Raw genomic sequence first — 104936 nt, 5'->3', positions numbered from 1 at the left:
ACATCCCTAAACCTGCAACAACAACAACAAGAAGAAGGAAGGGAAAAAAAAAAAAAAAAAAACAGCCCAAACCCAGTTGAAGAAGAAGCTGCCGGCGCGCGACCCACCTGCCTTTCCCCCATCCCCCCGCCCCGCACGACCGCGAACCAGCCGCTTCCACTATGTTGGAGTTGAAATTGAAATCCATTTCTCACTCTCCTCTCTCTGTCTCACTCCCCCTTCTTTGTCTTTGGTGGTTTTGGGTGGCGTTCAAACATAGATGAAGGGTGGGGGTTTCTTGGGTGGACGAAAGAGGACCTGGGTTTTGACTCAAATGACAGGGACTGGTTGGTGGTTAGGGTGGGAGAATGGGAGCTGCATTTGCACTCTTCTTTTTCTTCTAGGTTGCGGGTTTTTGGGTGTGGAGGGACGAACTCGGTTTGGGCATTTTTTTTCTTTTCCTTCTCCTCCTCCTGCTTCTTCTTCTTCTTCTTGCAAATTTAGGGATATGGGGGTGGTTGCAAGGAGATGGAATGATTTCAATTTTATTTTTTGTTATTTTTTTGTGTAGAAAATTCGGGTTTTTTTATAATAAAAAAAAATATTTTGTTTGCCACATGGCAGACATTTGGCAGTCACGTCAGCATTTAATGGATTAATAGATGGAAAATCTAACGGATGTATTATTTTGAAATAAAAGAGTACTCAAGGTATGAAAGTGAAATGTTTTGAAGATGTTGTAAGGAATTGAAATAGACCCAAAACCTGATGTATGAAAATGTAATTTACCCTTTTATTAATTTTTGGTATCTCAACTCATCAACTTATTTCCATACTTCCCATACAATCCCATACTAGTAGATTGTATTCTATTTTAGTTTCAACTTCGACTTAGTAAACATTATTTTGCATTTTTTATATGGATACTTAGCTCCTCAGTAATATAAATCATTATCCGACACGTATTAAAAAATATCTCATTAAAATATAGAAGTAAAGTTATACGTATTTGTTAAGGGAACTCTTATTAGCACTTCAAAAATCTCATTATACACTCCTCACAAGTGTAATTTCTTACTAATTATAAAATGTTTGAAGTGCAAAATGACATTTTTAGAGTGCCAATAACAATTATTTTTGTTAAATTGTGCAAATAGGAATGGATTCTTATATGTAACAAATCAAGTATTTTCCTTTTGCCATAACTGACAACTCATATGTTATATGTCAGTTTCCTTACGCTTCGTTAAGTCTATAAGTTTAGCAATGGCGTAGCCACCCACAAGGCTAAGGTTTAGCCCAGGGAGGTTTTATGTGAGAATAGTATTATCTATGCACTCATTTTTACTTCTCATACACCCCTTTCAAATTTCGGTTGTTCGAATTGAATGAGTTGAAGATAATTACTGACACAAAATTAATAAGGCTGTGTTGGAAGTAAAAATGGGTTTGTAAATAGAACTATTATTTTGTAAAATCATGTTTATAGTTTACTCAATTTCAATAGAGATTATTATTTAATGTATATTTTATAGAGGATAGGTAATAAATAATACATTTTATGCTAAAAATGCTAAATTAGTTCTATATACAATCCTTTTTTATCATATTCTTTAAAGAAAAAGACCATTTACCCTATGTAATTTAGCCTTTGTGCTTCTTACTCAAGAAAAGAAAAATAATTTCTTTAAATCCACAATTAAATTCTTGTCTCCGCAATTCCTTAATTTCCATTGTGATTCTCCAATAAATGTCACATTTGGTACTTTCTTAATCTCTATATTATTCTTGATTTAATTAGTAGGTTAATTATTTATATGGTCCATGAATTTATCGGTTAGGGTTATGATTTTGAGAATAGTTTATATTATATTGTTGTTCTTTTATATTGATTATTATATAAGTTTATACAAGCAAAAAATAAACATATGATTTTATAGTACTTTTTTCAATTAGCCCACCCAAGGAAAAAATCTTGGCTCCGCCTTTGAAGTTCAGTGGCAATAATGAACCGCACTATAAATTCGCTTAGCTTTCTTAACATATCTAGATGATTTATAAGATGATATAAGTTATGAACCTTAAAAAGAAAAAAGAAAAAAGCCATCAAACATACACTTCACGAAGTTCAGTTCACCGATAAATAATGAAATTCCCTCTCATAAGAAGTGACGCTGATAATCACATTAGATAATGACCTTGTTAAGTTTGGATAATCTATACGTGTCAATGATGCATTCAATTAAACCCTAAATAAAGACAGCGGGAGTGGGACAGCGATGGAATAAGATAAAAAGGCGATGTAACAACAACCATATGTTAATGTTATATCATGAATCTGTGCACTAATGGAAAGGTGCAGAATGACGTCGTTTTAATTGGTAGGTGACGGAGAAAGAAAACTTAGAAGCCTTCAGTGTAATCATAACCAGTATTTATTTATTTTTATTTTTATTAATGCATCGATATTTTTACACTAAGAAGAGAGAGAGTTCGGTTAAATTACAAGATGGGCAGCCTAATTTGGTATCGAATTCACCATTCACAAGATTCGAACCAAAGACTTCTTACTTTAAAGTGAAAAGGAATACTAGCAAACTGTAGTACTGAATGCCTATATTATTTTTCTTTTTATATTCAATGTATGGCTTTCAACAAATCTTATATAAATATTTTATGTCAAAAAATGGTTGTGTTTCAACCCACCAAAAATATATTATTATGGTAACAAATTAAAATCGTCGATAAAAATCACAACCGTAATGCAGTTTTGTTTTTATTCCGTCTTTGAAAAAATTTATTAAATAATTAATAGTAAATTCGAACTTCGCATAACAGAATTGGATCCTCTCCGAGACAAACTATTGGGATCTTCCTGATCATTAATACGGACCGTTGAATTTTGATTCAACGGCTACAAACAAGGGGGTCCCTCTAAAAGTTATAATAATTGTAATCGTTTGATCAAAATCCAACGGTCCGTGTTAGTGGGTCAGGAGAATCCCGAGGGTTTGCCTCGAAGAGGACCCAATTCCACAAACGACCTAAGATAATTATAATATATTACAAGTGCATGCATTGTTTATATTATGTCGAAATATTTTGTCATTGATTATTGTATGAGAAGAATAACAACTTGAATTAGCTTTAAAGTAATAATAACTTGAAGAAAAATACATTAAATAGAGTTCTTGGACTAGATTCTAGAAGACGTTACGCACTATTGACAGGCGGACTGGAATTTAGCACCTAGGCTGCTAAGTTGGAACTTAGGTGGATTAGGTGGATTTAGTTAAATTTATTATAGTAACATATAAATAAGTCTCTACTTATACTCTAGAAAAAAACTATACTTGTATTGAGAATTTGGGGAAGTTAAAACTTAAAACATCATGGCATTGACGTCATCACATACTAATGCAACAAAAATAAGAAAAACCCAAAACGCAAAACCAAATTCGAAAATTAATAGTTCATAATCTAAAATTGACAGAAATTAATCAATTATTCAATTAATCAATATATGTGAATGAGAACATGGAGAGACATGGAGAAAAGAAACACGAAATGGCGAGAGAAATAATATGGGTTCTTTTTTGGGTAGGTTCCCACAAGACCCCTTTAACTTAATTAAAAAAAATTAAAAAACAATAGAACCCTAAACCTCGAACTGCTTATTCACTGTTTAACCACTGCCTAACTCGCCTAGCACATCAAGGCTGCCTAGGTGGCCGCCTAGCCCTTATCTGATTTTCCTCTATGTTTTGGCTTAAATTGCATCGGTCTTTCACTGCCTAGCCTAGGTGCCGCCTATTTTTAGAATAGTGTTCTTGTATGATTATGCCAAATTTTAAATAGATTTTTTTGGTGATTATATTTTTTGAGATGGCATACAACGTTCCACAAATATGTAAAGAGATGGAGACATATGAATTGGTAGTATCCAGCTGTGTATTTTACTGTATATTATTATATACAATGTACAAGTTATCATGCATCTGCACTATACGTGACATATATAAGCTCCAAATAATTGAATCAGAAAACCTAAGTACCTAACCAATGTACACCTTATTCAACAAAACAAATATAAATATAATAATGTGTGCGTATATATTTAATTTATTTCCCCAAAGATCGCACTGAAATTTTTTAATTTTCTCCAAATATGGTGCTATTTACTCATATGTTTTTATACGCAAAATAAATTATGTAATTTAAATAAGGGAGTTTTAATGGAAAACTCACGGTATTATTTACTTTAACGAAAAATATGATACTATTCACTTTCCTATTTATTTTTTCTTAATCGTTAAAACTCAAAGTTTTCAAACTATTTTCATTAATTTTCTTTTTAAATAACTATTTTGTTGAAAAATTAAAATAAATTAATATACTAATATTACCTGTTCCCGACGCAACAAAAGTTCCAAAACTCAGTTCAACTCAAATTCTCACTTTCCTTTTACAAGCACACGTCAACTTTATGTTCACGATATTCGTTGACGTTTACCTTTGTGTTACTATTTACTTTCTACCAAACCTTTTGTTACTATTTACTTAACACCGACACGGTGCGTTTTACTTTTGAAGATTCTTCTGAAAGACTGAAAGCGAAGCGCCGCGGTTGCGCGCCACTCACTCTACAACGTTCTAAACGGTAAAACACAAACCCTGCACCCGCGCACCGCCACAACTAACACCACCATGTTGGCGGCTCTACGATCTCATTCACTCTCTCTCTCGTTTTCTTCTTCCTCGTCGCTCCTTCGACAATGGAAGCTAGGGTTTCCGGCCGCGTACTCTACGTTCGCGGGCAAAGGCCTCCTCCACCTCCAAGAGGTCGAGAAGGTTCTCAGCGACGTGAAGGCAGACGACGTGAAGGTCATACCGGCGGGTAAGCACTGCGAGTGGGCGGATTTCATGGTCCTCGCTACCGGAAGATCCATGTGGCACGTCAAGAACATCGCTCAAGCCCTAATTTACAAGGCAGGTCCGAATTTCTTTCTAATTTCAATTCCTAATTTGTGTTTGGTTGCCGAGAATCGAAGGGAAACGGAAAAGAGTGAAACGCTGAGTCTTATTGCCCACTGACTAGAAAAAAGAGTGAAATATTATCATCTGTTTGGTTGCCTAGAAAATTTGAGTTTGGGTTTTCCTAGTTGACAGGGAAAAGGGTAATATGCAATTCTTTTTGTTATTTAGATTGCTGCTTGATGTTAACTGGGCCTTATTGTCTTTTGTTTGTGTGTTTATATGAGCAGTCTAAGCAAAAGCAGCAAGGAGGTGAGCGGCTAGTGCTTCCCAGTGTCGAAGGGCAAGAGGGAGGAAAGTGGATTGTCATTGACTCTGGTATGTTCTGCTCTTTGTAGGATCTTCGTTTTTGGTTGTCGAAAAGTAGCTTTGATTACGTATTTACTCTTGTTATGGTATGTTTGGTTTTTTGCATAAACCCGCCACAATATTCCTGGAAAACTAAAAGCAATTTCCAGTAGCCATACGAGGGCTCAGAGTTTCCGTAGTGTGTATTTTGACTAAATTATTGAAGGATAATGCTAGAGAGACCAACTATCTCGATCAAATTCTGTAAACCATGTGACGTGGTTGTTGATGATTGTATTATTACTTAACTGCTGATTAACGTGCTTATTTCCCATTGGTGACACATCCCATGGAATTTTACAAAATGGTAGTAGAACGTATGAATCTTGTACTTCTGCATAATGTTTGCCATTACATGCCTCATTGATATTGTTAGTTCCTTTCTCTTTGGGTTTTAATACTTGGTTTCTTTATTTATTTAGGCAAAGTGATAATTCATGCTCTTGATGAGAACGCTAGAGCTTACTACAATTTGGAGGCTCTTTGGACCTCGAAGAAGTCGGAAAAAGAAACATTGGAGGTGAATTGCAGTACATACTTTGAATCATATTAGTTTGTTATGCCACCCAACCAAAGGGCACTACTAGAATATTATCAATGTTTTTGGGAGATCAGATCACCTAAGCACTTTTTCACTAGGTTTAAGCCGTCATTAATCTAACCAAATATCTCAGTAAGCTTTACATGTACAGAAGCCATTTAGTAACTTAAATTTATCTTAGAGCAAGTTTGACGGATGGAAAACTGATTTTGGTTAGTTGAAATTTGCATGATGGTTTTTAAACTAATTTTTGTGGTAATTCAGGTTATCAATTTTTCAGAAGGTCTTGTATCAAAAATGAAATGAAAAGAAAAGAAAAAGAAATTCTCGTGTCGTTCTAGTTATCAGTGTCCTGAAATCAGTTGACATAAATAGATTATTTCTACATATTTACAAGTCAATTAGTTTCTTAGGGTCTTTTGACGTTGCAAAACTAGAAGTAAAGATCTGATATGGCTGGCTGAAGCTAGTGCTCGTTGTGGACTTTAGAGGAATACTGTTGTCCAGCTATGTTAAAATTCTGCTAGTTTATTGATATTTTGTTTATGTGTTCTGTTAACATTACTGAATTGGTAACCTATGTCCTTACTCTCACGCAGATGCAAAGTTCTTGCTTGCATAATTTCTTGTTTTTTGATTTGTTTAGGATTTGGATAAGGCTTTTGTGAAGATTCGTCCGAAGAACAACTCCAAGAGGAAACCAACAATGAAACGGGCATAATCATCGATTTTCAGATGTATAAGAACCTTTGCCAATTTATCTTTAACATCGTCTAAATGTACATTCTGGTTGCTTATCTAGTTGAAATTTTCGTGGTGTTAGACTTAGACATTTACACTGAAGACATCTCTGACTTTTAATAGGGCATCGGTTGGGTTGGGGTTGAGCTTCAACCCGTGGCAGAAACCTGTTTTAGATCTTGTATCGAGTTTTAATACAAGCGATATTAAGAGGAGAGAATGTCCTTGGATTGCACTTGGATCTTTTTTTCATTGATAACAACCCCAAACGAAGTTTAACGTTCGAATATAACATCGACAGAAGTTCCTTAATGAAACTAGGTTGGACAGTGGCCGGTTCAGAAAAACAACTTGCATGACACAATTATATTATCACATAACATTTTGCTTCCATGAAATTAAGTCCCCCTGATTTAGGGCCGTTGATGGACTAAATCCGGTCTACGTCCTTCAAAGCAAAGATTATGACCCAGATGTCTGTCGTATACTACCAAAAGCCCACACGACATTTGGGCCCAACAAACAGTTGCCACAGCCTATTGGATTTTACTTATGTTACTCTTTTCTCCTTCCGTCAAGTGATTTCCTGCATGGAAAATACCGAATTTGGATCCTCTCCGAGGTAAACCCTCGGGATTAACTAACATGAGCTATTGAATTTCGATTAAACGGCTATAATTATTATAATTTTTAAAAAAATTCTCTATTTATGACCGTTGGATTAAAATCTAATGGCTTGTGTTAGTGGATCCCAAGGGTTTGCCTCGAAGAGGGTCCAAATTCGAAAATACCAACTTCTTCGCTTAATTATCCGCGTTCCATTTTCCGCGTTCAACCTCAATATTACCATCCTGCCCCTTCCCCTCATCATTGTCATCTATGGCTTCATGGTAATTAAATGCAAAAGCAGCCCCACTCGTCAATCTCAGCAGCCACTTCGTAAGAAACAACTCAAGCCTTGCTTCCATCGCCACTGCCGGAGTTCCCAAAGCATTTCAACGCAGAACACAACCTCACCAAAACGCCTTCGTTTTATAAAAGCCGATCGCCAATTCCTCGCATTTCGAGCTTCTCATTTCTCGCTTTGCATTTTCCAATTCTCCAGAGCTCCCATGGCTTCCATATCTGCATCAAACGTCGTCGCTTTAAAATCCGCCGTTAAATTCGGAGCTACCACAGATGGCAGGGCCTGCCAGTTCAAGCAATGGGCTCCGATTGGTGGAGCAACCGTATGGGGTCGGAGCATTGGGCTTCAGTACAGATCCAAGCGCTCCTCCACTTCCTCAGGTAATTCGAATTCCAATTAGTCATCGAAACGATTTGTTTAGTTGTCATTTAGGATGATTAGGGATTTAGAGAATGTAGAAATCAGAAAGTAGTTGGTAATGTTATGTAAGAATTTTGGAAATTGAAATGAAAACCATAATTTGATGGTGATGGTGATGGCACGTGACAGGTTACGTGAGGGCACAGGTGGCGACGCTGGAGCAAGCGACCACTGGGGAGGCCAAAAGTGTGGAGGGTCCGGTGGTGGTGGTGACCGGAGCTTCTAGAGGCATCGGCAGAGCTATTGCTCTGTCTTTGGGCAAAGCTGGTTGCAGGGTTAGGTTTTTGTGTAATGTTCTTTGTTTCTGTATTGTTGGTTTTGGTTGTTGATGGTGAATTGATGATTGTGTGCGGACAGGTCCTTGTTAACTACGCTAGATCGTCGAAGGAGGCGGAAGAGGTTTCCAAAGAGGTACAGTCAAATCATCTATGCAAATCATACGAATAAGTCTTGCTGACTTGAAATTCGGACTAAATTTGTGTGCTATGATTGTTGGGTTTATTTACTAGTGATAGAGCGATATTGAATGAGGGTTGTGTTCTTTCAGATTGAGGCGTTTGGTGGACAAGCTATTACTTTTGGAGGGGATGTTTCGAAAGAAGAAGATGTTGAGGCGATGCTCAAAACCGTACGCAAATGTTCCTTCTTATTTTAATTGGGTTGTTTTGGCATGATTATGCTAGTTTGGTGATGTGGTTAATAATTTTGCATCTGCAGGCGGTTGATGCTTGGGGAACTGTTGATGTACTGATAAACAATGCAGGTTATTGCAAATTTCACCTGCTTTTTGTCTAATGTCCAATTTCAAACATGATCGTCATTTATACCATGGTTTCAGGAATTACCAGGGATGGTCTGTTGATGAGAATGAAATTAAAACAATGGCAGGAGGTCATTGATCTAAATCTTACCGGTGTATATCTATGTACCCAGGTATGTGTTTCGAATTTTCGTTTTTCATGGAAATGCTACTTGACTTCAATGTCGAACTGAGGAACTTCACTTTTTCAGGCAGCAGCCAAAATCATGATGAAGAAGAAGAAGGTGAATACCATTCCTTTCAAAAGGAGTATCCCCGACCTTTTTGTCTAATGTCTTATCTCAGTCGAATAATGCTTCTTGCAGGGAAGGATTATCAATATTGCATCCGTTGTTGGTCTAGTTGGAAATGTTGGACAAGCCAACTACAGTGCTGCAAAAGCAGGAGTAATTGGCCTGACCAAGACTGTTGCTAAGGAGTATTCAAGCAGACACATTAATGTGAGTATTCCAAGATTCTTCTATTTGTTCCACTAATCAGACACATCCCGAGATGGTATTGTAAACACGAAAAATTCCTGAAACAAGAGACAAGAATACGTGTACAAAATATATTTTTTGTATTAGTGATTTTGGGGTTACAATCTCTTTGTAATTTGATCCTCTGATTCTATCTTCGTAAGGTGTAGGTTTGTGGATGAGCTGTTGATCCAAAAGGCCGTCGGGGCTTGATCTAGGGATGAACAGTTGATGAACGGATCTTCGAGGGCTTTTGGGCTTGATCTTGAAGACTGGGTGTATGGATTTCTTCAAGGGGGCCGTCGAGGCTTGATCTTGAGGGTTGATGGATGAGCGGATCTTCAAGGGCTTTTGGGCCTAATCTTGAAGACTGAGTGTATGGATTTCTTCAAGAGGCCGTCGAGGCTTGATCTTGAGGGTTGATGGATGAGCGGATCTTCAAGGGCTTTTGGGCCTAATCTTGAAGACTGATTGGATGTGTGGATTTGTTGAGGTTGTTGATCCAAAGGGCCGTTGGGGCTTGATCTTAGGACGAACGGATGATGAACACTTTCTTCAAGGGGCCGTCGGGGCTTGATCTTGAGTCGGCGGAAGTTCTTCAAGGGCCGTTGGGGCTTGACCTTGAAGGAGGGTTTGACGAAGAACGAAGAGTGTTTTCTTGATCCTTCGGGATTTTGCTTGAGAGCTTTAGAGTTTCAAGGCTTCAAGGTTTTGGTGTGATGTAAATTCCCTTCTTTCTTTCTTTTCTTCTTCCTTTCTTTTCTTCCTCCTCAAATGAATGCCTTGGCTTCCTATTTATAGAATTCCAAAACTTGATTTTTGGATTTAAATAATCAGATGAAATAAATCATTTCTGCCAGGTATTGACACGTGTCCTATTTGATGACTTTTCCAATTTATTTCGATTTTTCGTTGAGTCACACGCTACATGTAAAATTTATGTGACACGTGAGTGTTGAAATTTTAATTATTGGTCAACATTCATTTCACCGAAATTTTGATGTCTACAAATGCCCCCACTTCAAGGCGCGTCGTAGACATGTGCTTGTCACGTGTAGAAGATGCGTTTTGAAGTCCCTTAATGTAGATGTCAACCCAAGGGCCGTCGAGGCTTGATCTTGAATTGAGCTGGAAATTTCTTCAAGGGCCATCGAGGCTTGATCTTGAGTTCGACTGGAAGATTTTCTGGTTTCCTCCTATCGTTGATTTTCCACAAGCTTAATCTTGAACTGGGCTGGAAGATTCTTTTGGTCTCCTCCGAAGGTTTGAACTTACTCCTTTTATCTGGAGTTGAATTTGATTCAAGGGTGGTGAACACTTGATTTTGAATCGGACTTGTGATTTCTTCAAGGGCCATTGAGGCTTGATCTTGAGTTCGACTGGAAGATTTTCTGGTTTCCTCCCATCGTTGATTTTCCTTTGTGCTACTCTTGAACTGGGCAGCAGGATTTTTCTGGTCTCCCCCGCTCGTTGATTTTCCTTTGTGCTACTCTTGAACTGGGCAGCAGGATTCTTTTGGTCTCCCCCCGAAGGTCTACGAGCGGTTTCAGGATATGGCAGGCAAGTACGAGGTGGAGGTGCTGACCTGTTTCTTTGTTCAATCTTTCCAATTCGTATTGAATACGAATCGGAAAGATTGAAGTTTCCTTGTCCCTTCTCTGGCAGTGTATCAACCGTTGAAGATGACTACTCGAGAGCAATACTAGGTAAGCAATCAGGAATAGATTCCAGGTAGTCGGTTCCAGATCGGAAGACTGACTCCAAGTGCCGGCTGATTGCTTCTTTCACTTTGCCATGCGAGTAAGAACAAGGACAAAGGAAAAGACAGGGAAAAAGCATGATATGAGATACCTTTGCTTTCGAATAAGCAGCGAATGAATCAACACATATATTTGTTGTGCTTGTCTCCACATGCTTCGATGTATCATTTTCACTTGCCTTACTTGCTCCCCTTTGCAGAAGTGGTATTTCCTTATGCAGGTTTAGCATCTTCTCTTGTAGTATTTGTCCTCCGATGCAGGAGTTGAATGCAACCTTTGCATTTAAATGGTGCTTCACTTCTTGGTGGCAACTGGTTTGAGTGGAGGTTCCGACATATTGCTTTCTCTGTCCTTGTCTTGGCAGGTGAGAACAAGGGCAAAGGAAAAGATAGGGAAAAAGCATGATATGAGATACCTTTGCTTTCGCCCTTGATGATATGAGATACCTTTGCTTTTGAAGAAGCGGTGAATGAATCAGCACATGCTTCAATCTATCGTTTCCTCCTGGATCATCTGTACTCCAGGCATCTGGTATCTTCAAAGGTTGAATAGGTTTTCTCAAAGGAAGAAGAAGAATTGTGTATTTCGAAAGGTTTTGCTGGGAGTGCGCCCTCAGAGGTGAGGAAGAGTTGGGCATTTTCTTCAGGTCTGCCTTGCCATAAGAGACGAAAGTCGACACATATAGGGATTTCTTAATAGCAAGTGGTGGTACCGTTCTTTTACCCTTGTCGACAAACGTCTCTTCGATATCTGAACGACGCCTCTTCGATTTCTGAACGACGCCTCTTCGATTTCTGAACGAGCGCCACTTTTGACAAAGTTGCACGCGTTTTCTGAAAAGCAGAGAAAGCGTCGCCGAACTTTGCGCTTGTCGGCTAAAGACGTGTAGTTGCGATGATGGCCTCCACGTGTTCTCGACTTTGTCAGATATCTTTTGACAAAGTTGAACGCATTTTCTGAAAAGCCGCGAACGCGTCGCCGAACTTCACGCAGGAAAATCCGGATTTTTGAATCGGTGGTCGTGTCGCTTGGCTTTTTACAGAGGTATCGATCACTCCAACATACACACTCTGAAAATTGCCCATTCTTGAAAATCGTCTCCGGCCTTTTGAGAATTATCTTCATCCACCCATTCTCTCTGAACACCTTTGAAAAAATGACTAACTCATCGAACCTTTGCTTAGATTTGAGTCTCAGCAGCGATCCGGTTGCACCCGGTCAAGGTAATGTATGGCGCCCTTCTTTTTTATCTTCTAACGGTCCTCTTACAGGTGAAGACTCCGTGATGCAGGACGCCACAACAGCTACAATAGTAGCTAGGAACCTCCTCACTCCAAAAGATAGTAGGCTGCTGTCAGGACGGTCCGATGAGTTGGCCGTTCAAGAGTCCCTCGCTCTCAGCGTTCAGTGTGCAGGCTCTGTGTCCAACATGGGCCAACGCCTACTTGCTCGCTCCCGTCAGGTTGAATCGTTGATGGCAGAGGTGGAAAGTCTCAAGCAAGAGATCAAGCAGCTGAAGTATGAGAATAGAAGTTTGCACGTGCTTGCAAACAACTATTCGACGGGCATGAAGAGGAAGCTTGATGAGCTGCAAGAATCTGAAGGTCGGATTCAAAGTGATCGTCAAAGGTTTTCGTCTTTCCTCCAGAGGCACCTTTTTCCTGGGTCTTCCAGCGTTTGGCCAAGTATTGAGGCCTGGAATGCTCTAGCTTCAATGCCTCCCGCTCCGATGCCTTCTGCTCCGATGCCTTCCGCTTCTAGAGTTTTGCCAAGTAATGGGGCTTCACGTGAACATCCTTTGTGAAAGCTCCATCTTTTTTTTTTTTTTTTTTTTTTTTTTTTTTGACATTTATTTATTTATTTTGATGTGACTGTACTTGAAGTTTTGAAGTTTCAAGTTGCCTACGTACTCTTCCAAAGAAGAGATCAAGTCATAACGTAGTTCAAATGAGTGATGATTTTGATGATGATTTTGCCGTACACAGTTTATGCTCTTGCGGGCCAGGAGCGTGGTGCGTTTGCAGTTTCAGCTCGTGCAGGCAAGGAGCGTTTGTTGTCGCCTTTTATGCTCGTGCGGACAAGGAGCTTTGGTTGTCGCCTTTTAGGCTCGTGCGAACGAGGAGCGTTTTTTTTTGATGATTTTGTCAAACGATCTTAGAGAGGCATTCCTTGCAATCTTCATAGCAAGAAGTCTTGACTGAGTGATTGAAGAAGTCTTCTGGGAAGAAATCGCGCATCGTAATGGCAACGGACGTTCTTTGTGTCATAACTTCATCATCCTCAACACTTTCATGTAGCTTTGAAGGTTGACGGTAGCTGCTTTGCCCCCTTTCCGTTTGGTGAACTTGTGGAGGAAACCTATGTTTCTTGTGCATTTTCTTTGGAGTGACATAAGTCCATCCTTCAACTTCACTTGACTTGACTGACATGGTTTTGGAGCATGCCTCCAGCGGTTGAGGTGAAGATTTTGAGTTCAAAGAGCCAGAAGTGACGGAGGTATAGTTTGATTTCACCACATCATTAAGATCTAGCTCGATGATCCCTTTCTGAGCCAACTTCATGATGAGATCTTTTAGCACAAAGCAATTTTCCGTCGGATGACTAATGAAGCGGTGGAATTTGCAGTACCTTGGACTGTCAGTACGGTTCATCTCTTCCGGCCGTCTGCACTCAGGTAGGTCGATCACCTTTTTGTCAAGCAAGTCATCTAACATGGCAACCACGTCAGAGTCGGGGAATGGATAAGTCTTCTCCTCAAGCTCCTTCAAAGTGCGTCTACGTATCTCTTGATCACGAAAAGCTTCGGTTTGAATCGCTTTGCCTCGTGTATGGGTTTTGACTGGAGTTGTGTTGAGCGTCATTGCTTCCTTGGTGGGTTTCCACGCAGCCTTATCTACCTTTGGCCCCAAAACTTTGTCATTCTTGTAGTCGGCGATCTGTTCTTTCTTCCCATGACGGGTGATGCTTAACTCCATATCATGGGCGCGGGTGGCTAACTCCTCAAATGTTCGTGGTTTGATGCCTTGAAGGATGTAGTGTAGTCCCCACTGCATGCCTTGAACGCACATCTCAATGGCAGAGGTTTCAGAAAGCCGATCTTTACAATCCAGACTTAAAGAGCGCCATCTATTTATGTAGTTGATGATAGGTTCATCTCTCCACTGTTTCGTACTGGTCAGCTCTAGCATGCTTACAGTACGACGAGTGCTGTAGAAACGGTTGAGGAATTCCCTTTCTAGCTGGTCCCAACTGTTGATAGACTCAGGTTCGAGGTCAGTGTACCAGTCAAAAGCGTTACTTTTCAGCGAACGCACGAACTGTTTGACGAGGTAGTCTCCCTCTGTCCCAGCATTGTTGCAAGTTTCAATGAAATGGGCGACATGTTGCTTCGGGTTGCCTTTTCCATCGAACTGCATGAATTTTGGGGGCTGATAACCCCTTGGCATCTTCAAAGCATCAATCTTCTTGGAGTAAGGCTTTGAGTATAGTACGGAGTCATGCGAGCTTCCTTCGTACTGTGTCTTGATAGTGTTTGCGATCATCTCCTGTAGCTGCTGGATAGAGAGAGATCCCATGGATGCCGTTGCTTGGTCTAGCTTCGGCTTCTCTTCAACTTTCTCCGCTGGTGGCTCCTCTTCTTCGTCGTCTTCTTTCTTTAATAGGCCAATATTTGGGTCGACTTTCACGTCGGGCAGCGCATCTAGTTGGTTGACAAGTGCGGCAATCTGCAAGTCCTTCTCTTCCACAGTCTGTGTGAGCTTTGCGATTGCTTCATTCATCTGAGCTAGCTGCTCCTTGATTGAAGTTGCTCCAGTGGTCATGACTTGCATGGTTGTACTGCCGCTTGGATCGGGGTCGGAAAGTAGGGACTCTGAGTATTTCCTCGGGCTTTCGTCTTCTTTTCCTTCTTGAACCGTGATGTAGAAAACATCTTGGATCTCTTCTTCAGTGCCGTTCTCTTGGGTTTGTTGGCATGAAGATTTGCCAGTGTGGACGATGATGCGCCTCCTTACCTTCAGTGGTCCTTTTGTGTCGACCTCTAGGATTGCTTGGCGCTCCATCCTTGAAGGAATCAAGCTTCGAGCGTCGTCTTTTTCTCCTAACCCATCGAGCTTTTCTCCTTTTGGGGTTGTCTTCCTCTTTCCAAAAGGCTTACCATTATCTTTAAATCTTTCTGAAGCAGATCGTCGCAGAGGAGAGATAAATGTGTTGCTTTGTTTCTTAGGTTTTAACAACCTTTCAAAAACAGAGTTTTGGGATGTCGGCGCGTTAAGCCTCTTGAAGACAGAGGTTCGGTCTTGACCACCAATGCGATTAAGCACTGAAGTTCTGGAGCTTGAATGGCTCATCCTATTGAAGACCGACGTCCGAGGGGAGGGTTTAGGCTCTTCTTGGTCTTGTTCAATGCTCACGCTGATGTGTTGAGCGCTAGCTTTCTTCACTTTGCTTGAAATCTTCACGGGTGCATTTGGTGTGAAGCCAAGTCCAGCCTTGTTGTTGTCAACTCCATAATCATGCTCCTTCAACTTCTTTTGAGTCTCGGTGAGGTCGCGATCTTTGTCGTTGACGGTGTTTGAAACCTTCTTTCCAAGATTTGAAGAGGAAGCATAGTCATGCCTAGCCTTTGACATGAGTTCGTAGGCATTTGGGTTGAAGCCTTCTTCGGTCCTCTTAGTTGGAAGAGAGCTTGGTTTCACTTTGACGCCATGCTGTGCCTCCAGACGGTTGATGAGTCCGGCGGTTTGCAAGTTTTTCTCCTCTGCAGTCTTTATCAGCCTTGCAATTGTTTCCTTCATCTGAACCAGCTGTTTTTCAATGGAGGTAGCGCCGATAGTCATGACTTGTTCTTTGTTTGAAGCCATGGACTGTGCTTGAATATCTTGAACGGAGACAGAGATGAGAGGTAGAGATGGTCCCACTGGGCGTGCCAAATTTGTAAACACGAAAAATTCCTGAAACAAGAGACAAGAATACGTGTACAAAATATATTTTTTGTATTAGTGATTTTGGGGTTACAATCTCTTTGTAATTTGATTCTCTGATTCTATCTTCGTAAGGTGTAGGTTTGTGGATGAGCTGTTGATCCAAAAGGCCGTCGGGGCTTGATCTAGGGATGAACAGTTGATGAACGGATCTTCGAGGGCTTTTGGGCTTGATCTTGAAGACTGGGTGTATGGATTTCTTCAAGGGGGCCGTCGGGGCTTGATCTTGAGGGTTGATGGATGAGCGGATCTTCAAGGGCTTTTGGGCCTAATCTTGAAGACTGAGTGTATGAATTTCTTCAAGAGGCCGTCGGGGCTTGATCTTGAGGGTTGATGGATGAGCGGATCTTCAAGGGCTTTTGGGCCTAATCTTGAAGACTGATTGGATGTGTGGATTTGTTGAGGTTGTTGATCCAAAGGGCCGTTGGGGCTTGATCTTAGGACGAACGGATGATGAACACTTTCTTCAAGGGGCCGTCGGGGCTTGATCTTGAGTCGGCGGAAGTTCTTCAAGGGCCGTTGGGGCTTGACCTTGAAGGAGGGTTTGACGAAGAACGAAGAGTGTTTTCTTGATCCTTCGGGATTTTGCTTGAGAGCTTTAGAGTTTCAAGGCTTCAAGGTTTTGGTGTGATGTAAATTCCCTTCTTTCTTTCTTTTCTTCTTCCTTTCTTTTCTTCCTCCTCAAATGAATGCCTTGGCTTCCTATTTATAGAATTCCAAAACTTGATTTTTGGATTTAAATAATCAGATGAAATAAATCATTTCTGCCAGGTATTGACACGTGTCCTATTTGATGACTTTTCCAATTTATTTCGATTTTTCGTTGAGTCACACGCTACATGTAAAATTTATGTGACACGTGAGTGTTGAAATTTTAATTATTGGTCAACATTCATTTCACCGAAATTTTGATGTCTACAGGTATTAAATCCAGATGATGGATTGGGTCGTAAACAATGGATTTCCTTCAGGTTAATGCTGTTGCCCCGGGCTTTATCGCATCGGACATGACTGCAAAGCTAGGGGATGACATTGAGAAGAAAATTTTACAGACTATTCCATTAGGTGAGGCTGGGGAAACGCTAGTTATTCAAGTCAAGTATGTCTACAATAATAGCTTATAATAGTTTGCTAAATTTTTTTCGTACTGGCTGTGATTACAGGTAGGTATGGCCAACCCGAAGAAGTTGCTGGACTGGTGGAATTCTTGGCCCTTAGTCCTGCAGCCAGTTACATGACCGGACAGGTATAAAATACATATCAGTTTTTGGAATAATTGTTGAACTCTTTGGACTTGAATCTTTCTGATAGTTACTCAAATGTGACTTGTTATGGTCTGTGAAACGGGATGCAGTATGTTTCACCTATCTTGGACCTATGATAAATTTGACTTGGACTCAAGTTGAAGTTTCATAGACAGTTTAACTTTTAGTTTGAATGTGACGGAATCTAAATGTATTTGTTTTTTGGATAAGTTTAGCCTCGACAAAAGTTCTTTAGTTATCAAGTTACTGCGTTTCTCTTCAAGATGATTTATTGAAGAGATAAATGAAGGAGATTTTTGGATCATTGGAATGGAAGTGTATCACATTTTGGACAAGTGAACCAGATCACAGATCACAAGGGCAGTAGTGCCTATTGTGGTGACTATGTTGCAATTAAGGAGCTTTTCTGTGGAAGTTCATCGGTAGCCCAACACTGTTGTGTTAGAAACCTTTCTTGCAATTTATTTATCGATGCTTATTGTAATTAGTGAAGGTCGTGTCATTACCTTGACCTTCCTGGCCTTTATGCAATTATCATTTGACAACAATCTGCTTCTCTAATTTTGCACCAGTGACCATAACACGCCTTTCTTGCAGGTGCTCACCATTGATGGAGGGATGGTGATGTAGGTTTACTATACTGCCGGCCTCAGAGAAATGTATTAGAACCTTTGAGCTTCAGAGTTCCTACCATGAGATGGAATCAGCAGATTCTACCATGACAGTAAAAGTGTATGTGAAAGCTCATCAAATTACAGGTCTTTCGCTTTAAGTTAGTTCAACAACAAATTTTACTGCAAGTTTTGATAGAATTTCAATTTTAGCTTGTTAATGGCACTAAAAAGTGCTCTGTACGATGACATGTTTGTGGAATGTGTACCAACTTGTACACACTGAAAATCTCTAGTAAGTGGGGACACGTGATGACGCCTCTTTAGTTTGGGTGTAAGCTTAAACGAAGTTGGTCAAAAAGATCATTATTTCACGTTATACCAAGTTCGGAGATTAATACTCATATTTTTAGTTCAAAGATCAAAGCTTCAATTGAATTAAAAACCTAATTTTTTCGAATATCTAATTATTGGTCAAGTTTAAATTTGGCCAATTTAGTAAATAACTTTGCTCAATTCCGTCTAATTTCCGTGTAGCATGAACATGTTCACAAGTCTGAGTAAACTAATATCAATAACTGTTGGGAATTGTTATTAGCACAAGTGTATTTTTTTCTTCTTCTAATTATAGAAAATTTGAAGTGTTAAATGAGATTTTTGAAATGTTAATAATAATTTCTTAACTGTTAACGAGATATAGTACAAGAACCAATCTTGTGAGATTCAGAAAAAGGACGAAAATGAAAATTCAAGAGGTAAAACATAAGGACAAAAGTAATATTTAATCCACATGAAATGATGTTGAGTTGGACTCGAATCGTACAACTTTCTTTGGACCACTTAATTACGAGTTTGAATTGTACAATAGATACATCAGGAACATTTTCGGATCACCACTACAATACTAGAATATACTAATTGAAGTAAATTATGGACTATCTTAGTTTTGCGAATCACTTATACAAAACAAGTTTATCGTTGCTATAGCATCCGGATCAATAATATCTTGTCATATGTAAGGATTTTCTCCATATAGCAGGATATAATTAGACCGAGATAACACATGGTGGTGATTTTATCTCATACAAATTTCTCTTCCTTACAGTTAAGCAGTGTTTAAAATATCCACAAAACTGTTGACATTTCTGGCAAAAACTCGAAAATCAATGATTGATATGGAAATGAGGGGAAATGCAAACTTTATCTTCTATCGATGAGATATTGAAAATTAATGAATATTAACGATATTTACTGATTTACCATAGAAATTTTGCTAGAACATATTACAGATTTCGAATTTTTTAATTTGTTTTGAAATAAATTTTTCTCTAACTTCGACTAAATTTGAATGAGTTAATATGCCCATTGAAAACAATTGGTATTGAATATCCATTGATATTTACATAAATTTGTACATCCATATTTCCAATATTTTAAACACTGCTCTTAACCTAACAATGTTTTTTTTTTAATAAACGATATTATCTATAATACGGGCGATGGTGGACTTAGCCTCACAATAGGCTATCAATAATGCGGTTCAAATTTGCCTTCAACGATAATTAAAGCTAAGACATTTCACTTATAAGTAAAGAACAATATTACTAGACTGTAATAAGTGGTTGTTAAGCCAGCTATTGAATCAAAGGTTTATGTAGTTGTTGACCCTAAAAATTACAAAGCCTACGTGGCGCGCAGGCCGAATAACTAATGAGCTAACTACGTCCTTTGGTTGATGCGGGGCGTGCCAACTCGTCGGCCGAGCTCGGCCAATGAGTAAAATTTATTGATGTTGTGTTGAGCGCATTGCTAACTTCTTGATCTTGCCACTACGGTTGAGGAAGGAACACATCTCGGCCTTCGGATTCTCGAGCCTGAAGACAAGATTGCTAGTTCTGTGAAGTTCAATATCAAATTCGGCTTTCAATGTGTTGAATGTAGTAACTTGTAACACATCACTTCGCCGAGAAGACTAATGAGATGACCTCTGCCAATAAGGATTCAAAAACCCTTATCGACCGAGACTTGGATAAGTAACCAGTCGGCCTCGACGCAGTGCTATTTATCCAAACTGAAGGTGTGTTGGTGGAAAATGAAAAAAAAAATCTCAAGATGTTTGAGAGACTTGCGCAAGGCAGTTGTGTATTGATTTGAAGGTCCTCTTCTTGTTGCCATTGCCTTTGTATTTATAGCATTCATATCTTCTATTGGGCACAGCCAGATAATTTTGTAAAGTCCAACTACAACTCTAATTCGTGGAACTTAACTTGATCTGCATTAGAAACCAAGGCATATCCTTTAATTTGATCCGTAGGATTTTTCCTTTGACTTTTCAAACATAATAAAAGTTAGATTTATCACATCTCATAAGAAACCTAGCCCACCTAGGCTTTTATCATCAAAACTTTAAACCCATCAGACAATATCGATCACCATGCAAAAATGCCTAGTCTACCTAGGTTCCTTATCTCATCATTATCCAGGACCATGATTTTAAGATCATCAAATCCCAAATGTTGATCTCCACTCTAAGCTATTTCAATCTACACGTCTACTGCCAGACATCCAAATCAATTTGAATTGAATTGCTTGCTTTATTATCTGACGCGATGCATATCCCAATATTCCACCATCATTCAAATTAATTGGGATTTAGACAAATATTAGGTTTAAATAATTTAATATATTAGTAAGAGATAATATCATGATTAAAATCACAATATTATTTCTCAATAATAATTGAAAATTATTTCAACCATTTTGTCCTTCAATGGTCTAAAATTCTGCTCATTCAGCAGCCTCGATTACTCAGACCGATAGTGTAAAATCGGGTCCAAACAGTAGTACAACTCTATATACAAAGGAATAATTGTTTTAAGTTTTTGCTTGCAAGCATAAAAGATAAGAATATTACGTGTTATTATTAAACTTTGATTTGTTAACTTTCATGTTTCAACACCCATATTATTATTATTGTTATTATTACTTGAGAGACTCAACAACCGTACGACTTGTCATTACCAATAATTACCCGAAAAGAAGAAAGTGAACTACCGTGTTAAACACACAACAAACATGATTAGCTCAAACAACAAGGAATGAATAGTTGAGTTATAATTAAATTAGGATTTCGATTTTATCGAATTTGTTAAAAGATATTTGAATTTGAGTTAGGTTAAGAGTTCAACCTTCTTCTACGTACGTGAAAGAAATTTTAACAAACAACAAACGTTTGCGTTGATATATTACATTGTATTTGTGTGAGTGAAATATAAAATTGCATTTAATCACGATCAGTTGAGACTGAATATCGCTAAAACAAATTATATTATGGTTAGGATCGCTAAGGGTCCACCCACGAGGATTTCCTTCTACTTTTCATCCACCTCTCACTTAAAGCAATCTCGCTCATCTTCAAAAGCAGGTCACCTTCTATCCACTCAAGTCTCTCTCTGTCTCTCTGTCTCTCTGTATATGATTAACCGAAGCTAAAGACTCTTCCCCAACAGTTTTGGAGCCCAATAATTTCAAGTTTCGACCTTTTATTTCTGCTTCTCTCTCTTGCATTGTTCCTGCAACTGGGTTTTGATTTCCATGGAGACCCCAACACTCCCCACCCCAACACTCCCAACATTCTTCTCCATCTTTCTCCTCATCTACCTCTCTGCTTATTTCCTACTTTTCCGCAACTGGGGCCCAAAACACCGACCAGGAGCTTCAAGCTGCCTAATCTCTCTATCCCACGGCTCAGCAGCTGCTGCCATGGCCGCCCACGCGATCCTCCGCAGCCACAAAGCCACCACCTTCGCCTCCCCCAACACCGCCACCCAAAACACCGTGCTTGAGTTCAGCATCGCCTACTTCTCCCTCGACCTCCTCCACTACCTCATCTTCTTCCCCAACGACGTCCTCTTCATCCTCCACCACCTCGCCACCCTCTACGTCTTCACCACCTGCCGTTACGCCGTCCGCCACGGGGCCCACGCCATCCTCGTTCTCCTCTTCCTTGCTGAGATCACGAGCGGCTGCCAGAACGCCTGGACCCTTGCCGGCTTTCGGAGGTCCGGTTCGCCTGCCGCCGCCAAATTGTACGACTTTTTGTCCCCTAAATTCTATGCTTTTTACAGTGTGTTTAGAGGGATCTTGGGGCCGGTGTTCATGTACAAGATGGGGGCGTTCTATGTGAGTGGGGCGGCTGACCCCGTCATCCCCATATGGGCATGGGTTTCTTGGATGGTGGTGATTTCAACTGCCATTTGTCTTAGTATTTTGTGGGTTCTGAATCTTTGGATCGATTGGTACAAAAACAAAGTGCAGAAGAAAAAGAGGTAGAAAAATATCTATTTTTTTAATTTTTAATTTTTATTAATTGGCAGTAATTTGCTAATTGCATGTATAATACAAATATATAAGAGTTTAATATTTCCAATACAAATATTTAAGTTTCACATAAGTAATACGCCAAACAACTTTCCAAGCACTTGGAATGCGGTATCTCATTTCCTATAAGACAACGGATGATTAGCTTAGAATAACGTCAAAGGCAGCAACGCTGTTACATTAGACAGGTTGGTCTGCAATTATTGATTGTCGTTTGTGGAGAAGGATCCAAACTTCCCATCAGGGTCTCACATCGACTCTTAAAGTCTGTGTACATGAGTTCGATTCTTTTTTGGGGGGACCTATCACAATGAGTCCGACTAATATTTGCAAGAATTGCACCATAAATTTATCACCATCAGCCACTACAAAACATATAAATGATGTTGCAATCGACCCTAGCCTGTGGAGTTTCTTTGAAACTTACTGTGAATTGAATACATGTTACAACAAATTATAACTCAACTCCGATGTTTATATGCTTATAATCGAAGCACTCGTTGTGTCGGGCTTACCATAGTAGTCAAGCTCGACGAAAGTACCTCCCCCTTCTCCCTTGGCCAGTCTTCCCGGATTGACACAAATGCATTTTAACTGCTCTTTTTCTTCACCTCTTTCACCAATGGACAGTACCTGTACTCAAAAAGTACTTCTCTAGGTAAACATCTCAAAGTCGCAGAATGTCACACCCAATCTCTATTGGAGCGACGTGCACATTTCTGTACGATTTATTGGAATTGCTTTGACATTGAAATTGGAATAACCATTTACCTTCACAAAATACTTCACGTCAGAGGGTAGGATGAGAATATTTGGGATCAATGAGATGTTTAGAGCTTGAGGAACAAGTGAAAAATCCAGTGGAATGTCTTCTGCAGGTGGATACAGAGGATAAAAGCTGTCCGAAAAATTGCAAAATATGTTTAGAATTTTAGATTGCAGAGCTCTTCTAACCATATAGACCATAACAACTTCTAAGAAATTAGAGCGTGCCTGCGTTGGCTAATTATATGGTTTGCAAGTCTACTCAAGCGGTCACTGGGTTTTCCATCCTTCGGAACGCGCGAGATCTCCTCTGCACTAAGGTGTTTGAGAACATCCACAGAGCAGCAACCTATCTTGACCTGAAACCAGAATGTGGTAGATAAAATGTTGTCTACATCTTATCATTTGGATTCTTATCAAGCCAACTAGAGCAAGGAATGAAAGATTTGTAACGTAGATACATAATATAAAAATGGTCATGGATAGAGCTCAATCAAGTTAACACTTCATCTGTTTTGCCAATTCATCCTTGTTGGCCAAGCGTGTCTACGAAATTAGAATCCAAGCCTTTAGATAATAATACAATTCTGGACTACCAAACTGATAATTCTAGTATCAACAATCATTTGAGCAAAGTTACAGAGGTGGTCAGAATTTCAGGGCAAACGCTTGGTTACCTGATCTGCCTCGAAAATCCCTGGATTCGTGAGACTTTTTATCTGATTAAGAGTGGTAAAATCACTTTACTAAGCATAACTGCAGAAATATTTAGGAACTTTGAATGACAAAAGCTCGAAATCTACAAACATGTACCTGATGCTTGAGATCAGGTGGGTGAATATCAAAGGCAGGCTGCACAACAAAGAAATGGTATCTCGAGATCACATTCTCTTATCATCTAAATGAATCGGAAGCAAATTGTGCCGTATATACTACATTGACTTGATTCAAAAGTAACATTACCTGAGGGAATACAAAATCATGGTTAGCATCCCGTATAGATGGTACAAGAACAATGCGCGCATGCGAACCTATGCATTCGACATGATCTTGCAACTGAAAGAATGATAAAAGGAAAAAAGGCATGAAAACCAACAGATGTGGATAGTTCTTCGGGATAACTACTACACAATGTTCTGAGTAGATACCCTTCTAAGAATTTCAGTTTGGAATATTTCATCAAAGCTCCTGTCGACGGTTCCTTTCTTAATTTCTGTATGTTCAGAATCAATAAATGGTCCTAGCTGCGGGAAAAAAAAAAAAAAAAAAAAAAATCTGTTTGTAAACAACATGAATGGTTCAAGCAGTAAAATCTTGTTAAAGAAAAATCCAGTTCAAGAAAAGTAGGTAGTCACCAATATAAGCAACTGAGGCAGCTTTTTGCTTGCATATGCTAGAAGCTCTCTCAGAGGCTCAAACAATAAGTTGTCTGTTGTGGTAAAAGGGCCTGATGCGATGATCTGTTTAAATACAGAAATTAAATGTTACCAACACTGATAAAGAATTTTGCACAGAATTATGGAAAGTTCAATCTTTTCACATCAATGATTAATAAGCCAATAATTTCCAGAGTTGCGTCTCATTGAGTAACATAGACTAAAACTTGCATACCACTGATAGCTCTGGTTGTTTACTGGAAAGTTCAGTTGGCAAAATCTCCTGATCCAAAGCCTGCTTTTTAGCAGGAGGCGAGTTTGCATCAGCAGCAACAGGTAGAGGGACTGAATCTACCAGTTTTGAAGCAATGAAGCAGTGTCCACTAGGATTGGTCCCTTCGACACCGATTATCTGCAGGAATGCAATCCTTCCATGTTAGATTTAGACTACACTACAGTACTTCAAAATTTAAAAATCTGAACATGGTTCTATGTCTTTCATGTTCCAATTTCCATACCTGGCCTGGAAAGATTGAAAATTGGCTCAAATTTTGTAATTCCATACGAACACATTGACCTCCAGAATGCTCTGCGCTGCCAAAGATTGAAAAGGAAAGATAAAAAGTTTATCTAAAGAAAAAGAAAATACGGATTACCAGAAGTCTTTCAGCTGTATGAAGTAAAACATAGGTAGTTGTGCTTCACATTTAACAAGTTCCCTCCAAGAAAGTGTTACCTGAGGGAAGGCTAAGATCCTCAGATACTATTGTTTAATAGCTAAACTTATTTAAGGAATGCTTTCCTTGTAGGGATGTTAGTAGTGTTTCACATGAATAGTATAAAGGAGAGTGCAAGACTTTCTACCTGCTCTGCAACAAGGTGGATTTGTCGTTCAAATGGCCCTCTCTGTCACAACAGACCATACCAGCAGTAAATATAGTTTTCTGAAACAAAACAAGTTTACATCATAAACAGCCTCAAGATGACTCGGAGAAGATTGAGTTGCCAAAACATCTTCCCACCCTCAGGGGAGGGGGAGGTACCATACCTGAGACGAAACTGTAGGGTCCAGCGGTTCCTCATACAGCCCAGATGAAACTAATGCAGTCGCATACTTTCTAATTCGGTTTTCAAGTGCGTTAAACTAAAACAGAAAAGTCTTATGTTAGTGGACAATATATATGTGTGAGTGGAGATTAAGATCACCATACTATAATAAGTTTCACTTACCCTATCTTCAATCCTATCATACATAAACCTACAACCTATTTCGGGTCCTGAACCATGGACTACTAAAGAACACCGCTTTCCAGGCTTAACCTTCCTGATAATTTCATCATCCTCATCATTCTCATTATCATGTTCCTTCTCCCCGTTCTCTATAGTTGGCTTATTATCAATGCTGAATTTCACAACAAACTTGTCTGTTCGTTGCCCAAAAGGAGTTACAAGTCTTGATGGTTTTCCAGAAGAAGGAATGTTCCCAATTGTTTGTGGCGTTGAGTCAGATGGCTCTGAGTAACGGTTCTGGGATTTGGATGGTGGAGTGCTAGGAACCTCTTCCTTTATATCTACATCCTCATCATTCAGAATCCTGCACACAGTTTCTCGTCAGATGCTGAACCTCAGAAACTAGAATCACACTAATCCCATATCCAAAAAAATTCATGCCACCAAAAACAAATTACAGATATATAAAAAGGGAAAGTGAAAAAAGTGTGTGTGTGTGTGTGTGTGTATAGATATATATTGTGCTCACATATCCACATCTCTGCTTGAGTAGATATGCAGATTGGGCTCCTGTTCTTCAATGGCTACTTTCTTCTGCTCTTGCAAATACCCTAAAAACCCATCCATTTCCGCATCACATACCACCGTTCCATTCATTTGCCTGCCCAAAATAACATTTTATCCGATTATATTTGGCAACACATACAACTTATTCATCAAAAAAAAAATTACTAACACAAATCTATGTACAAAATTAATCCCTTTATCCGGCGACCATAACAAAAATATATTATTAAAAAAAAAGCTATTTAAAGCTAAAAGCTATCCTCAGATACAAAATTGAATCATTCCAAACGTTGTAGTAAAAATCGTAAATTGGGGAAAATTGGGAGAGAAATGAACCTGTTTAGGTAGTAAATTTCCCAGCTCGTAACGAGATCAGAAGGCGAAAGATTGAAATTTATGCAGAATGTAGCACCTAATCAACAATTGAGGAATCAATATACACTCTTCTGTAAAATTAGGGATTGAATTCAATTGGGAACAAAAAAAAGCGAAAGATCTTACATTTTTTGAGGATTTCCTTCTCGTCGTCGAAAGTGAAGCCGCTCCGGTGGAACTCATCTTTGATTTGGTCTTCCATGTGGCGCGTTCTGGTTCTGTCTCTCTCTCTCTCTCTCTTTCTCTCTCTCTAGGGTTTCAGAAGCTGCCACTTTGAGAGTTGCAGAGAAATGGCGGGACGATTAAGATTTTTGGTGGGTAAACTGCTAACTAATTTACTATAATACCACTTTGTGGATTCTAACGCGTCAAGACTGCAAACGACCTGTCGTATGTGTCTTAGACGAATTTCTTCTTCCTTGCAATTCGGGGAAAAAAGCCCAAAAAATAACTGTACGCATTGGCAATACTAAGCCCAACTATATTGACCCAAAAAAAGGCCAACTAGTTGAATAAACACTGAACTCTTTATAGAATAACGCTACATTTGCTATCTATTTGTACCATCATTTAAATTATCTCTCCAATAGAGGTGGGACCCACCAACACATATGGATCCCATCTTTATTGGAGAGTTGATACAAATAGATGGTAATAATACATTCATCTTCTATAATACATGTGTTAATTACAAAGATGATTCCGCATTAATCGTCTTTAATTTAATAGTATATAAGAGAGGAATAAATCGTTTTCTTTCTGTTTATAGTTGTTTCCTCAATCATCTCTATTTGCTGAAGAATATTTTTATTTTTTCAATTCAAATCAACCAAATTTATTTAAAAAGATAATCATGAATTTGAAATAAAAACCGCACAAACAACTAAAAACCTTACATCGCTAATATAATATGATTATACAAATAAATGGTAAGTGCAACATTACTCATTATAGAAATATAATTTTCCACCGTGATTAGTGTAGGATTCCTACCTAAATAGGGATTTATGTAGCCCTGTATATTGTAATAGTTGACCCAAATTAATACAAGAGTCATATTTCTACACATAACTTCTCCTGCTGCATATTCATTATTCTGCAATGCTAGCAGATCAAGTAATCTAATCCCTTTTCTTTTATCATTAGCATTGTGTTTACATAAATGACAAACGAATTAAACAATACTGTTGGACATGATTAATGTGCAAGAACTCTAATCAAAGAGGAGGTCGCTTTTGTCTCAAATCCCATCGTGGCCGTCGGAGGGTACCAGAAGTCAATTAATCTAGAAACGCCGAAGGGTTTGCCTTGATGGTCAAGCAACAACGATCATATCTGTCTAGGTTTGAGCTTTAAATATGAGGAGAGATGGATGTTTGTTGCATGTAAAACTGGCAATTTAAGAGAAGAATGTGTAGGTTTTCGATTGCAAGATGATACTCCGTAGGGCACCGATGGGTGCTAGAATCATCAAGGTAACTCCCAGTATAATGCAGGTCTGAAATGAATGAAGTGAGCGTTATGAATGAGCCTGAAGAACAAGTTATCGAAGCAAAAAAGCGCAACGTACCCAATTTATGCACCAAGATAGACTGAAACGTCTCGGTTTGTAGATGGCGAGCCACATGATGCAGGGAAGCTGCAAATTAAGAACAGCATCGGAAAGTTAAGCTCTATTTGACATGTTATCAAAGGGTTGGTGCAAATTCACAAACTTGAGAAAGAATAAAGGGTATTTGTGTGTGTGTGTTTATGTAGGGCAAATGAGAGCAACGAATCCTTTAATTTTCTTACGAAGTATGTGGTTGGGGCGAAAGCAAATCCTCCAAAGAATCCGAGAAGGCCACCAAAGAAAGGGATGGCCATACCAATGACCATGGTAATTGCTGCCACATTAAGAACATATTATATGGCATGTACTGATAGATTAGCATCCAAATCAGGAAAACACTCTGCAGTAGTGATGAGAATTGTAAGCTAACTCAATTCACGTACCAACATATATCGTGCGAGTAATAAAGCGAAGGGTGAAAGAAGGTGGGAAGTTCATTTTCTTGACCAGAAAAGTTTCAACCATGTCAAAAACTCCCATTGCAAAAACTTGGTAGCTTCCAATGACATGGATCACAACAAACATGTTAGCTGCTGCAATTAGCCAGACAGGTTTTTCGAGTGAGATGAGGATGTTGTCTTCAACAGAGTTTCCGTAAATATAGTAGCCAACAAAACAAACAGGGAAGTAGCACAAAGCCACCACAATGTATGCCACAATAACTCCTTTCCACATTGGTCCCTTGGAAGGCTTCTCGGGTGTGGAAGGAATCGTTGCTTGGATCTCCAAAACGACATTGTGGCCAGCGTAGGCAAATGCTATGTCTCCCAACCCACTAAAGAAGTTGAAGACAGCTCCGACATTGGATTTAGCTTTGTAGCTGTAGTCCACGTTCGGTACCTTCCCCTTGTGAATAGCAGCTCCCCACGCAATCGTTGAGTAACTGCACATGATCACAAATTAACAAGATCCAACCCAAGAATGGTAAGAAATCGGATCACAAAAAAAAGTTTCCCTAAACATTAGTCACAGCCAAATGATCGTATGCATTAGCGTTTGAATTAATCTACATACATACGAACAGGCAAAACACTGTCCACATCATTTTGGATCTAAACTTTTGGGAATTTGGTTTGTAATTGGTCTTGATAGCATTACTTGGGAATCAAGAAATTTCTAGAATTTACGATACTAACTGAATGATTTAATTAATTACCTCAAGGACATGACTGCGGCAGCAAGCGAGATACCAGAGACGGAGTTTAAGTTGGGGAGATGGGAGAGAACAAAGTGGGCAGAAGCAAAAATCAAAATCCATAAGGTGAGTTTGATGTCTTTGCAGCTAGGGCAAATCACATCATGGACCTTCTTCAATGATTTTCCTCCTGTGACCATATAGACAATATTGACACCAACTTCCACAATTAGCTGTTGGGGCACAACGACCCAGAGCCCCAGCTTTTCCCCAAAGGCATGCTGTCCCAGCTCGTGGTACCGATCGAACCGCTTCCCCGGCACCATTTCATGCATCTCAACCATTTGCCATAGTGTGTATAGGGTGATGATCCATGACAGAAGCATGACAGCAATACCAGGACCCCTGTTTAATTTTGTTAGGAATCAACATTCGGTTTCAAATTTGCAGATAGAGATCATACACAAAAAAATTGTAACTTTGTAACGTTCAATCTGGAATGCAGATGGCTAAACGAGGAGTGCCAAAATCGCTAACCTATTATAATGGGTTTTAATTCCGAGATTTCTACTCAAATTATAGGAATGAAAGTCATGAAACAAAACAAAGGGTAGGGTAGTAATGTTCACACTCCCGTTTTCTCCTTTTGCACTCATTTCCTTGTTTCTGCCCCTTAATTTTCCTCTAATTTATTCGGTTTGAAGGTTAGATGAAAATAAAGGACGAGTGCAAGGGGAGGAAAAGAGGAGTGCAAAAATAACTTCCCATGAAACGATAAACATATACATACCATCCAAGCTCAGCCATGGCATAGGGAAGGCTGAGGACACCAGCCCCAACCATGGCAGTGACATTGTGGAAAGCTGAGTACCACCATTTGGCATTCCTAGCAGAAGTGACCGGAAGCCAATCGTCAATCTGCTTCTGCTTCTGCCTCGCCTCTTCAGCTTCCTTCAATGATTGTGTCATTCTCTCTCTCTCTCTCTCTCTCTCTCTCTCTCTCTCTCTCGAAACTCAACAATGGCAGAAAAAAGGGACGACGACGATAGTATAACTTACACAAAGCCAAGACCTTTGTTTATATACTGGTCAGGAGAAATGCAAGACTGCCAAAGATAGCAAAAGCGTTGGCCAAGTTAGGAAAAGGAAAGCCGCCCGCTTAGGTGGGGAGTCTTTGCGCTGTATGACAGTTTGGAGAATTACCACCAAGCCCCTATTTTCTCACTCTTGATAACTTGGTTTATCTGTAACCTCCAGAGGGTCCAACTGTAAAATTACCTGTAAAAACCACCCCAAGTCCCTCCCCAGTCCAACGGTCTCCAAAGTCCTAGGGGGATTTGACCTCTGACGCCCTTCAAACATGGTTCAACGGGGACTCACGTCCTTCTCTTTAAGACAGGCTCCCACATTTCTCTCTTTAGGGCTTCCCCCATCCACAAGCTTATCAGTTTCATTGTTTGGTTATCTTTTCTCTTTTTATTTATTTATTGTTATCATGATATTTTTTTTTCGGGTAGGTTGAATCAACGATCTATCAGAATATGAAGCAATAACTTATCGTAATTTTAACCCCTCTTTCGTTTATATTTGGGAGTTAGGACATAACTTCTGTCCACGTGTCGTGTCGAGAGCGGACGTTGAGGTCCACATTGACATTGCATCCTCTCCTACTTGTAATTTAGAAATTTGGGTAACTGAAAAATGGATAAATGAGAAGGAAATTGAATACTGCACGAAATTTCTTCTGGCAGAATATGTTATAAGAGGATAAAACGAGTCGGCCATCTCAAATGGCACATGACTTGCTTGTTGCCATTTCTTGTCAAAACTTTCCCTACCAAGCTTTTTACGTGCATGATTTTCCTGATTGTTGGGACGGCAATACCACGCATTTCTGCGAAAAGGGCAGGTCTGCATTGTGGCCGGTGTATCGAGTACAGATCATGTCCCGGCAAACTAAGAAATAAACTTTGTGGACGGAAAAAATTCGGCAATATAAATGACTACGTAAAGATGACAAACATTTATCATGACATGCTTTCGTGTTTATGATAATCTGAGTTTTAAGTTGCAGAGAGCAGATCAGTTAGGTTATCTGATATCAAAGCTTTACAGAGGTATGAATGACAAAGAAACGAATTCATAGCACCAGCAAATATATTCACGTCTCTAACCAAAATTTGGCATGAAAAGAAAAACGAGAACAGAAAACACGCAATGTGTGATTATTTAAGCATTTTATGGCCATCTATATAAATTGGTCATCTGGAAGTCACTTGTGAAAGCTAACCAGAAAAGAGGGAGATTCATTTGACTACTATGCTGCTTAAATTCACACTCAACTAACTCAACCAATTTACAATCAGTGTGGACGAGCCAAAATTCACGTATGAGGATATGCGAAACAGTGTAACCCTATCATAACATTTCTTGAACATTACAGAGAAACTTTCACACCTGGTACGAGACTATGCATATATCCACATAAATTATAAGACATGTGACGGGAACTAGGGGGAAAGGGAAAAGAAAGCAAGAAAAAGTGTATCGATAAAGAAAAGAAATTTTTGAGAACTCACCACAATTCTACTCTCTATAGGTCTAACCAAGAACACCAACTCCTTTGTACATCCTGATCAAGCAAATAACGGACCGGAGTGTTTGTAATTCTGATTCAGCCAAGTGGAACTAATTGATTCGTTCATGTCCAGGCCTTGCGCGCCAACACACAAGTATTGGTTTATTAACTTCTTATTGAAGGAATCATGTTTGAAGCTCGCTTGTGGATGTGGTGGTTTGCCATTTGAGCTAGAGGGTCCCGAAATGTCAACACCCTTCTCTTTGTCTATGAAAGTAGGGGAAGACATAGACGATCGTGACAGAGGACTTGTGTGTGATTCAGATGGAAAAGCTAAATGAGGCCTTGCCTGAATCACACCGTGTGATAAACCAGCAGTAAATTTCATTTTAGTGTATGGGCTCGGAAAGGAAGCTGTCCTTTTGTTGTTTGGGAGGGAGGAAGATTTGGAATACATCTGCCGAAGTGGAATTGGATTGTCGTCCAAATCTACAAAGGTGCTGAATGACTGAGAATCATTATCTCTTATGTCTATGCTAGATTCCCTTTTTTCTTTCCTCCTCCGCCATTGAAGAAGAAACTTAAGGCGCCTTGCAGCATAAGTTACAGAACTTGACTTCTTATTGTTTACTGAGTTGGGTGAGCCAAACTGTCTTAGCTCACCTGAGAACGTGTTGAATTGCATGCTTGACTGATCGCAACTGGCATCAGAAGCATTGTCAATGCCTGTGTATAAGAATATCTCTGCATCGGGAATTCTGAAAGAGGTTCCCGGACTGCTCCCAATACCCTGCATTCTCAAATGGGAAACAAGGGCACTCCTTGCTTTACGGTCCTGACAATTAGAGATCCCTCCAGCTGAAACCAATTGCTTGATCAGAAGTTCCGAAGATGCTGACTTTGGCCTTTGCTTAAGAATATCTAGAGGGGTCATGCCGCCAGAATCACGGATGTTTAAATTAATTGATGGAACAGTCATGAGGAGTTCCACCAAATTAGATTGAATGTTCTCGGTTACAGCCATGTGAAGAGCAGTTCGTCCATCATTGTTCTTAACATTAACAACGTCCTGCATGTTCGCAGTATCACCACATACTAATTGCTTCATAAGCTCAATCTGTTTGTCCAATCTCCGGAAACCAGGGCTTCTGAAACCAGTCACTGCCAAATGCAGAAAGGTATCTCCATAGTTGTTTGACAAAGTGGTTAATGAGGGAGATGCACGAATTAGGATCTCCACCACAGCCAAGTGACCCCTATAAGCGGCCACATGTAAAGCTGTGTTCCCTTGATTATCTACAATTGTGATGGTATCAAAGAATGCTATTAGATACTCAACCACCTGCACAACAGAATGATAAAACTTTTAACATTATAAGTAATATTTCAATGTTTAAAGGAGATATGAACGATATAAAAGGTTAAAATCTAACGAAACAAGAAAATGGATTAAAAAGAACACAAAGAGACTTCCATTCAGTCAAGTTTTGGTGCCTGTGAGGCCGTTAAATTTGGTGAGCAGCCATCAATATGTTGAAGCCAAACTATTTATGAGTGGATGTTAAGGCCAAACTAACAATTAACCGTTTAACTGTTTATTCTAATTTAATTAAACCAATCCTCACTCCATTTCAGCAATACAACTCAAAACTAATAAGCAGTCACATAAACTGAACAAATAAGTAAATAACTGAAGAAAAATCTCTTCCAACTTCTGTAAACCTCAAGTACACAACATTCTACTAAACGATGCGAAAGTAACTGAATTCAATCATCTAACAAACATATAGAACGAGACTCACCTCAACCTGCCCTCTGCCAGAGGCTGTATGCAAGATGGTAGATCCCTGAGCATCTCTATAAACCAATACATCCTCACAGTCCCTAAGCAGGTCCCTCAAAATCTCCAAATTGCCACCTCTAGCAGCGGCATGAACCGCCCGGTTCATCATTTCCCACTTGAAATCCGATGTAATATCACCCAACCTCTCTTCCAATTCTCCATTGCTGAGACTAAACCTTGGCGACACAGAGAAATCAAGCAGCAGCCTGAAAACCTCAGAGTTCTTGCTCCTGGCTGCAGCATAGAATATGTCAGTGACTCCATACTCTCCTTCTCCAAAAACAAGAAGAGGGTCTCTGTCCAGCAACTCCCTGACAAACCCCACATCCCCGGCTGAGGCGGCGGTGTAGAGAAGCCATCCGCCGTAGCCGGCCCTGACGAGAGAGTTGTGTCCACTCTGCATTTGGCACTCGTGGAGGAGCCTCTTGGCAACTTGTGACCGGCATCTGGCAACATCATCGAGCTGAGCCTCGTCGTCCCAGACAGTTTCGAGGCGGCGGATACGGCGTAGTGAGGTCAGCTTGATGAGGAGATTAGTATCAAGGTGAAGAAGCTCACAGACCAAATCATATAAGCCATTGGCTGCTGCCCAATCGATTGGTGATGCATACCACCATTGGTCTCCCGTGCTCTCCCACCTCAGAGGGAAGTAAGATGGCGGCATTGTGACCCAAAAAATGGCTATCAAATACTCAAATACCAACTCTCAGAGGAATTTTGTCGAGCACATGGACTGCAAAATCCAAAACCCAGAATAACAGAGCACACAAAAGCAAATCAGAGATGAGACATAAAGCGAAAGTGAAAAGGCCCAACAGGGTACGAAAGGAATTTGCTTTTTTAGTGGGAAAGTTGCAGAAAAGCTAAAGATCTAAGCTTTTCACTGGAATGGAGGTATAAGAATCAATGCAACTGAGTTTGTTAAACCAAAAAAAATTAAAAAAAAAAGATTGGAGAACGGACCCATCAACTGTATGAGAACGACATGCAGTTTTGGATCAAACCCAATAGATTTTAAGCTGAGAAATTGGTATTGGAGGACTGGGAGGGCAATATTAAGCAGGAAAGGCCACTGTCTGTTTCCACTTTCCAGATGAAGCTATGGAGGTGGAAAGATAAGCAGGGGAGACTTGGCCTTTTTAGGAAAAGGAGAGAAGGAGAGGAGCCCAATGAGTGAAGGTGGGGAGGAAAGTGAGAATTTTGGAAGATAATAACAAAACAAGAGGAAAATGGCTTAGAGACAAAAGCATCGAGAGATAGAGATTCTTTTTCGGTCCGTGAGGGAGAGTTTTATAAAGATTGCATAGGAGACCGGTGACGGACCAAACTAGGCAGATCATTCATAGTTTTGAGGAATCTTTTATGAAGAGACAAAATGAAAATGATCGACGGTGCTGGTTCCAGAAACTCGTTACGTTTTTGTGTTAAGTTACTCGTTCATTTAAGACACGCATAGAAGATTGATTCGATAATCTCTCGTGTGTATCTTAGACAGATAGATGAACTTAGCATAAGAACATATGTTTTAAGAGTTTCTCGTGTTGGTTAAATTGGGTATTCTCATCCCTTAATTTAAGGGGCTTTATTATTTTGGTAACAACTAATAATGTATTTCTTTTAGGAATTAGCGTAGTATACATGTGACAAAGAAACCCTAATTATATTGGTATAAAATTATAAATATAAGTAGGGCAGAAGGGGGTCACGGTCACACCGACAGTGGGGGTATCCTATGGTAGGGTTGACCTAATAATCTGGGTGCATAAATGGGAAGTTGGGTTGTAAATAGAGGACCCTCCATGCTGGAATTCGTCCTTAAATTATATTTAAATGAGAATAAAAGGGCACGTGGACACTTTAATTATTTCATCTCTATGCTTTTTAATGGTCATCAAACATACTAATTGAGGGTCTGAACTACTTTTTATATTGTCAATTGATTTTATGGTGTAACTTTAATTTTTTTTTAGTTGTAGATATGTGTTGCTCAAATTTGGTGAGCAAGCATGGCGGACAAAGGGTCCCCTGATCCCTTAATGAATTTGTGTCTAATTATGACAATAGTCTAGCCATGAAACATATTATTCATATAATATTTGTAAATCCTCTGCATCGTTATAATCAACAAAACGCAAATAATAACATAGACTACAATTACATTATCGAAAATATTAACACAATATCGCTAACAAGATCCCAAAGTATGGGAAGGGGAAACATGAGCAATGAGGAGAGCAAACATTAATGGAAGAAAATCATGACTACCAAAAAGGAGTGGGAGAGAGTAAAAGAAGGAAGAGCAGGTAGACAAGGGTCAAATAAATACGAGTAAAAGAAGAGAGAATTAGTTAAGATTAAGTAGGTGGGCCATGTTGCATCGCTGCTCGCACATGGCTTGGTCCGTGGTTAGTAGATCGTAAATATCATTGGTTCACACGAGAGAAACTGAGCTGATTCTCTGCAGAAATTCGTAATCTTTTATATGGTCACGTGATCCAATATCTCCAATGTTGCATCGCCATCGAACACACAGTGATATATTCTTCAGGATAAGAACGACAAATGCAAGGCATCGTCGCTTGTCAAAATTTAGGAACGGAATGCCCTACCACCACAGCAGGTTGGGTACAAATGAGCATACAACATTGCGTGTTTATTAATTCGTAATCTGGAATTTAAAAAAATAAAATAAAGAATTCGATTGACGAAGAGTCAGGATCCAGATTTCTATCAAAAGTACGCTAAACTACCTTTGGATTAAACTATTATGTGCACACGAAGCGTTGTAGGATTTGCTTGTGTGCACACGAAGCGTGGTGTTACATTCACCATTACAACCTATTTAGGAGTATTAGCACACGTACCAAGGCAGAGGGGGACTTGATAAGTGTGAGGGCATGAAATAAGAATTGAGATCCTTTCCAAATTTTTGTATCCAAAGCCAACGGTTTAAAAATTCAGACCACTCAATTTAAATCACAAAACTTTTATTAGCCCATCCTATTGAGATCACTTCACATAAAACCAAACCCGTAAACATCTTGGAGAGATTTTTCACCTAAACGGTCCGGTCCAGATTTCCGAGGTCCGTCAACTCCCAAAGCAGAGACCAGCAGAACAGCTTAGGCAAATCTAGGGTATACAAAGAGAAAGCAAGAAACGATCTTAAGCTACAATGACACATCACAACTTAGCCCGATAAGCATTACCAAAAGGGAATAATGGCAAGTTGAAGGAGCAGGAAGCTGAAGTTAGAAGAGAGGAGCAACCGCCCTCCCCTCAGTTTTTACATGATATCAAAAATAGATAACCCAGGGAGCATTAAGTCACAAGAAACTTCTTATTCTGAACTCCCAAACCATAACCTCCTAGAGACTCGACCAAAACATTTAGAAGATTAAAGCCTTGGATGGTCGAGGAGGGCTTATCATTTAGCAGGTGGATGCTACGTGCACGATCAAGTCTACCACACGGGTACTGTAACCCCACTCGTTGTCGTACCATGAGACAAGCTTGACAAATTTGTCGTTCAATGCAATTCCAGCCTTGGCGTCAAAGATGCTTGACCTGCAACAGCACCAGACATGTAATTAGGCTACATTCATGGTATATAGTGTAAACAATCAACAACAACTACGCAGGTGTGCAGAGCGATCCCACGTCAAAAAACAGGGCAAACTTGGATTCAAAACTGTTTTCAACATATTATCAATATAATCTTGTTTCACATTGACTAACAATACCAAATTCATCAAAAATGGATTTGCTATTTTACCTGCTGTCACCAATGAAGTCGGTGGACACAACATCATCTTCGGTGTAACCCAAGATACCCTTCAACTTGCCCTCAGACTCCTCCCTGTTCATAACAGAATCACAGATGAAAATTAAAACCAACACAAACTCATGGTTATGTAGATGACAACATCCTGATAAAGAATACCAGATGCAAAGCAAAACAAGAAAAACAGAGCAGAGCAAATCTTACTTGATAGCGGCCTTGATCTGTTCATAGGTTGCAGGCTTCTCCAGCCTGACAGTCAGGTCAACAACGGAAACATCAACAGTGGGCACACGGAAGGACATTCCGGTCAATTTTCCATTAAGAGATGGGAGCACCTTTCCAACAGCCTTCATAATAACACATGGTTAGCACTACAAGACAACTTAAAAGAGACGGCCAATAGTGATGAGCATTGTTAATCAAAACTCATCAATTACCTTGGCAGCTCCAGTGCTGCTAGGAATGATGTTGAAGGAAGCAGCACGTCCACCTCTCCAGTCCTTCATTGATGGACCGTCAACAGTCTTTTGGGTGGCTGAATAACAACAGGGTAACCATAAACTTGGGTTAGTTTCAGCCTATGTTATATCAAAACTCATACAACTTAACAATTCAAGAACCAAATCTTACCAGTGATGGAGTGCACCGTGGTCATGAGACCCTCAACAATCCCGAACCTGTCGTTGATAACCTATGAACAATTGAAACAAAAAACAACGTAAATTACACATTCAATAGTATCGAAAATCAATAAAAACCAACAGAAACAAACAGACTCAAACCTTGGCAAGGGGAGCAAGGCAGTTGGTAGTGCAACTGGCATTGGAAAGAATGTGAATGTCTGGCTTGTATTCCTTCTCGTTCACACCAACAACGAACATGGGAGCATCCTTGCTGGGAGCAGAGATGATAACCTTCTTTGCACCTCCCTGGACACGAAAACAAAACGATTCAGTCCTGATGAATTTAAAAATAAAGATATAAAGGAACCATATGAATACCAATACGGTTGACTCGACAAAGACACAATCACTATTCAGGCTACAACAAGTCAGCCTAACTTCAGGAGTAACAGATAAAGAATTCCAAAAGCTTATGCAGGATCAATTAACGAACGGGATCATAATCACTATATAGGCTACAACAAGTAACACAAAGAAGCTAAAAAGTACCAAGTGAATTCCGAATGCCTATCAATGATGTAAGAACAATCACCAGAAACGCAATTACTAGATAGCAATTGTGATAACAACCAAAATATCATATGCTATTTTCAAAAATCGAATGATCAATGCAATAGAATCATAAAACCAATAAAAAGAGAGTAAACCTTGATATGGGCAGCTGCTTTCTCCTTGTCGGTGAAGACACCGGTAGACTCAACAACAAAGTCAGCACCGGTCTCACCCCATGGGATCTCCTCTGGGTTCCTTTATAAGATCAAACAAAGAAATCATTCATTAAGCAATAAGCATTTGAATCTACAAAGCAAAAGAAATATTGCGCTCCAATTGTCCCAAAAACAACAAACTGGATTCTATGCTAAGTTCAATCACTTAAGACAATAAACTAATTAGTACCTGATTCCGAAAACAGCGACAGGCTTCTCACCGAAGAGAAGGGTCTTGGAGTCCTTGACCTTGAGCTCATGGTGCTTCCATGCGCCATGGACTGTGTCGTACTTGAACATGTAGGTCTAAACACAAAACCAACCACACAAATCACTAATCCAATTCAAAATCCGAAATCAAAACTCGAAAAACAAAATAAACAACAAATCACATTCAGCATCCGAATTCGAAACTCACAAAACAAATAAACAACAAATCAGTGAAATCACAGATAGATATTCACGTCAATAACTCACCATGTAGTCGGTGGTGATGAAGGGATCGTTGACAGCAACGAGCTCAACATCGTCCCTCTGAAGAGCGACCCTAGCAACCAATCGTCCGATTCTTCCGAACCCTAAACCCCATTTCATTTCAACTCTCAATTAATTCACAGATCAAATCACAGGTTAACAACCCAAAGGTCAAAACACAAAAGGCGATGGATCCGATAGTTACCGTTGATTCCGATCTTGATCTTCTTGCCAGATGTTGCTGATCGATACAAAGAAGAACAAACAAAAATGGTCAAAACACACAAAAATTACAGAAAATTCAACAAATAAACACAAGATCAGCAGCAAAAACGGCGAAATCGAAATCAGTAACTGAGAATTAAGATCAATACCCATGATGATTGTAGAGAGAGAAAGTAAAGTCCAGAGAGAGAGGCAGATAAGAAAACTGATCGAGGATTTTAGATGGTAGTGTGAGAGAGAGAGTGAGCGTTGAGATATTATATACAGCGGCGAAGGGGTGAAACCAGCCGGTGGTTTTGGTCACGTGCAGCGGTTTTCTTGGACAAAAGGAAAGTCGCTTTGCAGCCGTTGGTTGCGTTTAGGGCTTTGTATTAGCCGCTGATTTATTAATACCCCGCTAGATTTACTGTGAAGCGCACCCCGGCGATTGGACAAAAAGAAAATCGCTTTGCAGCCGTTGATTGCGTTTAGGGCTTTGTATTAGCCGCTGATTTATCAATACCCGCTAGATATACTGTGAAGCGCTCTCCGGCGATTCGGTCACGCGTGACCGAAATCCTTCTGGATATTTGGCATTAATGGGATGTGCGTGGAGGGCAAGCCGCTTCAGCTGCACGTGGCGCTCGTGAGAATGGGTCGGCGACCTTTTTTTTCTGGTATATTCGGGAGGAGATGCTGCGTTAAGGAAGGATGACGTGGCGAAATTGAAATTTTGGTCGATGAGTGAAAACTGAAAAGTCAAATTAGAAAGGCTGAGCTTCTGGATTATCGGTCAAATTCGACTTAAGGGCAAATACAATTCACGCGATGTTCTAGATAGTTTTATATACGTTTTTACGAGATTTACTTTGTAATGTATGTTAATAATTTGAATTGTTTATCATTTAGAATATTATTTATACAATATTGTGATGAAAAAAATTAGATAAATACAAAACAATTAATTAAGACATTAATTTATAATGAAGAAATTGACAAATACGGTTCTTCAAAGAAACGTTAAACCTTTAATCTAACAATCATATGATTTTAGATTTTGTGATTTTTGGTAAATATGATATTTTAGATAAGAACTAAAAGATAAACAGTTCAGATCATTAACATACGTTAATGACCCAACAAAAACGCGCGTCAATTGAAAAAGAAGTTGGTGCCACGGACCCCTTCTCATAAAAAAATTATGGTTAATGTACAAGAAAAAGGTCTCAAGTCATAGATTAAAATCTTGTGTTCACGATAAAGAGATTAAAGTTGCGCTTGAATGTTGGTGAAATTTTATATTTTGACTGAGTCTATAATTTTTTATCTATGAATTTTATGTACGAAAAAAGATAAAGTTTACACGTTACTTTGCCTAATTGCCTTTTAGCTATACGCAATCTCAACCTCATAACGCATTTTCTTAACATTTCGATCAAATGCATGTCTATTTATGTGTTGTTGACGTAGCAACTAGCAAAAAACAAATTTTGCTCTGTACCTTTTGAAATTGATTTAAAAATGATAGATATCGTCGTTGAGAACTTTGAAAGACTTATTGTCATGCCTTACCGACGGATGGTGATGCATCAACTCATCCTGCCCACAGATTATGCACCAATTGACCAGTATTATTCACATGTTCATTCTTTAAATCACAACCATTACCTTGATCAAGTAACTACTAGTCTTGTTGCTCAATCATCTATTCTAAGTTAGAATAATCTATACATACACAGTGACAAATCTAAAATTTGAACTTTGAAATTGTCGAACACTTGGTAGATTTGTTATCGTTAGTCGAACCATGTTGCACATTCATAATTTGATGAGTGTTATCAAGAGCTTTCAGTGTTGTCGGCGCAACATCACATCAAGTCTATTAAGATATACCTAGCAGACATTAAGCACTTCATGATTACAAGTGGGATCTATATCAAATATTCAGAGGGTCTCCAAAGTACCTTCACATGCATTTTTCCCCCGATCTCTAAGTGGCCTTGGAACCCCATATGCGACACTTGCATACACTTTATCGCTACATTTTCTTATACATTCAGTTTGACGTATTTTATCCATACCAATGTTATAATTATTGATATTGACAATGATCGAGTTATCATTTCCAATGGCAGAGCTATGTGACATCCCACATCGCTCAGGGGAGTGATCCTTATATATATATATATTCTCATCCCTACCTAGCACAAGGCCTTTTGAGAGCTCACTGGCTTCGGGTTCCGTAGGAACTCCAAAGTTAAGCAAGAAGGGGCTAGAACATGATGGGTGACCCACTGGGAAGTTGCTCGTGAGTTCCCAAAAACAAAACCGTGAGGGAATGGTAAGCCCAAAGCGGATAATATCGTGCTATGATGGTGGAGCGGGCCCGGGAAGTGATCCGCCCCTAGCCGGGATGTGACAATTTGGTATCAGAGCCTAACCCTGGTCGCGAGTGTGCCGACGAGGACGTCGGGCTCTTAAGGGGGGGTGGATTGTGACATCCCACATCGCCCTGGGGAGTGATCCTTATATGTATATTCTCATCCCTACCTAGCACGAGGTCTTTTGGGAACTCATTGGCTTCAGGTTCCATGGGAACTCCGAAGTTAAGCGAGTAGCGCTCGAGAACAATGCCATGATAGGTGATACATTGGGAAGTTGCTCGTGAATTCCCAAAAACAAAACCGTGAGGGAATGGTAAGCCCAAAGCGGACAATGTCGTGCTATGGTGGTGGAGCGGGCCCGGGAAGTGATTCGCCCTTGGGCGGGATGTGACAGCCATGCTTCAGCTGCCCATGCACAAAATATGAATACGTTCTTAACTCAATCAGAGTCTTTCAACGCAGAAAATAAAATACCTAAATATATATGATAGGAATTTTTACCATCTGCAAAAGTAGGAAAACACTTAAAAATACTTGCAAGAGTACAAGGTTTTCGTAGTATAACAGCTCAAGCAAAGTCGTTTTCCACATGGATTGAATGAATAGTTTGTGTTTAAAACCAACTCTCAATTAATTATTTAATACAAAGTTTGTAAAATGTTGATTTTAGAATTTAATATAATAAAAACGAATTTTAAAATAAAACAATTACAGAAATTAACTAGAGAACAATTTAAAAGAAAATCAATTTGTAAAAGCCTAGAGTTCTGCCGTCTCCTTAACAATCATACGCAATTTTAGCAATTATTTATGAATTTCCACACACATGCTTTGAATTTTAGGTTTTCCTAATGCATATATTTCCTCGTGATGTTCAAGCGAAAACGTATATCTAACATGCAACCCGTCTGTGATATTCATATCAAATATAAACATGCAAGACTCATTAAGCTATGTGAAAACCCTTTGAAAAACCATGCAACCCTTAAGAGCGTGATGTTCACCTTAAGTGAACTTACAATTACTAATTACAAGAAGTTTTCCTCAATTTCATGGTGATGTTCCAACAAAATTGCATCAAATTACTTGTCTAAAAATACTAATGGTTGCGAATCACTAAGACAATTAAATAGTTTAATCGCAGTGATTAATAATTCAAAGTAAGCGTGCATCCATTCATAAGCAAATTAATAAAATCACATATTCATGCTAAGGTTCATGATATCGCCCTAGCAAAAGAACTTAGTTACGAACAATTATAAAACAAAATATTATTAAGAACATGGAAAGAAACACATCTAGAAAATAAACTTGAATTGTCAAAGGCTTGTGCGTGCGTTTCCACCTCTCCTTCCCTTCTAACCCTAAAAAGTCTTATTTATACTGCTACAAAATAAAACCCTAAAAAGTCTTAGAATAAAACTAGGAAACATAATAAAATAATAAAACAGAAAATAAAAGGTTTCCTATTTAAACTTAAATTCGGATTTCTCAGAAAATTAGACCTTTGACCGACCAAATCAACTCCGATTTGGTCCCAAAATGTCTCTTTTGAAAGCTGGAGACATCCACTACAAATCCTCATAAGGAACTTCCTCAAAAAAATACCATATTGACCTCCAAAATACCCAAAATGTCAAGAAACATCAATCTGGGAAAGCTACACGCTGGGCTTTTATTTAATCACCACAGTCAAATAGCTTGGTAGAAAAATCTGAAACTTTGATACAATCATCTTGAAAAACTCACGAACATCCTCCAATTGGAATCACTCCAAAATTCATCCGTTTGATCACTTTTTGCTCCAAAGAAAATCAAATGTCCTGCATTAGAAATATAACTCAAAGTATCAAAATAATCAATAAATTAATACTAAGATTAGGGTAAAATATATAGTCTAATATTCGCTCATCAATATAGCTAGGCGTGCATGAAACATCACCAACCACCATGTCAAAGCGTGGATTGATGACCGAATGGTAGGTATGTAGTTTCAATTACAATAGTCAACCATGAAATGAAGGCTCTAGCGATTAATTAATGACTTATAACTTAACTAGTTAATAGTGTTTATTTTTGCACTTGAAGCTCTATGTTTGAATTCCTTTTCATGTAGTTTCGATGAATTAGTTTTATTTATCTTATTGATTGTTATAGAAAATGAATGCAGTGACGTTTTATGATTCATACAGCTGAACCACTTAATGAGATAAGACTTTATTGTTATATCAATTGTCATAAAAAAAAAGAAGAAGTAATTATTCTATTTTTTTAAAACATAACCATAACCTAATTGAAACGTACTAGAATTGCATAATGTCTAGGGGTGGTTCGGTATGGGATCCCATACCGAAACCCTTGTCCCGATTCCCAAACCGAAATTTTTGGGAATCCCAAATTCAATACCAATCCCAAACCAAATTTTCGGGAATCCCAATTTTCGGGAATCCCGAAATAATTTCGGGATTTCGGGACAAATCGGGAATCCCGAAATGTTTTTGGGCTTTTGGACTAAAATTTGACATATTATGTTTTTGGGCTAAAATTAAGTTTCAATCTACCCACTACCCATTTGTGCACAAAGTTTTTGGGCTAATGCCATCTCACCCCACATTCCAACTTTGATTCCTCCTCCACATAGTTGTAATTAAATGAAAATTTTGGCGGCGCCCATGTCTGAAAGAACAACTATATTGTGTACTCGAAAACAAAAGAAAAAAATTTGAGCTCAACTAATTGCATGCCCTGTACCCACCTTGTCCGTGTATATATATACAATATATGTATACTGATATGTTCATGCATGCATAATGGTCTTTGCTCCTTTGTTTCCTTGATTTGCCTAGGTATGCAGGAAACTAATATCCACATATTAATCACACTAGTGGCTAGGTATGCAGGAAACTAATATCCAAAGATTAATCACACTAGTGGCTAGGTATGCAGGAAACTAATATCCAAAGATTAATCACACTAGTGGCTAGGTATGCAGGAAACTAATATCCAAAGATTAATCACATTAGTTGAGATAACTGGAATATAGAAACAAACAAATTGAACAAACAAACATTAGTTATTTAGTTGAGACAAAGATTAATCACACTAGTGGCTACCAATACCATTAATTAAAAAATAATTCTCTTATAATTAAAAAATAATATATATATAATATTTATTTCTATTCGGTATGGGAATACCGAAAAAATGGAGATGTAATCCCGAATCCCATACCGAAAATTTCGGTTTGGTTCGGGATGACATACCGAAATTTTCGGGAATTTTGGTTTGGGATTTTTTTGGTTTGGGATCGGGATTTTTTCGGTTTGGTTTGGGATTTTTGGGATTTTTTTCCAGCCCTAATAATGTCAAAGGCAGATGCCGGATTTTTTTATTAAAATTTGCAGCCGATCGAACAAGAGGGAACTAAAGCGAGAAAATCATGTTTAAGCGGATAGAAGGATAGATAAACCCTATTTTGATAGCAAAATTCTCAATGACTTGGATAGTTTGATTATCAATGACTTATCCTTTCAAGTTCGAATTTTAAGTTGGAGCATGACACGAATGTCGTTCTGTTATAATAAGGTGATTTAGTAACATATGAGAGCTGAAAACTCATTGAGACCAAAAAGCGTGTGTGGTCCAAGATAAGGAAATGACAACAATACACAAGTCTCGATTTGCGATCAAGACGGATAATGTGATGACAAGTGACCCTTTGTTGGATGCATCATGCCCTAGGCTCGGGTAAGGAATTTTTTGTTGACTGGACCTGCACGAGAGAACATTCTATAGGCCCATTGGGCCAAAATGGGTGACTTAATTAATTTGTGAATATGGCGAGGACCAAAAAATAAGCTTAAATCAAATATTTCCTCAATTGGAAAGGCCACAAATTTTGAAACGAAAAATTAGAATTGTTGCCCACATACCAATTCGAATTGGAATAGGATACTCCCTCCTTCAAATTTCTTTTTTTTTTATTTATTTATATTTTTTTATGTGAATGGTCACCATTAAATCACGTCAACATATTGTGTTGACTTTTTTATAGAGAGAAAGAAAAAGAGAAAGGCGAGGGGAGGAGGGAATTTAGATGGGAGAAAATCCTACTCTATCGGAATTTGGATAAAAATTGGTCAAGGCTGAGCTTTTTCTTTACCTTGTAGTACACGCGAGCCACTCCGTAATTTTTTGGAGTCTAAAAATGGGTAATTAGTGGGGGCAATAAATATACAGCCCATAATTGTGAAGAAAAACTCATTGTTCTGCCTTGTCTCTCACCCCACCTCCGACAAGAAGGAGAAGGGAATTGTTGTTCAATCATCTTCCGCTCTCTTCTCTTCTCTTGGTTTCTCAACAGCTTTATCATGGCTTCCTCCTCCAGATGGACAAGGCCTGAGGTACTGGAATTATTTCGATTCTCGGTATCTTATATGGTTACTTCAAAGTCGAAATATGAAAAAACCAGATATTGAATTGATGAAGGAGAATAGTTGATCTCATTCTCTCGTCATCCTTTTGACAATCAACACTCTGTTTTTCATGTGGAACCGTTATAAATATTCACTCGATAGACTTTTAGTGAATTGTGTTCTAGATTTGTCGTGCAAGTTTTAATTTTTTTAATTTTTTTTTTAATCATATATGTGGTAAATTTCTGAATTCCATGCCAACTTTTTATTCTATGATATACTGTAGTCTAAATAATATTTTTTTTTGGCATGGACACATAGGTGTTCCCCCTATTTGCTGCAGTTGGTGTAGCTGTTGGCATTTGCGGCATGCAGCTTGTTAGGAACATCACCAGCAACCCTTAAGTCAGGGTTACCAAGCAGAACAGAACTGCAGGGGTGCTAGAGAATCATGAAGAGGGTGAGAGATACGCAGAACACGGACTCCGGAAATATGTCCGTACCAGAGCTCCAAATACTTCTCCGTTCCACTGATGCCAAAGTGAATCGAGTGATGCAATTCATCGATGTGCTGGAATTGGAGAACGTAGGACACGAAGTTTGTTTTGTAAAAGGGTTTATGAGGCGAATTCTATGTGCTACAAGCTTCCAAGTAGTTGCTGTGTGTATGATCTTTTTTATCAATAAAGTTCATATTTTTTCCGAGTCGGATCTATAACTAATTCCCTACAGTGCTTGTGGGCTAAGAAACAAAACCATAGCGTTAATATGGACTGATCATACATACAAATCACTAATCAATATTAGATAAAATGTCGTAATCTGATCTTTACACGAACTCGAGTTTGTACAAGAATGGCTTCCCGATAGGCAAAAGTCAGGAGCAAAAATTAATGAAAACACCATGGAATTGATGAATGAAGATTCAGTTCTTGCTCTATTATCTATTTCCACTAATGAGTAGTATTAGTTCGTCGTCATCATGCTCGTGGAAGATCTCCTCAAGAATTCTGCCACCAACTTTGAAAACGCAGTGCTGAGCTGGAGAATCATACTGAATGGAGGACTGCGATGGCTCAGGAATTCAGTGCCTTGCAGCGTTGTGTTCCGTGGACTCTTGTACCTTACCATCATGCCATGAACTTATTGCCAAACAAATGGGTTTTCAAGATAAAGAGGAGTGCAGATGGCTCGATTGAGCGACATAAGGCTAGGCTTGTGGCTAATCGCTTTCATCAACAATCGGGGATCGACTATACGGAGACCTTTAGTCCAGTTGTCAAGCATGGCACCATTAGACTTGTTTTGAGTTTGGCAGTTTATAAGAAGTGGCATGTTCGACAGTTGGACGTTCATAACGCATTTCTACATGGGTATTTGAATGAGGATGTGTACATGAGACAACCACTGGGTTTTGTTGATAAACAGTATCCTAACTACGTTTGTAAACTGCAACGTAGTTTGTATGGTTTAAAACGGGCGCCTAGGGCCTTGTTTCAAAGGTTTTCTGAATTTCTCCTTCAATTAGGGTTCCAAGAGTCCATGTGCGATTACTTTTTGTTTGTTTTTAATCAAAGAGTAGTTTATTTGATTTTGCTTATCTATGTGGATGACATATTGCTAACAGGAAACAACAACACTCAAATGGCATGGTTGATCAAGAAGCTCAGCACTTTGTTTTCCATGAAAGACTTGGGTCCCCTTAGTTATTTCCTGGGTGTTGAAGCCTATTGACGTTTTTGGTTTCAACTTGTTGTGTTTTTCATAAAATAAACTGTTGCAATGGCAGCATGTTTTATACATATTTTACATACACGCATGCACACAAACGCATGCAATAAATAACTGCAATACAGGTTGTTGTGCTTGCTGTCCATGATGCAGCAACCAGAGAAAAAATAAGCAGCAACCCATGTGGTGTCTAGCTGTCAACATTCCTTTTTCACGTGCAACATTCCCTTCCATACTGTACTGTCCCCATAGCAATATTCCCTTCCATACTGTATTGTCCCCATACTGTCAATACTCCCCCTCAAGCTGGATCAAGGGGGTTGATTGATCCAAGCTTGAACAATAACCGTTGAAACTGTGTAAAATCGAGAGCTTTCGTGAAAAGGTCCGCAAGTTGATCATGACTTCTAGTGTACACAGTTTCGATGACGTTGGATTGAACTTGAGTGCGGATGAAATGGCAGTCAACTTCAATGTGTTTAGTCCGTTCATGGAAGACAGGATTGGATGCAATATGCATTGCAGCCTGGTTGTCACAGAATAAGGACATGGGTTCCTTGCTGGTGAAGCCAAGATCAAGAAGGAGACTCTTCAACCAGATGAGTTCAGAAGCTGTTGCTGCCATGGCCCGATATTCAGCTTCAGCACTGGACCGTGCAACCACTGTTTGTTTTTTACTTTTCCAGGTGACAAGGTTTCCACCTACAAAGGTACAAAAACCTGTGGTGGATTTTCGATCAAGGGAATTACCAGCCCAATCAGCATCGGTATAGGCCAGAATGTTATTAGACTCATTTTTCTGCATGAGTATACCTCTGCCGATCGAACCCTTGAGATATCGGAGTATTCTCTTGACAATTTCCCAATGAACCAATGTAGGAGAATGCATAAACTGACTGATAAGGCTAACGGAGTAAGCAATATCAGGCCTTGTGATAGTGAGGTAAATGAGTTTCCCAACCATGCGTTGATACACATTAGGATTTGATAGGGGTTTACCTGGAGCATCCAATTGAAGTTTGCTAGCAAGTGGGGTGCGAGCAGGTTTGCAGTTGACCATATGTGCTTCTTTAAGAAGGTCAAGAACATACCTCCTTTGATTCAAAAATAAACCCTTGGAAGAGGTAGCCATCTCAATTCCCAGAAAATATTTCAAGGTTCCCAAGTCTTTAATGGCAAACTGTTGGTGAAGCGACCTTTTAAGAGCCTCGAGTTCATCCATGTTGTCCCCCGTGATGATAAGGTCGTCAACATATATAAGAACTATGAGCTTCCCTTGGACACCACTTCGAACAAAGAGAGAGGAGTCAGCATGACTCCTTTTGAACCCTACCACTTCAAGAACGGAGCTCAGTTTGGCATACCAAGCTCGAGGAGACTGTTTAAGTCCATATATAGCTTTATGAAGCTTGCAGACTTTGGTAGTTTCTTGTTCTTGAGGGTGTCCTGGAGGTAGCTTCATGTACACCTCTTCTTGAAGCTCACCGTGAAGAAATGCGTTTTTAACATCCATTTGAAACAAGGGCCAGTCGTGGTTGACTGCTACTGATAACAACACCCTTACTGTGTTCATTTTGGCGACGGGAGCAAAAGTCTCCTTGTAATCAATACCGTAGGTTTGAGTGAACCCCCGTGCAACCAATCGTGCCTTGTGTCTTTCAATGGTACCATTGGAATTGAATTTGATCTTGTAAATCCATCTACTCCCTACGGCTTTCTTCCCTTTGGGAAGGTCTACCACACTCCAGGTTTGATTTTCGTTCAGTGCTTTGAGCTCATTATGCATGGCTTCTCTCCACACGGGCATACATACTGCTTCTTGAAAGTTTTTAGGCTCAAAATTATTTGTCACCTGACTTAGGAAGGATGCATGAGATGCTGACAGTTTGTGATAAGTAAGAGCTTCAGAAATGGGATGCTTTGCACTGTAAGTGATGTACTCTTGGAGCCGTAGAGGAGGATTGCGATCACGAGTTGGGTTCCTTTTTGGTGCTGCTACAATTGGTTGTGTGACAACAACTGGTGCTGGGGCACGAGGTATATCTTCGCTGACCATCTCATCAACTGGGGAGTCACTTATAGGGTGGTATGGGGGGGTGTCTGTATGGATTTCAGCAAGAGTTGGTAGTGGAAAAATATCCATTAGACTCTCCCCCTGAGAACTATTCGGGGAGTGATTGTTGAAGAAAGGAACGAGTTCATCAAACCGTACATCCCTAGAGACAACCAGCTTCCCAGTGTGTGGATTATAACATTTGTATCCCTTTTGAGAACTCGAGTACCCCATAAACACACACTTGATAGCTCGAGGTTCGAGTTTATCACGATGATTTGCTTGAATGTGAACATAACAAGTGCATCCAAAAATCCTGAAATGAGTTAAATCAGCAGTTCTTCCCTTTATAACTTCAAAAGGTGATTTGGAATTCAGGACACGAGTGGGAAGTCTGTTAATGATATAGGCTGCAGTGAGGAGTGCTTGGGACCAGAATCTCTTGGGAACTTGCATCTGAAACATAAGAGACCTAGTTTTCTCCAATAAATCCCTATTCTTGCGTTCGGCAACACCATTTTGTTGTGGTGTACCCACACAACTAGTTTGATGCAAGATACCATGACTGCTCAAGTAGTTTGACAGATTATTGGAGGTGTACTCGGTGCCATTATCTGACCGTAAGGTATATATTTTTGAGGAGAATTGGTTGGTTATTAGCTTATGAAAGTCTTGAAAAGCTGTAAAAAATTCACTTTTAGACTTTAAGAGATATAACCAGGTAACCCTAGAGTAGTCATCTATGAATGTAACAAAATACTTGTACCCATCAAATGACTCAACACGGGAAGGTCCCCAAATATCTGAGTGTACAACTTCAAAGAGTTTACTGGTTCTAGTTTTAGAGGGTACAAAAGGTAGCCTAGTGGCTTTTGACATTTGACAAATCTCACACTCATGTGTGTTGGTACAATAATTTGGAAATAATTTAGACATTACTGGTTCGGAGGGATGAGCTAGGCGTTGGTGCCAAAGTTGATGCTTCTGGACATGGCTTAGGGTGGCAATGGGTTCCTTAATTTGATTGAACTCCTTTGAGATGTAGTACAGACCATTTAAGAAAAAACCCTCACCAATCTTCTTCTGAGTGACTCGATCCTGAAACACAACTGTGTGAGGAGAAAAAATAGCAAGACAGTTCAAAGTATGTGTGATGTTTCCTATGGACAGAAGCTGAAATGGAAATGAGGGTACATATAGTGCTGTAGACTCTACATCACTCCCCATCAATTTAATTTTTCCTTTTCCTAGGACTGGTTCCCCTTTCCCATTCGCTACAGACACATGAGTAGGATTAAGTAATTTTTGAAACTCATGTAGACAAGCTTGGTTGTTGGTTATATGGTCAGTGGCACCTGAGTCTACAATCCAAAAATCGTGTGTGAGATTGAGAGCCGTGGAAAGTGCACAAATGATACCTGGGATATTGCCGGATGTAGTGGTGTTTGAATTTGCCAAAAAACCAGCAAATTTTCCAAGCATTTCTGTGGAATTTTCCGTGGTGACATTGTTACCCTCAGCGATATCACTCTTCTTTTGGAGAAAGGCGGCAAACTCATTGATCAGGGAGATAGGGCTTGAGGTGAAGTTTGACATCTCTTTAGATGGATAGCTCAAAGATTGGAAGGCTTTAGGCGCAAACCCTTTCCCATCCCTGATCATTTTTCCTTCCTTGTTAAACTTAGGTTTTAACTCAGGGTGTAAAATCCAGCATTTTTCCCGTACATGCCCCTTGGTGTTGCAGTATGTGCATTTCCAGTCAGCTTTCTTTCCATTAAAAAACCTTTCACTAGTGAAGTTGTGGTTACTGGTGAAGGCCCTAGCTTCTGGGCTAGAACGGGGCTCAACATGCATTACTTTCCTTCGAGTTTCCTCTCTTTGGACTGCATGACACACGTTGACGAACGATGGTAGCTCAGGAGTCATTAGTAAGTGGCTACGCAGGTCTTCATACTCAACTCCCAAGCTTGCCAATAGTTGGAACACTTTATCTTCATCAGCCCTTTTCAAGAGTGCAGCGGATTCAGTGGTGTGTGGACGGTATAGATCAAGTTCATTCCACATAGATTTCATGCTTCCAAGATGCTGAATGAACGTTTGATTACCTTGCTTAAGTCCAGCGAGGCTTTTCTTTAGTTCAAACACACGGGCAGCATTGTGTTGACTGCCGTACATTTCCTTGATCGATTCCCATAAGATGTGTGAAGAATCTGAGTAGCTGAAGATCTCGGACAACTTGGGCTCCATCGAGTTAAGTATCCAGGACATAACAAGCTGGTCATTTGAGTGCCATGCATCAAAGGTAGCTGAGGAAGAACCTGGAGGCTTGATGGTTCCATTTACGTACCCTAGTTTCGATCTTCCTCCTAGAGCAAGAGATATAGCTCGTGACCATGGCAAGTAGTTGAACTCATTCAACGACACGGAACACAGTCGTGGGTTGCTCTCCCCGTGTATCATGTTGGCTGGTGGAGTTGAGGAACTTGTAGCCTCAGAACTAAATGAAATATCTTCTGCCATCACAACAAATGATGAACAGAGGAAGAAGAACAAGCTAGAAGGATAAACAACAGAGGCAGGACCCTATGGTTCCTGCTCTGATACCATATTGACGTTTTTGGTTTCAACTTGTTGTGTTTTTCATAAAATAAACTGTTGCAATGGCAGCATGTTTTATACATATTTTACATACACGCATGCACACAAACGCATGCAATAAATAACTGCAATACAGGTTGTTGTGCTTGCTGTCCATGATGCAGCAACCAGAGAAAAAATAAGCAGCAACCCATGTGGTGTCTAGCTGTCAACATTCCTTTTTCACGTGCAACATTCCCTTCCATACTGTACTGTCCCCATAGCAATATTCCCTTCCATACTGTATTGTCCCCATACTGTCAATAAAGCCACTTACATTGGTAACAATATGCATTTGGCTCAATCCAAGTATCCCCTGGACTTGCTTGAACGAAAAAAGTTTAAAGATGCCAAGCTTATTTCCACTCCAGTTTCTGCAGGACAAAAATTGAGTGCTTATGTTGGTGAACCTTACAAGCATCCGGATCATTATCGTAATGTCGTTGGAGCGTTGCAGTATTTAATCATTACGAGACCGGATCTCTCCTATGCCGTTAACCAGGTGTGCCAATTTATGCACTCACCCAAGGACACTCATTGGATGGCAGTGAAACGCATCCTGCGTTATTTGAAGGCCACGTATGATCATGGTCTTGTTTATAAACCTGGAGGTATGCAACTGTATGCTTTCTCCGATGCAGATTATGCGGGCAATGCTGATACCTGTCACACTACAGGAGATTTTTGTATTTATTTGGGACCAAATCTAGTGTCTTAGAGTTCAAAGAAACAGAAGATTGTCTCTCGGTCGCGTACAGAAGCCGAATATAGGCAACTAGCCTACACTGCTGCTGAGCTATCTTGGTTAAGGTCATTATTCAGAGACCTTCATTTGCATCTTTTCATTCCACACATATGGTGCGACAATGTCTCTTCAATAGCCTTAGATTCCAATCCAGTTTTTCATTCACGGACGAAACACTTGGAGGTCGATTATCACTATGTCCGTGAGAAGGTGGTTTGAAAACAGCTTCTGGTAAATTTTATTTGTTCTCAGGATCAGATTGCTGATTTGTTTACAAAGGGTTTGTCTTCCTTGCGTTTCAAGCTTTTGGTGTCCAAGCTTCTAGTTGTTTCTTGGCCTGTCAGCTTGCGGGGGGGGGGGGGGGGGGGGGGGGGCGCTGTTAGACCAAGTCAGAGTTATCAAGAATCCAGCTCATGTTTAAACTCTAAAGTATGTTATTCAGGAATGCAGTCCTTATCCAAGGATAACTCTGATAGGTCTAGATTATTTTTAAATGTTTGAAAGTTTGATTTCATAGATGTTGTATTATTCAAATTCAAATATTGCTGTCTAAATAGGGTTGATAAACCCCTGATGTAATCTCAAAATTATTATAAATACACGCAACCCATCAGTTGATAGGTATGCACATTCTGAGCTGGAAACGTGAGAGTTCTAAAGTTTTACAGGAATAACAAAGGTATGTTATTTAGGGTTTGTTTCTTATTGTTGTAAAACTTATACCATACCTTGATCGAGAACGAGAACCAAGTCATTGTCGACTACTGCAGAAATCCGGTGAGCAACAGTGATCACGGTGCATTCCTTCATTTCTTCCCTTGTCGTCTCCTGAATTACATTGTCTGTTGCTGTGCCTATAGAAGCCGTTGCCTCGTCCAGCACTAGAATTCTCCTCCCTTAGAAGCGCTCTAGCTAGAAAAACTAGCTGCCTCAGTCCAAGAAAAAAACTACGAGATTTGGAAACATAGCAGGGGCAAGCAGTCGCCTCTGATCCTTCCCGACTGTGTTGCCGAGTCAACATTTGTTCAAGACCTGCGTTACATATGAATATCTTGTCATACAAGCTACCATATTTCGTGACACGAATGCTGCTCCAGGGGATCCAGATTAGTCCTCACGGTTTCTTGAAATAAGGTTGGATCTCGTGGGCTTAAGCCTAAACTTGACCTTAAGCCTTGCAACCCTATTTTCGAAATGTCTAAGCCGTCAGATTAGATGGAAGCCTGATTAAGTTCTATGTATTCTTAACCTGCAGGAAAAACAAACCTTTCTTCATTTGATCAGCAACTTCGAAATGAAGTTTTCCATTGCTGAAAGCTTCCCTTCTCCATTAATTTCATTCAGGCAACAGTAGCCTCTATGAAAATGAAAATTTTCTTGTTTTATTTTTTTGGCAAAGAAAATTTTAGTTTTCATAGGGGCTCTGCTGCCAGAATAATCTCATGGCCATGCAGCTGACTGTGATCTTGTTGCCCATATTTACTTTTATCTGGGCTGAGAAATTGTGGAAGAAGAAGAAGGGTTTGAGAGAGAGAGAGAGAGAGAGAGAGAGAGAGAGAGTTGGGGTGGTGTGAAATGAGAAGAGAGAGAAAAGGATGGGAACTTAAAATCTGGATGTTTTAAGGCTGAATTGCACTGTAGTCCTTGTAGTTTTATTCGGTTAGCATTGTTAGTTCACTTTTTTAACTTTCTTCCAACTTGGGTGTTCCAAATGAGAAAAGTGCACAAAAATGAATTCGACCGTTACCCATTAACTCATTCCGATTGCTCACCTTACACAAATTAAGGGCTCCAATCTCTTTTTTCACACAAACCAAAATTCCAAATTTTCTGATTCTTGGGCTCCGGACAGTGAATCCGGAAAGGATCCAAATTGGAAATGAAGGACACTTTTGTCATAGGTCCAGGACTCTTTTCCAATTCAAGTTTCCATCCGAAAATAATTTGGCCGCTCCATTCACAAAACTCGTGACCTTTCAATGCATGGTATCACAGCATTATTGAGAATGCAAACACGCACATCTGTCCTGGAGTTTGGACATGAAGCTGGAATTGTGAGACAATCATCCAATTCATTGAAATCTAAAGATCTCTCTATACGTACTACTCTCTTTCTAAATTTCTGTTAGATCTTGTAAGTTTGTAACTTATAATTTAGTCACTTAATCTACATTCACGGTTAACAACTTAAGCAACGAGAATAGAAGAAATACCGAAGCATTGTACCCAATTGGTACCTTTATATTTGTTTTGATGGATCAACGAAATATCAACTATCGTTTCTTGTAAAAAAAGAAAAAAGAATATTACATATTTGCCAAGATGGCTACACTACATAGTGAAAGGACTACATCTTACAAAGCTTAGTTCCAAGCAAGTTACAAGTGAATTTATAAATACCTTATTCTTGACGAATGAAAAAAATAATCTTAAACCCTAGTAACTAACAGGAAAATATTCAAAAGCCGTTATCTTACTAGAAAACTATAAGTGATGCTAAGGAAACTGCATTTATAAATCACATTCACATGATCACGACGCAACAAATTTAGAGTTATATAGAGATTATCTGACCCTAATGGGATGAATTTACTAAATTCATTTTTACTAAACTCATCCAACTAAAGGATGTGTTGAAGTTACCAAGTTTTGGGCTAGAGTATAGCAATGCTTAAGTACTTCCGTCCAGAAACACTTCTAGCGTAAATGCTCTTATTAAAAGCACATTGTCATCTCTTAGGTACTTCTCCAAAAAGCACTATTTAGTGCTTTTAGTCATTTCAAACACATTTTCTTCTAATTCAGTATTTATTCTATTCTTAACTTTAATATCTCCAGCTAATCAAACACCCTTATTCCCTTTAAGTAAATCTTTGAACTTTAATATCTTTGCTAATTGCCACACCTAATGATTTACTTAAACAAAGCTCAAAGATATCTCATTTGGCCTTCCGGTGTTGGCATCTTCACTTTAACCATGACTTTTCATTGCGCCCTACACTCTAAGGACCACTTCCTTTGTCCTTAATATTAGTTAATTTGGGCATCAAATTTTCTAATCTTGATCATGTCCTTTCAATTTCAAGTTTTCAAATTTATATTCTACGGAAATATCAATATATTATTGAAGGACAATCATGTCTATGGCTTGTTTGAAATTGCTTTTAAAATAAGCAAAAGTGCTTTCAAACGAGCCTCTAATTGTTCAGCTTGCTTGTTGATCTCCTTGCAGTTGATTTTATGAACCTAAATGTCCAAAACAAAGGGAAATATTATTCGACCCCAACAATTTTCGTTCCATACACAACGAAAAAAACTGCACATTCAAAAGCAAACCGTAACAAAAGAGAAACATAAACACAGAGATATGAAACCTCAGCACACAAGATGTGATCAGATCATATGGAGTCTAAAGCACTCGGATTCAGAGAAGCAAATGCAAGAAGCTGCGCGTCGCGCTCGAACACATCCAATTGTTGCTTTTCCAAATTCACATATGCTTCAATCCCTTCTCCATTCCTTGTATCAATCAGAAAAATAGCATTCTTCAGGGGACAGCTCGCAATAGTCACCCAGATTGGCTTCCCCCAGCCAAAGTCAGCTTCATACACTGGGAACCTGCACCAGCTGCTACATCTGTACGTCACCAAATTCGCTATCGAAAATTCTTTCCTTAATGCTTGTGTACACTCTTTAAAGATTGCCGGCCATTGATCTTCCCCGCGAAACTTTTGAGCATAAGAATCACAAAATCGGGTCATGCTCTGCTTCATTTGAGTCACCAGGTCATGCAACTCCATCACACTGTCCTCAGCTGTGGACAATGTAAAAGCCCAAATCATGCTGCCTACAGAATTTTTCGGCAACGGAGGGACCACCCTAGTGCGGAGATTCACTGTATGGATGAAAACTGTCGGGTTTAAGGACGACTGTGAAGTTGATCTTAACGCAGAAATTGCACAGCTGTAAATCAAAGCTGTCACAACTTCAACCCTTGTAGGGTTTTGCACTTTGTCCGCGACTATAGCTTTGAGGGAAGCAATCTTCAGGGCATCAAACACAAATCTCTTGGTGACGCAGTCGCCTTTTTCGAGCACAGTTTCCGGGAACAATGGCATGTCACCTTGGGGAAATGTATCTGCTCCGATGAACAAAGGAGACGGTACGTATTGATCACACTTGTTTCGAGCTGCCCAGTCGTTGATGAAGTTGGCCACGGTGGATGTGTCAGCTACTTTGTGTGACATACAGATGCCAATTGCCATGCCACCACAGTCAAAGAAGCTTACTTGAGCAGCAAAGATCACGCTGAGACTCGAATCGTCATTCCACTGTAAATTGTCTGTGAATAACAGGTCCAGCCATGTATCTTCAGGGTGTTCAAGAATTTCAGATAGCTTGACGTTTCTGACTCTTGCTTCAACAAACGCAACTCCTTCATCGTTGCAGTCAACGGAGGCTCGGTCTCTGATCCTGCCGGCGAATGGGTAGTACTTGGATAGTATTTCTGATAAAGATTTCTTGAGCTGATTGGATTCGTGATCGCCATTAGGAGAAGCAGAGCTCTCCTTGTGATAGAAGTAAACCACCGGCAGATAAGTACGAGGAGTATTCTGTTCGATGAATGAAAGGTTGTGTGTTCGAAGATGTGGTGGGGTTGGAGTGGAAGGTTTGATGATTTCTCTGGATATGAGTTCAACTTCCATGGTCATGGTAGCTGTCTTGGTTTGATGCTAAAGATCCAAAGCTGCAATAAAATTTTGAGCTTTTCCAAGTTCATGTAGTTGAAATGTATTTATAGGATGAAAACTAACGAGGTCGTGAGGAGTGATTATCATACTCTTGTTTTCTGCTTCTGCACTCTTCTCTTTGTTTCTATCCATCAATTATCGCCATGATTGTCCTTCAAGTGATATATTATTGAAATTTCTATGCAAAAAATTTGAAAATTTGAAAACTTGAAAGTGAAAGGATATGATCAAGATTAGAAAATTTGATAGCCTAATTAACTAATATTAAGGACAAAGGAAGTGGTCCTAAAAAACTGTACGGCAGAATGAAAAGTCATGTTTAAAGTGAAGAGGCCAACACTGTAAGGCCAAATGAGATGAGGATCTTTGAGCTTTGTTTAAGGGATTATTGGGTGTGGCAAAGACACAAAGGGAATGAGGGTGTTTGATTAGCTGGAGAGATTAAAGTTAATAAAGTTATGACTAGAATAAGCACTGGATTAGAAAGTTTGACAATGTGTTTGGAATGACGATCAGCACTCAAAAGTTCTTTTTGGAGAAGCACCTAATAGGTGACAATGTGCTTCTAGTAAGAGCATTTATTCTAGACGTGTTTATGAGCGGAAGTATTTAAGCTTTGTCAAACTCTCTCCTTCCGCGAATTGTTTGCGCAACAAGATATGACGAGTGTGTAATGGATGGACCGAATCCTAACAGCCCAAGACTTGGTAACTTTAACACATCCTTTAATTGGATTTAAACTATTTCCCATTTTCCACACCCCCTTAAGAGCTAGAGTCTCTCTTTGCTGGATCCGATAGCTCCTACATTTTACATGCCCGTCGTTCTGTCCTACTCTGCATGACATGTTGAAGCCGACTACTATTATGTTCCGGAGAGTTACCCATAAAGAACTGATGGGTTGAGATTTTCATTATCTCTAAACTCTTTTCAATAAACCCAAATGAGCAAAGCAGCACAGCAATAAGGGAAGTACCAAGGGAAATTTATTGAGACCCGACTGGGTTCTTTTTAGACCTCACAATGAAAAAAAAAATGCAGATTCAAAAGCAGAAACAAACACAACGATTTGAAAACTAACACGAAATAAGATCGACTATGTATGTGCTGAAGATGATCAGATCAAACGGAGTCTGAAATGCTTGGATTCAAAGAAGCAAATGCAAGAAGCTCCTCGTCGCACTCAAACACATCCAGTTGCTGCTTTTCCAAATTCACATATGCTTCAATCCCTTCTCCATTTTTCGTATCAATCAGAATAAAGCAATCCTTAGTCGTGCAGCTAGGGACGGTGATCCAGATCGGCTTTCCCCAACCAAAGTCAACTTCATACATCGGGAACCTGCACCAGCTTGTACATTTATACATCACCAAATTCGGTCTCGAAAATTCAACCATTGATTCTTGCAAACACTCTTGGAAGATCACCGGCCATTGATCTTTCCCCCGAAACTTTTGAGCATATGAATCACAAAATCGGGTCATATTCTGCTTCAGCTGAGCCACCAGGTCATGCAACTCAATCACGCTGTCCTCGGCTGTGGACACTGTATATATCCAAACCATGCAACCTACAGAGTTTTGCGGTACCGGAGGAACCATTCTAGTGCGCAGGTTCACCTATTGAGTGAGAACAGTCGGGTTTGAGGAGGACCCTGAAGTCAATCTTAGCGCAGAAATTGCGCAGCTATAAATAAACGATGCGACAACTTCAACCCTCGTGGGGTTTTGCACTTTATCCGCGACTAAGGCTTTGAGGGCAGCAATCTTTGTGTCATCAAACACAAATCTTTTCGCGACACAATCGCTTTTCTCGGGCACAGCTTCTGGGAACAGTGGCAGGTCAGCCTGGGGAAATATATTTTCCGCGATGAACTCAGGGGATGGTACATACTGATCACGAGCCACAGCTGCCCAGTCGTTGACAAAATTGATTATGGTGGATGCATCAGCTGTCTTGTGTGACATACCAATGCCAAGTGCCATTCCACCGCAGTCAAAGAAGCTCACTTGAACACCCACGATCACACTGACATCCGGATCCTTATTCCACGCCACATCTTCGGAGATTAATAACGCCAGGTCCTCGTCTTTCGGGTTCTCAAGAATGTCAGAGAGCTTGAAGTTTCTGATTCGCGTTTTGACAAATGCGACTCCTTCATCGTTGCAATCAATGGAGAATCTGTCTCTGATCCTGCCGGCAAAAGGGTAGTATTTGGACAGTGTTTCGGATAGTGATTTCTTGAGCTGATTGGATTTATCCTCGACAGACCGATAATCGGAGGCTTCCTTGGGGTAGAAGTAAACGACCGGAACATAAGAGCGAGGGTTAACCTGATCGAGGAGCGAGAGTTTGTGTGTTCGAAGATGTGGTGGGGTTGGAGTGGAAGGTTTGGTGATTTCTCTGGATATATTTTCAACTTCCATAGCCGCCATAACTGTATATTTGTGAGCTTTTTAAGTTAATTTGTATGTAGCAGATAACAGAAATGTACATTATAGGATGAAAAACCGAATGATTTCATACGCCCCTAGTCAACTTTGGTAGTCTGCAATCGCTGGCATAAATAACATTATTGTCCTCCATTCCTTTTCAAAACCTGTCTACATAAGTTCGACAAGGGCTGAGAAGAAAATAGGGTCCCAAGATGTCGACTACTATAAGAAAGGGTTAAAGGGTTTTTATAACAAATGGTCCTGAAAAAGACTCAGTCCCTGAAATTGAAAATCGATTAATGTAGTCTTTGAATTTTAACCCCGAGATTCAATGTGGGTTTTCCGTTAGTATTATGTCCAAATTAACTCTAAAAAGGGTCAGACAACCAATTTGTCATGATAAAATGACCAAAATAACCCTGTTACTTATAATTTGACTTACTACCTCTCTTTTCCTTTCTCCATCTTCACTTTTCTCTCCATTTTTTCATGGATTCGGATATTGTAAATCAATTGCCCTTTTTCATTGCTTAAACTTAGGCATCTGACTTGCCCTTTGTCTCCTTCTTTTGCTGGTAACTTTAACACCTTTTTCATCTTCTTCACTGTCAACAATTTGACTTGCCCTCTGTCTCCTCCTTTTGCTGGTAACTTCAACACCTTCTTCATCTTCTTCACTGTAAACAATGCTACCAAGGTCACCTAACAAAGCTTCATCATCAAAAATCTCCTCTATCAACCCCATCTATTCAGGCTCTTCTTCAATGGGGTTGTCAACATTTTCTACAAACATGTTATCATCATCTTCATAAAGTTGTTCTTCAAATTGCGTTATTGGTATATCATCTTCTTCCTCTTGCTCATAATCACTGTCAATAAGTTCCTTGTCAGTACCTTCCTCTTCCTCCTCATTATCATCATCTTCATTCACACCCCCTGCACTGCTTTCATCTTCATTCCCACCACTATTACAGGTTGTAGCTTCACCCTCATGGCCTTGCTGTCCAATCCCAAAATCCCCAAACTCATCATCCCAATTCAAACTATGTGTTATCTGCAACTCTTCATCTAAGTTCACAACCACATCAAATAATTCGTTTCTTGTCATTATTTGCTTGTCAACTTGAGTAGAAGATTGAACCTCATATATTTCCCTCTTCCAATTGTCACTTGAACGTCAGACCATGTACAAATCAGGCAAGTCTTCAATCAAATTCATCACATCTGCATCGCATTTCATCTCTTCAAAAGTCCCATCAGGAAGCTTCTTATACTGTGCTAACTCTTCCTCATATTTTAGGTCCTTTGCAATATTGTGACATTCTACCAACGATTGCATGTCACCATCAACCCAATTGAGAAATATAACCTCACCCCCTGTGTATACTTCCTTGCGTCATTTTTTAATCAACTGACCTCCATGGTGAATTTTATAAGTGAAAAAGCCAGGATTAGCTACAAGACATACAAATTCAAGTCAAAATTATGTTACACTTAGAATGAATAGGTGACATGCATCAAAATCTACTATGTTTCATTCCTTGTATTTATGCAACAAAAAATTCTTCTCCTATAATTAATCATGTGCAATTCTTTCTTAGTAGTTCTCAAAACTACATTTTAAGCCAAGAGTTAATCAAATGTGGTAGTTAAATGTAAAGAGAGAGAGAAGACACTTACATATTAATATTGAACTAATATTAAAGCATTACAACTAGAATATTTTCAAGTTAAATCATCACTGTATTTAACCTAGAAGAGAGAGAAGCCAATAAATTAGGAAAAGGAAATTAAGAGCATGGTATTGTCAAATCTATGAAAAAAGGATATGGATACTCTAAGTTTTGAGAGGAATGCGAAGAACATGCTAATTAGTCATTCCCCATCAACTTAATTAAGTTCCTTCAATTTTATTATCATAAATTGTTTGCATAATTAATTTATTGGGTGTGGCTAGTGATGGAAGGAAGCATGTTGTTCTTGATTGGAGGACTAGCCAGGTGTACAAGGTGCAACAAATGAGGTGATAGGTAGAGCCTTGAGAAACTATGGGGAAGGAAGCAGGAGAAACTAGTTCAAGAAAGAGAAAGCTCATTTCTATTCAAACCCTACACCTAAGTGAATGCCACAACAACCAAACCAATACCATTAAACAATGGAAGAATTTAACACAAAGTGACAAACATATACATTGGGACAGCAGAAAAGTCTAAACCCACTTCAAACCCTCAAACACCGACATTACAAAACAATCCACTGACAAAATTCACAAGAAAACAACATCCACTTATCAAACCAAACAAAAAAACCATATTGGGAGCACTAAAAGTGCAAACAAACTCAAAAACTAAAGGAGATTCGATTTACTCACCATATTGTGGAGGCTTTCCATTTTTTCGATATATTTCTGGCATCGCAATCAACCTAAATCACCATCGCAAATAACCAAACTCGAATTATTCCTGACAATCCTCTAATTTAGTCGAATCTAAAATGTTTCATTGAATCTCATGTAAAAAATCCCCAATATTTTTTCAAACCCTAAGTCTTACAGTAGAAAAAAATTCGCAGAAGGAGAAGGAATGAGGAAGAGTGAGGAAAAGTAAGGGATTCGGTGGAACAAGTGAAATAGTGGGAAGGGAGGAATAGGATTAGTAGGGTATTATTGTCATTTACCATGAAAAATTTGTCACGTGTTCTTTTTTAATGTTGATTTGGACGGAACACTAATGAAAAGACGACATTAATTCGCGGAATTAAAATTCAAGAACTATATTAATCAATTTGCAATTTCAAAGATCATCATGATTGATGGGGTCAATTTCAAGGACCATCATAATTGATGATATCAATTTCAAAGACCATTTGTGATAAAGATCTTATAAGAAATTGTCAAGATGCACTTTGACCATTTGCATGTGCCACACGAGAGGTTGAAACAAAATTACAGAAATAAAAAGACCATAACTACCCACCAAATGCATAGTAACTGTTTTTGTATATTTACTTTTTGGTAAACACTGTTTTTGTATATTTTTCAGGATGTACATGACACATTTCTCACGATTTTTCATTCTAATAACAGAAACGGGGATTAGTTGTGAGGCCCAAAAGATATCGAACTTCAATGATGTGGCTCATCTGTTTTTTAAGTTACACCTCATAAATCGTTCTTGCAAAATATTAGCCAAAACAGAAAAATTTGAGACATTTAATTGAATTCAAAGAAACTAATGAACACTGTGGTCTAAGAAACGTTGAAATTTCATCATGACAATCGAATGGGCAAATTGTTTCAGATTAAATTGAATTTTTACAGAGATGATTTGTGGATCGAGACTTGCAACATAAATGATTCAAATTGTTGAAGTTCGATGTGAGGTGAGTCCCATAACTATCCCTATTATTTCCAAAGTGCAATCAGTTTTCCAACTGCTTTTGTAAAAAGTTACCAGGCGAGCTAAGGAATTTTTTTCAATACAATCGTTATTGGAGGATGAAGAATGAACTTGAGACCTCGGATGTAAAAGGCAAGTTATTCTTAACCAAGTGCAAAACTCTCACAAACTTAAAGCAATTTAAGAAAACTGAAAACAATTATGATTGACGAAAACTTATCAGCACTCTCCAAGAAGCAATCTCATTTCTAATAAAAATTACATATAGTGGTTTTTAATTAAAACACTTAGAAAGCAAAAGTTCTTCTAGGAAAAGTGCTTCTTGTAGAAGCCATCCGAATGGATATCTCCTATCGATGGCTTGTTTGTCCAACACGATTAACGTGTAATCTACGGCTAAATCTTCCAGCCTTGTAGTAGCTTAAACAAGTTTCCAAATCATCTCCAAGCTCAACAAGTAGTTAGTTGGTTGAAACTTGCTCAACCAAGGGGATTAAAATCAACAATTAGTTTCTCTAACAATAGAATAGCTGCTTATAAATAGAGAGTTTCGATAACAGATTAACTGTAATCGGTTAATTTCGCTATAATTAGTGATCTTCGTCTCAAAGCTGAACAATGTAAATTCAATGAGAAATCCGCTGTGATTATTCTTTCTCCGGAGCTGCAATTCGTACGTAAAAAGGTCAAAATGCAGATGAAGATTGAGATAGTCTCTGAAGATCAATGTAAACCATCATCTCCGACTCCAGACCACCTTAAGAGCTACAAACTCTCTCTGCTAGATCAGATAGCTCCTATCTTTTACGTGCCCGTTGTTCTATTCTACTCAGCTCCTGAAAACATTGACGATACCACCATTGTCGATAGGCTGAAGAAATCTTTATCCGAAACCTTGACCTGTTTCTACCCTTTGGCCGGAAGGATTGAGGGTAACGCATCCGTGGATTGTGAAGATGGAGGAGTTGTCTTCACAAAAGCTAGAGCTCACATTCAGCTCTCTGAGATACTAAAAACTCCAGAAATGGATTTAGTGCAACAACTTCTTCCACTTGATCCCTACAATATTAGAACAGACAAGGCGGTCGCAGCCATGGCCGTCCAATTGAACTGTTTTGACTGCGGTGGCATGGCCATTGGGATCTGCCTTTCGCACAAGATCGCAGATGGTGCAACATTGTCTTCGTTCCTTGATGCTTGGGCGACTAGGTCACGCGGTATTTCAGAAAACATCACTCCCTCCCTAAATTCAGCCACCATGTTTCCACCTAGGGACAAAGAAATCTTCATGCCATCCAATTTGATCAAGAGAGAAAATATCGTGACAAAGAGGTTTGTGTTTGATGCATCCAGCTTAGCCAAGCTGAAAGTCAAAGCATCCAAGGGTTTGTGCGCGGACGACCGTGCTCCTACTCGTGTGGAAGCTCTGACAGCCCTTTTATGCAAGTCTAGCATGAATGCGAAGAATGGAACATTGGGCAAGGGCAGGCCATCAATGGCGATATCCCATGTGGTGAATTTAAGGGAACGAATGGCTCCACCTTTGCCAGAGCATTCTTTTGGTAATATCTGGCGGTTTGCTGTTGCATCCATAATGAACGACGAAAGCAACCCAGAGTTGCATGACTTTGTGGTTCGACTAAGAAAAGCAATAAGGAAGATCGATGATGATTATGTGAGGAAACTGCAAGGTGAAGATGGGTTTACACATGCTAGTGAGCCTCTAAAAGAAACCAGTGAATTGGTCTCCGAAGGCGAGGTTGAGTTTTTCAGGTTCAGCAGTTGGATTAGGTTTTCCCTATACAACACTGATTTTGGATGGGGAAAACCCACCTGGGCATGCATTCCTAATGTGCCCATGAAGAATGTTGTCATACTGTTGAGTAGTAGCTCAGGTGACGGAATAGAGGCATGGGTGACCTTGGACGAGGAAGACATGGCTAAATTTGAACGTGATCACGAGCTTCTAGAATTTGTTTCTGTGGCACCAAGCTCTTAAGCCTATATAGCTAGGTTCATGTCTTCCAGCCAGTCCTATGCTTCAAGTGGTTGATGTTCGTAGTTTACACATTTGTAAATTACCATCATTTGGTTAGGAACATGTAACCGAAAGCACAAGTCCAGTAAATGCATATTAATGATGATGTAGGGCCTAAGAACATTCATCGCAAATAAAGCCAATCAAATATATCAATATATTAAAAAATGCACACGCAAATAGATCTTTCTGAGATCCACGGATAGATATTATACACATACAGAAACGAGACTAAGTAGTTCAGTGAGTACTTCAAACCAATTAAATCAACTCCAAGTGAATAAAATTACCTGTACTTTGCAGCTTCTTTCATGTTAACCCTTATCGACTATACCACTATGTTCACCGTGCTGAATATGTAATGCAGCTTCGAACTCCTGTTTTGTTGTTTTGTGTAAATGGAATCTGTGAAAATCCCTGAATTCCATTGCTGTGCAATGTTTCTCTTGAACGTTGGGTGAAAATAGCCGAAAATAGAGGGGCAAACAGGAAAGAGTATGGACAACTATCAATTAGTGTTCAACCTTTCACAGCACACAGCCACGCAATCCCCCCAAACGATCCAAAAGCAGCAAAACAGAAACATGAGACCTTCTAACAGCATGAGTATATCCCTCTACCATTAGCTTGAAGATGTTTGGATTGGACCCAAATGGCGACCAACTGCTTCACTGCTAACAGCGTTTGAAGCAGCAACCTCTTCTAAGCGCTTCCAGGTGGCTTCATGTTTTGCTTGTGTCTCCTCCTCTTTTGCTTCCTCTTCTTGAAATTTGAGCAAACACTCCTCAAATAGCTCAGGATCAACATCGGAGTAGATTTTACGGATATTTAATGTCAAGCTCCGGGCCACTTGGTTCCAGTGGTTGCGGCCATTCTTCTCCAGGGCAGGAAAGATAATGGGCAATATGACTTTACAGTTTTCTCTGATTAAGTTCTCGATGTGATCATTGTTCCACAAGTACAAAGCCCTCTCTGCCACCTGTAAAACCACACATCAGTCAGCTCAATCAAGGTTCTTGGTCAGGATATACATGGAATGTGAGCAAACAATTCAGAAGAACTTGCCTGAAAGTTCAATACGGAAGGAATACAATAATAACGATCAAAGGTATAAACAAGAGGAAAACCAAACCAAAAACGGACAATACTTATCAGAATCAATAAAAGGTGATACGAAACTTTTGGGAGCGCAAGTGGAAGAGAGAGATGGGTTTCTCCAAACAGGCGTCAAATATTTGTAAGCACAAAGAAATAATAAATTAAATGAAGACACAGCTCAATAGTCAATACCTGAAAGTGTGAACTGCTCAAGCAACGAGATATTTGGCGGAAGAGTGGTACCATACATTTCTGAAATTCTGCTGGCTGAGTTGCTTCTAAAGTTTCCTCGAGCTCACTTAGGAACATGACTTCCTTTGAACTATTTGTGATTGGCCAGTACTTTAACAACCCTCTTATAACAGTATCTGCAAGCCTGCAATCTTTCTCGACAAACTGTGAAATGCAGTAGGACAACTGCTGATGGTACATTTGTAAGCATCTTGGCTTGTGAAGGGGGATCAGAGCCTGAACTAGGAAAAGTTTGTGTTCTTCTTTAAGCGGAAGAGCAAATCCATTGATTATACTGCCCAAAACCTCTAAAAGCTCAGCAATCCCATTGTGCTTTTCTGTTTCAAAAATAAATCGGAAAAATATATTGTTGATCGCCTTCCTAATGAATGGGCGATGCACCATAAACTTTCCATAGACACGATGCAGAATTGTTTTTAAGTACTCCCTTTCCCTGGGATCCTCAGAATCAAAGAGATCCAATAATTTGAGAACAAAAGACTGATCAATGTACTTCTTAGCAACCTTTGCATCTGTCTCAGGTGATGCAACAAACCTCAGAAAAAGTTCATATACAATCTGTAAGTGTGACCATGCAGGGTCCATCAAGGGCTCCTCCTCCTCCAAATCAAATCCTTCTAAAGCCTTGTTCTCTCGGGGCTGTGGAGAGAACGACCTGAACAAATTCACACTCACCACCTTTACAACTTCTTGAACTATAATTTCAGTGAACTTCCCATTTGCAGAGGTAACATAATCTACAAGCTCTAGCAACGTCTGCCGCTTGATGTCTTTTTCTCTCAGATTTTTTGTCGGGTCAGTGAAGTCAAACACTACACAACATAAGTTCAGCTTTTTCACAAACAAGTTATGCTTCTCGGAGTTGGGTACATCTCTAAACGCTGGAAATGCTTCATACGAAGTTGTAACAGAATTCAGACTTGAGTTGACAAGTTGGGGGGGCTTGCTTCCATGGCCATATCCTAAATTTGAAGCAGAATCAAGACCCAAAAGAGGTACTCTATTCGAATTAAGTGGCCTATTCCCTACATCACTGCTTCTTGAACCTATGGAGGAAGCATTCAATGTAGGGGCAGATGAACCCCCGAGCTCACGATTCTCGGCTGACTTAGACGGCTTCCTAGGAAGCTTACCAAATAAATTCTTAATCATGACTTCAGAAACAAATGATCTCAACCACAAATCCTGCCAAACCCTCAAAGCAGAACTGAACCGAAAATTCGATACCTCAAATGAAAGATCAAACCAGATATACACAACCCATTTCACCAATGAGGTACAAAATCAGCAGTATAAGAAATCGAAAACCCATATAGAGACAACCATTTATGAAGATTAAATTACTCCCACAAGTTCCCTTGTTTTCATGTATCATTCTCTTCTAGTAATTATCCAATTTCTATATATATGTAACACCAAACTAGAAGAATTTGACACCTTCTGAGGTCAAATTCAGTAACCCAGAAGCAGAAACTGATTTAAGTCAAAGTCCAATAAGCAAGGCTCTTGTCTTTAATCTACTTCCAGGTAAGGACAGCTTGAAGAACATATATGTATGTGTGTGTGTGTGTGTGTGTGTTTTACCAAATCAGCAGCCAAACCCAGATAGCTATGCGGCTGACACGATCTGGGTGCGATCTGAAACACAAAGATAGCATTCCACAGATATCATTAACAACAAAATAATCAAAGGGAAAGTGATGCATAAAAGAAACATCTATAAGGTGCGAGCAAAAAAGCAAAAGGGTAAGAAACTAAATTATGAAAAGATGAAATTTTTCTACTTACAGAATCAGCAGGAGTCTTGAGTAAGAGCAAGAAAGCAAAGAGCTTTTCTTCTACTAAATTCTGGGTCAGGCGGGGGAGAGAGAGAGAGAGAGAAGGAAGAAGACAAGGTGATCAGAAGAATAGAACATCCAACAATTTCAGAGTCCTTACTAAATTCAACCTTTGATAGAGTTTTGAAAGAAAGTAAAAGGAAAAGTTGGGAAAAGAGAAAAGGTAAAGGAACCAACGCCCCTCTCTCTCTCTAGCAAAAGCTTTCTCTCTCTAACTTGGACTTGGAGGGAGGGAGAGAGAGTTCTTGAAAGAAAAGTCAGCCAACTCGCTGCCAACTCATCGAACCAGAATCTGAGTCTCGGTGTTTTTTTTTTTCCTTTGTTAGGACGTTTCCTGGTTTTATTTTAAGAGCCCCAAAAAAAGAACAATATCTTCAGTGGAGTCTGTATGATCTCGTCACTACCCACTCCTATTCCCATGATGAGTCTTTTGACCAAACGGACGCGCGGTAAGGTTGTCTGAATTCCAACAGGATCCTCTCTGAATTCTTTTTGGTGAGAATCTACAGATTTGTGAATTGTATCCGTCTATTGTATACTTGATAAAAATTGATCACACGATATACGATGAACGGACACGATTCAAAGATTTTCAGAATCCTCACAAAGAGAATCCGTGGGGATCCGGACTCGTCTGAATTGAAGAACTCCCGGGAGAATAAGTGAGCCTATCACGTCTTTTTTGGTTGAAAAATTATGAGTATTCAATCGGTAAATCAAAGGTTTGAAGAGAAGAACATAACAGATTTAGTTTCATCTCTTTTCACCGCAGCCCGCCGCACCCCCCCCCCCCGCCCCCCCCCCCCCCCCCACACCACTTGTTGCCGAAGTCGCATTATCTTGAAAATCTTCCATTTATGTGATTGTCAAAGTATTCATTATTAGGCCAACGATGGTTGGCTCGAGGCCAGTTTGAGATTATTGTGTTTTTTTATAAATTGTTTATGCTGTATTTTAAGAATAATCAGTTGCAAAATAAAACAATTAAGCGTTTTATAAATTATATTTTTAAAAATTTTGAGAGTATGAAAAACAATGTTGAAACAAGGTCTAGAATGATAAGTAATATCATAGTTTAAAACTAATGAGCTTATTTCAGGAATTAAAAATATTCTAAGAGCTCAACTCTACTTTTTATTAAAGCAGCTTTTAAAATCAATCTACATGCTGCTTTTAAAAGTTGTTGTCTGAGATCATTGCTTTTTAAAATAAATAGTATATTTTATTTTTATCAAATATATTTTTTATTACTTAACTTTAGAATGAAGTAATGTTTCATGAAAAATGTATCGTCCATTAAGGTTGAGCCCATCACGTCAAATAGTAAAAAAAGTTAATCATACATCGTACATTGTTGCACAGTAAAATTTTCTTGGTGCCAATCAAGCTCAAGACATGGTGATCTTTAATTGCATACAAAGCCAACAAGTTACGAAGAGATGGATTGATTGCCAATTTTCTTCGGTATAATGAATACTCTCACCATCAATTTCAGGCATACCCACAACCTCGAGTTGGAACGACTTACGTATAACACATAACTATCAGATACCATCGGTATGGGTTTACGTAAAAATTTACAGATCGTGCACCAATGAGAGCTGCTTTCAACGAGACTTAACAGTAATGGGCGACACACAAGGCAATGATCTTACCTAAGGCTGAAAAAAAAAATCGAATTTCCTGAACCCGATCTGAAATTTCCCAAACCCGACCCCAAAAAAAAACCGAACCTGAAAATTCCGAAACTTCGATAACCCGAACCGAAATAGTCCAAAACTTTCGATATGGTATTCGGTTTCGATAGACCTTTAGTTCGGTAATCCCGAACCGAACAACTATATTAATATATATTATGTATTTAATTTAAATTAAAAATTATAAACTATCTGGACCGTTGGATTGGTTGAGATTTAATCTCAACCGTCCAATCTAAGTTATAGGGTTTCACACTCTCACTCTCTCACATTTCTCACCGAAGCCTCAACCCTCTCATCTCTCTCGAGTTCTCACTTCTTCGCCTCTGTTCTCTCAATTGCCTCTACATTTCTGAGGTCAATGGCTACGACTACTGCCATAACAGTTGCCTCTTCACGTCCTGCCGCTGTTGCCCTTTCTTCCCTCTCTTCTTCCTCCTCCTTTGTATCTTTTCGATTCCCAAAACCCCAAATAGCTCTTCTTTCATCTACGTCGTCTCTGCCCAACCCAAATCCTCCCTTCCTCGCTACAAGCTTCGCCCACCTGTCATCGCCGCATCAGAGCAAAAACCATCCTTTTAGGTCTTCATGATTAATTATGTGGTTTTTTTTTAATGAGTTGTAGTCTTTTCTCATAATAATAATAATAATAATAATGTGTTGTAATCTGATTCTTTATTTGATTTGAATTTTGTTTTGGGATCTGTTTGTTTGATCATTTTGAGCTTTTTATAGAATTTTTATTTTTAATTTTGTTTTGAATTGTAGAGTGATGGTGCAATTTGGCTTCGTATGAATTGGATTTGGGCATGAAGGATCAATCCCGATCCGTCTTGATATCCCGAAAAATTTTTTGGTCATCCCGAAATTCGGGAATCTCAGAAATTCGGTTCGGTTTCGGGATTTGAAATCCCATTCCGAAATATTTCAGTTTGGAAATCGGGATGGTGATTTCGATTCGGTATCCCATACCGAACCAGCCCTAATCTTACCAACTGTGCCAACCCTCGTTGGCAGTATATTGAATACTAAACGGGTGGGGGCAGCTGTGGTGAAAAGAGATGAAACTCAATTTGTCATGTTCTTCTCTTCAAGCCTTTGATTTGCCGATTGAACACTCGTAATTTGTATCATGCAAATATCTAAGGGGTGGTAGAAGAATTGCATTGTCTGTATATATTATAAGCAAAAGAAGAGCTAGAAAATTAACTTAATAAAACAATCAATGAGGCAGAATGTTTTCTTGGACTCTGGTTATCTGCCAGAACCATTTCCTAGCTACAACTACAACATGCACAATGATCCTGCAATATTCAGTACCAGTGAGCAGTTAGCAAATACGAGCATTTCACCACATGAACCACGGTACAATACTACGAATCCCGTTTTCGATTGATAGAAATTTGATGTCATTGTATTGTCAACAAGTGTCCTGCTTCGGCTAAAGTGAAGTAGTGCGCGGAGGTGCTTTGCCAAAAACAAGCACAGCTTCGTTGCTCGCAGATTTCTTTGCAGCAACTTCTTCCAAGCGTTTCCATGTGGCTTCACGTCGTGCTGTAACCTCGCCATCCTTTGACTCGTCTTCCTGGAACTGGAGTAAGCATTCCTTGAACAGCTCGGGATCAAGCTCACTGAAAATTTTTCGGACATTTAGGGTCAAGCTATGAACAGCCTGGTTCCAATGGTTTCTAGCATTTTTCTCCAATGCAGGTAAGATAATGGGCAGTATAACTTTACGATTCTGTCTGATTAAGTTCTCAATGTGATCGTTGTTCCACAAAAATAAAGCTCTCTCTGCCACCTGACAAAACAAGGATTGATTGCATAAGATTCAAGAACGACAGCTGCAATGGGAGAAAGCTATTTCCTCACAAAGAAAACATGACATCCAACACAAATAGGATTAATTGCAGACTAATGTCAAATTTCTATATAATTGGCTAGTATAAAACCTCCTGAGAAGATTCGATCAGAAATTCATTTCACATTACTCATCCACTGCAAAGAGAATTCATACGCATAACCTTACGTTTACTTCAGCTCTATTTCGTGCTGAATACTTGGTTAAACATTTTCCAGATTCATAGAGTGCCTTCTTTTATTGATAAGTCACAACCTGTTTAAAACATAATCATATCCTCAAGCCGACCAACTAAACAAATGGATAGGATTTATTTCAACATTTATACTTTATGGGATTGACAGTGACATTGCGGTTTTAAGTAAGAGCATCACGAAACTAATTTTAACGTTCTTGATGGACTCACGGAACAGAAAAACAGAACTCCAAAGAGACTCAAAATGCTATTTACACAAGAGACTATTCTTAAGCACCCAAATTTTGTTGACCAAAAAACAAGGAGCACCAAAATTTCCTGGGACATTATATAGATCCTCTCAACAGCCAACACTAATTGTTCTAAATCCTAAAACCATTTAGGGAAAATAAATCAACCAAGTATTGTAGGACAACTTCTTTGACCCATGTGATCTATGAGACACTAGCTAACCCATCAACTATTGGTCATGAAGTTGGCTGAGCATGGAATTTTACTCATTATCTTATGTTAGCGCTTATTTCAACTTTTAAGGTGGAATACCAATATGCATCCTCACATTCAAACGCCAATTGCTAGAATTGAGAAAGTACTGAAGAGAACTCAACAAACATAAATCTTCCCGACAAAAGTCCTAAAATTAAAATGAAAATACAGGAAAGGGCAGGGCTAACGAGTAAAATCCAACTAGAAAGATGTAAGAGTTTTCCTTTGGCTGACAGAAAGGATCCAAGGTTTAGATGACTTAATTAGGACATCAATGATTAACAAAGAAAAACATTGTCAAAAAAACCCTCACTTAAAAAACAACATACATGGAAAGACAAGTAAATATTGATCACTGACAATATGGGAACCTAAGACATAACTGCAGAACAGTTTGAACTACTGAGGTGTCTAAATTTACCAGCCAAAGATGGAAAGAGAAGAAAATTTACATGAGCAACACACTTATAATTATATGTACCACATTCAACATAGACAAGAAAGATAACGGTGCACAACTTGAGTATCATTCATGTGGCAGACCAAAAGCAAGTTAGAAAGAGAAAAAGTGCACCAAACAGCTTATAGGAAATACTGAAAGCAGAGAAAGAACCTGCTACCTGAAAGTGAGAACTGTTCAAACAATGAGCAATCTGGCGAAATAGGGGAACCATGCACCGCTGGAACTCAGATGGCTGAGTTGCTTCCAACACTTCTTCCAACTCACTTAGGAACAATACTTCCTTCGAACTATTAGTGATAGGCCAGTACTTCAGTAAACCCCTTACGACAGTATCAGCAAGCTTGCAATCTTTCTCTACAAATTGCATAATGCAGTAAGATAACTGCTGATGGTACATAGCTAAGCATTTTGGCTTATGCAGGGGAATTAGAGCCCGAACGAGGAACAATTTATGTTCTTCTTTCAGTGGTAGAGCAAACCCATTTATAATACTGCCCAAAATTTCTAGGAGTTCAGAAATCCCATTATGCTTCTCGGTCTCAAAGATGAAACGATAAAAGATGTTGTTAATAGCCTTCCTAATGAATGGGCGATGCACCATAAATTTTCCATAAACTCGGTGCAGTGTTGTTTTCAAATACTCTCTTTCTCTAGGATCTTCAGAGTCAAAAAGATCCAGCAACTTAAGTATGAACGAGTGATCAACATATCTTTTAGCTAATTTTGCATCTGTCTCAGGTGATGCGACAAACCTTAACAATAACTCATACACTACTTGCAAATGAGGCCACGCAGGATCCATTGAAGGCTCCTCCTCTTCCAAATCAAAGCCGTCTGCAACTTTATTCTCACGTGGCTGTGGGGTGAACGCCCTAAACAAATTTGCAGACACCATTTTTATGAGTTCTTGCATAAGAGCTTCTGAAAATTTACTGTTTGGTTTAGTCACATAATCCACCAGCTCTAACAGTGTCTGCTGCTTGATCTCCTTTTCTTTCAGGTGCTTTGTTGGGTCCGTGAAGTCAAATGCAACACAGCACAAACTCAGCTTTTTAATGAATAAGCTCTGCTTCTCAGCGTTTGGAACGTCTCTAAATCCAGGCAATGCTTCATACGAAGAAGAGAATGCGAAGCCATTCGGCTTCATATTTGCACCCCTCGCATTCTTGTTGCTGTAACTTTTCACCACATCAGCAACAACATTTCCGGATGGGAAAGATGTTATCAAATTCCCAGACTTACTGGTCCCTGAATCATTGCTTCTTGAACTGGTGGGAGGATTCGAATACAATGTATGGGCTCCATCACGATTTTCAGCCTTCTTAGAAGACTTCCGGGGAAGCTTATTTAGTATCTGTCTCAACATAATTCATACAAAAAACAAAACTCCACCCTCTCACAGCACAGCACCGGTATCTAAAGTTCCAAAAGCTTTTTGCAAAAACAATCCCGGGGCAACCGAGTCACACAGCTTTCGTAAATAATTATAATCTTCGGCTACCCAGAAGCTTATTAAATGCCTATATTTCTGGAAACAATGCAATAAAGGGGGCCAAGTACCCCCCCCTTTTCATCCGAAAACTAAAAACCCACACGACAGATCACACCACGCCCTTATTTTCCCAAGCTCAATCACCCAACAAACAAAATCCCATTTAGCTTTCTGCCATTGTTAGGAAAAACAAAAACACCCCACAAAAATTCAAACTTTCTGCTTAAAATCGAAAACCCAGATGCCAAAAGCCACTCTAAACTCAAAAAATAAAGCACAAACTTTCCAGATTCAATTCACGAATCCCAACTCCCTGCCCTGTTCATCCAAATCAAAAGAGGAAAAACAAAAACAAAAACAAAATCAGAGTGTGCAATCACCACATTATTCACCTTCCCAATGCTCCAAAAACAAATTGAAAAACTAGAAATTCAAAAAATAAATAAAGCAAAAGGCACATGCAACAAATACAGGAAACAGGAAGAATAAACAAAACCCAGATGAGAAGAATGAAGAATTTCGGGGTTGGTTGGGTGATACTCACGAGTTTACGAAAGAAGGGACTCGGCCTTCGTTACCATCCACCATTATTCTCGTTGTAGTTTGTTGACTGAACAAATCAAATATTTGTTGAGGTTTTCTTATTATTTTCCCTCTTGTGATTTGATTGATTCAGTCTCTATTCACCTTTGCCTCGCAAAACTTTTGGTCAATTTTCTCTCTCTCTCTCTCTGGTTTTTTCTTCGACTCCTTTCTGGACTTCTTCCCAGCAAACCCAATACACACACCACACCAGCCCGTTATTTAAATTCAATTTCATCGGGTCTTTTTCCTTCCTTTTTTTTCCTTTGTTTTGCTGAAATTAGGATATTACTATTTGTTTCCTATTTTCTATTGGGTTCAAACTTCGAAGTAGTTTAACATCTGACCTCTTTTTAATGATTAAACAAAAATACTACCAGATCGTAATATTAGTTGACATGTCTGACGTTATTTATTTACGTGTATGATACTTCCACTCATCTAGAATTAGAATCGTAATCATTTTAATTCTTGATTTCTTTGTCTTATCAAACATAAGTATTAAAATTATCCAAATATATTCTTATATGTTTACTAACACATACGAAATCTAAACACGTATGAAATCAGAGCAAAGTCTGATAAGTAAAACCACAATAAGTATTAAAATTATCCAAATATATTCTCATATGATTCCTTTTGTCTTACTTTTCTTATTCCCGGTGGATCTAACCATAAAATCTCTAACCCAAGCAAGCGCTTTTGCTTCCTAATTTCAGTGTGTTGGGTGAGGACATACCCTAGCTTTCCCAAGTACTACTTAATGACGAACAATATTTGCTACTAAACCACGTTTATTAGTCAACGAATGGTTTAGATTGGATTACTCACTAATTCAGATACATTGAACAAAGAGAAGATAAATTAATCGTGACGAAAGCTTAACCCTCAAATTAATCGTGACGAAAGCTTAACCCTCTCACTGACACCAAACGAGACCAATGATGAATAAAACATCACTTCCAAAATAAAAAAATGGACGTCACGTATGCAGTTTCTTAACCTGGTCTTACTACAAAAATTTCTAACCTATAAGGGCAGGCCAACGGTTAAAAATTTTGAAGACAGACTCTCTGAAACACCATAAAAATTTAATAATGAAAAAAAGAAAAAGTACCACGAATTAATTGTCACATAATTCATTTCAAGGGAGAAAAAGAGCAGCCCGGGAGGAAATATTCAATCTTCAACTCAGCGTGCAACACCAAGTCAACAGTCAACGCACAAGGTGATCTTCTGGATTAGTCAGATATGGCAAATTGTGATTAAATTCTCGAACTGCCCATAGTTTCTTCATTTTAAATACTAAATACTAAAATTATTCATTATCTTGGATGCACTAGCATGCAAATTAATTTTCAGGTATGAACAGGAAGGGGCAGTCGCTTAAGCAACGAAGTCTTATATATTAAAAAAGGCTTTTTAGCTAAAATTGTCTTGCATAACACATAACTTTGGTCCTTGAGATTTAAAATCAATAGAAGTGATCTCTGAGATTGTCCACCCTTCGTAATTTTGATCATTCCATTAAAAAACTCCTTTAAGTGGTCCCTGAGCTTTTTAATGAAATAACCAAAATGATGGATGATGGACAATCTCAAGGATCAAAGTTATGTGTTATGCAAATCTCAAGGACCAAAATTATGTGTTTTGCAAATCTCAGAGACCAAAGTTATGTGTTATACCCTTTTTTAACAGAATGACCAAAATAATGGATGGTGGATAATCTTAGGGACCACTTCTATTGATTTTAAATCTCAGGGATATGTGCTATGCAAATCTCAGGGATCATTTTGACTAAAAAGCCTATTAAAGAAAGGGATGCTAAGGAGACCAACTACTTAGACCAAATTTCATAAACCATATGAGGTGATGGTTGACTATTAAATTAGGATTGTTTTATTGGCACCTCACACATTGATGAATACACCCCACATAAAATTTTAATATCAAATGCCTTATCTGCCTAATATGAAATTTACTTATATGCTCTAATTCTTATTTTTCTCACTACTTTTGTTTTTGGGTTATTCTAATCATCCGTCTCTGCAAATTTGCCAATAATTTCATCCGGGGTTTGTTCAAATTGATTAAAAACCCCTCTTTTTTCTTAGGAAATTTTGGTGTTGAATATGTGGGGTCTTGTAAAAAATGGTGACGGTAAATCTGGGGTTTCTGCATGCACCATGTATTGGACCATGTTAATGGAGTATTCATGCACACAAAAAAGACAAGATCTCAACTTTTTTTCCCTGAAGCTGCTCGATACCCACTTGTAAAACAATATGGGAGAGCAAGACGGCTTATCTCAGAGTATGGGTTTTCAGGACGCCTTGAGATGAGCAGCTTCTTAGTGTATTGGACCATGTTAACAAAGTAAGAGTTGCATTTCTTGTTTCGAAATTGGTTTCTCCTAAAATATGCTCTAACATAATAGCAAATGGGGTGTGAGGGTAATTTGGGTAAGAAAATAAGATGTATTAAGATAATGTTTAGTTCAAAAAGTGTGAGGTTTTTTCGGTATGTGGAATGTAATCAACGATTTAAGGTGTGCTAATAAAAAAAACCTTAAATTATTACTTAAATGTTGATTAACGTGCTTATTTACTATTGGTGACAAATCACATGATTTGCAAATGTGGTCTAAAAATTTGGTATACCTAACGTTTAGACAAATACTTACAAGAGCGCTAGTTGCTAGCTTTTCTGGAGAGACCAAAATTGCGATGCTAATTTAAAGCAACCTACAAACGCTACGAAGATGACCGATAAAACTCATTTTGAGCACAAACGGAATACCGAATATTGTTATCGGAGAATAGGGTAGGCAACTTCTGTCTGCATCACAATTGGCATTGTGATCTGCTGTTGATAAAAGCTTGAATTGATGGTTCTCTCCCAAGAAAGCCAGTTAACATTTCAATGGGTTCCCTTGCTCCTCCTGGGGCCAATATCTACAACGACGATAACAATAAAATTAAATGACGGATTTACAGAACGCGATTAGACCATACCAGTCTTAATTAAACCAGTATTAATTAAAAGATTTTGAGGGAGACGAACAAGGATGCCAATGCTCCATACAAATTCAAACGAAAATGGAAGGGAAATACAAGCAAAAGTTGGCAACACTCCTCTCTATCGAACATATTCTTTACCTTGTTTCTGAACTGCATGCCAACATACTGGTTCAGATAACTCTCATGGAACTTTGAAGCAAATATATCAGCCGCAAAAACCTACACGAAACATTGGAGACATCAGCGCTGGTTGTCGCAGAATCACGGATGATAAGAATGACATTCTTCAAACATAATCATTGGATTGGGCAATACAACCACAATTGATAATTGTTATAGCAAACTTGGGAAATGAAGTAACAAGGATATGTTGCTTGACTATTTTCGATAATGGATGGGTGACAAACCTCACTCCAAATACGGCTGTAACAAGCAGCTTCGTGACCAATGGCACTAGATGGAAAACATGACGCAGGATTGACATCTTCCAACATTGGCAAACCTAACATGATCTGATGAAATAGGGTCAATAATAATACCCCAAACTGCAACTTTGCATAGAAATTACTAGAAACAACTACATACCCTTGGATGAAGATGCTTGAATAACTCAGCCATGTCGATGTTTTCAGTAGAATGTATAATCTGATCAAAAAGACCTGAAAATGTAGTGGGTTTCAAGATATGTGCATGAAAAGTTGAAATAGCTGCCTCGACAATAACAATTCAATGTTTGAGTGATCTTTTTCCTTTCACAAACTATTCCAAAAAATCCAAATCAATACCAAACCAATGAAAAAGCAAAAGGACAACAAATACTTTCCAAGGACAAAAACTGTAACAGCAATTTTCCTATGAAACAAACACAGCCTGAAAAACGATTCTTCGAGTAATTTATGAAGTGCAGTTTCTATAGTAAGAGGACTTACAATAGAGAATTTCTTGCTTCATTTTAAGCGCAGAAAAGGAATATCTCCATCTTTTAATGGATTTACACATTTCATCTTTGATAGGCTTTGTTATATCCTACATGTAAATTCAAGATATATCAGCAATTTAACTCATTCAATATAGCTGAAAAAAAAACATGAGAAGTTCCCTTTGGGGAGGGGGGAATGCACATTGATTTCTAAAGCATTTACTACAATTTAAAACAACAACAACAACAACAATAATAATAATAGAACATGAGTTACCTGATGGAAACCAGATATCAACTTCAAAGTGAAGCTTTCATAACACCTGAAATTTACACAGTTAAGAAGCAATAAGTTGAGTCATGCATAATCATAAAAGGGAACAATATGATTCATTAATTACCAGTTCTCCAGCACCAGAGCAGGAACCTCTACAAAATCTGGATCAAAACCCAGCCCAGAAAATCTGGCAAATGATGCGCGATTGCATATATGTTGCACCTGAAGGTTTATAATTCACAGAAGAACCTGTTATTTATGGGCAACCCATAATGAAGTGCCAAATCCAGAAAAATGATGTTCCAGGCTGAATCTGTTTCTACAATCAAATTAACTATAGCAGGGGTTCATTCCAATTATTTAAACATCTTTCCAAGATTCGTTATTTCAAACCTAATGGATATTCATTCATTAGTTAATGTCTTTAAAAGAACTTAAAGAGGTTCCGATATGCCATCATTGAGACAACATCAATTGAGCTTGTTAGTTCTCAAAACATCTAGGGGACTCGATAACTTATTCATCTTCTCATTTGACTAATAGATCTTCACAAATATGCAGGTTGCATGTTAGTGGCTGTTAATCCCATGCACCTTTTGCAGAACAAGTGGAAGCATATGCACTTCTTTTAATTCTTGCTAGCCAATTAAAGGACACCAACCAGGCTTAAGTTAGGGTGGATCCTTGGAAGTGAGTGGACTTCACCACAGGTATTTCTCATAATGGCAAAGCATTTGCACTCAAAGTTCCTGTTTTAGCACATTCCTACTCGTGGAGCAACATTGTGGAACACACTGCCAAAGGCCTTAATCTCTGCACCATACAGCATAAACTAGACGTTGAGGAATTCCTCTGTCAGTATTGTGCTTCTTACTATTCACACGTAGCCTTTCCTATGTCATCAAGCCTAAACATATGCAGTTCCTGACCTATGTAATGTCCTCTGAAGGCTGTTAAAGACTTACTAGCCACTTTTGAGTTAGTAAAGATGGGAACAGTAAAGGATGAAGGTAAGGGAACGAGGGTGCAACATTTTGAATTGCAAAGATTTATGCTTTCCACAGAAGAGTTTCTAAGAACAAATAGCATGTAGCAAAGAAGATTGCAAGTTCTGCAGATTACTGAGAAAGTATGTGAATGATGAAAAACATACCACATGGCCAAACTCATGGAAAAGATTCACAACTTCGGAGAATCTTAGTAGTGCAGGTTGACCACTAGCATCCTTTTGGAATTGAGATATCAGTAATGCCACTGGAATCTGGTTACAAACAAATAAACAAAAGGTAAGTTAATATCACAAGATCAATGAAATTATAAAATTTCAATCTGCATATGATTCTCTACATTAATATGATTCATCACATGAAAATGAGAAGAAAATTGGAACTTTACGCATAAAAATTAAAAGAGCCATGTTCAAAAGAGTTTTCTAATTATCTCAAGGAGAGGAGATCACCCAACATGACCAAAAGCAATATTTCTTTTACTACAGCAATTAAACATCAATTTCCATCTGACAACAAAGCTTAAATTACATGGATAATATTTATGGTTATAAACTGAAAACACAACCTGACGTGATCCATTTGTTGATAATGCACCATTTTGAAGAGCAACCACACAGGTATGGTTATATTTTCTTTCCCTGTTTACAGACAACATAAACCCATTTGTTAGTGACTCAAATAAATAACATAAGAGGATGAACTAAATCTATAAAGGAAGACCTCCTTTGACCTTATGAACATATCGAGGTAGAAATGACCCAAAAGTTCACCAGAACTTAAGTCAAAGACTGAGTACACAGTGACATCAGAATGCCAAACCTCAGCATCTCTAATTTCCACAAATCTTAAACCTACACAAAATAAAAATAAGAGTTCAAAAATCAGTACTATATTTCATGAAAAGAACAAGTTTATGGGATGTTATAATATCATAAAGAACTACCAAAAAGGTCTTGCACTATCTTGAACATCCCAGATATAACCAAATTTACTGGGAAGTATTGCTTAAGAGCTCCAAGATCCTTATTAAACTGCTGTGCTTCAGCCTTCTTGACATAGTATAGCAGATCCTCAATTCCAAATGGATGGTCTCCTTCCTCTTTTCTCTGATACCACATAAGATAGAACACAATCAGCCATGAAACAAATCAAACCAGTGGGAACTAAAAAAGATATTCTAACCTTCAAATCTTTCAACATGGAAAGCTCCATGGTAGCTGCGCCAGTCAAACTATTGGAGATGTCCTCTAAGAACTCAAAAACCTGAATAGTCACCCTCATAAATATGAGCTACAAGAAATGATTGCGAGCAACGGACATAAATGTTGAAGATGGTTCCCATAAAGAGCAAATGGAAATAAATATTGAAAATTAGATGGTTTAATCTCTTATCCATCAGGCCATAAAAAAGGCAGCATCTCTCATCCATCAGGCAATAAAACTTTCATTGTTATCACAGTACCTCAAAAATACCACCTAAATTGACATGGAATAGAAAAACAGTTGAACGATGAATATCTTAAGAAAAATGTACTATCATATAAACCTTTGAGGGTGCCTTTGCCATTCTAAGATTAACTGCATAATCTGCATAACTTGAATAGCCAAGTAACCGAGCAAATTTATGGCGCAGTTGGACCTAAACAAACAAAATATCAGACACAATTTTCATCATCATAATTAACAACATAACAATAGTGAGATATGTAAGGAGACAAAGAAAATCAACGCCACTTAGAAAGTTAACCCCAATACATTGATTATTTATGGAGAGAAGAAGACTAATAACAGCTTTAGTTTTTATAATTAAAGTTTATAATTAAAAAACCATGCATGTCACCTATGCTATTCCTATAAATATTTCGAAAAATATATCATTTTTTATTGGGCTAAAGAGAATTATCTGTTGACCAAGAAAATTGAACTTCTAAAAAGCCTTTTGGACATAGATAATTTGGAGTTAGACAAATGGCTAACTGATAAATAATTTTTTTCTGGATCTAGATGACAAAAATTGATTTGAAGATGGACTATCTAATTGGAAGTAAAATAATCAGAAGTAGAAAATAAATTGCTTTACCAAATCTTCTAAGATAGAAAGATTGACTTCTCCACCCCTCTTTCCATATGCCACTGCTACCATACTCCTTGTTGTTCCAACCTTCACAAAGGCTCAAAATGAATTTGTCAATGACATTAATAAAGATTATGAAGTTATCAAATTACTTAACAAACTTAATGACAATGTTGATAAAATTGTCACTGGCGTTTGGGGCAAAAATTGCAGAAATATAAAATTGCCTTCAGTATGAACTCAACAGATCATACCTCGCAAAGTTCAAGTACTGCTGCCACATGATGACTTTTCAGGGTCACCTTGAATTTACCATCTGCAACTTTGCCTAAGCTCTGCACATGAAAAATGTTTATTTTCTAAATGAAACACATTCAGTGATCTATTAACGGACAATGTACATGGTAACAAGCTTATTCACATTTTATTTACAATGTTTATTCTGTATTTATGTGAATAAATAATAAAAATAGTTACCCAGAAGATAACTAAGATAGTAAAAATAGTTACGCAGAAGATAACTAAGTTTACACAAGATGTTTGGCAATAAATGATGAGTCAGTCAAGGATATGGAAAGAGATTTAACCGTTGAGTCGGTCAAGGTAAGTAAACTTTCATACAGTGGCTTCCATGAAGGTAAGCTTGCACAAAAAAAAATGAGGGATAAATTACTACACCTTAAGAAACTCTGGCGGTAACCCAGCCAACTCAGCCTCAGTGAAGAGAAGGAAAGTACTGTCATCATTTAAATTTTGAATATACCGCAAACTTAGCTCATCGATTTGGACTCTCAAGCGTTGCATTTCCTCTGTCTTAGTTAAAGTAAGATTCAACCCATTGCGTTCAAAGTCTCTCATCTGTCACTGATTGGAAAGGAATCAACATCCAGCATTTTCTTTTTCATATGATGAAGAAAGCCTCAAGCAACATTATCGAGACAACAGATTACTTTAAAGTAAATATAATAGATGGAGAAAGAAAAAAATCCACAAAGTAAAATAAAATAAACCTACAAAAATGTTCTTACTCCTTACCAAGGCCTGAGTATAGTACTTTGCTTCAGCATTCACCCACTCCGCTCTTGCAGCAAAAGCTTTGACGACGCGGTATACATCTTCACGCTTGCTTTTCAGTTTGCAAAATACAGAAAGATGTATTATTTAATTTCCATAAGTCTTCTAAATAACTTTCTAGCTCAGTTCAATGTCATTGCACATTAGATATATGTTATAGCCGCACAAAATACTCTATAAAAGTTCAAGATACCTTCAGAATTAGGGATCATCATCCACCAGTAATGAACTATACCTGCAAGTCAGAACATGGGCATCAATTCTCCGCTCTGCTTCAGCACTTGCTTTGTGAACATCATCGGAAGTGGAAGCCATCTTAGGAAACACACAAGACTGGACAAGTGGAAATTGTTGCGCCTCTAACTCTGCTAGAGGCGAAATAACGTTCATATATGTAACCTGTGAAATACAACCATTAATAAAATTAGCTCAAATTCATCAAACAAAAAACAAAGCAGTTTAAAATTTAAAATAGTCACGCAAATTATGTTCGTTCAATGGAATCATTATGGTTACAAACGATAGTATTCCCTAATCTAATTTGACAAATGTAGAGCTTTCCAAGCCAGATTAGCGGCACAAATTCAAATGCAAAGGCCACTGAACTGGATTTTCATACTAAACTGTGTGAATTGTGGCAATTGCCTATAACCGTATCGAGTGGAACTGAAGCAACTGGCACCAAAATCAACTCAAATTCATAAAATTGAAATTAAATAATAAAACCAGCTTAAATACACATTCTTTTTACAAACTATACTATCTTCGAAATCGAGAATCAGAAATGTAACACTTAAAGGGATTTTGCAAACCATATTTTAAGTCGCAGATATTGAAATGCAAAGCTACTAAGTTCATGCTAAACTGTGTGAATTGCTTACAACCTTGTCGAGTGGAACCGAAGCAACCGCATCGTGGACCTCTTTCGACTTTGAAATGATTCGGTCCGCCAATTTCAAAATTTCGGACGCCGATAGATTAGCCCGAACCTTAGAGCCCTGAAGATCTGCAACTCATTAACGCACAGAGAGAGAGAGAGAGAGAGAGAAGAGTGAAAGGACTGTTTGGTTGACAGAAAACAAAAAGCAGAATAGCAGAAACGGGCGAATAAGACTGTTTGGTTGCCAAGAAAGTGAAAAGAAAAGCAAATGAGTAAAGAAGAAGAAGACAAACATTTCTTCTTTCTGTTCTTAGTGTGAGCATTGAAGGCGGTGATTCCAAGGGTAGCGGCGAGGGTGAGCAGAGCAGCGGCGCCGCCGAAGGCCAGTAGGCTGCTACGTTCCCGCTTCTGTTTGGGCATTTTCTCGCCGTTTCCTGGAGTTTCTTCCATTTGTTTCTGTGAGAGGTGTAAAGGCGGAAAAGGGAGGGAGGCAAAGGCAATTGACCCAATTTTATGAGCCGGGAGATAAATTGCATTTATTGGATTTGAAATATTTTAAAATTATTGGGAGGGCTATCCTTATCAGATGGCGCAATCGGGACTCGTGGCATTCTCTGTCTTAGTTTTTGTAAAAATGATGTGATATCTACACATCCTACTTTACTTTTTACACATTTTTTTAATTTTCGACCATCAGATCGGATAAATTGAAGAAAATCAACGGACAAAAATTAATAAGGATGTGTGAGAAGTAATTTAAGGTGTGTTGATAACACATCCCTTTGTAAAAATGACATTCGACACTTGTTAAAGTGAAAAGATCTTAGTGTAAAGGTACCTAGCAATTCTCTAATTTTTATTGTATATACACTTTTTTTTTTGTCAAACTAAATTTCTTCATTAATTTAAAAAACTAGCACAAGATATACACACCCCGAGATTTGAAGGATTGTTGCCTCCACCACAACAACTGTGTCGCCCTCACAAATCTGCCACCACCACGTAGAAGAAGAATCCACGAACAAATTGGATGAACTAAAAACAGGGATGAGCAAGCCACCCGTGCAAAAAGTGCTTTCATAATCCTAAAAATAGTGCTAATAACACTTTAACACCTACTCAACATCAAAGTGCATGTCAAGAAGAAGCACCCAATGGCTCGAGTAGCAAAGGTTGGTGGTTTAAGATTGACCACGAGAAGCAACATCTGAGCAAAAGAGGGGCATAAAAGCCCAAATCTGAGCCATTTTGCATGTACACATTATGGCTGACAAAGAAGACGATTTCAGAGGAAAAATTGCTACATGTGGTGTATGCTTGGGAATTTGCATTGTCACCACATAAATAGCATACGAACATGTCCTACGAAAATTGGACCTTGAAGTTGAAGGTCACAAGGAACTCCCTTACACGGGCCTGTAATTTTTGCAGTCATTCTAAAAATTGGACCTTGAAGCCCAAAAAAACTGGATTAACATACCCGACCCGGTTGGGACCTGAAATGAAAGGAGTTGTCAAGCCGATACCTCCGTAGCATTTTTCTCTCTCTCTTCTGTTTGGCAAGCGAGAAAATCCAATGCCTCCGAAAGGCAAAGACAGGCAGCGCGCCGCCGCGTCGACGCAGCAGCCGCCTCCCTCCCTCGAAGAACTATTCGGCTCTCTCAACAAGCACATAGAGGAATCCGAATTCGAAAAAGCCGTCAAGGTTGCAGATCAAGGTTATATCTCCAGGATTTAATCTCGTTTTTCCTCTGAATTTCTCAGTTTAAATTCCTCATTACGTTGCGTGATTTTAATTTTTTGGTAACGTATCGCAGTTCTCTCGGTTAACCGTGGCGATGAGGACGCCCTTCGATGCAAGGTCGTGGCCTTGATCAAGGCCGACGACATTGACACCGCCCTTTCCACGATTCGATCTTCCAAGAGTCCTCCTTCGGATTTCAGCTTCTTCGAGGTTCGTAACTTCGATTATATTTTAGCAATCAGCTGTAAATTTTGGTTATATTCTGACTTGTTTGTTATTATATTTGTTTCCGGCATTGTTATTTGTAATTAGTGATTGATTTGGAAAACTCAGTAGCATAATTACGTTGGCATTTCTTCCGATTCGATGCAAACTCGAAATTACGGTTGTTAGCTTGTAAATTTTCAGGGATGAAGTTATGAATGTGTCTGATATTTGTTAGATGAGGTCTGGTTCACATTTCATACAAGTTAATGTGTTGTTACATAATAATTACTTGCGATGGACCTACATCCGTAGTAAGTATAGAAGTCTAACTGCACGAAATTTAGAATTAGAAAATGTGGCTGGTTAGCGTTGTTAGGTTGAGTGGAATAAACACAGAAGCTCTGGTCAAATTAGCTTTTATGTTCGTACCATTTATGATATTTGGCCATTATTTTTGCACATTACTTGCATGTCTCCTCTCACACTCGAGATTTCGTTATTTTGATTTGAACAATGTATCCAGAGGTAGTCCGTTGTCATATTCATCTGATGGTTATGGTTGTATGTTTAGTTGTGCAAAATGTTATAAAGACACGCGTGAATATCTCTCATTGATGCTCTTTTCTACTTGCTCTATTCCTAAATAGGCATACTGCTTATACAGAAATAACAAGCTAGATGAAGCTCTTGAGTTGTTGAAGAGGCAAGAGAGAAATTCTGCAACCATGATCTTAGAATCCCAGATTTTATTTCGCTCGGGAAAGATGGATGCTTGTATTGATATATATCAGAACCTTCCAAAACCCAAGGTCGAATCCTTAGAGATAAATTCTGCAGCTAGTTTGGTTGCAGCTGGGAGGGCTTCTGAAGTTAAGCGTACATTGGAAGCTCTAGGGGTTAAAGCAACTAACAGTTTTGAGCTTGCATTCAACACTGCCTGTTCTTTGATTGAATTGGAGAAGTATACAGAGGCAGAACAGCTCCTTCTGAAAGCCAGAAGGTAAATGCTACTTATTTGTTGACTTTGACAACACCCAATCAAGTCATATTTTCAGGCAGTAAATGCTTTTTATTGTGTTTATTATTACTATTTCTCAGTTTTTAATTTGTACCACGACACTTCGTTTGGACTGATTTTAGAATATCTTTTGAAGAAATTTTGAGCCTAAGTATCACGGACTAAGAAAAGTAAGGCATGCAAACTTATCAACTCAACTCAACTAGCCCTTGCCACTGCTTAAGGTTTTTTGTGTAGATCTGGTTTTCCTCTCATTAATCCCCGGATAAAGTCATGTATATGTTAAAATGTTAATTATTTCCTCCCTCATTAATTGTTTTTGTATTTAGTTTGACGTTTCCCTTTAGTATTGGTCTCAAAACCACCATTCACTTTACTATTAAACAGCCTTTGATTGTGTTTATACATCTCACAAATTTATCTATAGAAACTCTTTAGTAAAAGTGAGAATGAACTGATGGACGTAATTCACTTGGTTTCTTAGAATTGGCCAGGAAGCACTGTTCTCTGATAACGTACCTGAAGACGAAATACAAATTGAATTGGCGCCAATAGCTGTCCAGTTGGCTTATGTACAGCAGGTAATATTGGTAACATTAAGCAAAAATTTCTCTTATCAATATTTTGGGAAGTTAAAAATCCAATAGCCACTGATGAAAATTAGCTTCTTTCAACAGCTCCTTGGGCAGAAACAAGAGGCTGTCGAAGCTTATACGGACATTATTAAAGAAGATATGGCAGATGAGGTATCACTCAGTGTGGCTGTCAACAATCTCATTGCTTTGAGAGGTCCAAGAGATGTTTCTGATGGCCTGAAGAAACTTGATCGACTAAAAGATAGGGAGAAACAAAACTTCCACCTGGCTCCTGGACTAGAAAACAAGCTTTCACCAAAACAAAAAGAATCAATATATGTGAACCGGGTCCTTCTACTACTCCATGCGAATAAAATGGATCAGGTCTTTCTCTTTGCTTTTATGTCTTTTCGAGTACTAATGCTGTGAACATGTTAATTATGAATATATTACATAAGTAAGCCTTTATTGGTGCTTCAGCTCCCCTTGCTGATCTCAACTCTTTGCTTCAAATTTACAGGCTCGAGAACTTGTTGCTGCACTGCCAGACATGTTTCCTGATAGTGTGATGCCCGTGTTACTTCAAGCTGCAGTTTTTGTCAGAGAAAACAGGGCTGGGAAAGCCGAAGAAATTTTAGGGCAGTTTTCCGAGAAGTTCCCTGACAAATCCAAGGTGGTTCTCTTAGCGAGGGCACAGGTTGCTGCTGCTGCTGGTCATCCTCTTATAGCAGCTGAGTCCCTTGCTAAGATACCTGATATCCAGCACACGCCTGCCACTGTCGCTACTCTTGTGTCTCTTAGAGAGCGTGCCGGGGACATTGATGGTGCAGCTGCTGTGCTTGATGCTGCAATCAACTGGTGGTCAAATGCCATGACCGAGGACAATAAGCTCAGTGTTTTAATGCAAGAGGCTGCTTCCTTCAAGCTCAGGCATGGCCGAGAAGAGGAGGCTGCCCATCTATACGAGGAGCTTGTGAAAAGCCATGGAAGTGTGGAAGCATTGGTTGGGCTTGTAACTACAGTTGCTCGTGTGGATGTTAAGAAGGCAGAAGCTTATGGGCAGAAGCTGAAACCATTACCAGGACTGAAGGGGGTCAATGTGGATAGTCTGGAGAAGACTTCTGGGGCCAAACACGATGAGGGTGTTTCTCATGTTAAGATCACGGAGACCTATGACGAGGGGAAGAGTAAGGCTAAGGCTAAAAGAAAGAGAAAGAGAAAGCCAAAGTATCCTAAGGGGTTTGACCCTGCGAACCCAGGTCCACCACCAGATCCGGAGAGGTGGCTTCCCAAGAGAGAAAGGTCAAGTTACAGGCCGAAGAGAAAGGATAAGAGAACCGCTCAGGTAAGAGGCTCCCAGGGTTCCGTAGCTAGAGATAAACATGAAACTGGTGCCGCTTCCAACACTTCAAACACAAAATCAAACCAAGCAGCTACCTCCAAAGGAGCACCTCAAAATGCAGTCGCAGAGCCATCCAAGCCTTCTTCATCGAAGTCACGAAAAAAGTCTAGGAACTAGTTGAAGGATCCAATTTTCCGGGTTGATTTTTGTGACAGGCTGCAGAATTTTAGACAATTTAATTTGATGCCCTAGTGACTAGACAGAGATTTTGTGGTTAAATTATCGGCCTTTTTTCTGCTTGCTTCTGATTCAAGACGACAAAAAAATGATGAGTTCCTTAAGAAATTCGGTTCAGAACTCTATATTTATGTCTTGTGAATTTCAGCTTTGATATTGATGTTTAACTCATTATTCGAATTTGGTGTGTTTTCGTGCTGAATTCTAGGACTTGCATGCTACTCTAGCGTCCCCAGCTAATGATATAAAACCATTTGTTTTTAGGGAGTTTTAACGAAAAGTCCACGGTACTGTTTACTTTAACGAAAAATCATATTTTAAAACTAAAAAGTTAAACCTGGTATTATTTATTTTACCCTTTATTTTGTCCTTATCATTAAAACTCAAAACTTTCAAGCTCTTTTCATTAGTTTTCCTTTGTTTTTAACTTTTTGACCTAACGGCACGTGATAAGTTTGACATTTTGCCATCCCCTTTTATGTAAGTCTCTCTATCTCTGTCCCGGGATTATAGTATGCCAATGTTGCATGCCGCGTGAGTGTACCAGAAAACTCAGGCATTTTTTGTTGCTTAAGCGGAGAACTGATTTGTTTATTGGCGTGAAATGTGGAGAATGTGGAGATGCTTGCCAAAGGAGCATCTTCGACAACTCCAAGTTATCAAGAATTCTTGGCCCTTGACATTGGCCATCCTCCCGTCTCTCTCCTCAACGTACAAGAAACAAACTTATTTATATATACATATATTTCCTATTGTTTTTATTCATTATTTTGTTTTAAGCTTTTTTTTTTTTTTTTTTTTTTAAATTTAATTTAATTTTTTTTATAATATCGGCTAAAACCTTCTATAATATGTTCATCTAAGTAGTTATTTGTTGAGGTTATTTGCATTTTTCTTAAATTTATGTTAAGTTTATCGACGAATCGTCAACGACCATATGAACATTTTTAAAATCGGAGCATTGACTTATCAACGATACTAGTTATAATTTATATCAACAACGTATTAGTGATATATCAGTAATTTGCAAAAGTGCAATTAACTATTTCACACTGCACATTTTGGATTCGATTTTTAGCGTTGGTGAATCACATAATGGTGACTAGGGGAGGCTGAAATGCCTCTGTGAGTCTTCCCGATCTCCGAAAGGATGGATTGCCGCGGTGAAGCCACCCGCTGATCCTCTTTTTAAGGGAAAAATGCAATTAAATTAGATCATATGCAATGTTTGTTACAAACATTTTGATATGGCTATCTTTATTGCCATTCACCTTCATTATACAACAATCTAAATTTTTATATTTTTTATTTAATTTTTACTCAAGGCTTGGACCATTTCAAAGTTATTATTATTATTATTTTTTTTTGTATCAAAAAAAATATTAACAAAACAAATAAATAAATCCACAACCAACAACCAACCAATAAACAAAGAAACAAAACAAATAAATCAATCAATTCACCTAAATAGGCAAATATGTGAATAAATAAATCAAAAGACAAATGGGATAAATAAAAATTCTCTTAACTTGTGAAAGGGATTAGGACCAAAATGAAAAGCATAGAACTTTCCCAATGGGTTTTTGAACCTTTGACAAAAAATAAAAAAAAAGACTTGCGAAAGGGGCTGGATTCGGATTATCCTGATGGATAATGCCGAAGCCATCAAGGAGAAAATTTTTATTGTCCGGCATTTGGTACATCATGTGTTATCATATAATTAATAAGATGTTTTATTTTATAAGTTATTAGTATTTTAATGAAATTATTTTACCATTTTTAATTTTAATCGTGTCGTGGGTATAATGAAAAATCTCTTGTCAACTAGGCTCCAAAAGTGGACCCGTGGGTAACACGTCGCCAACTTGACCGTTTGGACGCAAAACCCCACAAACTCTACCAACACGCGCTCCCGAACACAACCTATCCTCCCTCCAACTTGCGCTTACCGATGAAACCCGTAAACCCCCTTCTTCAATGACTAATTTACCCTCCACCTGATCAACAAAATCAAACGGCCACAAATGGAAACCCAAATCTAAATCCAAATCTAAATCTCACTAGACGAAAAGAAAAGAAAAATAAAACATTTCGAAAATGGTAAGTATCAAGTAATGTTCTTATTTATTGTCCATTACTTTTCCGATCTCATGTCTCTACGACAAATTATATGCAAAGACTTTACAATTTCTGATTATATTATTAGTGTTCCCCGTACCATTTCAACATAAGAAAGCTATGGTTAAACAATCTTAATTTAATCACAGCAAGTGGTTCAATGAAAAAATACGAACAACAATTCTCTACAGGAAAAAATGAAAGGTCTTGAATTCAATATTTTTTAAGCTGTGAATACTCAATTAGCCTTCTTTGAACCTGAAAGTAATGGATAACAATAGTTCGTCATCAGTTGTCTCCCTTCAAAATAAAAATCCTAGTTTAAAATTCATAATTCAAAAAGTTTTTTTTTTTTTTTTTTTGCCAAAATGAAGACCCAATTGGCAAAAAAAACCTAAAACACAGAGTGCAAAATGTTATGATCAAAGAAAAATATTATTTATTATTCAAAAGTGAGATTAATTATTAATTATTATTTTAATTGTTTTAATTTGGAGGGCGAGAGAGTTCAAAGAGAGCGAGATATGTGGGCGGGGGAGAAAGGGAGCGGCTGTTGGGAATCAGAGCGAAACAAGGATTCCTTCTCCCGCCACATCCTAGTATCCTACTGCGAAGAAGCGGTAAACCCTTCTAACAACCGACACGTGTCCTTCTCCCCAACCCCACTCCTAAATTGGACAATTCACCCTGACTTTCTCTCTCTCTTCCCACAATATTTTCTCCCCCAGCCCCCCCCCCCCCCTCCCCTTTTTTTATTTATTATTTCTACACTTTTATTCAATTTTCTTGGCGTTTCTCCTTCTCTCTCTTCTCCCTGAACTCGATCGACAAGCGCTCGTCCTCTGTTCGGATCGAATTCCCACCTCAGGAAAAGAGCAGAATGTTCTGAAAACCCTAGAATTTCAATCGAATCGAGCAGAAAGTTAATATCTTTTTCTCCTTCTTTTTCTTCCGCGAGGGTTCGGTACCAGGAGGCGGCTTCGCTTTGTCGATTGTGTTTGTCTGAGCAAAAATTAGGGTTGGTGGTAATTGTTTCGATTCGTTTCTGGTTTATTTCATTTGGTTATCCCTTGAGTTATCAGTTTCCCTTTTCAAGTCTATCGAAATTTTGTTTCTTTGATCCGTTCTGTGTTGGTATCTGTTTTTGCCTCGTTTGGTATAAACCCTAGGTTAGTCGAATAAAAAAATCCCCCCAAAAAAGTTAAATTCTTTGATTCTTATCCCTGTAGATAAATTGGTTGCGGCATCGTTTTTTCGGTTTCCATTTCAGCTGATTTTAGGTTATTTGCAAGAAATTCTGTGAAATTTTTGGGCGTCGTTTTAGTGTGCCATCAGAAATTGAGGGTTTCCTTGTTAGATCTTCCTTCCCCTTGTTACATATATATATATATTTTTTTTCCCACACCTCTTTGATAAAACGAAAAAAAAAAGAAGAGAGAAAAAGGGTTCAAGAAATCTAGGGTTTGCCGTTTGTGTATAGACTTATGTAGAGAGAAGTCTGGTTGGGGTGTGTATTCAATGGCCTTGAATTTTTCTCACCGACCAATCTTTCCGGGGCATCTGTCTGAGGACAATTTGGTTTCTCCAATGAGGATTGCCAATGGGTACCTTGTGGAGGGTATGCCAGAGAGGAATGGAGATGGTTTCGGTAGGCCGTGGCATTCAAATCGAGAAGTGGATGGTTGCTTTGATTATGGAAGAGATAGATGTGATAGGGGTTGCTCACAGGATCCCGTTTCGAATGACATTCTTGATCTATTGCCTTCGGACCCTTTTGGCATGGATATAAGTACCACGTTTACGGCTATCACAGGCTGGCTTGAGGATTTGGAAGTGGACTACAGTGGTTACAGAAGGGATGAGGTGGGGACAAGTAACGGTAATTATGAACTTTTTGCAGGGTTGAATTTTATCTGGAATAATGCTATGAAGTTCCAGGCATTTCCAGGGAATATTGGGGTCGATCACAAGTCTAATTTAGCCAGTGGATTCGGTGGGTGCTCAAAAGAGAAGGGAGTTGATGATTCGCCCTTACACAGTGGTTTTGGATCAGCATGTCCTGTCGCTGACGTTTTGAATTTTGGCAATGAAAGTTGTGGTTTTTCCAATCAGCAAAATGTAGAGGTCCAGCATGGCGATGGGATTTGTGGTGGCGGTGATGGAGGAGCTCCTCATGGGGCTTTGATGTTTGCCCTTAGTTATCTTGGGGTGCAGGATCTTCTTGTTGTAGAAGGTGTTTGCAGATCTCTCCATTCTACAGTTCGCGGTGATCCCCTTTTGTGGAGAAATATTCACATAGATCAACCACTGAATGAGAAGATTACCGATGATGTTCTTTTGCAATTAACTGATAGGGCTCAAGGAAATCTGCAGAGCTTGAGCCTGGTGGAGTGCCCAAGGATCACTGATGATGGTCTGAAGCGTGTGCTTGAAAGTAATCCCAGGCTAGCCAAGGTTAGTTTTTGGCTTCTGGATTTTACCTCAACTGTTTGCAGCGTTTTTTTCTTAGAATTCTTTTATTATTGTCTCTTTACAAGAAGTTCTGCACTACCATTCATGGTTATTAATTGCTTACCTTAAATTTCGTAGACTTGTGCTCAAAGTTAACTCTAGTGAAGAAAAATTTGATTCATGTTCCATTTATTTGTGCAGTTGAGCGTGCCTGGATGTACTAGACTCAGTATTGAGGGCATTGTAAATAGCTTAAAGGTGTTCAATTCCAAGGGTGCACAAGGTGTGAAGCATTTACGAATTGGTGGACTCTATGGTGTGACACAGAAGCATTTTGAAGAGTTGAAGTTCTTGTTGGGAACTGATGGGCAGATGCAGCCTAATACACGCAAGCCACATTTTTATCAAAGAGGGAACTTTTATCTGGCCTCTGATGATGATAGTGACATTGATATTGAAATGTGCCCTCGATGCCAGAACCTGAGGCTTGTCTATGATTGCCCTGCTGAGGCTTGTCAAGGGAAAGAACATCCAACTCAGGTATGCAGGGCCTGCACACTTTGCATAGGGAGGTGTATTGAGTGTGGTCGGTGCATTAATGATAGTGAATATGAGGAAACGTTTTGTTTGGAGTTGCTTTGCTCAGATTGTTGGAAGCAGCTACTTAAGTCTCAAGAGACACAGGATGGAACCTACGGTCCCTCCAAACCTTCTGTTCTCCATGAACGGAATGATACTCTTAGTCGACATGGCTAGGTTCTGTTGGTTCTGTAGATCTGCTGGTTTCATATTAATGGATGAGAAAATTACAAGTGGTTCCTAAGGTGTCCAATCAGTTTAAGATTATGGTCCCTTTATCTCATACCGCTTGGTCAGCTGGCTTTGTTGGATTTAGTCTATTGGTTGACTTCAGCTTTGGCAGTTTGTATCTCATCTGGGGCTCCGAGCCCACTGCTAGTACATTGTGATGAACAGAAAAAAAAATGTAAAATAAAAACAAAAAAGATGGAAATTTTAGGGGTGAAGGAGATTGTGAACAAAATTCTGCATCCACTGTCCAGGGCATGGAATTTTGTTCTGGTGATTCCGTTAGTTGGCTCTGGCATGGGTAATTGTTCTACAAGGAGTATGTTGATTTGCCTTGGAGTATTATGTATGAAGTCTGTTGGCATCTGACCAAGATGCGAGGTAGCCTACTAGAGCAGTCAACAGTAGGGAACTACTACTTGTAGAGAGCAAAGTGGAAAGGCAACTTATTTGTTGTACATCGGCCATTGTGCTCTGTGAACTCTGTGCCTACGCATGGAAGTGGTCGTCGGTTACCTGTGAAGAGTTTGAAGCGTGAAGTACGTTGGTTCTTGCAGTCATGCAAGGGAGCCGAAGTAGCACTCCCATCTGTGACCTGCTATTTGGGATGAATCCCAGAGCAGGACAGGATCTTCTACCTGGCTTTATATATTGCACTGATTTTATCTGGTGTCATCTATAGTGCCATTCCACAGATTCGTTCTTGTTCAGTCAAGAATGAAGCTACGATTGTTTCCTCCTGCCGGAAACAATAAAAGACGGGGCACATGTGCTTGTGCATTGTTAAAAAAAAAGGCCGTGCTGGTATGTTCTTGCTTTGGAGGACGTCTTTCGTCTGTCTCAGTTAGGATCCATGGCAGCTTCACCGTATGCTCTTTGAGCAAAGAATTGCCAAATGCTGCTTCTCTGGCGTCAACCAGAGTTATCTTTCGTGTGTGCCTTGAGCACCAAGTTATCTGCTTCTTTACGGTCGAAACGAATGATGTAAAATGTACTTTCTCTCATTAAGTTATGGTTTTATGTAAAAGCGGGCAAAGCTATTGGTCGCTATGTACACTCTTTTTTCCACTTTCCTTGGATGTATTATTCTCATATTATCGAGATTTTCCCACTTGTTCTTTCATCCTTATATTTTTATCGTTTAGGCCACAATCCTTTCAAATGTATATCTTTTAAGCATGTTTTGTAACAATGTATTCCCAAAGTTGGGAGCAGAAACAAGGTGCCCTAGTCAACTTACGAGAAGGAGAACTTATCATTTGATTCATTTTTGGTGCGATCACATTTGCATCTTATTTTATATTTTCAATAAATATAAATATGAGATCTATTTTGACGGGGCGTGTATAAATTTTAGATACGATTTACTTTTCTCGTTATAGAGGTTCACTTATGAAAGATGTATATTTACATTGTTGGTCACATTAATTATTTTTCATCTCGTCTATTGGAGAGCTTTTCCGTCTAACAAGAAATGTAAATTGCTCAAACATGACATTTTACATCTCCAATTAGATATGATCTAGGTCAATGAAGAGTGTTATTCACGTTTTTAGTGGCTATTTGATACATGGAATTATGTCGAGAGTGAGGATAAAATTAATTTTCTCACATGATAGCACGTAATTGATACATAAAATTATGTCGAAAGTGAGGATAAAATTAATTTTCTCGCATGATAGCACATAATTGACTTAAGATATCGTCGTAATGTTGCTATCTCATGCGTAAGGATGTTTCTGTTGGCATGTGTGCATGGTCCAACTCAAAAACGTAACATTCATTATTCGCTCACATGTCTTGCGTGGGGCTAACTCAAATACTTGGTAAACTGGTCATCGCTCAAGAAACGAAGAAAGACGTGTCATTTTTGCAGCTCATTTTACTTCTTGTTGGCGACAGAGTGATCCATGTGTCATTCATTCATTTATGCCATGGACACATGATATGATAAATAATTTATGCAACGGGATGTCATTGTGATGATATTTGCATAGAAAACTTCAAAGTCAAGACAATGCGTGATTGACTGATATATTTCCACAGTAAAATTCCGATTATACGCTAGTTTCTCTCATTTTCATGACATACAATTTTAATTCAAGCAATACAAATGAAGTAAAATTGATCGTAAATTAACTGAAATTTTCATTAATTAAACCATTTATTCAACAGAAAATATGAGGACAAATGGGATTAAACTGATTAATTACAATATATATATATATATATATATATATATATATATATATATATATATATATATATATATATATATATACTGGAAGAAGCCACATTGTTCAACACATTGTTTCATTGCCCATCTTCTTTCTGAGTTTTCTTCCGGATCTTCTCCACCCACTTGAAACTCAAAACTGCCTTCCCGAAGCTCCTCTTCGACCCATCCTTTCCCTTCTTATTGTCCTTGTCGGATGATCCCGGTGGCGGCGGGTCCGGGTTGTTGTCCCATTGATCAGCCCAAGACAGACCAGAATCCATTGTCCTCTTTTTTACCTTTTTTCTTTTTTTTTTCTTTTTTCTCTCGCGTTCTTCTTTTTCGAGGTTAAAAACTTCTTTTAGCAACAGAGCTTTGGAATTTGTTGCAAAAGGGTTAGTTTTTATTTTATTTTAATCCAATGTTGATTTTTCCTTAATTCGATCGAAAGGAAAACTGTTTGGCAGAAGTTAGTTAAGTTTGATGAACAAGTTTAGAAATTTGTCCAACGGTCTTTTGCTTATTACGTAACTTGATTTTTACCTAAACCAACTCGAGTATCCTTAATTGGGTCATGTACGTTATTGGACTAAAATAGTTAGTAATAGACTCGTTTTCCTTTGTCGGAATTCACGTGATGCAAAAAATTATAACGAACGTAAATAACTAGTTACACACAAGATTTTGCCTTGTCTACCTACTGCAGTTGACCGAGCAGTAGGCAACTAGCAGTCAAGTCAAACTCTAAAACCTACATCCATGCCAAGCCCTGTAAATTATAACCAACCATGTCATACAGACAATGCCTGTTTTAGAGTGGTAAGTTTATCATCTTAGATGCACATCGGTCCCTACATTTCGGCCTGTTTTAGAGTGGTAAGTTTATCATCTTAGATGCACATCGGTCCCTACATTTCGGCCGAAATGTCCCTTTTTCTCAAGTACCAAACACCGAAATTTGAGGGGAAAAACCATTTTTACTCCCAGGCCGGCGGTATTTCCATGATATCGCTGAGATTACACGATGGTTTGCACATATGCCGATGTTCCCGACAGACATAGAGGAACATTCGGGAACCGTTGGATTACAACTTCAAGCCTGGGAGGAAGGAAAAACAAAACAAGGATCAATTTCCCTCATCCTTTTACTGAACCTATCGTCTACAAAAATTCTACATGACCTGCAATTTCTCTACACAACAGCTTAGACTCACTGGCAAGCTTCAAGCTTTTGACAATGGCAAGGCCTGTTTGCTTGTGTGTAGAAGTCGGAATGTATTGCTTGGCATCTTCTTCTTTCCCCATCAATAGAGCCTCCCTAGCCGGAACCACATTTTCCCACCAGAATTCCCTTAAAATTCCATGCATCAAGTTCCAGTAACTCCGGTCCCTGCACACACGGAATATTGTGCTTCCGTTCGGTGTCCAGCAGTACAGATCAACCCACTCTCTGTCCAGTACCTCCATTTGGCCCTGCACCTGAGGCATGTAATAGAAAGGCATGGTTGACCAGGGCAGAGCCTTCTCTGGCTTCCCCTTGTTGTATGGACACTTCACTTCCAGTATCCCACCGCCTTGATAGCAATCAATAAGACCCTCGAGAAGACCGTCTGGGGAGGCACCAATCCAACCATATCGCTCCTCTGCATGGGTAGCAAATCCGTATGAACTCACTTCACGACCTGTGATGCTTTTGTACTTTTCAATGGCCACTTCTTCATTGAGCACGCCCCACTCCATGGCTCTCTTAGATGCTTCCACAATAAGTTTCTCTGATTCAAATACCTTCTCTTGCCAGAGCTCTGGCCGGCGGGTCCCTTTCCAAAATCCCAAGGCAGTGCTGAAGGTGCTTGTGGTCAGCTTGTCCTTGCGTAGGGCAAACCATTCCTCTGATCGTTGGGGAGCATCAGACGGTGAAAGCCGGGTGGCTAGCACTAGTGATGATGGGGGACGATGAATGACAAGAGGGACAACCGGAGAGATCAGTGTTTTGGTGCATGTGGAAAAAGGTCTCAAAATATCTTTCCTAAACCCTATCTTCCTTGAGGATAGCAATTCTAATGCTTTATGGTGAGACCTGCAGAATCCGGTGCAGCAGGCATTGCTCGTTGTCATTGCTAATCTGACAATGCCACCCATAGCTACTCTGTTTCGATGAAGGGTCCTGCAAAAGCCACACACTGCTTGAGAGTTTAGTTGAAGAAACTTCCTCAAACGATATTGGTTTACAAAATTTTAGACACAAAATTCATCAGAAAGAATGCCAAATGCGTTCTAGGCACATCTAACATTACATGAATACGCAGTAATCTTCTTCATGACAAAATAAATCCAAGTGAAAAAGCACATTCTATCGTTCCTCCTGTAGGGCAAGTATCAATTTTTCAACCAAAGAAGGAACTGAATTTTCGAAATACCATCCTTTTCCTACAAAATGTATCATTCCATTCACAGTATTCGCAAAGCGATTCAAAAAAAAAAGAAAAGAAAACCAGAGGACGCAGTTTACTCTAAATACAAGTACTGCTAATGAGAAAAAGATAAAAGAAAACCCAAAAAGCTCAACTTCCTCCCCCAATCTCCCAATTCAATTCAAAGTCAAAACCCACATGATTAGCAGTCCTTAATTCGAACATGAAGGGGATAAAAACATATTGCACTCAAGCTGTATGATTTAATACCTGAGATACGGCTCGAACTAAAGGCTCCGACTTTGGGAGCTGCGGAGGAAGCGGAGCGAGGCTTGGGAGTCCGAGAGGTCACTCCGCCATGAAGAAAATACAGAGAAGCTCTGGACTGAGCGGAAGAGACTTGAATGAGCTTCATCTGTCACTATGTTCCAGCCACCACCATTTCTAGGGTTATGTTTTTGCCACTGCAAAATTTGATAGAGAGAAAAGGAAGAAGATTTTAGGGCGGGTAGCAGGCTAGCAGCTGATAACATTTTCCAAAAATCCAACACGCCACGGACTTATACCAGTCTAAAAACGCCGTCGTTTTGAGTAAAACGGCTTCGAAACGTAGCGTTTAAAGTTGGGAACTTTGGTATAAAGCTCAGCAACCAGAGAGGGAAAGAGAGGAGAGAGAAAGCGCTGAACTCTCTCTTCTTTCTTCGCTAATCAAAAGACAAAAGCTTTAAATTCAAGCACTTTCTTCCTCTCACTGTAGTTTCTCTCTGTGTCTGAGCTGTGAAAACCCAAAACACACCGACTGAAAAGAAAAAAAAAAAACGAAACAAAAAAGGGTTAGTTCTGCCGCTGGTCAAGTACTTCACTTTCTTCTTCCTTTCCCACCCAATATATCACTGAATCGAATCCACAGTCTCACTCTCTCAAACACCCTTTTCAAACTCAGAATTTCAATTTCCACAGCCGCCATCATGTATTTGCCGGAAAAGGCTCGACCAATCGATTTCTACAAAGAGGAAGCCAGCCGGGACATGATGATGGAGGTGGTGGTCTCGAACGAGGACCTTCCCCAATCCCAAGCTCATCTTCACCAGCCGCCGCCGCAACAGATGCTTATGGGTGACAGCAGCGGTGAGGACCACGAAGTGAGGGCGCCGAAGAAGCGAGCCGAGACTTGGGTGCAGGACGAGACCCGAAGCTTAATAGCCCTCCGTCGCGGGATGGACGGCTTGTTCAACACCTCCAAGTCGAACAAGCACTTGTGGGAGCAGATTTCTGCGAAGATGAGAGAGAAAGGGTTTGATCGGTCGCCGACGATGTGCACGGACAAGTGGAGGAACTTGCTGAAAGAGTTCAAGAAGGCCAAGCACCATGATAGGGGAAGTGGGTCAGCTAAGATGTCGTATTACAAGGAGATTGAGGAGATTTTGAAGGATAGAAGCAAGAATACGCAGTACAAAAGCCCCACTCCCCCAAAGGTCGATTCTTTCGTGCAATTTTCAGATAAAGGTATCGAGTTATTCTTACTTTTTCTGATTTTTTAGATTGCTGGTTGAATATTTGTGATTGAATTCGAAGTGGCTTTGTTAAACTTGAGCTGAAAATTATAGTGTTTTGAAGAAAATTGCCTACCCTTATGATGTATTTGTCAGTCGTTTCCATTTTTGTAGTTGTTCTTGTTTATCTGAATTTGGTACATTACTAATCTGTTAAATCTAAATTGAGAGGGGTTTGGTTTAGCGTTTTCAATTTAGAAATGTTCCTGTATATGGAAATGGCTATAATTAGTAATGTGGAGTATAAAAGGTTTGTAACAATTGACCATTGAATACTGATCTTAATAGAGTCATCCTCTTCACACTGCTGATACCCCAAGTATTATCGTTTGAGTAATTCCTGCATTAATGGCTATTTAAGACATATTTATGGTAGCTCTGCATGAACATCTGGGTGTGATGGCTATAGATATAAGATATGAAAACCTTGATGAGTAATTTGATGTTATCAGGAGAGCGGACTGTGTGGTGAGTTTAATTCTGAGTATCTTGCACAGCACTTGCTTTCGGATCTGGTATACGGGTTGGGGTAGGCTTGAGTCATGATAGATATGCATTCTGGATGTATTTCCAGTTTTGACGACGAGATTGCACATTTAATAAACCAGTGGAGAGGGATTCACAGATTAGTGTAACCTAGTCAAAAGTCAATTTGTTCTTGGTTGATGCCTTGATATTATAAAAGATGAACAAGGCACTGGCCTATATTGTGGCAACGCATTGAATTTGTCCTTTTGCTTATCATTGTCTATTATAGAGATGTCGTATACTGGGTTTCAAAGCATGTTGAACGTGCATGAAAGTTGTGTAGTATTTAGTAAAGTATTGAAGACGCTTTTTCATACAAAACAAATCTTAAATACAAGGAATATTTTTAACCTTTCATGTGTTTTTCTGTGTCTTAGTTGTTTTTTTCCGCTATCATGGTACCCTGGCTCTGTCCTGATACATTATAGGCCGAATAAAACACCATTTCCTGTGACGATATCCACTGACATCAGCTTCATATATTACATTTTCTGTTGTGCGTTCTAAATACTTCATCATGTAATGACACGTTTCCTGGAGTTGCGAAAAACTGTTATGTATAACTTTTGTAACAGACAATGGGGGGACTTATCCTTTGATTTGCCCTGTTTTAACGTTCCTTATCAGGAACGTAACCGGCCTTGCAATTTGCGGAGGACTGCAGCTCAGGTGATCCTTGCCCATGTTCCGTCCGTGTTCCCTATGTATCAAGTGCTGCATGGGGATTGAACAACACATTCCTTTTCTTCCTTTTCTTCTCCTTCTTTTGGGTAGTGCTTTATGTTCTTTAGTCTTTCGGTCTTGGAAATTCTGCTATCGCATTTCCTAGTATGCCTTGGAGTTAGGGGTTATATGTTATAATTCGTTCATACAGGCGAAAATTTCAACTTAAACGACTTCATTTTGCCCCAACTTTTTCTCTCTATGTTGTGTTGATGGGTTAGAAATTTCTCTATGTTGTTTTGATAGATTAGAAATTTCTTTGACGGATTTTCTGCTCATGCAGGTATTGAAGATGCAAACATTTCATTTGCACCTGTTGAAGGTACATTAATTTAATCTGAGTTTTAGTGTTCTGGTGTATGTTTATGTTATTTCATCACCTAATTATTAGCTTGCCTGATAACTCTTGACCACTCTTAGAAATTATGATAACTTATTATCTTTAGGGGAATAATCAGTTCTTTAAGGTTATTCTGGTACAACCATCTCAAATAGTCCATCTCATGGCTCATGTTGGATATTATTAGCATGATAGATGGCATTCAAGATTCAATGACCAATGACTTTTTTCCTCCCTTTTTTATTGTCAATGCTGAGTTCTGTTTTTTCTTTTCCTTTTGGCGGAAATGATGAGTTCTTCATGTGAGCGTATGAACTTTTCTGCATGTTTCTTTTCCTATATTCTACTTCTATGTATCATGTTTTTCTAAGTCATTTTTTCTTTTCAAAGAGACATATGTCCTCTCTTTTTATGTTCCTTGGTGCGCAGCTAGTGGCAGGCCAACACTCAATCTTGAAAGACGTTTGGATCATGATGGTCATCCTCTTGCCATCACTGCAGCTGATGCAGTTACAGCAGGTGGAGTTCCACCGTGGAATTGGAGAGAAACCCCGGGAAATGGTAAGTTAAATTGAAGTTGGGAAATTTGCTCAACAAGCGTCTTGTTATATGTGTTTATGCTCCAAATGTATACGGATGAGTAGCATGCAAAATGTCTTGTTACTGTGTTGTCAATAGTTCGTTTATTTCAATTTCTTTTCCATTTTTTGACAGGTGTGGAGGGTCAAGCATATGGTGGTAGAGTCATATTAGTCAACTGGGGTGACTATACTAGAAGGATTGGTATCGATGGCACCGCAGATGCCATTAAGGATGCAATTAAGTCTGCTTTTAGGTTGAGAACAAAACGCTCCTTCTGGTTGGAGGATGAAGACCAGATAGTCCGAAGTCTTGACAGGGACATGCCCTTGGGGAATTACACTCTACATCTTGATGAAGGTATAGGTCATGTATCGATCATATTGATCTTAGTAGTTCCTTAGGAGAGTGGTTGAGAAGTAGCAACTCTTATTCACAGAGATCTATCTAATAATGTTTTGCTACCCCTTTCGTATTGAAAACTTGATGCTAAAGTCCAAATTTCAGGGGTGGCCATCAAAGTGTGCCTCTATGACGAGTCGGACCACATACCAGTACACACAGAGGAGAAGCTTTTCTTCACAGAAGAAGATTATCGCGAGTTTCTGTCCCGCCGGGGGTGGTCGTATCTGAGGGAGTTTGACGGGTACAGAAATATTGAAAATATGGACGACCTTCGCCCGGGTGCAATATACCGCGGTG

The 104936-nt window shown here is 39.0% G+C and overlaps 20 protein-coding genes across 22 annotated transcripts in view; 8 read left to right on the top strand and 12 right to left on the bottom strand.

The window, feature by feature from the left end:
• The first annotated feature begins 4607 nt into the window (after positions 1 to 4607).
• On the top strand, positions 4608 to 6879 carry LOC137732168 (protein Iojap-related, mitochondrial-like). The gene is made up of 4 exons (XM_068471467.1): positions 4608 to 4968; positions 5244 to 5331; positions 5784 to 5881; positions 6549 to 6879. Exons 1-4 carry the CDS (start codon positions 4687 to 4689, stop codon positions 6621 to 6623), a joined length of 543 nt encoding a protein of 180 aa, XP_068327568.1. The 5' UTR covers positions 4608 to 4686; the 3' UTR covers positions 6624 to 6879.
• Positions 6880 to 7549: 670 nt separating this feature from the next.
• On the top strand, positions 7550 to 18270 carry LOC137731821 (3-oxoacyl-[acyl-carrier-protein] reductase 4-like). The gene is made up of 11 exons (XM_068471054.1): positions 7550 to 7930; positions 8100 to 8245; positions 8328 to 8381; positions 8518 to 8598; positions 8688 to 8733; positions 8809 to 8903; positions 8982 to 9014; positions 9096 to 9230; positions 16962 to 17055; positions 17154 to 17236; positions 17853 to 18270. Exons 1-11 carry the CDS (start codon positions 7756 to 7758, stop codon positions 17883 to 17885), a joined length of 975 nt encoding a protein of 324 aa, XP_068327155.1. The 5' UTR covers positions 7550 to 7755; the 3' UTR covers positions 17886 to 18270.
• A 2905-nt stretch (positions 18271 to 21175) lies between these two features.
• LOC137732050 (TLC domain-containing protein At5g14285-like) lies at positions 21176 to 22198 on the top strand. Its single transcript, XM_068471345.1, has one exon. The coding sequence runs from the start codon at positions 21461 to 21463 to the stop codon at positions 22196 to 22198; it is 738 nt and encodes a 245-aa protein (XP_068327446.1). The 5' UTR covers positions 21176 to 21460.
• Positions 22199 to 22716: 518 nt separating this feature from the next.
• Positions 22717 to 26858, bottom strand: LOC137732049 (uncharacterized). Its single transcript, XM_068471344.1, has 16 exons — positions 26686 to 26858; positions 26521 to 26596; positions 26147 to 26278; positions 25618 to 25981; positions 25436 to 25531; positions 25252 to 25331; positions 24906 to 24981; positions 24623 to 24799; positions 24367 to 24471; positions 24160 to 24255; positions 23975 to 24067; positions 23825 to 23863; positions 23689 to 23730; positions 23240 to 23370; positions 23018 to 23144; positions 22717 to 22879 (listed from the first exon to the last, which is right to left on the bottom strand). The coding sequence occupies exons 1-16, from the start codon at positions 26759 to 26761 to the stop codon at positions 22721 to 22723; spliced, it is 1869 nt and encodes a 622-aa protein (XP_068327445.1). The 5' UTR covers positions 26762 to 26858; the 3' UTR covers positions 22717 to 22720.
• Positions 26859 to 27460: 602 nt separating this feature from the next.
• On the bottom strand, positions 27461 to 31426 carry LOC137731722 (lysine histidine transporter 2-like). The gene is made up of 6 exons (XM_068470913.1): positions 30097 to 31426; positions 29328 to 29711; positions 28555 to 29054; positions 28354 to 28445; positions 28130 to 28198; positions 27461 to 28057 (listed from the first exon to the last, which is right to left on the bottom strand). Exons 1-6 carry the CDS (start codon positions 30273 to 30275, stop codon positions 27959 to 27961), a joined length of 1323 nt encoding a protein of 440 aa, XP_068327014.1. The 5' UTR covers positions 30276 to 31426; the 3' UTR covers positions 27461 to 27958.
• Positions 31427 to 31711: 285 nt separating this feature from the next.
• LOC137731721 (uncharacterized) lies at positions 31712 to 35000 on the bottom strand. Its single transcript, XM_068470912.1, has 2 exons — positions 33687 to 35000; positions 31712 to 33226 (listed from the first exon to the last, which is right to left on the bottom strand). Exons 1-2 carry the CDS (start codon positions 34389 to 34391, stop codon positions 31943 to 31945), a joined length of 1989 nt encoding a protein of 662 aa, XP_068327013.1. The 5' UTR covers positions 34392 to 35000; the 3' UTR covers positions 31712 to 31942.
• Positions 35001 to 36697: 1697 nt separating this feature from the next.
• LOC137730711 (glyceraldehyde-3-phosphate dehydrogenase, cytosolic) lies at positions 36698 to 39895 on the bottom strand. 2 transcript variants are annotated; one of them, XM_068469668.1, is made up of 12 exons: positions 39750 to 39895; positions 39581 to 39616; positions 39379 to 39479; positions 39092 to 39207; positions 38842 to 38941; positions 38294 to 38440; positions 38142 to 38202; positions 37949 to 38046; positions 37716 to 37858; positions 37503 to 37586; positions 37163 to 37294; positions 36698 to 37120 (listed from the first exon to the last, which is right to left on the bottom strand). In XM_068469668.1, exons 1-12 carry the CDS (start codon positions 39751 to 39753, stop codon positions 37117 to 37119), a joined length of 1026 nt encoding a protein of 341 aa, XP_068325769.1. In that variant the 5' UTR covers positions 39754 to 39895; the 3' UTR covers positions 36698 to 37116. The 2 variants fall into 2 exon arrangements, with proteins under 2 accessions (XP_068325769.1, XP_068325768.1); XM_068469667.1 differs by having other exon boundaries at positions 36698 to 37294; positions 39750 to 39890.
• Positions 39896 to 53088: 13193 nt separating this feature from the next.
• LOC137732584 (uncharacterized mitochondrial protein AtMg00810-like) lies at positions 53089 to 53517 on the top strand. The gene has a single exon (XM_068471902.1). It carries the CDS (start codon positions 53089 to 53091, stop codon positions 53515 to 53517), a length of 429 nt encoding a protein of 142 aa, XP_068328003.1.
• Positions 53518 to 56774: 3257 nt separating this feature from the next.
• LOC137730551 (acyltransferase Pun1-like) lies at positions 56775 to 58309 on the bottom strand. The gene has a single exon (XM_068469533.1). It carries the CDS (start codon positions 58254 to 58256, stop codon positions 56943 to 56945), a length of 1314 nt encoding a protein of 437 aa, XP_068325634.1. The 5' UTR covers positions 58257 to 58309; the 3' UTR covers positions 56775 to 56942.
• A 956-nt stretch (positions 58310 to 59265) lies between these two features.
• LOC137731303 (acyltransferase Pun1-like) lies at positions 59266 to 60780 on the bottom strand. Its single transcript, XM_068470397.1, has one exon. The coding sequence runs from the start codon at positions 60729 to 60731 to the stop codon at positions 59916 to 59918; it is 816 nt and encodes a 271-aa protein (XP_068326498.1). The 5' UTR covers positions 60732 to 60780; the 3' UTR covers positions 59266 to 59915.
• LOC137732583 (BAHD acyltransferase At5g47980-like) lies at positions 59418 to 59897 on the bottom strand. The gene has a single exon (XM_068471901.1). It carries the CDS (start codon positions 59895 to 59897, stop codon positions 59418 to 59420), a length of 480 nt encoding a protein of 159 aa, XP_068328002.1.
• Positions 60781 to 64820: 4040 nt separating the features above from the next.
• On the top strand, positions 64821 to 66128 carry LOC137732582 (stemmadenine O-acetyltransferase-like). Its single transcript, XM_068471900.1, has one exon. The coding sequence runs from the start codon at positions 64821 to 64823 to the stop codon at positions 66126 to 66128; it is 1308 nt and encodes a 435-aa protein (XP_068328001.1).
• A 225-nt stretch (positions 66129 to 66353) lies between these two features.
• Positions 66354 to 69673, bottom strand: LOC137731302 (serine/threonine protein phosphatase 2A 59 kDa regulatory subunit B' eta isoform-like). Its single transcript, XM_068470396.1, has 3 exons — positions 69306 to 69673; positions 67458 to 69155; positions 66354 to 67146 (listed from the first exon to the last, which is right to left on the bottom strand). The coding sequence occupies exons 2-3, from the start codon at positions 68667 to 68669 to the stop codon at positions 66790 to 66792; spliced, it is 1569 nt and encodes a 522-aa protein (XP_068326497.1). The 5' UTR covers positions 68670 to 69155; positions 69306 to 69673; the 3' UTR covers positions 66354 to 66789.
• Positions 69674 to 72205: 2532 nt separating this feature from the next.
• Positions 72206 to 76335, bottom strand: LOC137732327 (serine/threonine protein phosphatase 2A 57 kDa regulatory subunit B' theta isoform-like). The gene is made up of 3 exons (XM_068471638.1): positions 76095 to 76335; positions 74216 to 75868; positions 72206 to 72853 (listed from the first exon to the last, which is right to left on the bottom strand). Exons 2-3 carry the CDS (start codon positions 75422 to 75424, stop codon positions 72494 to 72496), a joined length of 1569 nt encoding a protein of 522 aa, XP_068327739.1. The 5' UTR covers positions 75425 to 75868; positions 76095 to 76335; the 3' UTR covers positions 72206 to 72493.
• A 2346-nt stretch (positions 76336 to 78681) lies between these two features.
• On the bottom strand, positions 78682 to 85871 carry LOC137732286 (probable thimet oligopeptidase). The gene is made up of 20 exons (XM_068471593.1): positions 85680 to 85871; positions 85391 to 85512; positions 84742 to 84905; positions 84468 to 84558; positions 84111 to 84290; positions 83687 to 83767; positions 83439 to 83519; positions 82905 to 82997; positions 82541 to 82621; positions 82302 to 82464; positions 82089 to 82209; positions 81924 to 81996; positions 81502 to 81609; positions 80473 to 80570; positions 80349 to 80394; positions 80082 to 80178; positions 79738 to 79811; positions 79560 to 79664; positions 79291 to 79371; positions 78682 to 79086 (listed from the first exon to the last, which is right to left on the bottom strand). The coding sequence occupies exons 1-20, from the start codon at positions 85834 to 85836 to the stop codon at positions 78976 to 78978; spliced, it is 2127 nt and encodes a 708-aa protein (XP_068327694.1). The 5' UTR covers positions 85837 to 85871; the 3' UTR covers positions 78682 to 78975.
• A 1049-nt stretch (positions 85872 to 86920) lies between these two features.
• On the top strand, positions 86921 to 90634 carry LOC137730894 (uncharacterized). The gene is made up of 6 exons (XM_068469894.1): positions 86921 to 87104; positions 87204 to 87340; positions 87985 to 88337; positions 88840 to 88936; positions 89033 to 89314; positions 89451 to 90634. Exons 1-6 carry the CDS (start codon positions 86963 to 86965, stop codon positions 90447 to 90449), a joined length of 2010 nt encoding a protein of 669 aa, XP_068325995.1. The 5' UTR covers positions 86921 to 86962; the 3' UTR covers positions 90450 to 90634.
• Positions 90635 to 93394: 2760 nt separating this feature from the next.
• LOC137731043 (F-box protein SKIP14-like) lies at positions 93395 to 97008 on the top strand. The gene is made up of 2 exons (XM_068470098.1): positions 93395 to 95081; positions 95280 to 97008. The coding sequence occupies exons 1-2, from the start codon at positions 94146 to 94148 to the stop codon at positions 95832 to 95834; spliced, it is 1491 nt and encodes a 496-aa protein (XP_068326199.1). The 5' UTR covers positions 93395 to 94145; the 3' UTR covers positions 95835 to 97008.
• A 1187-nt stretch (positions 97009 to 98195) lies between these two features.
• On the bottom strand, positions 98196 to 98453 carry LOC137730733 (uncharacterized). The gene has a single exon (XM_068469691.1). It carries the CDS (start codon positions 98382 to 98384, stop codon positions 98199 to 98201), a length of 186 nt encoding a protein of 61 aa, XP_068325792.1. The 5' UTR covers positions 98385 to 98453; the 3' UTR covers positions 98196 to 98198.
• Positions 98454 to 99029: 576 nt separating this feature from the next.
• On the bottom strand, positions 99030 to 101058 carry LOC137732042 (uncharacterized). 2 transcript variants are annotated; one of them, XM_068471335.1, is made up of 2 exons: positions 100782 to 101058; positions 99030 to 100280 (listed from the first exon to the last, which is right to left on the bottom strand). In XM_068471335.1, the coding sequence occupies exons 1-2, from the start codon at positions 100924 to 100926 to the stop codon at positions 99262 to 99264; spliced, it is 1164 nt and encodes a 387-aa protein (XP_068327436.1). In that variant the 5' UTR covers positions 100927 to 101058; the 3' UTR covers positions 99030 to 99261. The 2 variants fall into 2 exon arrangements, with proteins under 2 accessions (XP_068327436.1, XP_068327437.1); XM_068471336.1 differs by having other exon boundaries at positions 99030 to 100264; positions 100782 to 100920.
• Positions 101059 to 101192: 134 nt separating this feature from the next.
• The window catches only part of LOC137732043 (trihelix transcription factor GT-1-like), a 3949-nt gene continuing 205 nt past the window's right edge, over positions 101193 to 104936 (top strand). Inside the window, exons 1-5 of the mRNA XM_068471337.1 lie at positions 101193 to 102017; positions 103599 to 103637; positions 104085 to 104216; positions 104370 to 104594; positions 104742 to 104936. The exon at positions 104742 to 104936 is cut by the window's right edge and continues 205 nt beyond it. Of these exons, the coding sequence (XP_068327438.1) occupies positions 101480 to 102017; positions 103599 to 103637; positions 104085 to 104216; positions 104370 to 104594; positions 104742 to 104936 (1129 nt within the window). The 5' untranslated portion in view covers positions 101193 to 101479. The remainder of the gene's footprint in view (positions 102018 to 103598; positions 103638 to 104084; positions 104217 to 104369; positions 104595 to 104741) is intronic.

Source organism: Pyrus communis, chromosome 4, assembly GCF_963583255.1.
Source record: "Pyrus communis chromosome 4, drPyrComm1.1, whole genome shotgun sequence".
NCBI classification, from domain to species: Eukaryota; Viridiplantae; Streptophyta; class Magnoliopsida; order Rosales; family Rosaceae; genus Pyrus; species Pyrus communis.
This window is presented reverse-complemented; position numbering and strand designations above follow the sequence as displayed.

Bases quoted from the DNA above. Each gene is read 5' to 3' on its own strand.
- LOC137732327 (XM_068471638.1), bottom strand. From the start codon at position 75,424: ATGTTGAGACAGATACTAAATAAGCTTCCCCGGAAGTCTTCTAAGAAG. The intron at 72,854-74,215 runs GTAGCAGGTTCT...TTGTTTTGTCAG, and splicing joins TGAACAGTTCTCACTTTCAG to GTGGCAGAGAGAGCTTTATT.
- LOC137732049 (XM_068471344.1), bottom strand. From the start codon at position 26,761: ATGGAAGACCAAATCAAAGATGAGTTCCACCGGAGCGGCTTCACTTTC. The intron at 24,068-24,159 runs GTATCTACTCAG...TCATTCTTTCAG, and splicing joins AAACTGAAATTCTTAGAAGG to TTGCAAGATCATGTCGAATG. The intron at 23,864-23,974 runs GTAATGTTACTT...TTTGTTGTGCAG, and splicing joins ATGATTTTGTATTCCCTCAG to CCTGCCTTTGATATTCACCC.
- LOC137732583 (XM_068471901.1), bottom strand. From the start codon at position 59,897: ATGGTTCCTCCGGTACCGCAAAACTCTGTAGGTTGCATGGTTTGGATA.
- LOC137731721 (XM_068470912.1), bottom strand. From the start codon at position 34,391: ATGCCGCCATCTTACTTCCCTCTGAGGTGGGAGAGCACGGGAGACCAA. The intron at 33,227-33,686 runs GTGAGTCTCGTT...TCTGTTGTGCAG, and splicing joins CTGGCAGAGGGCAGGTTGAG to GTGGTTGAGTATCTAATAGC.
- LOC137732582 (XM_068471900.1), top strand. From the start codon at position 64,821: ATGCAGATGAAGATTGAGATAGTCTCTGAAGATCAATGTAAACCATCA.
- LOC137730551 (XM_068469533.1), bottom strand. From the start codon at position 58,256: ATGACCATGGAAGTTGAACTCATATCCAGAGAAATCATCAAACCTTCC.
- LOC137731722 (XM_068470913.1), bottom strand. From the start codon at position 30,275: ATGACACAATCATTGAAGGAAGCTGAAGAGGCGAGGCAGAAGCAGAAG. The intron at 29,712-30,096 runs GTATGTATATGT...AAAATTAAACAG, and splicing joins GCCATGGCTGAGCTTGGATG to GGGTCCTGGTATTGCTGTCA. The intron at 28,058-28,129 runs GTACGTTGCGCT...CATTCATTTCAG, and splicing joins TATCTTGGTGCATAAATTGG to ACCTGCATTATACTGGGAGT.
- LOC137730733 (XM_068469691.1), bottom strand. From the start codon at position 98,384: ATGGATTCTGGTCTGTCTTGGGCTGATCAATGGGACAACAACCCGGAC.
- LOC137731302 (XM_068470396.1), bottom strand. From the start codon at position 68,669: ATGATTAAGAATTTATTTGGTAAGCTTCCTAGGAAGCCGTCTAAGTCA. The intron at 67,147-67,457 runs GTATTGACTATT...GTGGTTTTACAG, and splicing joins TGAGCAGTTCACACTTTCAG to GTGGCAGAGAGGGCTTTGTA.
- LOC137731303 (XM_068470397.1), bottom strand. From the start codon at position 60,731: ATGGCGGCTATGGAAGTTGAAAATATATCCAGAGAAATCACCAAACCT.
- LOC137730894 (XM_068469894.1), top strand. From the start codon at position 86,963: ATGCCTCCGAAAGGCAAAGACAGGCAGCGCGCCGCCGCGTCGACGCAG. The intron at 88,338-88,839 runs GTAAATGCTACT...TTGGTTTCTTAG, and splicing joins CTCCTTCTGAAAGCCAGAAG to AATTGGCCAGGAAGCACTGT. The intron at 88,937-89,032 runs GTAATATTGGTA...TTCTTTCAACAG, and splicing joins AGTTGGCTTATGTACAGCAG to CTCCTTGGGCAGAAACAAGA.
- LOC137732042 (XM_068471335.1), bottom strand. From the start codon at position 100,926: ATGAAGCTCATTCAAGTCTCTTCCGCTCAGTCCAGAGCTTCTCTGTAT. The intron at 100,281-100,781 runs GTATTAAATCAT...ACTCTCAAGCAG, and splicing joins TAGTTCGAGCCGTATCTCAG to TGTGTGGCTTTTGCAGGACC.
- LOC137732050 (XM_068471345.1), top strand. From the start codon at position 21,461: ATGGAGACCCCAACACTCCCCACCCCAACACTCCCAACATTCTTCTCC.
- LOC137731821 (XM_068471054.1), top strand. From the start codon at position 7,756: ATGGCTTCCATATCTGCATCAAACGTCGTCGCTTTAAAATCCGCCGTT. The intron at 7,931-8,099 runs GTAATTCGAATT...GGCACGTGACAG, and splicing joins GCGCTCCTCCACTTCCTCAG to GTTACGTGAGGGCACAGGTG. The intron at 8,382-8,517 runs GTACAGTCAAAT...GTGTTCTTTCAG, and splicing joins CGGAAGAGGTTTCCAAAGAG to ATTGAGGCGTTTGGTGGACA.
- LOC137732584 (XM_068471902.1), top strand. From the start codon at position 53,089: ATGCATTTGGCTCAATCCAAGTATCCCCTGGACTTGCTTGAACGAAAA.
- LOC137732286 (XM_068471593.1), bottom strand. From the start codon at position 85,836: ATGGAAGAAACTCCAGGAAACGGCGAGAAAATGCCCAAACAGAAGCGG. The intron at 82,622-82,904 runs GTTTATATGATA...GTGACTATTCAG, and splicing joins TGGCAAAGGCACCCTCAAAG to GTTTTTGAGTTCTTAGAGGA. The intron at 79,665-79,737 runs GTATGTAGTTGT...CTATTTCATCAG, and splicing joins TCAAGCATCTTCATCCAAGG to ATCATGTTAGGTTTGCCAAT.
- LOC137730711 (XM_068469668.1), bottom strand. The intron at 38,942-39,091 runs GTACTAATTAGT...GATCTTATAAAG, and splicing joins GTCGCTGTTTTCGGAATCAG to GAACCCAGAGGAGATCCCAT. The intron at 37,859-37,948 runs GTAATTGATGAG...GTTATTATGAAG, and splicing joins GCAGCACTGGAGCTGCCAAG to GCTGTTGGAAAGGTGCTCCC.
- LOC137732168 (XM_068471467.1), top strand. From the start codon at position 4,687: ATGTTGGCGGCTCTACGATCTCATTCACTCTCTCTCTCGTTTTCTTCT. The intron at 4,969-5,243 runs GCAGGTCCGAAT...TTATATGAGCAG, and splicing joins CTCAAGCCCTAATTTACAAG to TCTAAGCAAAAGCAGCAAGG. The intron at 5,882-6,548 runs GTGAATTGCAGT...TGATTTGTTTAG, and splicing joins CGGAAAAAGAAACATTGGAG to GATTTGGATAAGGCTTTTGT.
- LOC137731043 (XM_068470098.1), top strand. From the start codon at position 94,146: ATGGCCTTGAATTTTTCTCACCGACCAATCTTTCCGGGGCATCTGTCT. The intron at 95,082-95,279 runs GTTAGTTTTTGG...TTATTTGTGCAG, and splicing joins GTAATCCCAGGCTAGCCAAG to TTGAGCGTGCCTGGATGTAC.